Source organism: Salvia miltiorrhiza, chromosome 1 (assembly GCF_028751815.1).
Source record: "Salvia miltiorrhiza cultivar Shanhuang (shh) chromosome 1, IMPLAD_Smil_shh, whole genome shotgun sequence".
NCBI lineage: Eukaryota > Viridiplantae > Streptophyta > Magnoliopsida > Lamiales > Lamiaceae > Salvia > Salvia miltiorrhiza.
Window position 1 is genome coordinate 50,736,485 of NC_080387.1, and position 113,124 is coordinate 50,849,608.

General features: G+C 38.3%; 7 protein-coding genes and 3 long non-coding RNA genes across 17 annotated transcripts in view; 5 read left to right on the forward strand and 5 right to left on the reverse strand.

The window, feature by feature from the left end:
- Positions 1–2,533, reverse strand: part of LOC130990771 (protein Brevis radix-like 2) — a 4,757-nt gene extending 2,224 nt beyond the window's left edge. The window contains exons 1-2 of one of the 2 annotated variants that reach the window (XM_057915006.1): positions 1,936–2,532; positions 1,238–1,611 (exon numbers count right to left, since the gene is read on the reverse strand). In XM_057915006.1, the coding sequence (XP_057770989.1) occupies positions 1,238–1,611; positions 1,936–2,076 (515 nt within the window). In that variant the 5' untranslated portion in view covers positions 2,077–2,532. Of the gene's footprint in view, positions 1–1,237; positions 1,612–1,935 lie in introns of both variants that reach the window. The other variant, XM_057915003.1, reaches the window with a different exon arrangement.
- A 13,539-nt stretch (positions 2,534–16,072) lies between these two features.
- On the forward strand, positions 16,073–20,865 carry LOC130990776 (phospholipid:diacylglycerol acyltransferase 1-like). Of its 2 annotated transcripts, none has more exons than XM_057915011.1 (7): positions 16,073–16,300; positions 16,406–16,824; positions 17,774–17,996; positions 18,097–18,377; positions 18,502–18,829; positions 19,592–19,851; positions 19,921–20,865. In XM_057915011.1, exons 2-7 carry the CDS (start codon positions 16,415–16,417, stop codon positions 20,402–20,404), a joined length of 1,986 nt encoding a protein of 661 aa, XP_057770994.1. In that variant the 5' UTR covers positions 16,073–16,300; positions 16,406–16,414; the 3' UTR covers positions 20,405–20,865. The 2 variants fall into 2 exon arrangements, with proteins under 2 accessions (XP_057770994.1, XP_057771002.1); XM_057915019.1 differs by having other exon boundaries at positions 16,073–16,271.
- A 1,580-nt stretch (positions 20,866–22,445) lies between these two features.
- Positions 22,446–28,830, forward strand: LOC130990789 (polyadenylate-binding protein-interacting protein 4-like). Of its 5 annotated transcripts, XM_057915034.1 has the most exons (15): positions 22,527–22,882; positions 22,971–23,077; positions 23,662–23,800; positions 23,902–24,045; positions 24,169–24,299; positions 24,506–24,696; positions 24,982–25,159; positions 25,242–25,475; positions 26,445–26,561; positions 26,650–26,683; positions 27,051–27,358; positions 27,478–27,621; positions 27,949–28,041; positions 28,119–28,181; positions 28,519–28,830. In XM_057915034.1, the coding sequence occupies exons 3-15, from the start codon at positions 23,710–23,712 to the stop codon at positions 28,534–28,536; spliced, it is 1,746 nt and encodes a 581-aa protein (XP_057771017.1). In that variant the 5' UTR covers positions 22,527–22,882; positions 22,971–23,077; positions 23,662–23,709; the 3' UTR covers positions 28,537–28,830. The 5 variants fall into 5 exon arrangements, with proteins under 5 accessions (XP_057771024.1, XP_057771030.1, XP_057771017.1 ...); XM_057915041.1 differs by lacking the exon at positions 22,971–23,077 and having other exon boundaries at positions 22,446–22,769; XM_057915047.1 differs by lacking the exon at positions 22,971–23,077 and having other exon boundaries at positions 22,526–22,805; positions 23,908–24,045.
- A 21,468-nt stretch (positions 28,831–50,298) lies between these two features.
- On the reverse strand, positions 50,299–52,119 carry LOC130990823 (uncharacterized). The gene is made up of 3 exons (XR_009090968.1): positions 51,980–52,119; positions 51,138–51,897; positions 50,299–50,549 (listed from the first exon to the last, which is right to left on the reverse strand). It is a non-coding gene; the product is annotated as an uncharacterized LOC130990823 (long non-coding RNA).
- On the forward strand, positions 51,167–52,440 carry LOC130990818 (uncharacterized). The gene is made up of 2 exons (XR_009090967.1): positions 51,167–51,307; positions 51,404–52,440. It is a non-coding gene; the product is annotated as an uncharacterized LOC130990818 (long non-coding RNA).
- Positions 52,441–58,902: 6,462 nt separating this feature from the next.
- On the reverse strand, positions 58,903–60,822 carry LOC130990830 (uncharacterized). Its single transcript, XR_009090969.1, has 3 exons — positions 60,602–60,822; positions 59,760–60,519; positions 58,903–59,171 (listed from the first exon to the last, which is right to left on the reverse strand). It is a non-coding gene; the product is annotated as an uncharacterized LOC130990830 (long non-coding RNA).
- A 4,935-nt stretch (positions 60,823–65,757) lies between these two features.
- LOC130990834 (PHD finger protein ALFIN-LIKE 4-like) lies at positions 65,758–69,629 on the forward strand. The gene is made up of 5 exons (XM_057915069.1): positions 65,758–66,089; positions 66,244–66,276; positions 68,325–68,553; positions 68,771–68,906; positions 69,117–69,629. The coding sequence occupies exons 1-5, from the start codon at positions 65,999–66,001 to the stop codon at positions 69,408–69,410; spliced, it is 783 nt and encodes a 260-aa protein (XP_057771052.1). The 5' UTR covers positions 65,758–65,998; the 3' UTR covers positions 69,411–69,629.
- A 1,138-nt stretch (positions 69,630–70,767) lies between these two features.
- On the forward strand, positions 70,768–73,767 carry LOC130990839 (PHD finger protein ALFIN-LIKE 4-like). Its single transcript, XM_057915074.1, has 5 exons — positions 70,768–71,166; positions 71,326–71,358; positions 72,286–72,514; positions 72,965–73,100; positions 73,227–73,767. Exons 1-5 carry the CDS (start codon positions 71,073–71,075, stop codon positions 73,503–73,505), a joined length of 771 nt encoding a protein of 256 aa, XP_057771057.1. The 5' UTR covers positions 70,768–71,072; the 3' UTR covers positions 73,506–73,767.
- A 1,305-nt stretch (positions 73,768–75,072) lies between these two features.
- Positions 75,073–76,925, reverse strand: LOC130990860 (uncharacterized). Its single transcript, XM_057915091.1, has one exon. The coding sequence runs from the start codon at positions 76,369–76,371 to the stop codon at positions 75,322–75,324; it is 1,050 nt and encodes a 349-aa protein (XP_057771074.1). The 5' UTR covers positions 76,372–76,925; the 3' UTR covers positions 75,073–75,321.
- Positions 76,926–79,286: 2,361 nt separating this feature from the next.
- On the reverse strand, positions 79,287–111,006 carry LOC130990847 (midasin). Of its 2 annotated transcripts, none has more exons than XM_057915084.1 (78): positions 110,889–111,006; positions 110,645–110,770; positions 110,205–110,548; positions 109,721–109,805; positions 109,270–109,544; positions 108,481–108,639; positions 108,116–108,276; positions 107,722–107,831; positions 107,526–107,645; positions 107,176–107,254; positions 106,453–106,575; positions 106,285–106,369; positions 106,104–106,200; positions 105,883–106,011; positions 105,730–105,786; positions 105,467–105,643; positions 105,245–105,370; positions 103,416–105,164; positions 103,127–103,191; positions 102,846–103,041; positions 102,601–102,705; positions 102,217–102,522; positions 101,458–101,651; positions 101,309–101,363; positions 100,783–100,933; positions 99,978–100,051; positions 99,316–99,463; positions 99,011–99,109; positions 98,715–98,815; positions 98,477–98,566; positions 97,476–97,541; positions 96,995–97,159; positions 96,568–96,775; positions 95,596–96,464; positions 93,933–95,468; positions 93,672–93,852; positions 93,437–93,538; positions 92,622–92,704; positions 92,290–92,535; positions 92,035–92,170; positions 91,864–91,949; positions 91,712–91,785; positions 91,386–91,527; positions 91,194–91,283; positions 90,815–90,938; positions 90,544–90,695; positions 90,001–90,114; positions 89,520–89,669; positions 89,229–89,402; positions 88,941–89,144; positions 88,715–88,816; positions 88,391–88,606; positions 88,116–88,235; positions 87,614–87,695; positions 87,405–87,532; positions 87,137–87,313; positions 86,921–86,996; positions 86,679–86,791; positions 86,339–86,418; positions 86,131–86,244; positions 85,881–85,949; positions 85,636–85,792; positions 85,328–85,488; positions 85,193–85,239; positions 84,876–85,102; positions 84,321–84,551; positions 83,992–84,207; positions 83,759–83,917; positions 83,465–83,674; positions 83,064–83,363; positions 82,825–82,968; positions 82,526–82,729; positions 80,789–82,444; positions 80,417–80,698; positions 80,139–80,318; positions 79,936–80,034; positions 79,734–79,859; positions 79,287–79,651 (listed from the first exon to the last, which is right to left on the reverse strand). In XM_057915084.1, exons 2-78 carry the CDS (start codon positions 110,747–110,749, stop codon positions 79,619–79,621), a joined length of 16,176 nt encoding a protein of 5,391 aa, XP_057771067.1. In that variant the 5' UTR covers positions 110,750–110,770; positions 110,889–111,006; the 3' UTR covers positions 79,287–79,618. The 2 variants fall into 2 exon arrangements, with proteins under 2 accessions (XP_057771067.1, XP_057771062.1); XM_057915079.1 differs by having other exon boundaries at positions 91,712–91,796; positions 91,863–91,949.
- Between the last annotated feature and the right edge of the window lie 2,118 nt (positions 111,007–113,124).

Here is a 113,124-nt window from a genome sequence, read left to right on the forward strand (position 1 = left end):
AGCCAGTAGTCAAGAAGCCAATTGTTCTTAGGCCCACCACTTTTTCAAGGGGCCACCTCCATAAATTGGGGGCTAGTGTTGCCCAGTGTGGCCTCACATGCCCTATTCAATTCACCCACGCCACTGTACATTTTTAAAATAAAAGCAAAACATACACAGACTTTCGAGCTTCAGGTTCGATTCCCACCAAGTACTTTTGGAATTTTCTCTAATTTTCTCAATTTTTATTTGATTTTATATTTCTAACATGTGTTATCTATGTTATTTTTGTCATCTTAACCAATTTCACACACAAAAAAATGAAAAGAAGAAAACACACACACACAAGCCCCTCCAAGAAATGAAGACAATGACCCATCAGCCTCAACTTTCTGAACCACAATTAAACTTTCAAACCAAAACAAATCATTACTTTCAGATTGCAGATCAAATGTCGTATAGCAATCACTCTCCAAAATGCAACCAAGAAAACTCAAAAGAGAGACCCACATAACAAGTTGCAGCCAAGAAACCAAGAGCAAAACAAAGCACCATTCAAATATTGATTTCACGCTCAAAAAAAATCTCAAACCGAGCCCACATCTCTAACCTCCCAAATATAGCACTATTTAGCCACATAAATACAAAAAATACCAAATTATTAAACAACAATCACCGTCTCCAAAAACAGATGAGATCCTCTGTCCCACAATATTGTGTGTACCACGTGTACCACTCTTCATTTCTTTATTTTATAAATTGTTTTTTATAAAAATAAAAATTATTATATTATTATAAACTCTAATTAGTATTTATCATTGAAAAATTAAAATTTAAAAAATTATATACCCTAACTTTGAATTAATGAACCCAAATAATCTATAATTAATTCAAATAAATATAAAAAAATAATTATAAATCCTAAATGGATGAGTGAACCCTTGTTAATTATCTTTATAACATATAAAAGCATAATAAATTAAAATGAAATAAAAAATAATTTATAAATATAAAGAAATGAAGAGTGGTACACGTGGTACACACTATATTTTGGGACAGAGGATCCCATTTGCTCCAAAAACATGTCTACCATCTTATGAGACATAAATCTATCCCACAATTACGAGCACGAAATCATCTAGTCCACAATTGTCGTTCCAATTCGTGGTCACGTTGGCATAGCAATTTTCCAATCACGGAATGGGACTCTGAATTCAAACATAAGCAAATTAAATCCAAAAATCGACAAATTCGTTACCTAAATCGAATCCTCTTTAGATCATTTCCACCCTGAGGCAATGAAACAAATGTAATCAAAACCCCTGGCTCGACTTGAGCCACCCACTCCTTCGGCTCGTCTTCCTCCATGAACAACGACTCGGTTCTACCGCTCACTGAAGCCGGCGTAGCCGAGCCGCTCGAGAGGGCTTTTAGCTTGGCTTCAAGCTCCTTCCCCCGCAGCCGCGGCGTCGAGCTCAAGCTAGCTGTCCTCCGATACGAGCCGTAGAACCTCCCGGACACCGAGCCCGCGTCAGAGTCCACGTAGGCCCGGCCCCGTTTCGGGCCCGAGGTGCCCGAACACGGCTTGCAGTTCTTGTACGCCCCCGATGCCTTCACCGCCATGTCCTTGATCTGAAACACGCGACAAAAAATTATGCATCACGAAATCTCCATTTCTCAAAACACAAAAATCAAATAATTTCTCCAATCTACGCAAAAGTAGAACACCGAAACATCACGCTCTGCGCGAGCTAATTAAGCCGGCGCTGACAATATTAACTAATTATGACGAAGATTAGTTGAAAAAATAAATTTAACGATAATTGCGATGAAATCTCCATTTCTCAGAAACAGAAATCAGTTAATCTCTCCAATCTACGCAAAAGCATAACACATTTTTCATCCCGGTCAGCGCGAGCTAATTATACGAGAATCGCGATGAAAGTTGATGTTTACCTGGGAGGTGAGGGATTTAATGGCTTGCTTGGTGGAAGGAGTGACGGCGGCGTTGTCATCCTCCTCCTCCGGCGGCGGCTGGCGGAGAGATCCGTCGGTTTCGAGCTGCTTGGAGTTGGAGCAAGCTATGCAGGTCAACATTGGTGGTATAAAACGAAAGGAAGGGTAGCAAATTTATGAGCCTAGAAAATCAGGAAGTGTGAGAAATGGCGATAGGGATTGTGTGGTGGGGCGCGACATTTGGTGCGTGTTTGTGAGAAATGGCTCTTCGAATGGAGAGTTTGGGGAGTGATCGAGGTGGCCGCAGAGAACATAGGTTGTGAGGAGTTTAGAGAGGGAGAGTGCAAGCGCAGCGTAGATCAAGAAAATGGGGGAATTGAATATTCTTACTTGCTCTTCACAAGTCACAGCTCACAGGTGGAAAAGAGTGAGAGAGCGGAATGAAGAGAGAGAATAAAGAAATGGTGGGGAAAGGATCGCTGGATCAGAGAAGCTGTTAAGATTTGTGGGGTTTCCGATGCGAAAGAGGTGGCAGAAGAGGGAGAAGGGAAGAGCAAGTGTGAGTTCCAACTTGTCTTTGCTTTCAACCTAATTAAAAACTCTTCTCAATCATCAAATATATTATCGACTTCCAATTCATTTTCTGATCCGTCTCTTATCATTTTAATCTATTTGTAATTAAATTTTTTCATGTGAGATTGGTTCAACCCTAAATATATTTGAATTTATTTTTTGATCCATCTCATCTGCCTTTTTATCTATCTTTTAATTAACACTTATGTGAAATCGTTTGAAACCTAAATACTCCCTCCGTCCCAAACGAAATGTCTTGTTTTCCTTTTTAGGTTGTCCCAAACGAAATGTCTTATTTCTTTTTTTGGTAATACACTCTTTCTCTATACTTAATATTTAAATAATTTTCACCAACCTACTTTATCTACTTTATACACATTTCTTAATCTCCGCGCCAAAAAGAAATAGGTCATTTCGTTTGGGACGGAGGGAGTAATATTATTGGGTTGTAATTGATATTTTTCTATGTGTCATGAGATCTTAATCTTCCTTTAGTGAGCTAATCTCACGTAACTCTTTTTCATTCTATAATTAATTTCAATTGTAATGAAGAATGAAGCCTTGCTCTAGTGGCAAAGCTAAGGCATCCAAAGACTCTCATTTGTGAGAGGTCTTGGGTTCAAACTTTTGTGTGCCGCCTGCGTGCGATGATGATTTTCCACTTTTAGGTGGTGTTGTATTAGTTTTCTGAGTGAAAATTTAAAATACCATATTCCTTAAGTTTTATTGTAAAATGTCATCTTTTATAAACATAAGCATTCTATGTCATATTCTTTAAATACCCCTTGATTTGATGTGTTTGCTTGTAAAAATGTCATCTTTTATAAACATAAGCATTCTATGTCATATTCTTTAAATACCATTTGATTTGATGTGTTTGCTTGGTTTTCTATTAAAATCTTACACATTTGACAGATTTGACAGCTTCAGTCATAAAAGTCAACGATTTGACAGCTATCAGTCAAGAATACATATGAACGATGGGTGACTAGATCATGTGTCCGCCCGGGCGGACACATAATTTCACTAGACGGGCACATGATTTTATCGGTCGGACACATGATCTCGTCGGGCGGACACATGATCTAGCCACCCACCGGTCATATGTACTCTTGACTGATAGCTGTCAAATCGTTGACTTTTATGAATAGTGGCTGTCAAATCGATCAAATGTGTAAGACTTTCACAAAAAATCAAGCAAACCCATCAACATCAAAGGGTAAAATAGGTACTTCACACAATTAGGGCATAGAATGCTTTGTATGATAACTTAGGAGTTAGGACATTTTTACAAAAAAAATTAAGGAAGTGGTCATTTTTGCCTATTAACACTAGTTTTATGGTGTTGTATTAGTTTTCTCACAGTTGTTTGGTGTTGAGGTCCCCGTCTGGATGAGAGTTACATAGTTGATTATATTTAAATACCTCTTATTCAAAAAAAAAAAAAAAAACACATGCAAGACACAATAAAAGGTTTTGTGCGAAATAGTTAATTTGAACACTATTGAGTTTTGATTAATTTATTGATTGGTTTCATATGATTTTAACCTAATGTGACATTTTTTCAGTTAGTACTCCCTCCGTCCCAAACGAAATGTCCTATTTTTCTTTTTGGGTTGTCCCAAACGAAATGTCATGTTTCTTTTTTGGGAAAAAATAAGGGATAATAAGTGTCTAATTAAGTTACTAATTTAGTCTTAATTAAAATCTTAATCTCTTAAGCCTAAACTAAATGCTTTATTGTAGGACCCACTAAATTTTTAACTTTACACAACACCACTTAATACTCTAATTAACTTGCTTCTTAATAACCGTGCCCAAAAGAAATAGGACATTTCGTTTGGGACGGAGGAAGTATTAGCTAAAATTTTCATGAAGAATCGTATGACGTCATCTCTCATGTTAAGAATTTATTAGACGATATTCATATCCGATTAAATTTTAAGTTGGATGGAATTTTGATCACAAAATACATATGATACAAAGTTTTGTTCCTAACTTTGAGCAATATTTTTGAAAATGAAGTGAAGCATGAGGATTTTTTGGATCGGCTAATGCAAAATCATATTTACATATTTTTGTGTTTAATATTTAATTTTTACATAAGACAAAACATATGTCCAAAATATAATGCTTACAAATATTGTTGAGAACATCAAGTTATTTCTTGAAGAGTAAAAGGATCCAACTTTTTATTGGAAGAAACAACCCTTAATTTAATTATAATGTCATTCACAAAATTGATTTTTTAAAAATAAGTATCTTAATAATGTTTATCAATTTTAATAACCAACAATATATTAACTAGTAAAATTAAAAATTAAATACTAATATAATTAGAATTTAACAAAAAATTAAAAGTATGAAAACCTGAACACGTGTAATTCTTTATTATTTCATCATCGCGTGCTAAGTAATTATACGAATCTTTGATTCTAAATCATTGTTTTAAATAATGTTGCTTTACCACAATCAAGTCTCCTAAAAGCAAACACGATGCGCCATTAAGAAAAGGGTGCCATAATTATGTGCATTATTTAGAAAATTATAGCATTTCTAAATTATTGCTAGCATTTTTAAATTTCTTTTACATTGTTTTCGCACATTGAAAATAGACAACAATGCATGGAAAATAAATAATAAAAGAAAGACTTAACGAGATTCGCTACCAACATTTTTATCAGACATGGGAAAAGATCTTCAAGTACTATGTTGCAGATTTTAATTTATTTAACCTAAATGAAAATACCCACGTCTTTTATTTAAATATTGAAAAATATATCCACATTTAACTAACATGTATACGTGTGACATTGAATCGATTTCTAAACCATTCAGTTTATTTCTAATTCTCTATTATGTACTTAGTTTCATCTTTCCATTCGTGACATTTTTTTCAATTTTTTGTTTTAATTAATTAGATTAAATATATTTAAATATCAATATAATGTTGAAAAATATGAGATCGATGTAGATTTTTTTTTTTAAACCCAAGAAAAACCCATATATTAGGAGATATCTCCTCCAAAGCCAAGTCCCTAATTCAAGTAGGGAAGTTCTCTGTCCAAAAATCGGACGATTACATGTATGCGCAAACTGCGCAAGACGATGAGCTATGCCATTAGTCTCTCCATAAACATAGTTAACACTCAAAAGCAAATATGAACGAGCAATTTGGATAATCTCCAAGATATGATCGAGAAGAAATTGCCTTTTCTTATTCGGGCAAACTATCGCACCATAATATCTTATTGTTTTGCCTTATCCGGGTAAACTGTCGCACCATAATATCTTATTGTTTTGTCTACTCCGATCCGGCCAATATTTTTATTGTTTAAAAGGCTATTTGACTAAGCATGCATAATTTCTTAGACCTTTTCATAAATATTTGAGAGCTAGTATTATTTTTATTTGAGTTATATATTAATACTCGTCCACACAATTCTAGAGATAGTTAGTGAGATACTCAATTGTTTTTACAAACCTTTTTAACCTAATGTATATTATTTCGCCAAAAAAATATTAGCATATATATAGTATTAAACTTAGCAATTCTTGTTATTGGAAATTTTCGATTTTATCTTTCCCAAACTATTTTTAAGCATCTGCCCGTTTGATGATCATTTATTAACAACTTCATTAATTAAAAGGAAAATAAAAATGCCAATTAATTGAATGCTGATTATGACTGTGCCTGCACCATTTTGATCGGTCATTAAATCAAGAAGTAAATGCTCATTAAGCTGTGGGGAAATATCATTTAAAAAATCACACAAAATTGATTGTTACGTACGTGGATTATAAACACCATATATATCAATTAGTCTTCATTTTAATTATTGTTTGATCATTGTTTCTCTTTACTTCATCCTTATTCAAATATGCAATTGCTTATATACTGCTTTTTCACACTTATTAACAAATATAATTAATGTTACTTATAAAATATATTTTATATCTAATTGTTCTATTTTATCTTTATACATATTAAATAAAACTATTTTAATAAAATGAAATTTTAATTTAAAAATAGGCTATATCTTGAAGCATTATAAAAAGGAGAAATACTTTTATAGTTTAAACTCAAGTTGTTTGTCAAATCAACTAAAAGGTTATTAATATTTCAAAAACTATATTGGATCTTTATATATGTATTAATCATATAAAATTATTATATTATATTTTTAAGAAATATAAAATGAAATATATGTATTTTAATTAAAATACGTCCAATTAATTAAACTAACTTAATGACATAGCGAATGTCAAACACGAAATCAAATATTGTAATTGTGTTAATTACTTATATCTTCACATACTCAGCCTAGTGATTCTAGATCGATGTATCCACATAATTACTAAAACTACTAGACCTAAAAGTATAACAACGGTAAAGCCCCTTTGGAGATTCTAAGGGGATGGTCCATACTTAACTACACAACAAAGGGTTTTAATTGAAGCTCTAATTATTTAATTTTTATTTTATTTTATTTTTAATTTTAATTTAACATTTTATTAAAATAAAAATTTTAACATTACATTAATTAAAATAAAATAAAATTGCAATAGTTAAAAAATATTATAATCGTTTAAAAATTAAATCAATCATCAACATTTCATGACTTCATCGAGCAGTGTGCACTGTCAATTCTCGCGCATCCATATTCGATTTGTCTATGGTGAGAATTTGAAAGTCGAGAGCTTCTCGTTGAGTGTTGATGAAGAGCTTGATGTCTTTTTGCGACGCGATCCATTGTGTCGTAGTATTTCACCTTGTCCATGCCCGTCGAGGACTTCATCTTCTTGCCTTACCCTTTTGTCTTGCTTCGCCACTTTCTGGCCTATAGGCCTCATCGTTATGTATGCTCGACTCTGAGGATGCCGTCGTGTATGCCCCATCCGAGCGCTTCGATGAGTGGACATAATCCCCGGTTGATGTGAACCGTTGAGATTTGCACAAAATCAAGCTTTGAAATACTTGAATGGAACCTCATAGTCTGCATGATAACTATTATGTGTTTGCTCAGTGAGTTGTTCATCACTCATTATGCTCCCCCAAAGTGACGCATCACTTCTCGTAGATCTATTCTCATACTGAGTTTTTTAGAACTTTCGAGTAATCTTCCCCCCAATATGTGAGTGCCTTTTGATCGGCACCTTTGATGGCATTGCGACCTGTTGGTAGTCTCCGCCCACAATGTGCACACGAGCTTGGTCTATGTTGGTGCGTGACCTCGTCGTTTTGGGGATCTCCGCAACATCATTATCTTGAACGAAATGTTCAAGATCTGCGGCAAAGGCATTCGAGTGTTAAAAAGAAGGGCGAGAACCCCATCAGGGAATAAGTGGAATGCCCAAAGACTGCCTTTTTTTTTGGGGACAAACTCGTTGAACTCGCAGTCCATTTTTTAAAAAAGAAATTGAGATAAATAAGGTGTAGAAAGTTGGAAGAAGATGAGAGACTGAAGAAGGAGTTGAGTTGTTTTGGTGTAAAATTGATGTAGAAAGTTGAGGTATATATAGATGAATAAATGAAATAAATAAAATATGAAAAAAGACTGTTGCCAATGGTCTAAAGAATTTTTTTTTGAAGTTAAAATGTCGGCCATTTTACCTTTTTTCCCCATAATTTTTTATTTTTCTCATAATTCAAGCCAAGCACAAACGAAAAGGGCAAGCGTTCGAGCCGCAAAGTGCGACAACGGTGCAGGGTGCGATGCGGAACGGCTCGAGACGAGCGTTCATATCACACTGCGAATGCTCTAAGTTTACTAAATCTGTCATTTTTAGGGGTTTAGTATGAATTCACTTGTAGTTGTAATTTTGATAGAGAACTGTTCATTGTGAGCGAGTGAGTTTCATTTGAATACAATCATATACTGCAAATCAATGAAAAGAATAGCGCCTTAATTAGCTAAGTACTTGTGTCAAATTCAACAATTTAGATCGTATTTCATTTGTGAAGGACATTACAAAATTAAAGGATAAGATTCTTTAGTAAGTATCTATTATAATATCAGCATATTTATTTTAGCTAAAATTGACGATACTTAAATGAGATCTTGATTTAAATCCAATGAGGCAAACAGAGAGCCGTTGAGTTCTCACGTGACAAAGTAATAATTTTATGTAGGTGTACCCATATTTAAACATCATCATCTCAACAATGTTTTTTAATTAACTGGTTGTTTTGATTATTTGATCCAACCACATGGCCACCCCCCTGCATTTCAGGATCCACCTAAACCCCCCCCCCCCCCCCCCCCCCCCCCCCCCCCTCCTCCCTCCCAACAAATAAAAAAAAAATACATTAGTGCCACTTTTTATTTCCCCCTTATTTTGATTAAGATTATTGCAAGTCATTTTTGGTTGGGGTTTTATTAATTTTTATTTTTTGAGGGTGGAAGTGACATTTTCAATCATAATGTGATTATTATACGACATCAAATGATTTGGCCTAGGAATATCAATGGGTGAATTTTATTCAAATTGAAACTATGAAAATTATTCTCGTTCCGAATCTAAAATCACTCGTTAGTTATTGGATCCGAATCGTATCAGGACCATTGAATGACAAAATCAAATGGTCCGAATAGGTTAAATTTTGGCCTACTTAGTAAAGCACGATAATTAGGTAACAATTAACATTTGCGGGTCGTGTCATGCACAATAATTTTTTTATATTTATATAAAATTGATACCAATTTAAATATTATATTTATAACTATAATAAAAAATAATTTAACTGAATATATTCGAGCTGAATATTGAAAAAAGTAAAAAATATAAAATAATTTCACAATAATAAAATTTGAAATTATGAAAAGGCAAAAAAATTAAGAGCGAAAATAAAAATAAAAATAAAAATAAAAATAAAAATGAATTGGAAAATATATTTATTCAAAAAATAAGATGAAAAAGGAGAGAGATTTTTTAAAATAAATTTTACATTTAAAAACAAATATCTATATAAAATATATTAAATCAAAGCTCTTATCATAAAGTTTAATTTGATATGCATATTAAATATTTTATAATTAGACGAATTTCACAATTTAAGAAATAAATAAAACAAAAAATAAGAAAATTAAGAAAAATAAAATAAAAAATACATTTTACAAATAAACTTTCAATTTTATTATAACTACAAAATTGTCATATTCAATTTTGAAATCAATTCGAAATTGATTTCAAACTAAAATATTAGCTTTTTAATATATATCTTTCTTTTTTAGAATTACAAGAGATATTTATTGGGACGAAGTATATATCTTTTTTTGGGACGGAGAAAGTAATATATATCTTTTTTTTTTTGAACGAATGAAGTAATATTTTTTTTTAGAATTACAAAAGGCATCTATTATCAAATAAAATAAGCCACCCGCACACAAGCGGATCTCTACACCACAAAGGTGAAAAAATAACTGCACGCAGGTGGGACCACTACCCACATAAAGGTGGAAAAACTACCCACACAACAGTAGGAAAACTACACCGTACGCAAATACGATTGAACCCAAGATCTCTCACAAATAAGAGTATTTGAGTGCTTCAACTATGGGTGAGCATTCGGATTTCGAATCGAATTTTTGCCTGATCCGATCTAAAAATTTGAATTTTTTTTCTAAATTTCAGTCTGATTTGAACCATATTACCCGAAAATCTGAAATATATATCAACCTAACCAATTAGATAATTACGATAGAATTAAGGTCCTAATTAACAATATTAATTATAATAAAACAAGGTGAGAGTGTAGGGTTAGAATTTAGAAATATTTAACTATTTAAGATTAAATCTATATATATTTTATATATAATATTATAATATTATAAATATAATTTTGATTTCGAATATTTTTTTTCTTCAGAATTTTAAATATATCAATTTGATCCGGTTTGAAAATCTAAAATTTGCTTAAAACTCAATTTATAATCCGATTTGAAAATTCCAAAAATTCGAATCAAATTTTAAATTTTAATTTGATTTAAATCGAATAATCAAATTTCTGATAATTTATTTATTTATAATTTCATTTTTTGCCACTTAAGATAAACATTATCGACCAGGAAGTAATATATATCGTGTCTAGTTAATTCACACTCAAATAACACGTATTCGTTACATACTTTTAAGTCACCTAAATGTAAATAGAATTGATATATGTCACATCTAGCTAATGTGTTCCACATATATATTTTTATTCTTTTAATGCGGACATATTCCATAAAACTTGGCCAATGCTAGCTTTTGTATCTCAATAATAGGCACAAACTGTAGGCTTTTCACCTTATAATTTACAAACTCTCGAGAAACTAACCCAACTCACAAAAAAAAAAGATTAATTAAATAAAAGAAAGTGCAGTTGCATTTTTTAGTATTCGTGGAATTAAAATGACGTGGGCGAATATTTCAGCCAAGGTGCTAGGTACCCCTAATTAATTTCTTAAAAAAAGAAATATGTCATTGATTGTTGCACACACAAAACACAAATAAAATATATTCTGTCTGTATCGCAAAATTTGAGCATTATTCTTTTCAGATTAATTCGGAAAATTTGGACATTTTTTTTATATGATAATTTATTTTTTCTTTTTATTCACTTTTTTCACCTATCACACTTAGCACACAAAATATTAACTCCTTAAAATTCATACCGAAAAAAAATTGCTCAAGCTTTACGGAACAAAGAGAGTAAAAAACTAATACAAAAAAAGGGTTCGTCAAGACGGCGCAACAACAAAGTCGTCCCAGGAACATACGAGGAGAAGTTTTTTTTTTTTTTACCTATCCTTATTTATTTATTTATTTATTATTAGTATTATTATTATTTACGAAGAATCCATCTCTTTTACAATTTATTAATTATAAATTTTAAATTTATCAGGAACATCTTATTAATAATTCTTAAAATTTATATATACATTTTAAGTTTTAGATACTAAGTACTATTTACATTTTACTTAAGTAAAATGATATTTTCCCCCACTTTTAGAAACCCACACAGTTGTATGGACCATGGCTGCTTATATTGGGCCTTATTATCGTATGGGCTTAACACCCCGCTCGTAAGTTACGGTCCGGAAAATGGGCCGAGCCGAAAGTATACCATATCATTATTAGGATTAATGGCATGTAAAAATCAGGAATATTCTGATTTTAATATGTAACAAAAGACTCTGAACTTAAAATCACAAATTTTGGGCATATTATGATTTTAACCTCTAACAAAATACTATGCGTATAAATATTTGAACTTTTAATTATTTCAAATTTTAACAAAGGGAATAATATCCGGCCACATGCGTAGATTTAATTAGGGTACATTCTGCGCGATTGTCATTAGGATATATTTAATTTATTCATATTTTTTAAGTATGCAATGGCGTCGTCTAGCATTTATTAGCCACATCAGCTAGTTATAAGCCGCATGGGATTAAAATGTCATGTACGTGATTCCCATAGTTAAAATAAGTAACAATTGAAAGTGCAAATATTTATATGCAGAATCTTTTTTTATTAGTGGTTAAAACCACAATATGCTCAAAATTCATGGTTTTACATGCAAAATCTTTTGTTATAAGTTAAAACCAGAATACGCTCTTATGTGTTTTTTTTTTTTTTTAACTATGAGTTAATTGCCTGTAAATCCAAAATGTTTTACTGAATTTAAAAATTGCACTTATGCATTTTTTCCCTCAAGATCCATAACCTTTCATTTTTTTTTCTTTTCTAATTCAAATTCGGTCAAGGGTTTCCCCTAAATTAAATCCTACGTAGAGCTCAGAATTGACATTATGGGTATCGAAAATGACATTGTGGACTGGCATTCTGCCATGTCGGATTTCGCCTACCTACCCTCCCTTAGGACCTACCGATTTGAGCCACGCCGAGCCGAATGAGTGCTAGTCGGGAAAGTCAACACCAACAGGCAAGCCAGTTGAGAGCACGATGGTGGTGCAACGATGTGATTTCAGAGGTGCGGTGGTGCATAGGGATGATTTCCACAATGTAATTTTTGAGTCCATAATGTCATTTTTGAATGGCCACAATATTAATTCTGAGTTCCACGTATGATTTGATTTGGGTTAAACTGTTGACCGGACTTAAATTAGAAAAAATAACAAAAGGTTATGGATCATGAGAAAAAGAAGAAGAAAAACATAGGTGCAATTCTCGAATTCGACAAAATATTTTAGATTTACAGGCAATTAATCCTTTAAATATTTCGGTCACATCAAGCTGGTCGTGGAATAATGAATTAAATCTCAAAATGTATTTCCGATTTATTTAGTGCACGTTTGATAGGCCTTATAAGTAAAAGTCTAGATAATTAAATAATATGGTATTTTTATATTAATTAAATAATATGGTGTTAAATATGTGTTTGGTATCCCAAATTAATAATCAAGAGGGCCCGTGATAAAACCTAGACCCTATCTTATTTTGTTATTTCTATTTGAAAAACAACTTCACCTCACATTTGAGATAATTAATCTTAACGATATGATAACTATTTATTACTTATATTATTTTTATTCATCAATCCATTTCTAAACATGAATACGAAAACAAATGCTCAGGATAAATATACAAGTTTAATACTCCCTCCTATTATAATTGTATGTCATTTTAGTGATTTGCATTAATTTTATACTTTTAAATCGTTTTGGTATAATATACCTTAAGTCCATAATTAATCTCATTTATTAAGGAGACACTAATTGAGACTATTGAGTATGAGAAGATTCAATAATAAAGTTGATCTATTTTTAAATCCACCGTTTTGTTTCCACACGGGTTGTATTTAACCTTAAATAACGATCATTAATTAATGTTTAAATTAATAGTGTTTTATTTATTAATATATGTGTCAAAGTTTAGAAAGACTTATAATTTAAATAGGGAGGAGGAGTAGTTGCTATTTAAGAGGTAGGTTTTATTGGTCAGTGCTTCAACAAAAGGTGTAATCTACTAATTTACGATTAGCCAATGAGACCATGGATTCTTTAAATTTTAGTACTTACCTAACACACCTAATAACAATAAAATCTAATATTATATATGTGTTGACTTTAGCGAACGTGGTTCATGTCCAAGATCTAATATCTTGGATTCGAGTTCACCATCATAGGGTCTATAAATTTCTTTATTTATTTATATAATTTATAAACAAAATAAAATACCGTTATTTAAGTTCTAAACTGATCTATAAATCATTTGACTTACTTTTTTCTAAGATAAATACATATCTCTAAAAAACAAAAGAAACTTTAGGCACACTTTCAAAAAAGTGCTGCAAAGTAGTAACATTTCTCTAGAAAAGTATCTAAATATAAAATAAAAACACAGTTATAAACTGAATTCTAAAATGATTCAAGAAGTCAAACCTCGATCGATCTATTAATTTGAGAGATATCGTCTTAGCAACGAACTAAATATATATATATATATATATATATATATATATATATATATATATATATACTAAAAACAAATATAATAGGTGAGGAGAAAATTCCAACAACGCGTTTGCCATTTTATACTCCTACGTCACACATGATTGTTAAGCTTTGAAGTTCGTGCCAACGATAAGCAATAGTAATAAATAAGATCCATAGATCTGATAAAAAAAAAAAAAAGAATCGTGATGAACAAATATAAACACAAATTAATAAGTTTTGGAAGAGTTTTATGTCCCTTCATTTATGTTTAAATACAAACACAAACAAAAATAATAAATTTAGACTTAGATGGATACCGATCTATCGCATATCTAAAAAATAAAATAAAAAAAATACTTATTTTTTATAAAACATACTATAAATTATATCAATTTATAATTTTTTACCTTTATGTCGAGCATTAGTGTATTTTGTACTTGTGCTCGATCATTTATGCTTGATTGCTCGACTCACAGTGATCGAGTATGCCGATTATTAGTGCATTTTCTAAAAATATTTGATCACTAATGTTGAATTGCTCGACTCCCGTAGTCAAACATTAGTATATTTATCATTAATACTTAACTCGCAGTGATCAAATATGTGGAGCTTTAGTGCATACCACTAATACTCGACTTGTATTGGTCAAATAAATCGAGCAACATTCGCGATTTCAGTAATGTTTACAATTTAAGTAAGAATAACTTAGTCATTTCAAGCTCAAAATAGATAATTAATATAATATGTCTACATTATCACCAGTGATCTACCACCACCACCATCAACATTCACCACCACCAATTTAGCACTACAATACTTCAATCAAAATGAATGCTTGGCCGTAGCATACTCAACTTGATACTTGATGCTTGACACCTGACATTGAGCGTTGTGCGTCAAGCATCAACTGTTGAGCATCGAGTGTCGAGCAATAGTTCAAATTTGAACTATTGCTCAACACTCGAGCACCGCTTATCGAACATGAAAGGTTGAGCATTGTAAAATTGTATGAGAGAGAAAGAGAGATGGCGAGGCACGACGAGGACGAGGAGGCGGTGGCGCAACGCAGAGGAAGGGGACAACGAGGCCGTTGGGCAGCGCAAAGGAGGGAGGGCGACAGATATGACCGAGTTGTAAACGAGTCAAGCTATTCGTGAGCTATTCGACGTTTGTTTAATGAACAACTCGTTTAGCTAAACAAGCAAAGCTTGAGCATGACGATACTCGACTCGTTAGCTCGTGAACAAGCTCGTTAAGTGATTTATCTTAAAACATAAGATTATTAACTAAATGTCCTACTATATTTTATACTATAATTAGTAATATTTGGAATAAGTATCTAATTAACATTATTTATTTACAAGAAAATAGTAAATATATTACATTGTTGTGAATAAAATAACTTATAGTATATTTGAAAAACAACTTATGTATTAGGAGAATAACTAAACTTTTAAATAAAAATTTAAATTTAAAAAACTCGATTAGGCTCGGCACTGTATTCGACTCGATTAAAGCTCGATCGATAATTAAACAAACAACTCGATTAGCTAAACGAGTCAAGCTTGAGCAAGACACTATTCGGCTCGATTACACCCATATATATGAGGAGAGAAAGAGAGATTGAGAGAGAACGAGCTCAAGGCGCGGCGGCGTTGCGGTGAGGTGACAATGAGGCGGTGACCGACAACAAGGCGGTGGCGTCTACAAAGAGAAAAATAGATAGATAGAGAGAAAGACAACAAGACGCGACATCGATGCAGCGAGGCGACGATGAGGTGCTGACTGGCAACGCTGCAGTGAGGTGATGGTGCAGAAGATGCGACAAATCTGATGAGAGTGATAGAAGAAAGAGACGATCTATATTTTTTGTTCAAATTTATATTTTATTTGTTTTTTAATTATTTTTAATTATATTTTTATTACGGGTATAAATATCATAAATGAGAATTATTTATATGTTTTAATTTATGTGAATATATATTTTTGTGCTTGTGAACATGTAAAAGCTATGATTAACTTAAAAATTAATATTATTAGTATAGTTTATAAAATGTGTTCAAAAGTAAAATCATAGTAATAATTTTTATAAACTTTTTCTTTGATTACATCTTTACATAAAAGGAGTATATTCGAGTCGACTCGATTATCGGTTGATATCGACACTCAGCTTCTACGAGATGAAGCCCTTCAATTCATTACGCAGCACATAAAAAGCTCGAACACAACATAACCATTCAACCGTTAAAACTCAGCACCGCGCCACCAAATCCTCCGCCGCCGCCGTCAGTGCAATTCCCTAACAAGCTCAAAATAGTGGTACGCTCGTACATACAAGCAGCAGCTAGGTACTAATCATTATCTCGATCATCTCCGAGACTCTGCCTCTCAAACTAAAATTAATTCAATTCTCAAATAACTAATTCCGATCGTTTCGATTTTCCCGCAAATAGTCATTCGCGATGCCATCGCTGCGCCGGAGGCGTGCCGCCGCGGAAGAGTCGGTTCGGGCGCCGGATCCTGAGGAGAAGAAGCCGGAGCTCCGGAAACCGAAGAAGCAGCCGAAATGGTCGTGCCTGGACAATTGCTGCTGGTTCATTGGGTGCGTGTGTGTAGTGTGGTGGGCGCTGCTGTTCTCGTACAACATGATGCCTTCCTCGTTCCCGCAGTACGTGACGGAGGCGATTACCGGGCCAATGCCCGACCCGCCGGGGGTGAAGCTGAAGAAGGAGGGGCTGCAGGCGAAGCATCCAGTGGTGTTCGTTCCCGGGATCGTGACGGGAGGGCTGGAACTGTGGGAGGGGCATAGCTGTGCTGAAGGTTTGTTCAGGAAGAGGCTGTGGGGAGGCACGTTCGGCGAGGTTTACAAGAGGTCTGGTTTAATTTGTTTGTTTGTGCTGATAATCAGCTTTTTGGAGTTGCTTTCCTGTTATGGTATTACGTGAATTTGTGAAGAAATTGGTTGTTCGGTTTTTTGGAAGAGGTAGATAGAGTAGGAAAGATGTAGATTAGGTTGTTGTCTTAATGTTTCTGTAGTCAAAGTGTATCTAAATATGGCAATAGATTTACTGCATCTGGATTAAAGCTTCCACTTGGGTCTTTCCACGATTTGGAGTAGTTACATTAGTTGATCTATGAGGAAATACATCGATTTGATTATAGTCTTTAGTATTTTGGAAACGGGATCCAAATTGAAGCTGTTTCCTATATGTTTTTCATTTTCTGCATTGTGAGGGATGTTTGTGCAGAACGAAACAAATCGGTGTGTTGGACGATTTAATGTTCATTTGTTTGCCAGGAAAATGCCTTTTGTTTGTGTTTTTATTTTAAAACTTTTTTCCAACTAGATTTTCTTGGCATTGGCTTGAAAATTGATACTTCAGGTAAATTAAGTAGGAACTATGCCAACTTTCTCCACTTGCGATGATTGTGCAGTGAATTGCCTAGTTACTGATACAGTATAATATTAAATGGCATGGGATTCCAGTACACTGGTGTGAATAGAATTTATAGTTGAGTAAGGGCTGTGGATAATAGTTCAAATGGTTAAATCTTTATCTATTTAGGAGTTAAATTGGAATTTGCAAGATTAGTAAATGAACATTTTACGGTGTGAAACTTAATTTTTGAACTTTTATTTCACTAATGCGTGGTCTCTGAGTATTACATCAGTCATTCCTCAAAAGTTGCTAATCAATCAATTGACATGCTTCTTATATAAGTTTTCAACCTGTATTGTTATATTTACTTGTAAAGGCACTACAGAGTGGTTTTATCTTGCATCTTTTGTATGAGGTTGTGTTCTTTAAATCCTTTTGTAGGCCACTATGTTGGGTGGAACATATGTCGTTGGATAACGAAACTGGCTTGGATCCTCCTGGTGTAAGAGTCAGGCCTGTTACTGGCCTTGTTGCCGCAGATTACTTTGCTCCAGGATATTTTGTTTGGGCAGTTCTAATAGCTAATCTTGCTCGGATTGGGTATGAAGAAAAAGCCATGTACATGGCTGCATATGATTGGAGGCTTTCATTCCAGAACACAGAAGTACATGTTTAACATATATCAATCTTGTGTTCTTGAGAGGTTTTGGCATGAGACAATTGGATCATTGATGCACTTCTCTTATGAAAACTTTACTTTTCAGGTGCGTGATGGAGCACTGAGCAGAATAAAAAGTAATATCGAACTGATGGTTGCTACAAGTGGACACAGGGCAGTAATCATTCCACATTCCATGGGTGTTCTATACTTTCTCCATTTTATGAAATGGGTGGAGGCACCTGCTCCAATGGGTGGAGGAGGTGGACCAGATTGGTGTGCTAAACATATCAAGGCTGTGATGAACATTGGCGGGCCACTTTTAGGTGTTCCAAAAGCTGTTTCTGGGCTTTTCTCTGCAGAAGCAAGAGATATTGCTGTTGCCAGGTAGATTTACAAATATTGAAACTTCTTGTTTGCTTTAGTGAAAATCTGAATGTTAACACTGATAACCGGCCCACGCTTTGTACGGTTTCTTATCGGCATCCGATTTTTGGTCAATTGTACTCAGGGCCATTGCTCCTGGTGTCCTGGATAAGGATCTATTCCGAATCCAAACCTTGCAGCACATAATGAGGATGACTAGGACATGGGATTCAACAATGTCAATGATACCAAAAGGTGGTGAAACCATTTGGGGTGGACTTGACTGGTCACCTGAGCAGGGTTATGCTGTAAGCAAAAGAAAACAAAATACCAGCCAGCCTGAGAATTCAACCTCTACTGAAGATGGAAATGTTGAAGCAAAAGTAAAACATGCCCATTATGGAAGAATAATATCATTTGGGAAAGATGTAGCTGAGGCAGATTCTTCTGAAATTCAGAGGATTGATTTTAGGGTAACGTTTCTTGCTTTGTTCAGAGATACTTTATAATGTCATTCTTTTCTATCTCATGCTAATTTAGTCCCTGCTATGAGAAGTGCCTAATATTGATTTGGTTAAAGAGTGACTAGCTCCACCAGTTATGAATTTTACCATTTCTTGAGACTGGGGAAGAATAAAGATTGGACGCTATATATCTGGCAAAGTAATGATTTCATGACAATAGCATTAAAAAAACTATCAAGGAACATAAATCAAATTTTGATTGCACCAATGTGAATGTGCTTTACATCTCAAGGCACTCATGCTACATTTCTTTGATTTTAAGAGTCAAGAACCAAACAAAAATGAAAGTGATTGTCCTTTGTATAAAAGACAGCAACCTAGTAATGAGAAATACAAAGACAGCAACCTAGTAATGAGAAATTCATGTCACAAGGTAACATTGCTCTGATCTCAATCTCTTTCAACTTATTTTGCCTACCTTTGAAATATGTTTTATGCTGAAAACTGCTCTAAGAAATGACATTACATACCTGAATGGTCCATAAACTCATATTTTTTTTTTTTGCTGGGGGAGGGGAGATGTGTGCTGGAAATTGAAAAAGTGCAACATCAATAGAAAAAGTTGAATTACAGTGGCTGAATGATACAGGACTTGCGTTTAGTGAGGGGAGCCCCCCAACCTCGATCTGACCCTAGTGATGAAGTTGAATGTATCTTTCTAATTCTGCCATGGAATCTTTTACTAGACCTTATATTATTACTATTGTGCAGGATGCTGTAAAGGGTAACAATTTTGCAAACAATACTTGTCGAGATGTGTGGACAGAGTATCATGACATGGGTATTAGTGGCATCACAGCTGTTGCTGAATATAAAGCTTATACTGCTGGAGATTTGCTGGATCTGCTAAATTATGTTGCCCCAAAAATGATGGAGCGTGGGAGTTCTCATTTTTCTTATGGTATTGCTGATAACTTGGATGACCCCAAGTATTCGCACTACAAATATTGGTCAAATCCATTAGAAACAAGGTTAGACAATGTACATTCTAAACTTTTGATCTCTGTTTACTAATTTTTATCCGGCGATCCTTTTCGCAGGTTACCAAATGCTCCCGACATGGAGATCTTCTCTATGTATGGAATTGGCATTCCAACTGAAAGAGCTTATGTGTACAAGCAGGTTCCAGCTGCAGATTGCTACATTCCATTTCAAATTGATACATCCGCAGTTGAAGAAAATATAGATAGATGCATAAAAGATGGTGTTTTCACCGTTGATGGTGATGAAACTGTGCCCGTATTAAGTGCAGGCTTCATGAGTGCAAAAGGGTGGCGTGGAAAAACTAGATTTAATCCCGCAGGAATGAAAACTTATGTAAGGGAGTGCGATCATGCTCCTCCGTCTACTCTTCTTGAAGGCCGTGGCACCCAGAGTGGCGCTCACGTTGACATCATGGGAAATTTTGCTTTGATTGAGGATGTGATGAGGGTTGCTGCCGGTGCTACGGGGGACGAGTTGGGAGGTGATCGGGTGTACTCAGACATCTTCAAGTGGTCCGAAAGGATCAACCTACCTCTTTAAGCTGACGTGTATGAGGCTTACAAGGCTTCATTCTGTAAATTATACAAATTGTCTTCTTGAGGTAGGATGGTGCATCATGACTGAGGCTTCCATTCTGCTACATCAAAAACTCTTTACTCAAACAGTGGCATTGGTGCGCGATGGCTGAGGCAAAGCACGAGGAGAGACGTTTGCTTCAGCATGATCGAGCTTTTGAAGCAGCGTGCTGCGTGTGTGGTGGTTAAGGTATGATATCTTATAACCGGATAGGTACGAACATTACGTCGCTGCTACAACGGTGTGTGTATCTTTGGGGATTATGTCTTTCATTTGCCCTCTGAAACTGACATTTGTATTATATGATCCTACTGTTGTTCTGTGGGATCAAGAACCAGGGTAAAGAAAAAGAAAAAAGGTGTAACTATTCTTTGATTTAGATTTTAGAACAGTTGAATTTTATTTTGGGCAGGATTTTTGGCTTCTTTAATGTTGTGAATGTCTGCATGTTTTATTCATATATATTGATCATTAATCTGTTTGTTGTTGTTTAACTTGGTTAGAGTGCATCGGTAGCTTATTCAGTGAAAAATGGGATCTATTTGTTGAAAGATCAATCTACTTTATACTTCTTCATATTCTTTCTTTCTTTCCATCTTTTAAGAAAAGAATAAATAATAGTAGTAATTTTTTTTTTCTAGATGATGACGACGATGAAATGAATTAGACTGCCACATTCCATAGCTCACCAAAAATGATTCTACCCTTTAGGTCAAAATTATTGGTAGTCATATCACCCTTAGAAGGAACTGTCGACAACTATAAGTCTATCACATGATAAAAGAGACTATTCATATTAGAAGAGTCGATTCAAAAGTATGCAATAAGCCAATACCTAGGAGAAAAATAAAATAAATTCCCACCTCCATCTTAGATGGGTAGGATTTGTACATGTCAAGTAAGACAAAATAAGTTAAATTTGGATTGGACCTTTATTATGTCACCAATATGAATGTCAAATGGGTCAACCTTATTCTATTCCGACCAATTGCATTAAGTTGTTTTGGATTATAATTTTTCCTTCGATGTTCAATTTTTTGATCATTATATTGGTTTCTGACTGGCTTCACCTTTCAAGGCCAACCCCAAGATTTTAGGCAATCTTATCGCCTTGTCCGACTATTCAATTTGAGCCAATTAGGCTGAAACTATTACAAACTAGTGTTAATTTTCGACCACATCCCTTATTTATTCATTTGTTAGCCGCCATGATAAAGCCACTTGTGCAATAAAATGTGGTACGATGACGTGCGTGTGTTGATCAAGCAATAAATGATTAATGTCTAAAATCAAAGGTCTTGAATTCAAGTATTCTGTAATGTGGTCTTAAATTTTTTTTATTTAATATTATTAATTTATCAAAAAAAATGTGGTGCGATAAGTTCGACTTAGTCGGTAAAATTTAAACTTGTTGAAATGAGGTAGTCACTAGAAACTAAAATAAGACTTGTAAATTGTATCATAGGTAAAATTTAAACTTGTTGAAATGAGGTAGTCATTAGAAACTAAAATAACACTTGTAAATTGTATCATAGGGAAAGTCATACAGATCTAAATGATAAATAAATTAGGGCCGTCAAATGGTTCAAGTACCGAATTTGAAATTCACTTAAAAATCAATTATTCAATAAGCGATCCAAGTTCAATTATCTTAAATAATAATAATAATAATAATAATAATAATAATAATAATAATAAAATATGAATTTTTTAGTTTAATTGTTTAAATACTAAAAATAATAATAATGGGCACAATAATATTCCAAAAACATTAACCGATTCGAACCGATATAATATAATTAGAATTATTTATTTATTTTAATGATTTTAAGTTTAATTATAAATATAATAATAGTATTATATTACAAATTCAGTTAATCGATTAATTCAATTAATTTTTTAGGTTAACCGATACTTAAATTACTTGTCAAACTATTAACTGATACCGAAACAATAGCAGAAAAATCGATTATTTTATAACCGAATTCGGTATTAACCGATAGCCAATCACTGTATAGACAACCCTAATAAAAAAAATTAGGGTTTGCAAAAACAAAATCACTCCACAGTCCACATAGTTAACTGGTGGAGAAAGGGGCAAAGGAGTAAAACAAAATTCATCTGATTTCAAACCCGCTTCTTCCGCGAAATGCGAAGGCAGATCTCATTCGGGTCGGGTCTCCGGGTACCGTATATTTGCAGTTTTGCCAAATGCATATCACAATTAGTACCATTTCCTGATTCGGGCCCGGTTTTTTCGCGGCGGTAGCCCTCAAACTACAAACTGCAACGACGTCGCTTTATTGTTTCGATCAAACCCTTCTCCGAGGTTGCCTCTCTGTCTACATCTTCCATTCTATTTCCCGTGAGTATATTCCGAGACCCCTCTCTGCATCACAGGATTCATAGTTTAATGGATTTGTTCCGTGAATAAAACTCAAGGTTCAAGGAGGAATTTTTTTAGGGTGATTTAGTTCCCAATTAAGTTAATTGTATCCATTGTGGTAATGTTCTTTTGGGTTCTATTCAGAAAACTGCTATAGCTGAAGATAAACAAAAGAAAATAGCGGCCAATATAATAATTTTGTTTCTGCAGAATTTTAAGTTAACCCATTTCGTTGCTTGGTGCTTGCTAAGGTGCGTTGGAAACAGTTCGTTCTTTATTTATGTTTGTTTATTTTGGTTGTTATTTGTTAATGATGATTGTTATCAAGAACCATTATGTTTGATTGAAGTTGCTATTTTTGCCTATTAGTAAATTAATCTTTTGATGGATATTGGAGTGATCTGTTGATGCATGCTAGGCTTGGATAGTTATTTTTCCTGGGTATTTTGTTTCATTCTTTTGCTAAGCTTTCCCCATTTTGCTTCTTTTCTGTAGTATTACACCAAGTTTCTAGCTTTGTGGAATCTTTAGAGTTCGAGCGTTTATTTATAAAGATAATTTAGATTTTAAGTGTTTATGCTTCAGATTTTAGCAATACTGTTTCATACATTATGGTTTTTAAGTTATTGTGTGTGAGCAAACTCTTAAGTTATTATGTTTTAGCTATGGCAACATCTAAATAATGATGTCGTGTTGTTTCCTTTCATATTACCAAGAGAAGTTATCTTGTTGAAAGTCTTGGAACGCCCCTGTTCAACTGTCTCATTCTCTTTTGTTGAACTTTTTCTTGTGTCTGGTGAAAGATTTTTTATTGTACTGTTTGTTTTCTCTGCAGTACATTTTCTGGACCTGGGTCTAGTTTATTTGTTTGCATCTCCTGAAGATGAATACGCAGCAAGCTGTGCCACCCAGATCCTCTTCTAACGGACATGGTCACCATAAAATTGAAGGAGATACTGCAACAAGCTTCAATAGTAAGTTTCAGCTGATAGCAGGAACAGTTTTGTTAAGAATTCATGATTGTGCACTCATAGTTTGTGTATAATCTGCCAAATCTAACTCCGAGTCACTTTAGGTGTAGGAGAATCCCATGAATCAAATTCTTGTGATAGACTTATATATTTAACTACATGCCTCATTGGGCATCAAGTGGAAGTACAGGTGCATGATGGATCTGTATTTTCTGGAATCTTTCATGCTATCAGCGGGGATGATTATGGTACGTTAAGAAAACATAGCTGGATAAGGTTATTGATAAAAGCATCTTTCTGTGGTTTAAGACCTATTTTTCACCCTGCAGTTACAAAATCACCCTGACATTTACTTCTTTTTGTTGGTATAGGAGTTATTCTGAAAATGGCATACTCAGTTAAGATTGGTTCTCAAGGGAAGAAAAATATTTCAGATTCTTCCAAACCTCCTTCTAAGACTTTGATCATACCTGCTAGGGATCTTGTGCAAGTTATAGCAAAGGTTCAACAGATTTCTGTCCTTGTACATTTTTTTTCAGATGCCAAATTTGGACTGCTATATTGGTATTTGCATGATAAAGTTACCTGTACCGTTTTTATTCTATGTCCTCTTGATTGTGATGCAGAGCATTCTGCTAACATGGATTTTTTTGTAATTGTATTTAAAATCCTAAAGTAAATCTTATTTGTAAATTGTAACTGGAACAGGACGTACCTGTAATTAGGGATGGGTTCTTGAGTGAGCTCCAGCGTGAAAAGCAGCAAGAGCTTATGACAGATTCCTGCATATCACAATCTCGGCATGTAGAGGCGGGGAGAGAATTGGAACGATGGGTCCCTGATGAAGATGATCCTGGGTGTCCTGAACTGGAGAATATATTTGATGGTCCTTGGAACAGGTTGGGATATTTCTTCTCTAAATTTTGCTTAAGCATGTTTGCATGTATGAATTTAGATAATACCTAAAACCTCTATTCTACTTAAATTTGTGGTTAAATGTTCAGTATGCTTTAAGCCATGGTCTCAGAGGTAGCAATATATTACCTTTTAGAAATTCTATAGGATTTCAATTGGTAAACTTACTATATATTCATGGCAAAGTTCCTCCAAATCTCCAATTAATTCAGTATATGTGATGCTATTTTGACTAGTATGGTACCTTTATTTGCAATTTTGCATATCAGAGGCTGGGATCAGTTTGAGGTAAATAAAACTTTATTTGGAGTCAAGAGCACCTTTGATGAGGAGCTTTACACAACGAAGCTCGATAGAGGCCCTCAGACAAGAGAATTGGAAAGAGAAGCACTAAAGATAGCTAGAGAGATTGAGGGTGAGCAAACCCTTGATATTCATCTTGCAGAGGTTGGACTGAGACTTGACTTACTGTTCTTTATCTTTCCTTTAGTATCTGCTTTTTGTTTATCTCAGTCATGTTATTGTGTAGGAAAGAGGTATTCAAGTTGATGGAAACATTGAGATGGATGAAGAAACTCGCTTTTCTTCAGTCTACCGGGGGAATGATGACAGCGCATATGAAGAGATTGTGGAGACAGTCTTGGATTCACAAAATGATGAAACATTTGGAGATGTCTCTGGTTCTTATATTAGCAGAACTCGCACAGACATGAGTAGGGGGAAAACCAGTGGAAATCAACTGTCGTTGAGATCTTTAGTGACGGTAGAATTTCTGAAATTGTTTATGATTTCCATTTTAGCTGGCATTATTATTGGTGTACTGTCAATTGTCCATAGGGAGTAATAGCTGTCTTATGTTGCTTCCTCAATCTCTCTTCCGTCTCTCAGATTATCAAAACTCTAGAATAGTGATGAAGGGGTAGTATTTCCAGTTCATTAGTTATACCTAAAAAGTAACAATATGTGCATCTAATCCATGAATTATCTGGGTTATAACCAAAGCTACTTTTTACTTTCAGAATTCCAGCATGCTCTGGCATTCCATCTAGAGGCCAACTAATTGTCTTCAACACATTCTTCTCCTGCTTCCTTATCTTTATTTTATAACGACAAACATTTTTTGCTGCTACAGACACTGAGGCTATGCTTGATAGCTACTCTTACATTCTCTGATGTCCACCCCTTATGTATTATGCTTCTGGTGGAGGCGGGGATTGGGTGGTAAATGTTTTTTAGTATTCAAACCAAGCACTCGTATTAATCAGTAATATATATCCGGAATTCCGGATTGGTGCTAAAGTATTTTACTCGCCGTCTATGTTGAACATATAGGTGAACAAAGCATATTTTCCCTCTGCTCTCTGATTCTTTGGTTTTATTTAGAATAACACTATACCTTTTATGTATCTGTTTCCACCTCTGAGGGTGTCATTTGCTAATTCATCTCGCTTAAAGGAGTTTGAATAAGCTGTCATATGAACATCCATTTATTTGACAATTGAGTTTGAAATTGTTACTTGCATTCACCTGCTGCAGTTGGATGCACAGTAAAAGGGCTTGTTCGCCTCAAGTAGACAGCTATAACTAGAATGTGATCTTCATTATAGTTTTCCCATTTTTCTGCAATTTACTCGGTCTACTTATAGTTATATCTCATACTCTCGTCCCAATTTACTCTTTGCTGCATTTGAAATATAAGTTTCGAGTAATATGTCCCGTTTTCTCTGTTTAGGGAGAAAGGCTTTCTTCACTTGCTGCTATTAGCAGGGATGCAGATCATTCAGTGTTGGATGGTTATGCTAAACATCCTGCAAACAGTTACCCTCAGGAGGACGAAGGAATGCAAGAAGTGAGAGTCTGTTGAGTGCTCTGCAGCTTGATGGCGTTTCTTTAAATTGTTGTTGATGGATCTAACTGTCGCTTCCTTTTCTTTGCAGTCACATGATCGGAGTCAAGCATCTAAAGCTGAGGGTGAGCGATCTCTCTTATTTGTTCTAGCCACATACATATATTTGGTCCTGATAGCAGTTTTTCTTATCATAATAATCATGAACTCTCCTTCTCGATCAAGTTTTCCTTTCTTATTTGAAGAGAGGTGGCTGTTTTTGGCTTTTCCTTCATTTAAATCAGTCATAGCTTTCTTTTTATTGGATGAGTTTTTCAAATTTTTATAGGATTTATTAGAGTTGTTGAATTGACATTTTTTTCTTTGGATGAGACTATTCTGACCTTAATTTTCTTCTTCTTTGGCTTATTCTGAGTTCTATTGAATCTATTTCCCGTTGTGCCATGTTATTCATCTTTTTATTTGTTAAGATTGATGTGATTACATTCTCAGGTTCAAACTCATTGAGTAAAGAAAGCTGTCCTAAGGTTGGATTATCTGCAAATGCTACTGCCTTTGATCCATCACGTGTTTCATCCAAAGGTCAGGATAAGGGAAGTTTCTTCAACGAGTTAGCAGATGGTACAGCATGTCCTGAAGCACAAGGGGTAGCTATCTCTCTTGCTCGGACCAGTAGTTCTGCATCATCTGCTTCTGATCGTGGAGGAGGTACTTCAACTTCTGCTGGCCGTGGATTGTCTCCTAGTTCATCTGTTGCTTCGTTGTCTTCAGAGAAGTCAACACTAAATCCACATGCCAAGGTGAACTACAGGATTGGAAATTTGATGCACGCGATTCATAATTTAGTGTCATCTTCTCCTGTGGTGCATCGAACTTACATCTTTTGCTAACTCTCTTACTCGTATTCATATTCTTTCAGGAATTTAAATTGAATGCAAATGCTAAGAGCTTCGTCCCATTTCAGACGCCTAGGCCGTCTTCTCCTGCTGCAGATAATTCCTTCTACTATCCAGCTAACATGACTGCTGCGACGCATATGCATGGCATGCCAGCTGGTGTTGGGGTGAATGCACACATCTCTATTGCCACTTGCCTTTTATCTTTGTTTATATGGTCTAGAATATTTGCCTTGGCTGTCAAACATGTGTGGTATAATAACTTATGATGAAATGAACTACTAATTTTAAAGACCGCGTGACAGTAAATTTAGAACGAGAATGCATAAGCTAAAGAAATACTGTGTCGAAATATTCAATTATTGAGATGAAACTAGTTCCTTATTCATCTCCTTGTTACTTTTTCATCGTCATCTTGATCATCGTATTCCTGTCATTTTCTTAGGTAAATTTAACTCTAACTGATCCATTTTGGGCTTATTATGATTATGCAGGCTGGACCTTCTTTTGCTGCTCAGCAGCCAGTTATGTATAATCCACAGGCTTCACCAATGCCGCAGCCATATTACCATCCAAATGGACCTCAGGTTTGTTGTATTTTGCTCTACTCTGGGTTTGCCCACAATTTGTGGCGCTGTGGAAATTTAATTTAGTTTTCTTGCAGTATGGACAGCAGATGACAGTAGGACAACACCGGCCAGTGTACTACATGCCCACGTATCCTCATGTAAGACAATCATTTCCCCCTTTCTCTTTCCCCACTTTTCTATGATCATGTTGAAGAAGCTCGACTTGAATTGCTTCGACCATGTTAACATGCGTTTGGAGAAAACGAAAAATTGACTCTAGCTCCTTTTATTTGACAGTGTTTTAACATCTGCATATAGCATCCTTTATTATCTTTAGCTTTGAAAATTTAAATTGATTTCTAGAGATCAAGTGTTTATACCAAGTATTGTTTTCACGACTCTTTCGAGCACCACCTACCTACAATCGCGATGAAGTTTGTGCTGAAAACTCGTTACTATATCACCCGATTCAATAAATCTTCTATTCTTATGCAGGAAATGCAATACAAGTGAAGGGTTTGCTAAATGCTGGCAAAGACCATCTACATGTTTTTTTGGGGAGTTGAATTTCTTTCAAGGCTGCTTGGGGATTTTTTTGGTGTGAGCCCAGCAGCTGAGGAGACCATCTGTGACATTAGGGGGATTTTTTTTTAAATACTGGTTTTAACAAATTCTAAGGCAGTTCTTTTCACATTCTAAACTTTGGTAATATTCTAACATAGAGAATTTGTATTTCCTTTTGAATTCTTTGTTTGGGTTTGATATGAATTCGTGAAATAATTATTCTGTCAAGGTTAGATTAGAGCATTTGCCTTTTTTTTTCCTTAGTTATTGTTTAGTTCACAATCAGAAACATAATTATGTGAATTAGGGGAGTATATGATAATTTTAACAACATAGATTAAAATCAATGTTTTATGTATATACTTAGTAATGTGTAACATGTTAGTAATAGAACTAGTATCAATTGATAGTCACAATTTAATTAACTTTTAATTGAACCCTATTTAGAGGCTCTATATGTGCAAGGTTTTATTTGAAGGGTGACTTTAGTTTAATCTCAAAGGTGAATCAATAGATTCTTTTGCTACTTATAAGCCGCTAAATTGTAAACAAATTAAAATCTTAATTATAAGCTCTCTATGGATTGACTTATTAGATATTGATAGGTTAATATAAGGGGTTAATTCTATATAAATTATTGAAATTTCAATAAATCCTCGATTTGCACACAAATTTTAAAATTCGTATTGAAACTGCTTAGCTATTAATTTGTCTTATTTTACATACTCGATCAGGCTCATTTTTTCACTAAATTTTGTGTCTGAAATGACGTTGTTTATATCCAACTACACAATACGGCGTCGATTCGCGGTCATATTTATGTCATGTCATTATGTCGGAAAATGAGTGAGTATACAAAATGAGAAAAAAATAATAATTAAGTAATTTTAATACAAATTTTAAAGTTGATGCATGAAACGAGAATTTATTGAAAATTCAATAATTTATATGCAATTAACTCTTAATATAATGTATTTTTTTCATAAGCGAATTGATTGATTGTCCTATTCGTTTGTTTAGGAGATAAAATAAGGAGTCATTAATTTGATGTGATGGAATTCGTTATTCCAAAGTCTACCCATTTTCAAAGTTGAAAAGTGAGTCCAACGTACTTATTGGAGGCACCTACACAATTTTATATGTCTTCAATTAGTCCCTTTGCATAATTTCCTTTCCCTTTACTCCTCCTATTGATTCCGCAGATATTCCTATATATGTTAGTGGTGTTTAACGAAACCAACACCTAAACTATGGAATGAAAGGCGTAAACTATACCTAGTAAAGTTGATCGGAAAGGATGAAGTAACAATCGGAGAATTGAGAGCAAAATATAACTGTAGTATTCGAGAGCAAATGATAGCGTAAAAAAAATGTAATACACGAGCACGAGGCCTATTTATAGATTACAATTGAGGGTAAAAAGGTAAAATCGATGCTAGTGCATGCGTTTGACGTGATTGAAGGGTATATCAGGAATTTCATCTTCACGCGGGAAAATCCTCCGCGTCTTTGGCGATCCTTCTGAAAGAGGCGGTCTCTCTGGCACGGATGACTTCTCTGGCATGAAGGACTTCTCTGACGTGGATGACTTCTCTGGCGTGGAGGACTTCTCTGACACGGATGACTTCTCTGGCATGAAGGACTTCTCTGACGTGGATGACTTCTCTGGCGTGGAGGACTTCTCTGACATGGATGACTTCTCTGACGTGGAGGACTTATCTGACACGGATGACTTCTCTGATGATGGTGACTTCTTTGGTGAGTGTATCTCTTCTGCCATATTCGTCCCGCCAGTGGGGTCGATTCCTCTGATTTGTATTCTTTCCCTACTCTGCACATATTACTCCTCATCAACCACTCCCCCCTCTAGTCTGGTTGAACCGGGTATTCTTCGTGTTCAACCATTGTAGTATTGTTAAAGCTGGTGCTATGATGTTTTCCCTGATCCCTGCAAGTCATGAAGATATAAACACTCTAATATTTTACGAAAATAAAGGTAAGTCCTGTAAGTTGCTCTCTGGTGTTTTTGTCACTCCCCCCCTGGTCTGGCTAGTTCACTTCTGGAATAGTGCAACTAGTCAGAGGATTCGCCCGCATGGATGACGTCACCTGCATTAAATGCCTGCCCGATCTACAGTGCTTTTTCCCGTACCCCGAGGTTACTTTTTAGCCTTTGCGTCTTTTCGCCTTTCCGTAGGGATTTTTAGCCGTCGATTTATTTCCGTATGCCACGTGTCGTTCATCCCGCATATTGGTAGTTGCCCGCGTATATTTTTACTTAGTCGATTCGAACTCCCATTTTTCACTATTCTTCTTCTCCGGCTTTCTCAAACTTCTTCATCTGCGAATTCCGGCGATTCTCCCTCCTGTTCCGGCGATTCTCTCCCTGTTCCGGTGATTCTCTCCCGATTCCGGTGTATTCGCTCCAGGTTTTATCATCAATCTTTCTCTGGTCTAGGTAATTCGCGTACCCTCTTCTTCCCATATTTGTAATTAGTTGTAGCGCAGTAGCGTAATTGTTGGTGCTCTGATTGAGCGTGTTTAGAAACCCTAGGATTTGAAATTTTCCGACAATGACCTCTACTTCCGCTCCCCAACCCTCGCGCTCGCCTTCTCCTCAAAATTCTTTATCTTCTTCTCCCCAACCCCAGGAACTCGAAAATCTTCCTTCCTCCTCTTTCTCTCACAATTCCCAAGCTACTCCAAGTCCCTCTCCATCTAAAAAGAGAACCAGAAAGATACCCCAGCCTCCCAAGCGTGTTCCTGAATCCCGTCTTGATGTCGCAGCGGTGGAGAAACTGAAGAGTAAATGCCGACACCCCGAAGGTTTAAAATTCGAAGCCTTCTCTAAAGATTCAACACCCCCCGAAAGCCTTCGCCATCCCAAAGTGATAGTCGTCTGGAAAGCCCAAATAGATGCCGGCCTAAGGCTCCCTCCTCCTACCCTTCTGGTTGATGTTTGTAATCATTTTCGCATCCCTTTCTTTCAAGTCACCCCCTCTGCTATCCGAAGGTTATATGCCTTCCATATTCTATGTCGGGCTCACGGTGTTGGGGATACCGCCAAACTATTCTGTCAAACCCAATCTCTTCGCATGCAGGGCAGTCCCCTGTATAGTTTTGCTGGTCTTCCCAAATATCCTACTACCTTTCTTTCCTCTCTAAATTCCCTTGATAAGGGCTTTCTGAGCCATTACTGTTATGTGCGCACCCTCTTCGGCACTTGGCGCGAGTATCACGTTTCGGAGCTGGAGTGGCATAACCCTCGCACTACTTATAAACCAGCCTCTTCCGACGTCCCTTCAACCCGTGATCTGAGTATTATAGCTCATCTTAATGCTATGAACGAGGCCCAGCCCTTAGACTGTAAATATCTTGTTGAGAACAATTCGGCACTGGCATACAATGATCTATTTCCCCTATATCCAAAGAAATCGATAGGTAAAAAAAAATATAAATTAGAAAAATATATTAACTTTTGTTACCCGGATGCTAATGATGTAGCGTTTTAAATTGCAGACATGTCTTGGAGAAAGAAATGTGGGGACAATTTGCCTGCCATTGCTTCTCCCGCTCGTAGCGGGGAGCATGGTACCGGGGGTTCTGCTTCTGGAACAAGCCCCTCAGAACGGCCAATTGGGGCCGAGCTGGTCGCCCTCCCTCCTGTGGTAGAAGTCCCAGAGGGGAATGTGGAAGCCTCCCCCCCTTTGATGCAGAAGAGGTTGATGCAGGCGCCCTTGTTCATAGGAGCACGCGTCCCAGGACTGATGGTGCTTCTGGCACCTGTGAAAGGGATATCCAGATTGTGGATATTACTGATGAAGTTCCTTCACCTGACTCGGTCCCCGGTGTCACCTTGGCTGAACTTTCAAAGAAAAGGAAGAGGGGTTCCCTGATCTCCGTGGGGGAGAAGGAGAAACAAGAAGGCCTGAAGAAGGCCGGTCAGTCTAAGGAGCCAGCGAAGAAGTCCACTGGTGGTTCGAAGGTCCTCCCTTCCTCCGGGGGAAAGGGTAAGGAACCAGCGAAGAAGCCTGCCGGTGGATTAAAGACCCTCCCCTCTGCAGGTGGAAAAGGCAAGGGCAAAGCTGTGGCCTCTGCCGAAGAACCAGAGGATGTTGTTCCTGGACCGATTTCGAGTCTGTCGGGGCAGGCGTTATTCGATGCCTTGATAGCTCGTGTCCATTCCAAGGACCAGGAAAAAGTGGAGAAGCTAACCCGGGGGGTTTTAGTTACTCAGTTGTGCCAGTTGGCTCTTCAGGTACCTTACTTTTTATACCTTTTATCATAGTAAAAACGAAATTACTAACCTCTTTATTGTTCTGTCGGAATCCTTTTTGTCTTCTTGCAGGTGGAGGCTCGGATGTGGGGAGCTGTTAAGTGTATTCATGACTATGATATGTCAGAAAAAGAAAGAGAGAAGGAGCAGGCTGACCTCGCCAAGCGTGATGATGATGTTGCTGGGGTGGTGGAACGTCTGAGTAAGGCTGAAGCAGAGATTGCTGAGTTGAAGGCCCAGCTGGCCCAATCGGAAGTGGAGAAGTCCTCCCTGGTTTCTGAATTAACAAGGGTAACCAAGGAAAGTCATGAGAACCTGGCTAGGTTCAAGGCTGGATATGAGGAAGCCTACAAGGCGACTCGGCGTGATTGGAAGAAGACGCTCGTGGAAGCGCAGAATCGTGCCTACGTCCTGGGGGCGCGAGATCAGCGCCTGGAGTATTTCTTGTCTCCGCAGGGTCAACACTTTCTGGGGTTGATGCTGGAAGGCACCCTGGCGGCCTTCAAGCGGACTCAAGAATACCTGGAGGATTTCGGACCCCTCTTTGCCTATGTGATACAGCAGTCCGCCTCCAAGGCGTTAGAAATGGCAGGGGCGACCTCGGAGCAGCTCGCTACCCTGGATTTGCATGCCCTGATGGATAACCTCAATGATGAGGAAATAAATAGGCTGATGGGGATCCCTGCGAATTCTCCGAAGAAACCAGAATGGTGGTATCCAGTGCTGGATAGGGCCATTCCCTATTTCGCCTTTGGGGTTGGGTCTGCTTCAGTGCCCTCCGCTCCATTGTATGCGCCTGTTGTCTCTGCTTCCCTGGCGGGCTTTGTGAACCGGCTGCGGGATCCCACCAACAAAAGTACCCGGAGTTTTTTCCAGTATGGTGTGGTGCCTCCTCTGCCCTCTGATTTGGCGGCCTTCATTTCTGAAGATTCCGCTTCCTCCTCCTCTGCGATGGATCAGCTTTTTTCCCTGTATCGAGATGAAAAAACGTTCGTACAAGAAGCTGTGAAATTGGTGGACTTGGGGGTCCGTCTTCCCACGGTGAAGGAAGCTGGCATGTTGCCCGTGTTCGCAGAGGGAGCCGTTTCTGGCCAAGTCTCTACGAGTGGTGTTCCTCCCCCGGTTTCATCTGCCTCTGCTCCTGCCCCTTCTGTCATTGATAGAGATGCTTCCGTTCCTCCTGCCTGAGTTAATAAAATTTTTGTAATTTTTTGGTCTGTATGAACTTAACATTTACCTCCCGTTTTTGATATGCAACTACACCTTCTCGGCCTGTTTATATGAAATTTCTTCCCTGCTTGTATTGCTTTTTCCCTTTCATTACTTGTGTTGTTTTTGTTGCTTTCACGTTCATGTTGAATCTGTGCTTGGCTTGGTTTGGCTCATCATGCTTGTTGTCAGTGTTTCTTTGATTTTCTCCTTCAAGACTTCTCTGATTTCCGTTGTGGGGGTTCTGTTGATTCTTCTGGCAGGAACTTCGGTTGACTCTTCTGGAAAGGATTTCACCGCCTCCTCTGACGAGGATTTGGTTGATTTCCCCCGGAAGGGATTTCACCGCCTCCTCTGGCGAGGATTTGGTTGATTCCTCTGGAAAGGATTTCACCGCCTCCTCTGACGAGGATTTGGTTGATTTCCCCCGGAAGGGATTTCACCGCCTCCTCTGGCGAGGATTTGGTTGATTCCTCTGGAAAGGATTTTACCGCCTCCTCTGACGAGGATTTGGTTGGTTCTTCTGGAAAGGATTTTACCGCCTCCTCTGACGAGGATTTGGTTAATTTCTTTGTTAGCGATTTCGTGCTTCCCATCCAAGCTGCTTCCCATCCAAGCTTGAGCACTCTGCGCGGAGCATGGAAGACCCGGGGGGTGCAACCAACTTTCGCGGCTTATGATTAAATAGTAACCCTCTGCGTGGAGCATGGAAGGCCCGGGTGGCACGACCAACTTTCACGGCTTACGATTAAATAGTAACCCTCTGCGTGGAGCATGGAAGGCCCGGGTGGCACGACCAACTTTCACGGCTTACGATTAAATAGTAACCCTCTGCGTGGAGCATGGAAGGCCCGGGTGGCACGACCAACTTTCACGGCTTACGATTAAATAGTAACCCCCTGCACGGAGCATGGAAAACCCGGGGGGTGCGACCAACTTCCGTGGCTTACGGTTAAGTGCAACCTCTGCACGGAGCATGGAGGACCCAGGAGGGCTGCAACCAACTTTCGTGGCTTACGATTATGTGCAACCTCTGCGCGGAGCATGGAAGGCCCGGATGGCACGACCAACTTTCGCGGCTTACGATTGAAAGAACACCCTGCACGGAGCGTGGAAAACCCGGGGGGTGCGACCAGCTTTCGTGACTTACGGTTAAGGACAACCTCTGCGCGGAGCATGGAGGACCCGGGGGGTGTAACCAACTTTCGCGGCTTACGATTATGTGCCACCTCTGCGCGGAGCATGGAAGGCCCGGATGGCACTGACCAACTTTCGCGGCTTACGATTGAAAGAACACCCTGCACGGAGCGTGGAAAACCCGGGGGGTGTGACCAGCTTTCGTGACTTACGGTTAAGGACAACCTCTGCGCGGAGCATGGAGGACCCGGGGGGTGTAACCAACTTTCGCGGCTTACGATTAAGTGCCACCTCTGCGCGGAGCATGGAAGGCCCGGATGGCACGACCAACTTTCGCGGCTTACGATTAAATAGTATCCCTCCCTCTGCGCGGAGCATGGAAGGCCCGGATGGCACAACCAACTTTCGCGGCTTACGAGCGCTTCCCTCCCTCTGCGCGGAGCATGGAAGGCCCGGATGGCGCAACCAACTTTCGTGGCTTACGAGCGCTTCCCTCCCTCTGCGCGGAGCATGGAAGGCCCGGATGGCACAACCAACTTTCGCGGCTTACGAGCGCTTTCCTCTGCTCTGCTGGAGCGTGATCCCTCTGTTTTTCCCTTTACTTGTTGAGAAGTCATTTTTGAATTTGAAAATTGGGGACTACGGGTATACACCCTACCCCCCCCTCTGGTGACATGTGCAATACTCTGTTATGAACATGTTGGCCCAATTACTTCTTACTCCCTTCTCCGGCCCATAAATTCGCATAAGCCCATTACCCCTTGGCCCCTTACTTAGGCCCGATACCATCTCTATATATACCCCTCCATTCTTCATGACCTAGCTCCGAATCCCTTATTTTCTTTCCGCCGCCCCAAGCTGCTCTCTTCTCAAACCCTAGATCTGCTATTCCTTCTCTCATACTTTCCGTATTTTTTCCCATCTTGGTTGTAAAGCACTCAAATAAGGGAAGTTCCCCTCTGAACATTCACATCCCTGAAGGCTTCGCCCTTTTCCTCTGTGCCTCTGGTGCAAATCTCTAACTTTGTGGTTGTAATGAGCGGGCTTCCCTTGCTTGAGAGCGTTATTGCCGTGTTTCCCGGATCTGGCCGTTGTTTCTCCAAATCTGAGCGTTGATTCCCTGGATCTGGACATTGGTTTGTTTTTCTTCTGTATTTTTTCTTTTTGGCATTTTGACTTGTTGTTTTTCTTAATATTCCTGCAGACGTGGGGTGGAGCTGGAGTAGATCTGAGGAATGAGCATGTCTCGGCGGCGAAAGAGAACTCGGCGTGTGGAAGAAAAGGTATCCATCCCTGGTGCTTGCTTTCCCTTTGGCCTGCTAAGAAGCAGTTATTGTATTTGTTTCTCCCTTGTCCTGCTAAGAAGCAGTTTGCATTTTGAATTTAAAAATTAGGGATTACGGGTATACACCCTACTCCCCCCTCTGGTGACATGTGCAGTGCTCTGCACAAACATGTTAAGTAGCATATGTAATGTAAGAAAGCAAGAATTGAAATAAATGAAACAACACAAGGGAATTCCCTAGAACCACATATCTGTTTTATTGATATTATGGCCCCGGACCTCGTTAAAACCCCTGTGGGGAAAAAGAGTATCCGGTCTACAAGTGATTACTCCTGCTAAGAAGCAGTTATACATAGAACTTTTTGAGTGTGTTTATATTCCATGGTCTGGGGAGAGCTCTGCCGTCTGAATCCGACAATATGTACGCTCCCCCACCCAAGACCTCTGTGATTACGAACGGTCCTTCCCAGTTTGCTTCAAACTTGCCCACCGCCTTTAACGCGTCTGCTCTTTTCAATACTAGATCGCCCTTGACCAGTTTTCTTGCTCTGATCCTTTTGTCGTACCCTGCTTTGATAACACTTTTATATTTTGCTGCTCTGATTTGAGCTTCCTCTCGCTGTGCTTCCACAAGGTCGAGCTCAGTTCTTCGAAGATCGGCGTTGTGTTCCGTATCATAAGTGATAATGCGGTATGATTCCAATCTGGCTTCTGCTGGTACCACTGCATTGGATCCATATACCAGCGTGAAAGGAGCCTCCCCTATCGCCGTCTTTGGACTGGTGCGATAAGCCCAGAGGACGGTATCCAATTCTTCAACCCACTTCCCTCTGCTCTGATTCAGTCTCTTCTTGATCCCTTCACAAATAGTTCTGTTAGCCAGCTCCACCTGGCCATTGGCTTGTGGGTGGGCCACCGAGACGAAACGTTGTGTGATATCCATTCGATCGCAGAAATCCGCGATCCTTTGCCCTGTGAACTGAGTCCCGTTATCAGATACAATGATTCTCGGTACCCCGAATCTGCAACAGATGTTTCTCCAAATAAAGTGCTCCACTGTGACTTCATCAATCTTGCCCACCGCCTCGGCCTCGACCCATTTAGAAAAATAATCTATTGCCACGATGAGAAAGCATTTCCCTCCCGGTGCTGTAGGCAACTTCCCGACTATATCAATGCCCCATTTGTCAAACGGACATGCCGCGTACATGACACCCATAGGCTCCCCTGGTACATTGATTCGCCCTGCATGTCTCTGGCAAGCTTCGCACTTGCGAACGAACTCTCTGGCTTCCTTGTTGATGTGAGGCCAATAGAACCCGGCCCTGGATAATTTTGCGCACAAGATCCCGAAATCCCGTATGCCCACCACAGCAACCTGCATGAATTTCTTGCAAAGCAAAATTAGCTTCCTCTGGAGATAAACATTTTAGCAAAGGTTGAGTGAAAGATCGTTTGAAGAGTTGATCGTTGATTAAGCAGTAGTTCTCATAGCGAGCCCTCTGATTGGATTCTCTGCTCAGCCGCTCCCCTGTCTTCAGAAAGTGTATAATCGGAGCCCGCCAATCATCTCTGATCTCTACTGAGAACACCTGCGAAGTTTCCATCTCTCTGGTATCACAGAGTAGAATAATCTCGTCGCTCCAAGTTTGCTCTACTGCGCTAGCCATGCGCGCCAGTAGGTCGGCCTTCGTATTCTCCTCCCGAGAAATCTGTTCGAGCTTAAATTCCATGAACTTTTCTTTCATTTCGCTAATTTTGGTATGGTACGCCTTCATCCTCTGATCCTTGATATTATAACTTCCCGAGAACTGTTGTGCAACCAACTGGGAGTCTGTCTTTATGATGACACACTCGGCTTTAAGCTCTGACAAGATATGAGCCCCTCTGACCACGGCCTCATATTCCGCTTCATTGTTGGATAACCGACAAGTGAATTTGATGGCGAACTGGTATGTCCCATAACCTGGCGAAGTGATATAAACCCCGATTTCACATCCTTCTTTTGTTACTGATCCATCCACGAAAGTAACCCAGAACTCTGGCACGGGACGCCGAGTTGTTTCTTGTAGGAAATCTGCCAGCGCTTGCGCCTTGATCGCCGTTCTCGGTTCATAATCCACGTCATACTCCCCCAACTCCACAGCCCACTTAACCATTCTCCCTGACAAATCCGGGCGTCCCAAAACTTGTTTGAAAGGTAAAGCAGTGCGCACCACCACCCGATGTGACAAGAAATAAGGTCTCAGTTTTCTTGCCGTAATCATGACTACCAGAGCAGCCTTCTCAATCTCTGTATAATTCAATTCAGAACCTTGAATAATTCGGCTGACGAAATAGATGGGCTTCTGATGGCTTCCTTCTTCCCTGATAAGCACAGAGCTGATCGCATCCTCTCCCACCGCTATATATAGATATAACGTTTCTCCCGGGACCGGCTTGGTCAGAGTAGGAAGTTTCGCTAGGTACACTTTAAGATCCTCAAATGCCGCTCGGCATTCCTCTGTCCACAGAAACTTACTGCCCTTCCTCAATACTTTAAAAAACGGCATGCTCCGCTCTGCTGATCGCGAGATGAACCTGCTCAGAGCAGTGATGCGCCCATTCAGAGTCTGCACCTCCTTGATTCCTCTAGGCGGTGTCATTTCCATAATAGCTTTGACCTTTTCGGCGTTAACCTCGATTCCTGCAGGCGTGACTTTATATCCCAAGAACTTCCCTGTTGTGACCCCAAAGGTGCATTTTGCTGGATTCAACATAAGCCTGTGATCTCTGACTACCGTGAAGATCTCCTCCAGGTCGGAAACATGATCCTCTGCCCGCACACTCCGAACAAGCATATCATCCACGTATACTGAGATATTCTTAGCAAGTTGGTTTTTGAAAATTTTTTCCATCATTCGCTGATACGTGGCTCCCGCATTCTTCAGACCAAACGGCATACTCTTCCACCCATATACTCCACAACAGACGGCAAAGGCCGTTTTGGCGATGTCTCCCCTGTTCATCTTTACCTGATGATACCCTTGGTATGCATCCATCATGGATAATAAGGCACATCCTGAAGTAGAGTCCACCAATTGATCAATCCTCGGCAGAGGATAGTGGTCCTTCGGACAAGCGGCATTTAAATCTCTGAAATCCACACACATCCTCCAAGTGTTTGTTTTCTTGGGTACCATCACCGCGTTTGAGATCCACTCTGGATATTGTACCTCCTCAATATGCCCGGCTTTTAGTAACTCATAGACCTGCTCTCTGATTGCAGCGTCCTTTTCAGCCCCAAAATTCCTTGTCCGCTGTTTCACCGGCTTAACCTTGGGGTCCACATTGAGGCAATGTTCTGCTAATTTTCTATCAATTCCTTTTAGATCTGCGGTGCTGAATGCGAATACATCTGCATTTCTCCGAAGACAGCTAATGAGCTCTTCTCTGACTTGATCACTCATGGCTGATCCAATCTTTGTCTGGAAACCCTCTCTCCCTGGAAACAATTCAATCATGTTGCAAACATCGCTGGTGGACACCAGCGCGGTTTTCTCTGTGGAGTCTCTGTCTTTTAATAAATCCGCCAACTCTTGGCGTTCCTCTGCTGGGGCATGCACCTCGCCCACTTTCCACTTCTTCCGGGCGTCCGACCCCTCTGTCCGTCTTTCCCTTTTTTGCCCCGCTGACTGTGTGAGCATTTGCACGTGGCATGCTTTTGATGTCGTTTGATCGCCGCAAACTTCTCCCACTCTTCCACCCTCGATGGGAAACTTCATTTTCAGATGAAACAGTGATATAACCGCTTTGAACGCCGTCAAGGCAGGCCGGCCGAGTATGACATTGTACGAGGGTTTAGGCATATCCACCACTAAGAACCGTACCATCCTTGTTTTGTTGCCCGCAACTGCACTGCCAAGAATCAATGGCAGCTCTACATATCCTAGGGGCATGACCATTTCTCCCCCGAACCCAAACAGAGGGGCGTTTGTCGGCTCAATACGAGCATTGATTCCCATATTTTGAAGACATTCCTTATATAAGATGTTTACAGCGCTGCCCGAATCTACGAAAATACGGTGAATAATGCAGCCGGCAATGTCCGCCGTGATGACCAGCGCATCATCATGCGGGTACATCAATGTGCGTATATCTTCTGCTCCAAAAGTGATCGCAGGCTCTTCTGCTGCATTCGTAATTTCCATGACCCTTTTAGGATAGTACCCTGTTTTTACTGCTCTGACAACTTATTTTTTAGCCCGATTTGATGTGGGTATCCCGTTCTCTCCACAAATCATGTGAACTTCCCTCCTGTATGGGGGGGAGGAAGAGCTTGCCTGTCTGCCCCCTCTCTGCGATTATCACGATTGTCATCAAGCCTGCGATCTCTGTTGTTCCCCTGCTCTTGTCGCTGATCCCGGTTATTTCTTTGATCCCTCTGATCTCGCTGATCCCTCTGATCCCTCTGATCCCGCTGATCTCTCTGATCAGTCCTCCTCTGGCCCTCATTTCCTCTGTCAATGAAGTGGTCGAGATATCCCTGACGCACCAGTAATTCCAATTGGTGTTTAAGATGTCCACAATATTTCGTGTAATGCCCGAAGGAATTGTGATATTCGCACAGCTTATTATTAGGCCCCTCCTGTGGCGGCCCAGTCCGGTAGGTTCCCGGTGCCCGAAAGAACAGCTGATCCTTTATCAACTGAAAAATTTCTTCCTGTGGTTTATTCAAGGGTGTGTACTCGGTAAACCGCGTAACCTCATTCACTGTGCGCTGCTGGTGGGACGGCATTCCTCCCTGTGGTGGCAATACTCTCGGAGGCAACCCTCTGAATGGGGCCCTATCCTGGTGTCTCTGTCTTTCAGGTGCTTCCTCGGTCTTCTTGATCTTATGCTTATCAGTTTCTGCCTTTCTTGCCATTTTGGCATCCTCCAACTGCAAATAACCTGGCAACCTTGCCATAATGTCATCAAAATCCCTTGCTGGACGAATTTGCAATTCGTCAAAGAAAATTCCTGGCCTGAGTCCTCTGACATAGGCGCAATTTTTTATTTGGGATTCTGCCTCTGGCACCTCCAGAGCAGCGAGATTAAATCTTGCTGTATATTCCCGCAACGTTTCACCCTGATCTTTCTTGATATCCATTAACGAAAGAGCCGATTTCCCTACCCTCCGCGAGCTCGCGAACTGACGTAAAAAACGAGTTTGTAGATCCTCAAAGGAATGAATAGAGTTCGGGGGAAGCATCCCAAACCACAACTGAGCCGGTCCAGTAAGCGTAGTTGAAAAGATGCGGCACTTGATGCCCTCCGTGTACATGTGCAGCGTAACCAACCCTTCAAACCGATTGAGGTGTACCTCCGGATCGGTAGTGCCATTGTAATCCAGTGAGATGGGCTTGTAGCTTCTAGGTAAGGTATCTGCCAAGATATCGTCCGAGAAGGGACTGCGGTTGTTGATCGGGTGGAGCCTTGATGTCTTAGCTCTCTTGTCCCCCTTATGCCTCCCCTGCTCCCTTCTGTCCCTGGGTGCGTCACGAGCGTGGCGCTTGTGAATTCTATATTCAGGTCTACCAGAGGAGTACTCCGGTTCCCGTTCCTCTGATCTCTCTGTGTAGCGCGATTTTTCTGATCGATGGGACTTCTCTACCCGGTGCGATTTTCCTGACCTTTGTTCCCTATCCTCCCTTCGGGATTTCTCCCTCAGTGATTCCTCCAGATCCTGGAGTTGATGTTTCAGCTGGGACACTTGGTTTTTCAACCTTGCTTTTTCCTTCGGTCTCGCCTCCTCAAACACCAGGGAGACGGATTGACTATCAGACTCGTCAACCCGCTCTCTTCTGACCACACTGTTGAGTCTGACCCGGCTCCCCTCTGGTCTTCTTTCCACTTCCCTGTCAGCCGGGTCCCCTTGCATTTCCAGAGGCATCGCAGCCTGTTTGTTGATTGCTAAAGTGTTTACCTCCTGGGCAGTTGGAGGTGGGGCCTCAGTGCCCTGCGGGTTTGCTGCTCCAACCAGGGGCGCTACAGTAGGCATGATAGACAGCATCGGCGTTCCCATTGCCTGGCGCATGTTAGCGTAACTGAGCAAGGCCATCATCTGCTCTGCTATCCCGAAGTTAATCGATCCCCCACCAGATGTGGGGGCCAAGCTCGGCACCTCTGATCCTGGCGTCACCAGAGCAGACCTCTGGAAGTTACCATTCAATCCCATCAGCGGAGTAACCGAGACATCGGGGAATCCCGGTGGCGTAGCGAAGGTTGTGTTGCCCTGCAAGTTGTTGAACAATGAGGTAGGCACCTCAGTGGTAAGCGCAGCGGAGTCGAACTCCTTTTCTAGGTTGCGGTGTGCCTCAGAGGATCCCATGGTACCTACACATAAACAAAGTGAGAGACCATTCTAACGACGAAAGAATAAACCCCTTATTACCGATGGGAGTCCCGATATAAGAAATCCAATAAGAAATCCCGGCTACCGGTACAGAGACCGTTAAAAAATTCCCCACGCCGTAACTCTATACCCTGGGAAATAAACCCAGGGCATAGATTAAGAAAACAGAGCCCGGATAACGGTGGTTTCCCCCGTGAACCCCCACCAAAGTCCGGCGGAGAAAACAGAGCACCCAGAGAACCAAAATAGGAAATCCAAAGACAAGCAAAAACAGGGCAACCACCAACAAACTTATTAGCGTAATACGTTAGAAATGATAGATAAACGAGAGCTATGTAAGGAAACGAACAAGATTAACACGGCAATCAACCCAAGATTAACATGATCCTGTCTTATAATAATCACAAAGCCTATAAACAACAGGATTATCACGACCGTCCCCCAAATTATTAGCGTAAAGCAGTATTCAACGCATAGGACGAAAATTAATTTAAGCAAGCATGAAGGACATCCCTAATTATTCTTTTAAACGCAAATTATCCGCCCATCAGCAACACAAACCTCATGATAACAACACCAAAACACTAATCGACGTATTAATCGGTGCGAAACCCATAAATCAACAGTAAAGAAGTTCATGAGACCAGAGACAAAGTGCGAAATAATCTTTCATCAGTTCAAAGCCCCTAATTAACAACAAACCCTCACATCCTCCCAAAAACAGAATAATACTCAACAGCCCGCAGGCACAATTCAAGGATTATCGGAGAAAACATTGAAGATCGCCCACAATTATCCCGTTTATACGTAAAACACCCGTAAACTAACAGCATAAAACCCAAGATACCGGCGATACGAGGTCAATCCACAGTTCATCGACGCAAAACACTAGATCCGTAAGAAAAAAGCACCCAACATAATCAAAACAGAGCCTCACACCACAATTTTCCCATATAAAACATTAGATCAGTGAAGAAAGCATCAATTCTACCAGGAAACCCTTCGTGCGTAAACGATTAACTCAAACAAACGGTGAATAAACGTAGAATTCCCCGATTCATGATTTGTGCCCGTCGCCACCTTTCCCCATGCACCAAAAACATAAATCAACGCACATCACAGCAGATTATCAGTATATTGAACCAGAAGACGCAATTAACCGATTAAAAACAGCTGGGTGTCCGAATTATCGGCTCGATTGGTGCCAGCGCCCGCAGATCCGATTGGAATCTCAGATCTGCGTACGCCGGCGACCGTGATCTCACGTCCTAGCCCAGTAACCTTCCCACAGACGGCGCCAGTTGGTGTTTAACGAAACCAACACCTAAACTACGGAATGAAAGGCGTAAACTATACCTAGTAAAGTTGATCGGAAAGGATGAAGTAACAATCGGAGAATTGAGAGCAAAATATAACTGTAGTATTCGAGAGCAAATGATAGCGTAAAAAAAATGTAATACACGAGCACGAGGCCTATTTATAGATTACAATTGAGGGTAAAAAGGTAAAATCGATGCTAGTGCATGCGTTTGACGTGATTGAAGGGTATATCAGGAATTTCATCTTCACGCGGGAAAATCCTCCGCGTCTTTGGCGATCCTTCTGAAAGAGGCGGTCTCTCTGGCACGGATGACTTCTTTGGCATGAAGGACTTCTCTGACGTGGATGACTTCTCTGGCGTGGAGGACTTCTCTGACACGGATGACTTCTCTGGCATGAAGGACTTCTCTGACGTGGATGACTTCTCTGGCGTGGAGGACTTCTCTGACATGGATGACTTCTCTGACGTGGAGGACTTCTCTGACACGGATGACTTCTCTGATGATGGTGACTTCGAGTGTATCTCTTCTGCCATATTCGTCCCGCCAGTGGGGTCGATTCCTCTGATTTGTATTCTTTCCCTACTCTGCACATATTACTCCTCATCAGTTAGCCACCTCTACAAAAATACGTAGTTTAAAAATTGAAGACGAGGAACACTAAAGTTTAAAATTTTCGCAAAATATTTAAGGTTAAGAAAAAAAAAAAAAAGATTCAGCACCCAACCTACATCCTTAAAATTTACGATACCTTAAAATTGTCATATTTCAGTCCAATTATGACAATAGTTTCGGGAACTAAATTTAAAAAATTTCTAAGACGTGGAACACTTAAAGTTCAAAAATTTCGGCCAAAAAAAATTAAATATAAGGTGAAAAAAAGAAATGCAAAATCGACCTGCATCCTTAAAATCTACGAAACCTAAAAATTGTCAAATTTCAGCCTAAATATTTATATGCACAAACAATTCGCATATATCAGTGCTTATTCCAAAGATGCTTTCTTCCTTTTTCTTTATGAAAAGAATTCAAAACCACAAACTTGATCGATGTAATATAAATTGAGAGCTACTTGTTCATATGTTTAGCATAAAACAATGATTATCACAATCCCTCTAGTTACAATTTTAGTCCCCTTTGATATCCCAAAATTTGAGCCTATATTTGTCAACGCAAAGCAGTATGAGGGGATCTTGCGACGTAGAAGGCAGAGAGCTAAGCTTTGGGTTGGAAATAAACTCAAGAAGCCAAGAAAGGTTTGCTATTTCTGAGTTATGGTTTTTATACAGTTCTTAATTTGTGGTTGGTGGAGTGACAGTCTCGTGATTGAAGTTTGAATCCCACTAATTTATTCTAAATCGGGATATGTCTGTAGTGTGACAATCTAATGACCGAAAGGTTTTGAGTTTGATCCCATAAATATATTATGAATCGAGATATATTGGTAGAGTGACAATCTCGTAATTGAAAGATTGTATGTTTGAACCCCACCAATATATTTTAAATCAAGATATATCAGTGGAGTGATAATTTTGTAACTAAAATGTTTTGAATTTGAGTCCCAGTAATATAGTATTTTAAATTGAGGTATATTGGTGGAGTGACAATCTTGTGATTGAAAGATCATGAGTTTGAATCCTATTAGTATATTGTAGACTGAGATATGTTGATGGAGTGATAATTTGATCTTGTATTTGAATCTCTTTAATATATGTTAAGTCAAGATATGCTAGTGGAGTGACGATATTGTGATTGAAATTGGTGAATTTGAATCCACCTAACATACTAACATATTCTAAAGGGTTAATAGCCGGAATATACACCAACTATTTTCGGATTTGCATATTGCACATGACCTTAAAAAATAGTTCCATAACACATGACCTTTTGATTTAGTTGCAATTTGCACATGCGTTGACCATCCCGTAAACCCTAGATGACGTGTCTCCTGGAATTTGCAGACGTGGACACACCGGCAGTCATGTAAAATGACGTCGTTTTGCCAAGCTTTTTTATTTATTTTTTTTATTTTTTTAAAAGAAAAAAAAACGTTGCCGCCTACGCCTTCTCCCCAACCTGACCACTTCCTCGTCAACTGCGGCTCCAGCGCCGCCGATACCCTGGACGCCGAGCACCGAATCTTCACAGGCGACGACCCATCTCCTTTGAACTTGGGTAGTTCAGAAAGAAGCAACAATTTGGGCGGCGTATCAAAACTCTAGTGTTTAGTCCCCCTTTTCCCCAAAACTTTAGATCCCCAAATTTGGTGGAGGGCGGTAGATCGTAGGGGAAGAGGAAGTCGCGGTGGCGGGGCATTATAGCGGGGCTTCTTCGGTGGCCTCAGATGCTCGGTGGTTGGGAGAGGAAGTCGCGGCGGCGGGGCTCTGATATTAAAGGCCGATAGAGGCGATTTAGAGCGAAATCAGAGGCCGTGTGGTGTGGTGGAGGTGGTCACGAATCTCCGCCGCCGCTCACCTGTTGCTTCACGCCCCCAGCCCCCGCAGCCGGCTACTGGTGTTCCAGGTGGTCACGAATCTTCGGCCACCACAACATCACCGTTGCAACACCACCACAGATCCCCAAATCCTCAACCATCGAAAATCCCCAAATCCTCAGCCACCAAAAATTCTTAAATCTTCAGCCACCAAAAAAAAAAATTCGAGATCTGCAAATCTATAAACCCTCGAAACCTGCTGCCGCCGAAACCCACTTTCACCATTTTTGAAATGACAGAATTACTCTCGCCGCCGCCCCAAACCGGGCAAGAGATTGAAGAAGAAGAACAACGACGTGTGGTCCAAGATGAGATTTTTCATTATTTTTATTTTTTTCTCACCATCAAAACGATGTCGTTTTGAACGCGTGGCTTGCCACCGTGTAATAAATGCCACGCGTAATGCCATGTAATTTAAAATAGTTTCCACGTCATCACCGGTCAAACATAAGAGTGGTCGGAACTTCCACCGGGTGCAAATTGCAACTAAATCAAAAGGTCATGTATTCTGGAGCTATTTTTGAAGGTCATGTGCAATATGTAAATTCAAAAATAATTGGTGTATTTTCCGGCTATTAACCCTATTCTAAATTGAGATACATATAGCTAATTGGATCTTGATTTATTGGGCAGCCATATTTGCATGAATCTCGGCATCTTCATGCATTGAGAAGGGTTAGAGGAATTGGTGGAAGATTCCTTAAAACGAGGAAAATTGAAGACAACCACTCTAAGCCTCATGCAAAAGGTTGATGCTACTGCAAATATTAAGTGAAAAATACTTCCCTTTTTCTTGTATTCTCAACTCATGTTTGTTTTGGAAACTTCCTTTTTTTTCATGTTTATTATTGTATGAATCCATTTTAGGACTTAGGAGGATGCAATTTTTTTTTTTAACTAGGATGCAATTTCTGTTGTCTTAGTAATTTATTTATGTTGCTATCAATCCCTAAATTTGTACATCTATAAAAGTAAACAAAGTTCATCTCAATTTTCTAATTATTTCATGGGCTATGCCATCTATCTCTATCTAAATGGACTCAATTATTCTAGTCTTGTGGGCTGAAATCCACTAATAAGTTATTGAAATTTAAAATAATTTATTCTTGAGATAGCCCTAGTGTTGCCAAAGGCTAACCGGACGGTTTCGGCCCGAACCGTTGACCACAGGCCGATTCTGGAATCGGACCGCCAAACTGGAAGGGCCGATTAAGGTTCAGCAAATCAGGGACTGCGGCCCGCCGGCCGGCTAGGGCTGCAGGAGTAGGCCTTTGACCGACAGGGCTATTGGGCACGGAGGGCGAGGCGACCAGCCGGTTTTAGTCCAAAAATTATTATTATTATTATTATTATTATTATTATTATTATTATTATTATTATTATTATTATTATTATTTTTATTATTATTATTATTATTATTATTTTTCAAATTCAAATTCAAATTTCTCCCACCCAATTTTATCTATAGATACCCCCTTCTTCCACCTTCAAAACTATCTCATTGTGTTAACAATTCTACACTCTCTTCTACTTCTAATTCTCCTCCATTCTTTATGTGCTACTGCTCTTGCTCTTGCTCTATAATTCTTTTGTTATTTTCTTGCTTAATTGCTTTACTTTATTGTTCTTGCTTTACATTATATTACTACTAGTACTACTACTAAGTACTAAATAATAGTATACTATACTATATATTTCAATTACACTATCACTACATTCACTTGCTTTACTTTATTGTTCTTGCTTTACATTATATTACTACTAGTAATACTACTAAGTACTAAATATTATACTATACTATATATTTCAATTACACTATCACTACACTCACTTACTTTTCTTTATTGTTCTTGTTTATTATTCTTTAACCTCTATTATACTCCTCTCTACTTGTTTATTTGTTATCATGTCTCATGGTCGTGGTAACCGTGACAAGTCTATCAATGTCGACCCCGAAGAAGATATTGATAGCACTCTCATTTCTCCCACTTTTTCTCAAAATGTTCAAGTTCCATCATCATCCTCTAGGAGTAGGTGGAAAGCGCTTGTTGAACGAGGACCTTACGGCGCACGCCGGGAGGCTGCCGATTTGTTGAGTGAACGATATGCTAGACAATTTCAAGAAGATGAGGATGAAGCCTATATACGTACTTTGCATAGCGAAGAGGCGGATGAGGAAGCCGATCAATTACGTCACACATGGAGGAGGAAATCCCCCCCCCCCCATCTAGAGGTAAGGGTAAGGGTGAGGTAAATCATTTATTTCTAACATTTTCACAAAATATTTTAGGAGAGAACCCACTCCTAAAAAGTCAAAGGATGGTCCAAATGCTTCCAAGAGGTTCATTGCTTATTGCAACTATTGCAACGCTACTTACCAATGGCAAGCGGGAGGAGGTTATGGCACCCTCTCAAGGCACATGGAGAATAAGCATGTCGTCGAGTATGGAATCCATACAAGTGAAACTCAACTACATCCCGAAGCTTTCCAAGGCCAAGGTAATGAACAAGGTAATCAACAAGGTAATGAACAAGGTAATGTTTTATGGAAATTTGATCCACAAAATGCTCAAAATTACATGGCTCGTTTTGTTTTAATGGAACATTTGCCTTTTATGTTTGCCGATAAAATATCTTTTGAACATAATATTATCAAGGGAAAAGGTGCAGATTGGCCCCCGAAGTAGTAGCCCCTATAGCGTATAACCCCTCTTACTCACTGTGTGTGCAACTAAACCCCTGAACTTCGAGAAAAGGGTGCAAATTCCCCCATCTGACCTAACGCCGTTAAGTGTCCGTTAACGTTTGGGTTTAATTGCACCCTCTACTTCAGGGGTGGCTCTGCACCTTTTTTTTTTTTTTTTATAATTTCAGCAACCCACCTCCAGCATCAACTTAACCGCCCCCGTACTCATCGATTCTGACTTGCACCTTGTCAGCTCGCACACGCCCAATCTCTTGGTTGTCGACTGCCCACTGCTTATATGCAGCAACGCCATCAGCTTCTTCACCGCCCCGCACAACAGCATCTCCTCCAACACCTTAACCTTTTAGGCTTATCTTATGATATTAATTGTGTATATATTTAAATTTTATTTATTTATTTTTGAATAATTATTAAAACTTTAGATAATAATTATGATTTTATTTTTGGTTAATTTAATATTTGTAAATTTTTTTTAAAAGAGAAAAAAGAATGGATCCGGGTCAGGACTCGAGACCCTGTGTCTAATGGATCTGGACATGAATCTCATTTTTTTGGACCTAATGGATTTGGACCGGATCCTGACCTAAGTAAAAAAATACGGAAATGGATTTGGACCAAGCAGGATTCGATCCAGGTCCACATCTGGAGTTGGTGATGCTGCTGCATGTCGGCGATAAGCAATCGACGATCAAGAGATTGAGCGCGTGCGAGCTGACAAAGTGTAAGTTGGAGCCGATGAGTACGGGGGGCGGTTAAGTTGATGCCGGAGGTGGCTGCTGAAATTATATAAAAAAAAAGATGCAGATCCACTGTCACAGCCCACTATCCCAGTGACGGGTTAATCGGGGTTATGACTTGGGTGAACAATAAGAAAAGGAAATTAAAGGGGATTTGCTAAGTAACCAACATTAATAACAACAACTAGTGATATATAAACAACTGCTTGGATATTTTACAAACGATTATGCCATAACGACCAGGCCCAAGGGAAAGTTAAACAAAGTGAAAGAGTAAGTTCCATAATACGATAACAAATTCAGAGTGTTTGCAGCGGAAAAACGTGTGAGTTATGCATATGGAGATGCATACTCAAGGTTTCATTACGTATCCATCAAAAAAATTCCCGCTCAACACCAAACCATTCCATCGCCTGCTCAACCTGCACATTTAGAAATATATGCAGGGCTGAGTATAAAAATACTCAGTGGCATAAGCCGAAAAACATCATGCATACATATATAAATTGAACTGCCAACAGTAACACACAGGGGTTTTCTTGAAAGTCCTGCGCTTACTAAAACATTTCTTTCATTTTCATAAGATTGGCCGGCCGACCCATTTTCCTTCATATGATCCATATCTGTTCATTTCTGTCACGCGCCGGGAAGGAGGCCTCCTTACCACGGACGCCAAGACCGGTCGCAAGCGACTCGCGGTCTCCATAAGTGTACACGTTAACCCTAGCTAGCGACCTTTGTCTAGCATAGGATCCCAATTGGATTTCCTTTAAAGTTGGCGAACCAACACAGATAGGATACATATAAAAACATAAACATTTTTGGCAGTCAATCATTTCATAAACATTTCATTTCATAAACATTTTCATTTTCATTTCATAAGAGTCATTTATCATTTGGGCATAATAATAAACTGAAATTAACAGTTAAAATCATCTCATGCATATATTCGTATAAGAGGCCTACGACACGCAGGGGATCTCTATATACGTAGTAAAAGTAATGCCCACCTTAAACGTTCTTAAAGCTGGCGTGGAGTAGCTTCCTCTCCATCCCCTCGTCTGGAACAGGGCGTCTGCCCTCTCCGCCATAGGGAGCGCACGGCCGCCGTCTGGTCGCCTCCTCCGTCGTCCGTCTGGCTGGAGTCGCGGTGGAGGCCGGGCCTTGCCTCGCCGGAAAGGTAGGTTCCAATTCTTCCCCCTTTTCCTCTCTTTTCTATTTTTAAACCCAGATCTGAAATTGCCCCCCCTTCTTTTCCTCTTTTCCGGCCGATCAGGAACAGCCCGTTGCTCCCGCCGCCGTGTCGCCGCTGCCGATGCCGCCGCGTCGTCGTCACCGGAGAAGATGAGTCCTCCCTTCTCTCTCTCTCTTCCCTTTTTTTTTTAAAACTTAATCTATCTCTCTCTCTCCGTCGTTTCAGACAGAAAAGGAAAAAGGCGGTGGCTTGCCGCCGCGCCGTCTCCGGCCGTGAGCAGCCGCCGGCTGCTCTCACTCCTCCCTCCGTCCCCGGTCACACACACACAGAGACACAAAGGGTCCAAATTTTCAGTTTACACAGAACACTTAGGTTTTCAAAATTTGTTCTTTCTATTCTTGTCTATTCTCAAAATCAAATCTTGTAATTGTAATAGGTAGAAAGTGAAGTGATGATGAGTGTGTGTGTTCGTTGCTGTTTCTTTCTTCTTCCCTTTTTTTTTTTTTTGTTTGATGCATAATTAACAAATGATGTGGGGAGGTTTTGGAGTAACCTTGATTTGGTGTTGTTGGAATCTGTGAATTGTAAACAAATATAAGAATGAGTTTTACTTTCTTTGAAACTGGAACAATTGATGGAGATTAATCAAGTAATCACCTTCTTGATTTTGAATCTTGGAAGTAGTCGAAACTGGAAAACTTGGGACTGATCTTGGAGATCTGGAAACAGCCGAGTCTTGATGATTGAAATTTTGGAATTTATTTGGTAATTTGGAAGCCATCGAGAACTTAGAGTAGGAATTGAGAGAGATTGATAATGTAGAGATGAGAGAGAATGAGAGATTAGAGAGAGAGAATGTATGTGTCTTAATGAGTAAGTTAAACTTGTAGATAAGTGAAAGGCTTAATAAGGAAGCCAAATCTTTGATTTGGATAAGAAAGAATATTTTGGAATTACTAATAAGGCAATTTGGTGATTATGGAATTGGAGCAAAAATAATAAAATGTAGTAAGTGAATGGATGCGAGATTAAAACAATTTAAGGGAAGTAAGTGCATGTTAATTACTTAAAAAAAACTCATGACCTTAATAAATAAATAAAATGATCTTTAATAAAATCATTAAAATAAAACCCTCGATTGAATAATATCTCACTTAAAGGAAATTTCATGACTTCATGCAAAATAAAATAAAATAAATCCATGTGGTTCATATAAATGCACTTAACTCACGAACTAAAACTTATGCACCATATTAAAAAAATCCTTTCAATCTCAAATAGATTCAAATAAATAAAATCAAGCACGTTAATCACATATATAACAATTAAATCACATCAGATAAATCAAACCAGTTTTATTATTAATGGATGTCGAACCCTAATTATTAATAATTAAGTCTTTAATCAGTGATTAAAAGTCGGGATATGACATACTATCCCCCTTAAAAGAAATTTCGTCCCGAAATTTGTACCTTAGGAAATAATTCCGGGTACTTCTCCTTCATACTAGACTCGAGTTCTCATGTCGCCTCTTCTTGATGATGGTGCTTCCAAAGGACTTTTACTAAGGGTATCGACTTATTCCCTAGTACTTGAACTTTCCGATCTAGAATAGATTCGGGTCTCTCTTCATAGCTCATATCTGAGCTGAGGATAACGTCGTCCCTTTGGACCACGTGTTTTGGATCATAAACATATTTCCTCAACTGCGACACATGAAACACATTATGCACATTCCCTAGGCTTGGCGGCAACGCCAGCCTGTAAGCTACCGGGCCCACCCTTTCTAGGATCTCATAGGGTCCTTTAAAACGGGGTCTAAGCTTACCCTTCACGCTAAACCTTGTAATCCCTTTAGAGGGAGAAACCTTCAAAAAGACTTTATCCCCACACTCAAACTGTAAGTCGGTTCGACGTTTGTCGGCATAAGACTTCTGTCTATCTTGGGCCTCTTTAATACGCTGTCGAATCTGACGGACGATCTCTATCATTTCACCTACTGTATCTGGCCCCAAGATTCTTCTTTCGCCCACTTCATCCCAGTAAAGCGGCGATCTACATTTCTTCCCGTATAACACCTTATAAGGTGCCATGGCGATAGTTGCTTGATAGCTGTTGTTGTAAGCAAATTCGATTAGTGGCAATACACGCTCCCAATCTTCTCATCTATCTAGCACGACAGTCCTTAACATATCTTCTAGCGTTTGAATTGTCCTTTCAGACTAACCGTCGGTCTGAGGGTGGAAAGTTGTGCTGAAATTCAACCTTGTCCCCAATTCCTTTTGCAAGCTTATCCAGAATCTGGAGGTAAACTTAGAGTCTCTGTCAGACGTGATTGTCTTCGACACTCCATGTAAACGCACGATTTCCTTGATGTAGAGTTGGGCTAACTTTTCTGATTCATACGTGATAGGGATAGGCAGAAAGTGTGCACTCTTCGTGAGTCTGTCAATAATGACTCATATCGTCGTGTTACCTCGTCTTGTCTTTGGCAGTCCTGTGACAAAATCCATTGCAATATCGTCCCACTTCCATTCTGGAATCTCCAAAGGTTGTAGCTTGCCGTAAGGTCGTTGGTGTAAAGCCTTTACTTGTTGGAAACTAGACACTTTTCGACGAATAAAGCTACGTCTCGTTTCATTCCTTCCCACCAGAAATTCTCTTTTAGATCTTGATACATCTTAGTGCTTCCAGGGTGGGCGGCATAAGGAGTGTCATGGGCTTCGCTCATGATCTTGTTCTTGAGTTCATCGTGATGAGGGATGCATATTCTTTTCTCAAAGAAAATAGCATTGTCGGCTTCTTCGTGGTAGTTCTTAAGATTTCCTTCTCTTATCTTCGCTCGTAATTTCTCTAATTTATCATCCTTCCTTTGAGCTTCTACCACCATTTCCCTCAAATTTGGCATCGTCGCGACCATTCCCGCTATTGTAGCAGGTGGCTTTTTCACCTCTATCCTCATCCTATCAAAATCCCTTATGAGCTTTTCTTCCTTTGTAAAGATGTATCCCAACTTCGATGGGATCTTGCGGCTCAATGCGTCGGCTACTACATTGGCCTTTCCCGGATGATAATTTATACCAGTCATAGTCTTTTACTAATTCAAGCCACCTTCGTTGTCTCATGTTGAGATCTTTTTGCTCGAAGAAGTACTTCAGACCTTTGTGATCGGTGTAAATCTCACACCTGACACCATATAGATGATGTCTCCAGATTTTCAGTGCGTGCACTACCGCCGTTAGCTCTAGATCATGGGTCGGATAATTCAATTCGTGTGGCCTAAGTTGCCGTGATGCATATGCAATCACTTTGCCTTCCTGCATCAAAACGCATCCTAGTCCATTCTTTGATGCATCCGTGTAGACCACATACTCCTTGTCTGGTTCTGGAATTGCTAGCACTGGCGCCGTAGTTAGTTTCTCTTTGAGCAGCTGAAAACTTTCCTCACACTCGTTAGTCCATGCGTATTTAATTCCCTTTCGGAGCAATTGCGTCATCGGCCTTGCTATCTTAGAAAATCCCTCAATGAATCTTCGATAGTAGCCAGCCAATCCCAAGAAACTTCTGATCTCGTTTGGGGTAGTTGGCGACCTCCACCCTTGCATTGCTTCCACTTTGGCGGGGTCCACCTTGATATCTTCTGAAGACACAATGTGTCCCAAAAATGTAACTTTTTTTTTTTTTTAGCCAAAACTCACATTTGCTGAATTTGGCGTAAATGCGTTCATCCCTTAGCGTTTGCAACGCAGTTCTTAGATGTTCCTTGTGTTCTTCTTCATTCTTAGAGTAGATGAGAATATCGTCAATAAACACCAAGACGAACTTATCCAAATAAGGATGAAATACTCTGTTCATGAGGTCCATGAACACAGCCGGCGCATTTGTTAGTCCGAACGGTACAACTACGAACTCGTAGTGACCATATCTTGTTCGGAAAGCCGTTTTGGGTATATCTTCATGCCTAACCTTTAGCTGATGATACCCGGACTTCAAATCGATTTTGGAGAAAACACTCGCGCCCTTGAGTTGGTCGAATAAATCATCGATTCTTGGTAATGGATACTTGTTCTTGAGCGTTAACTTGTTCAGCTCTCGGTAATCAATGCACAATCTCAAGGTGCCATCTTTCTTCTTGACAAATAGCACCGACGCTCCCCATGGGGACACACTAGGCCTAATGAAGCCTAGGTACAGCAACTCTTGTAATTGGATCTTCAACTCCTCCAATTCCTTCGGAGCCATTCTGTATGGTGCCTTTGATACTGGCGCTGATCCTGGCTCTAGATCGATGGTGAATTCTACTTGCCTGTCGGGTGGTAAACCTGGAAAATTTTCTAGGAAAACATCTTGAAAATCCCACACGGTCTCTACATCTTCTATTGTCCTTTCGGTCTCAACTCCCCCGTTCAGGTATACGAGGAAGGCTTGGCATCGATATGACGTGCAAGTTGTTCGCTATGACCTTAAACGATCCTATGGTTAGCTCTAGGTTCGAGCAAGCATGTGTTACTACTGCCGTCCCTCCTATTGTTGAAGAAATTCTCAAGTCCTGATTAGTCTTTTCAGGTTGGAGCTTTAAGGTTTTTACACATGCACTTGCAATGAAAGAATGCGAGGCATCCGTGTCGAACATGAGTATAACAGGTGTGTCGCATAACGTGCCCATACCTGCCAAATTCCCTTGGTTGTTTCCTTGCTTATTCTTGTGCAGGGCATAGGCTCTTGCCTGTGAAATTGTGGTGGATGTACCGCAGGTCGATACTGTTGTTGTGGTGGTGGGTAGAGTAGTTGTTGGCCTTGGACAGCCCTGAGTGGTTGTGCTTGGCCCGACTAATTCGGCCTTCTCATTCCTCCTTGAGGTTTTTCTTGGCATTCTCTGGCAAAATGGCCCTTCTGGCCACACTTCAAGCAGATATTGCTGCCAGCCAAGCATATGCCGTGATGTGACTTGGAGCATTTGGGACATAAAGGTACCCTGAGCTGGCCCTGATTGTTTCCAGTTGGTCCTGGATTGACTGGCCGTCCTTGCCATTGCCCTTGTGGCACCATGTTCCCTTGCCATGGCCTCTTGTTATCTTGGTTGTTGTAATAATCTCTATTTTTATTGTTGTTGCCTTCCCACTTTCTCTTTCCGCGATCACTGTTCCCCGGAGCTTGAGTCTGGGTTGAGCTGTCTTCAGGCATGACTGCTTCAACATCCAGGGCTCTGCTAAGTGCCTCAGAGTGGGTGAGATTACCATGACTAGTAAGTGCCATCTTGATCTCATGCCTAAGGCCGGAGCAGAAATTTTCTGACATATTTCATCAGTATCCACTTATTGTAGGGTATAACGAACATGTCGCAGATGCTACGGTCGTACTCAGTCTTGATATCTTGTTTTGCTTCAGGTTAATCATTTTCGTTTCTGTCCTATAGCAGCTATCAGAAAAAAAATATATATATATATCGTATATATCTGCCTTAAGGTCATTTCTAAGGCAATTATGCCAACCCTTGTTGAGTCATCTCTTTTCGTTTTGCCTTCCACCAAAATCTGCAGATTCAGTCAACAGGAATGCGACACAGGAAATCGTTCTTGGCGGTACGATGGGGGAAAGAAAACATCAAGGGTCTTGTCCATCACCTTAATCCCAAGCTTACTATCAATTGAATTCCCAATTCTAATCTATATACACGAGATTTACTTGAGAATAAGTTCCCTCGTCCTTTTGTGGCGGTTCATTTGCTTCTACCTCATTCTTAGGGCTCATCTACGGGGCATTCTATTTTCCAAAGACCAAAATGGTCATCAACCCATTTCTTGTTACCTATATGCATAACACTTTCCTATAAATCTATGTTAAAACTATCATAGATCAAATAACTTAAGTCCTCGTACTCGAACACTATATTACGGTCTTAGCTTGAATTCTGAATTTCTATCATAATGAGCGGTCGATATCACTTATAGGACAAAGACTAATCTCAACTAATTTAACACAATGAGACACAATTATACGATGTTATAGTTTGGGTAGTATACTACGTCAGTAGACTAACACTTCTTGGTCTTATCAATCAAGGGGATCTATTATGACAACTCAAAAGTTGCAAGGCTCAAAATAAACACAACATTCAAAGCAAGGTGTTGTAGAAACTGTTTAAGAGATTCAAAAGAATGACCAGAGGTTAGGAAATGGTTAACAACAAGGTCGAACAAAATGACCTAAAGTAAGAACCCATCTGGCTTTTTAACCGAAAGTTGAAACACATGGGTTTTCAACCCAAAAGACGTCTACTGAGATTTGGATCATGTGGACTGGCCAGGTCCAACATCATCACCTCCCAGTCACACGGGAAACATCGTCCCGAACTTGGAGAGCCATGGACATATTATACATGACGAATCTTAAGTTCGTAAAAGCAACTAAAACTCAACTTAAGGTTCTATGTCCTATTGAACTAGACTCTTACTCCCCTAGGTCTACCTTCTTACATAAGTGTACGTACATAGCATACCGATAGTCGCACCATAACTTCTATACAACTTGTAGTCCCAAGGACATGGGCAGTAGTCCAAAAGCATGTATATTGAGCTATAGCAGCTCCTATGTTGCCATCAAAAGCTATCCTGATATCCTGATATGCCCTGGTGGTCTATGTTGGGGTCAGACGCGGAGCCCTCCTAACTATCGGAATAGGCCTGGACGTAACCATCTTTAGCAGATAAGGGCAAAGGTGAGTCTTCTTATACGTAAGCATACGTAAATCTCTTAAAGGTAAAAGGTTATGAACATACTATGCATAACAAAACATAAGTTTCATTATGACAACTAAACTTATCTTAAGGTTTTCTATCTTATTGATCTCAAACCCCAAACCCCACTAAAACATACACACACATACAGACAACACATACTATTCTTAAAATCTATCGTATAGCAAAAGTCGATTCGATGTTCCGTCGCGTGTGAACACTCGAACGTAGAGACTATGCTCAAACCCTTGATGCAACATTTGCCTCGGATTCATCTTGTTATCGTCATTCTGTGCTTTTTCTTCAACGCGTACATATCTTTTCATTCATCTTTCATTCTTCTAAATCATCACTTTAAGAATCTAGATTGTAGAGATATCCTACTAATCTAGTAGTCTATGTTCTTTTAGAATCGTGATCATGCCACTTATAGCAATCTATGTTTTCTGGGAAAGCAAGCGTAAATTCTCTATCATTCCTCTTATCATAACATCATAACTGCAAAGATATGCCATGAAAGGTAAAACATTCAACATTTCATCATAGCATGCTCTTTACATAAACATATTCATAAAACAGCTTGAAACAATAACATCTTTAAAACGTTGAAACTGCAGTTACCTTTTTCCTTGATTGAGCACGATGCAATGGAGTGTTGAGCGGTGTCGTATGAACCCATGTAAATCTAGTGAATTAAGCTAGAATCGACTATTTAGAATGAGGTTTCTAGGGCCAGAGCAAACGAACGGCTCTGATACCACTCTATCACAGCCCACTATCCCAGTGACGGGTTAATCGGGGTTATGACTTGGGTGAACAATAAGAAAAGGAAATTAAAGGGGATTTGCTAAGTAACCAACATTAATAACAACAACTAGTGATATATAAACAACTGCTTGGATATTTTACAAACGATTATGCCATAACGACCAGGCCCAAGGGAAAGTTAAACAAAGTGAAAGAGTAAGTTCCATAATACGATAACAAATTCAGAGTGTTTGCAGCGGAAAAACGTGTGAGTTATGCATATGGAGATGCATACTCAAGGTTTCATTACGTATCCATCAAAAAAATTCCCGCTCAACACCAAACCATTCCATCGCCTGCTCAACCTGCACATTTAGAAATATATGCAGGGCTGAGTATAAAAATACTCAGTGGCATAAGCCGAAAAACATCATGCATACATATATAAATTGAACTGCCAACAGTAACACACAGGGGTTTTCTTGAAAGTCCTGCGCTTACTAAAACATTTCTTTCATTTTCATAAGATTGGCCGGCCGACCCATTTTCCTTCATATGATCCATATCTGTTCATTTCTGTCACGCGCCGGGAAGGAGGCCTCCTTACCACGGACGCCAAGACCGGTCGCAAGCGACTCGCGGTCTCCATAAGTGTACACGTTAACCCTAGCTAGCGACCTTTGTCTAGCATAGGATCCCAATTGGATTTCCTTTAAAGTTGGCGAATCAACACAGATAGGATACATATAAAAACATAAACATTTTTGGCAGTCAATCATTTCATAAACATTTCATTTCATAAACATTTTCATTTTCATTTCATAAGAGTCATTTATCATTTGGGCATAATAATAAACTGAAATTAACAGTTAAAATCATCTCATGCATATATTCGTATAAGAGGCCTACGACACGCAGGGGATCTCTATATACGTAGTAAAAGTAATGCCCACCTTAAACGTTCTTAAAGCTGGCGTGGAGTAGCTTCCTCTCCATCCCCTCGTCTGGAACAGGGCGTCTGCCCTCTCCGCCATAGGGAGCGCACGGCCGCCGTCTGGTCGCCTCCTCCGTCGTCCGTCTGGCTGGAGTCGCGGTGGAGGCCGGGCCTTGCCTCGCCGGAAAGGTAGGTTCCAATTCTTCCCCCTTTTCCTCTCTTTTCTATTTTTAAACCCAGATCTGAAATTGCCCCCCCTTCTTTTCCTCTTTTCCGGCCGATCAGGAACAGCCCGTTGCTCCCGCCGCCGTGTCGCCGCTGCCGATGCCGCCGCGTCGTCGTCACCGGAGAAGATGAGTCCTCCCTTCTCTCTCTCTCTTCCCTTTTTTTTTAAAACTTAATCTATCTCTCTCTCTCCGTCGTTTCAGACAGAAAAGGAAAAAGGCGGTGGCTTGCCGCCGCGCCGTCTCCGGCCGTGAGCAGCCGCCGGCTGCTCTCACTCCTCCCTCCGTCCCCGGTCACACACACACAGAGACACAAAGGGTCCAAATTTTCAGTTTACACAGAACACTTAGGTTTTCAAAATTTGTTCTTTCTATTCTTGTCTATTCTCAAAATCAAATCTTGTAATTGTAATAGGTAGAAAGTGAAGTGATGATGAGTGTGTGTGTTCGTTGCTGTTTCTTTCTTCTTCCCTTTTTTTTTTTTTTTGTTTGATGCAGAATTAACAAATGATGTGGGGAGGTTTTGGAGTAACCTTGATTTGGTGTTGTTGGAATCTGTGAATTGTAAACAAATATAAGAATGAGTTTTACTTTCTTTGAAACTGGAACAATTGATGGAGATTAATCAAGTAATCACCTTCTTGATTTTGAATCTTGGAAGTAGTCGAAACTGGAAAACTTGGGACTGATCTTGGAGATCTGGAAACAGCCGAGTCTTGATGATTGAAATTTTGGAATTTATTTGGTAATTTGGAAGCCATCGAGAACTTAGAGTAGGAATTGAGAGAGATTGATAATGTAGAGATGAGAGAGAATGAGAGATTAGAGAGAGATAATGTATGTGTCTTAATGAGTAAGTTAAACTTGTAGATAAGTGAAAGGCTTAATAAGGAAGCCAAATCTTTGATTTGGATAAGAAAGAATATTTTGGAATTGCTAATAAGGCAATTTGGTGATTATGGAATTGGAGCAAAAATAATAAAATGTAGTAAGTGAATGGATGCGAGATTAAAACAATTTAAGGGAAGTAAGTGCATGTTAATTACTTAAAAAAAACTCATGACCTTAATAAATAAATAAAATGATCTTTAATAAAATCATTAAAATAAAACCCTCGATTGAATAATATCTCACTTAAAGGAAATTTCATGACTTCATGCAAAATAAAATAAAATAAATCCATGTGGTTCATATAAATGCACTTAACTCACGAACTAAAACTTATGCACCATATTAAAAAAATCCTTTCAATCTCAAATAGATTCAAATAAATAAAATCAAGCACGTTAATCACATATATAACAATTAAATCACATCAGATAAATCAAACCAGTTTTATTATTAATGGATGTCGAACCCTAATTATTAATAATTAAGTCTTTAATCAGTGATTAAAAGTCGGGATATGACATCCACTCCTATAGTAGAGAGTGCAATTAAACCTAAACGTTAACGGACACTTAACGGCGTTAGGTCAGAGGGGGGAATTTGCACCCTTTTCTCGGAGTTCAGGGGTTTAGTTGCACACACAGTGAATAAGAGAGGTTATACGCTATAGGGGCTATTACTTCGGGGGCTAATCTGCCCATTTTCCCTATTATCAAAAATGCTTATAATCCCACTGCCAAAAAAATTGGTCGAACTACTATGTGCAAGGTTATTAGGCGACAAGTCGAAGAAAAAAAAATGTGATTTAAGAAAATATTTTAAACGTTTAAATAAAAAAATTCTATATGTTCCGACATATGGAGTGATTCTTACCAAAAAAATTCTTATATGGGTGTTACTTATCATTGGGCTGATGAAAGTTGGTTAATTCAAAAACGTTTAATTGCATTTAGAGATTTTAATGAAATACATAATGCTACTAACATTGCTCAATTGATTATTTCTGTTTTAAATGAATATCGATTGTTAAATAAGATATTTTCTCTTGGATTTGATAATGCATCCGCCGACACCGCCTCCATTCCCGAGTTAGTTGACGCATGCGCATCCTCTTTTAATGGTAAGTATTTTCATGCTCGATGTATTTTTCATATTTTAAACCGATATGTACAAGATGCTTATACTCTTATTAATGATGTTGTTGATCCCATTAGACAAGCCGTTCATATTTTGCATAGAAAAGCTAGTATTGGCAAAAAATGGCAAAAATATTGTCGTGTTAAAAAAATTCGATATACGAATTTTGTTAAAGATATTTCTACACGTTGGAATTCAACATTTAGCATGCTTGCATCTACCATGGATCATGTTGATCATTTATGTGATTTTTTTAGACAAACTCTCGAGGCTAACTTGCTTTTATTGCCCACCTAGTGGTAGTTTATTTCAACTTTTAAAGATTTTTCAAAATGCTACTACGGATTTATCTGGTGTTTATTATTGCACTAGTATTAAAGTTGTATAACATTGCATGTATATTGGTATTGCTTTAAATTATTGTTATAAAAAAATCGATTTGAAGGACGTATCATATCAAATGGTTCTTAAACGACTTAAATATTTTCCTAAAATTCTCGATGTTTTTTTTTTTTTGCTAAGAATTTAGATCCTACAATGAAAATTGCTGGTGTTTATCGCATGTTAGAAATTTATTATGGTACCTTTAGAGAAATTTATGATAATAGATTAGAAAATAATGTAGTCATAGAATGGTACCTTCCTGAATTAGATGATATTAAACATAGAATAGATAGCACAATTAGGACCTTATTTAATGAATATGAACAAAAATATATGAATGCAAACCCCTCATACTCTTCAAGTGTACGTACTGGTAGTTTACAAGGTTGATATGGCTCCCCCTCCTTAGGAAGTACTTTTGATCAAAACGAATGAGCTTAAGCCACTTATTCATTTATGCATGCATACACAAAGGAGTTGAGCTATACTACTAACGAGTTAGATATATATTTTCTAGTACATTTGTTTTAAAAAATGTAGGTGGTTAACAATTGGACGTCTTGAAATGGTGGTCCACGCACGAGAGGGAATATCCCATACTCGCCACCATGGCCAATGAGTTATTCGCGGTTATGACATCCACGGTCTCCGTCGAGCAAGCATTTAGCGTTGGTTGACCTGTCTTAGACGAAAGAAGAAGTAATATGGATCCTCGAAACATGGAGGCCACCATGTTGCTTGATGATTGGTCCAAAGCCGAGTTGCGAGCTCAAGAGAACCAATGGGATAAAGCCAACGAAAGCCCAAACGATGAATTTACCGAGTCCGAACGATCCGAGGCCGAGGAGGACTACAATTAGGTAAGTTAAGGTAAGAGAACTACGTGAGCTTTAATTCTTCATTATTCAATGAAGATACGTAGGCCACTCAATTTTACTATTTGTATTAAAAAAAATTGAGCTCAAGCCCGTAATTATTATTTTTGCCCCCCTTTTAGACAACTTTCTTTTGGAATTATTATAGTGAATTAGTTATTTATTTAGTATTAATTAGTTTACTTATTCAATTTTGAAGATTGTAATTTGTATCATTGTAATATTTTTTTTGTACATAGAATAAATTCAATAAAGATATCAATTTTTATGCATTATTTTGATTGCCAATGTGTTACAATTATTTTTCCTTTATTGTATTTCAATTTTCAACACAAGTCTTTTAGTTTAAAAAAATATTTTGATTGTCATGTTTATAACTTATTATAAATTTAAAAAAGATGACATAAAAAATATTATTTAAGATGACACAAGTATTATTTGAGATGACTAAAAAAATGACATAAAAAATATTATTTAAGATGACATAAAAAATATTATTTCAAAAGATGTATTGATTGTCATGTTTATAAATTTTCAACACAAGTAATTTAATTTAAAAAGATGACATAAAAAAATTACAAGTTTATAACTTATTATAAATTTTGCACACATAAAGAATAAAAATTATTTTGATTGTCACTTGTAAATTATTATATTATTTAAGATTTTTAAGTTGAGTAATTTTTTTAAAATTTCATCACAAATCATTTAATTTCATAAAAAAATACAAAAAAAATATTTTTTAAAAAGGAAAAGCCCGGAAAATCGTCGATTTTTGGCTCGAAAACCGTCGGTTTTCGGCCCTGCCCAAAATCGGCGGTTCAGAGCTCGAAAACCGGCCCTTCAACAGAACAGACGAGTTGGTTTAGGTTTCGATTTTTCTCAACCCTGAACTGTCGGTTCGAACTCGGAACCGGTGGCAACACTAGATAGCCCCACATAGCATCATTTTTGAGGAGATCAATTGGCTATATGTAATTTCATCAAATTTTATTTACATACAATTTTTAAAGTGCGACTTTGTAATTATTGAATTATTGATTTAATTTATTTTTATTATTGATCAGAATTCGACTAAATTTATCGTTATTATGATTAATTGAATAATTAACGTTGTTTCATGAGAAACGATATTATTTCTATCAACTATTATCACACAAAAATAATTATATCACGTCAAAAATAAAGCTCCATTAATTATTTTAGTAGTATATTTTTGTATTGTTATCTAGTCTCTACCTTCAAAAAATCATTATAGTTAGAGACATTGATTACGATATTATGGTCAGGAATAATTACTTTATCTAAAATTTCAAATACCAGATAGTATAAGATTAATTACCCTAATTCACACGTCACAACAAGTATTGATTTACGAAATCATACTCTCAAAATCCAATTAAAACAATTCCTACACTGCATTAAATAAAATGGAGCAATTTTTTGTACCGCACTCCTTTTAAATGGACCATATATATATATATATATATAGGGTGTGGTTCTAGAGAGAACTACATTATTTGTGAGAACGGGAGAACCATCAAATTTAATGCATCCACTGTAAAAATTAATGCATTCGCTGTTAAAATTAATGCACTAAAAAAATTAAAAAAAAAATGCTCCCTTCAGGATTCGAACCCAGGATCTGCATTCATCCAACAAGATGATGCATCCACCGTAGATCTTGATGATCGAATGGCTGAAAATGGTTCTCCGGTCTTCTTTTATTTATGATTCTTTCTTGAACCTCTCCCTATATATATATATATATATATATATATATATATATATTGTGCTATATATAATTATATTATCTAGTTTTCTCCATCTGATTTATTTACCAGCAGAAAACAAATTATGCTTTGTAAACAACGCTGGTTTTTGTCATATTTATATGCAAATATTCTTTAAAATGAGGCAAATGTTATATTTGAGTTAAACATGTATAGGAGGGACAAATTTTTATCATGAAATCACGAAACTAAAATAAACTAAACGCTTAAATAATAGTAAAATCACGAAATCCCAACCAACATATTATCGCCTTTTCTCAAATAAATAAAAAGACATATTATTATCTCCGAATTAAATACAAATAGACAAATATTTTACACAAAACAAAGATTTCGATTCATTATAATTTCGTATTTACCTCATCTAACATTCATTTCAACTGACAGAAAAAAATGGATAATTCTAAATAAAATTTAATGAACGGCGAGCGTCATCACTGAAAGACGATTGACTATTATTGTCGATTAAATTATTATAATAGTTGACTACGCACTAAATGATAAATAAATGCTCTTTATATTCTTATATAGGCTAATCTAATTATATATCACCTAAAAGTCTAAAACGTTGAATCTCCTTAATTTTGATTTTGAAAATTATAAGATAAAAAAAGAGCACGAAACTCTAATAATAATTAATATTTATATATTTTTTAATGAAATAACGAATACGTAAAACTTAAAATTTGAAAAATAGAGAAATGGAGTAATGTTTTGTTTTGGGCTGTCGGACTCATCACCCAATTCTCAAATATAGTTAAACCCGTCCATCTTCATTAGATTCAAATCCGCTCCATCACCCCATCTTCTCTCTCCCTCTCTCCCTCTCTCTCTCTCTCTCTCTATACAAATTATTTTTACTGTTTATTATCCCCTGCCCTTAAACCCCCAGATACAATTGCTGCTGCGTTTCTCCATTTCTGTTCTCCGTTGCAAAATTGAGCTCGAGAAACGGAGATGGAGCAAGGCTACAATCCTCGGACTGTCGAAGAAGTTTTTAGGGATTTTAAGGGCAGAAGAACTGGACTTATCAAAGCCCTCACCACAGGTTTCTCCGTCTTACTTGTCCAAAAAAATTCGGAATTTGAATTTTTCATCATATTTCTACTGGCGAAATTGTGCATTGTTTTTAATTTTCCCTTTCACTCTGGCCTTTTGTTGAATTATTTTGGGTTTGACGTTTTTGTTTTGTTTTTTCTCAGATGTTGAAGAATTTTTCCAGCAGTGCGATCCTGGTAGGGTTTCGGTTTTATATGAATTTTGTTTTTTTTTGGACATTTTTTTGATTGCTGGTTTCGTGTTGTGTGCCAGATGTATTTCGGAAAATGATTTCAATTTTGTAAAATATGTGCGGAGAGAATGTTTTGAAGAGTAAACTTGACGTGGAATTAGCGTTACATTAGGTTGTGATGCGTTAAGTTTAAGTCAGTTTGGGTAGACCGTTTGAAGCCTGTTTGTACGGATTTTCATTTGCTTTGCGACCGTTAACATAAATTTCCTGTTTTAAAGATTAATATATCCGCAAATGTGATTTCGAGCTAACGTGCACTGGCAATTAGAGTGATTAATTTGGTGGGGACCATCATTTATGGAACCACTGTTTATGTCTCACTGCAAATGAAACCTGTCGGACTTATACTCTTGTTGAGCTATGAATGTGTTTCTTGACTTAAAGTTACCACTTTTTTGGTAAGTACATGGATGGAGATATAAATCTCATATATTTTGGCTGTGAACTGGGAAGTGGTGTATATTTATATGTTGTTTTCTTGCTTTGTTTCTTTTGGTAATTTAGTAATTATTTCAATTCTATATATATATATATATATAAATTATTGTGTTAAGGTGGTTGTATTTTTATGGATGTTTATTATAGTGCATGAGGGATGGTAGGGTAAGTGAGTTTTGGGAGGACATTTGTCGATCATGTACAGGTGTGGTAAAGGTTGTGGATTTGTGAAGTTCTAGTTAATAGTGTCTCACAGTTTTATTAGAACCAGCTTGGTCTGGAATGCTGGTGCTTAGCAGCTTCTGCAGTGTCTATTTGTTAGATCCTCAAATACAAAACTGAACGTATCAAGAACAGAAATTACGCAGCATTTATCATTTAAGTTTCTGTCCCATAGACTGAAATCTCCTACAGAGAATATTCTCTGTCCAAATTCACAGATACCAACACAGACAATATGTTACACATTCGTCTATCACTTTATGCCTATTACACAATTGTCACTAAGCTGTTCGCTTTTTTTTTTCCGCCCTGAGAAGTATCTGCTACTAATTTAATTCACACTGCTTCTAATAATTAATCATAACTGCCATTAATCAGTTATTCCGGTTGTCCACCATCACCCTGCCTTTCCAAATAGATGTATTGTCAGTAAGATGAGCCAATGACCCTTTGTTGCTATCATTTCTTCACCCTCGAAGAATAAGCTTTGTCCTCAAGGCTGAATGTAGGAAATTGGCTTTTCAAAGATATTCTTCTTCTTCTTCCAATATTGCATATTTGCATCCTAAGCTAGCCGTCCTTCAATTGCACCAGAACCGCTTCACTGTTTTACCTCCTTTGATAACTCAAATATTTAGATTTTTGCGGATTGCCCCATATCATCAATTTGAAGCTTCATATCATATATTTTGGAGACTGAGCTTACAGTCTAAGTAGAATAAGGTGGCCATATTTGGGGAGCTGTCCACTACCTCTAACACAACTTTATATCCTTTGATTTTGGAAGACCGGGAATGAAACCTTAAGTGGTCTGGTTTCACCAATTGACCAAGCCTTTCCTTTTTTTCACCTCATTGCTATCCTAGCCTATCTCTTTTTCTCACAATTAACACCAGACACAGCCAATGTATAACACTTTCATCTATCAATTTATGTCTGGTGCATAATAGCCACCATGCAGTTATATTTACTTAACACATAGCTGCTACTAAATTATGTTTATACTGCCCTAATTATTACTCTTAACTTCCATTATGCAATTATTTCTGTTATCCTCCTCACCAAGTCTAGAATTCCCTCTCCAAATAGGTGGCCTGGCAGAAGCATGAACAAATGGCTATTGGTTCCCATCACTATTGACATCGGAAGTTGTATTACTGCATCCAAAAGTTAATATTGTTTTGCAGTAGATGTGATGTGTGACATATCTGTATCTTTACACCCATTTCATTTTTGTCATAAATTCTATTAATTGTGCATATGCCATTTTCTTCTCTTCGTGTGTGTGTCTTATGAAGTTGGTTTTAAATATGTGATGTTTTCCTTTTCCAGAAAAAGAGAATTTGTGCTTGTACGGGTTTCCTAGTGAGCAGTGGGAGGTCAATTTACCTGCTGAAGAAGTACCGCCGGAACTCCCTGAGCCTGCATTGGGAATCAACTTTGCTAGGGATGGGATGCAAGAAAAGGACTGGTTATCTCTAGTTGCTGTCCACAGTGATGCATGGTTACTTGCTGTTGCCTTCTACTTTGGTGCTAGATTTGGATTTGATAAAGCTGACAGGTGCCCCCATTCTATCTATTTGGACAGTTCTCATTATAATAATCTTGAGTCATGCTATAAGATCTGTTATAAGTTCTAGGTGTCTTCCATTCATGTTGTTGGGTCGGATGCAGTTTATGTTTTGCTAGTTGGCATGGACATGATGTTTCATAATATGCATGAACTTTTTTGCCCTAGTTTGTACTTATGTAATGCAATTCTCCCCATTGTGATGCAGGAAGCGACTTTTCAACATGATCAATGATGTCCCTACTGTGTTTGAAGTTGTGACGGGTGCTGCCAAAAAACAGCAGAAAGAAAAATCTCTGGTCTCAAACCATAGCAGCAACAAGTCGAAGTCAAACTCCAAACCGGTAGGGAAATATCTCGCAAAGGACCTTTGTTTTTGTATGTCGGGTCTTGATCATTTTGTTTCCTTTGGCCTTTATTATGCTTTAAGATCCGATTTCTTTCCATGAATGTTTATTTGGTTGCACCTCAACAGAGAGTTAAACATTTATTATTCACCACTCAGTTTCTCAACCTCTTGGTGGTAATACCAATTTGGCTCCTTTTGGTGACAGCGAACGATTGAAACTACTCCGACAACTACTCAGACAAAGTTCTCGAAGCCACAGCCGAAAGACGAAGAGCCAAAAGATGACGATGAGGGACTAGATGAGGAAGACGAGGATGAGCATGGTGAGACATTATGCGGTGCCTGTGGAGATAACTACGCATCAGACGAGTTCTGGATCTGCTGCGACATATGTGAGAAGTGGTTTCATGGCAAATGCGTGAAGATCACCCCTGCCAGAGCCGAGCACATCAAGCAGTACAAGTGTCCTTCGTGCAGCAACAAGAGAGCTCGCCCGTAGCCTAGCCCGCCTAGACCGCAAATCCTTAGGTCTGTACCTTGTCCAAGACTGGTCAATTAGGTCCCATCCTTGTTCTATCAAAGCCTAACCTGTGAATGTGCACTTTCTGATTGGGGGATTTTGTTTTTTTTCGTATAGTAATATTATTTGTTGTAGGATTAATTAAGGCTTAATGGAACTATCTTGTTTCTCTTTATATTGGATTCAACTTCTTTCTCACCTCTGTTTCAAGTTGCATCTTAATATGGCTTCATCCTCGTCTTTGAATTCTTGTGTATTTTTATCTTTGGATGCTTATTGTCCCTACAAAGTTGTGGGGCTTTTTAGTAAATTCAATGCTACTTTTGAGAACACTGTCGACTAACATTGGTAGTTATCACTTTATCGTTAAATTGTAGTATTTCGATTGCATGTACAAAAATAAGTTCTTGACTACGAAATTATAGTTTTCGATACATTTTTTGTGAGGTCATGAGATTATTACAGTGAACATATAAGCAACTGCATTCGTTGAATTTTAAAAAATTGAAAATTTTCGTCAGCTGTAAAATATAAAATGTTGAAATTTTCGCATCAAAATAATGTATTCATAGCAAATTTCAATGAATAGTTAAAAATTAAGGTGATATTCACCGTAAATTTCAACACTTGACGAATTATTAAAAGTGATTATCAATTTAAATAAGAAATCTAACTTGGATTTCCTTCTATTTCTGTTAAATATTTGCAAATTTCATCTATAAAACTATGAAAAAATATGTTTCGGGATGACTATTTTGTGGATTCATAGACTTATGAAATAAATGTGACGTCTTAAAGGGCAGATCCGATAGGTTCCCTCGAGGCAACATACAATCATTGCTGAAAAAGTGTATTTAATTACTCCATTCGTGCATGAAAGAACTTCCTAGAAGGGAGTGACACGGATTTTAAAAAAAATATTGTTGAGTGTATTGAGAGTGGATAAAAGGTAGTTAAGTGTATTGAAAATGGTGAAAAGGTGTTATAATTAATATTGAGAGTTGTGAAAAGTGAAAAAGTAAGAGGATTATAAGTGGTAGGGTATAGTCCAAAAATAGGTAGAAAGTTCTTTTGTGGACGTCCCAAAAAGAAAAAATAGGAAGTTCTTTCGTGGGCGGAGGGAGTATTATTTAATTCATTTTCCGTAGAATGAAATAGGAGTCGAATCACTTTCAACTTTACTTATTACTGAAATAATTAGCCTATTTCAAGCTTATGGTCAAAGCAGGACGAGTGGAAGACGACCCATATATTCTTAATTCTATGTAACTACGTTTTTTTATTTATGTAAAATATATTAACACTTTTTAATTGTGTTCCATACTTAAAATTTTTAAAAAAACCCTAACAATATTGCAATTATATTTTACGGAATTTAGGAACAAAAAAAAAAATAGGAGGAGTGTTGTTGAGGGTTGTCGGACTCATCATCCAATTCTCAAATATAGTTAAGCCCGTCCAATTTGATTAGATTCAAATCCGCTCCATCATCCCATCTCATTCACTTTTCTCCCTCTCTTTCTCTCTCTCTGGAATTCTTCTATACAATTTATTATCCCCTCCGCCATAAAACCCACACACACATTTTTATTGCTGCGTTTTCCATTTCATATTTGTTGTAAATTTGAGCGCGAGGAAGTGATGGAGGCAACAGGCTACAACCCTCGGACTGTTGAAGAAGTTTTTAGGGATTTTAAGGGCAGAAGAGCTGGACTTATCAAAGCTCTCACTACAGGTTTCGTTGTTCTTATTTATTTCTCCAAAGTTGATTCTCTCGACGTTTTTGTGCTGAATTCCTCTGTTTCGTACCTTTTTGGTGTCTGCATTTCTTATTTCGTTATGTTTTTTGTCGATTTCTTTTCACGGTGTATTTTTTCCTTTTTTTCGTTTGCAGATGTTGAAGAATTTTTCCAGCAGTGCGATCCTGGTATGGTTTTTGTTTTGCATTGTTTAATTGTTGGTTAGGTTTTCTCGGGTGTTTTATTCGCTGGTTTCATGTTTGCGTGTCAGCCGTCTTTCGGAAAACGACTTCAATTCCGTCAATTATGTGCGGAGAGAGCGTGTTATGGAGTAAACTTGACGTTGATTGGTGCTCGTTAGGGTTTTGATTTGACGTTTGCATCAGTGCTGTTAATTTTTTAGATGTGTATTTTTGTTTATTCGATGCGTCTGTTGTAAGGGATTTGTTTTTATCAGGTGAATTTCGTTTTGAGTTTTGTTGTAAGGTATCTCTGCAGGCGTGACTTTGAGATTGTTGATTATAATGTGCATTGAAAATGAGAGTGGATGAGTTAAACCTTCTGTTTTGTAGAACCACAATTTTGTGTCTCACTGCAAATGTAATGTGTGAGAGTTATATACTTGTTCAGATATAAATTCTGTTAACTGACTGAAGGATTTTCAGATATGTAAGTTCTCAAGTACCTGGTCTTGAATTAAGTAGTGGTGTACATCTTTCGTTGTTATTTTTATGTTATGTAACGGGCATGAGGGATACCATGTTAAGCGGGTACTGTGGGGACTTGTTGTGCTGCGCACACGTGTTGTAATGTTTGTTGATATGTGGCATTGGGGGTTTACACATCTTGAAATCTTATTGGATCCTTTGACATTATGTTTATGTTCTGAAGTAATGGTGCTTAGTGACTTATTTTGCGTCTATTGAAAATGAAAGTGGTATTATATGGAAGTAGCTTTTGTTCTGTGTTAGTTGGTAGGTGGTTTTGATTGTCGATATTACATGGTTCATTTTTGTCAAAGATCATGGTATAATGAATAGTGCCTTATGTCATGTTTCTTGTCGTCATTCGTGTCTGATGCAGTTAATATTATTTACATAACTATTTGCTTTCAGACAAGGAGAATTTGTGCTTGTACGGGTTTCCTGGTGAGCAATGGGAGGTCAATTTACCTGCTGAAGAAGTTCCACCAGAACTCCCTGAGCCTGCTTTAGGAATCAACTTCGCTAGGGATGGGATGCAAGAAAAGGACTGGTTATCTCTAGTTGCTGTCCACAGTGATGCTTGGTTGCTTGCTGTTTCCTTCTACTTTGGTGCTAGGTTTGGATTCGATAAAGCCGACAGGTATCTCCTATTCAGCTATTCTATCTATTTGGCTAGTACCCACTACAGTATTTCTCACTATTTTTTTTTTTTGAGGCATACAGTATTTCTCACTAATACCGTCTGATATTTTCAAGTTTTTGTTTCATCTGTGGTTCCATTTTGTTTTGAATTAAGGTCTTTATAGTGCCTGATGACCCTTTATAGGATAATGCTTTTTGTGGAAAAAACTTGAAATTATGGGAAAGTATTGATTATTGCGCACCACTTTGTCTGTTATAGGACAGGTCATCCCAAACATTATATTTCAAATATCGATTGAACCTGTTTACGAGTCGCTCTTAAATAGTGGAGGAAGCACTATTATTTACATATGATTGGCTCCATAACATTAAGATATTGAGCACTTATATCGTCGAACATGCTTGAAGTTTTGTCCGAGTTTATATTTATGTGAGTGTCTTGGTGCAGGAAGCGGCTCTTCAACATGATCAATGATCTACCAACTGTATTTGAAGTTGTGACTGGTGCTGCCAAAAAACAGCAGAAAGAGAAATCTTCAATCTCAAATCATAGTAGCAACAAGTTCAAGTCGAACCCCAAACCGGTAGGGAATAATCCAGGGAGGCTTGTTTACATATTCTTCGATGTTTACCTGTTGTTGTAGCTGTTCCTCGAGCACTTTGTATTGTAAACTTGATGATGGTAACATATTTTACTCTTTTGGTGACAGCGAGCTGAAACTCCTGGAAAGTATTCAAGGCCACAGCCACAACCAAAAGAAGAAGACGATGGCTTACTAGGCTTACTAGACGAGGAAGATGAGGATGAACATGGGGAGACGCTATGTGGTGCCTGTGGCGATAACTATGCATCAGATGAATTCTGGATTTGCTGCGACATATGTGAGAAGTGGTTCCATGGCAAATGCGTGAAGATCACCCCTGCTAGAGCCGAGCATATCAAGCAGTACAAGTGTCCCACGTGCAACAACAAGAGAGCTCGCCCGTAGTCTAGAGCTTCTGTACTTTCTGAAGACTACATCTGCGTCGGGTAATCGGATCCATCCTTGTTCTAAGCACCAAAGCCTAACCTGTGAATGCGCGCTTTCTGATTGGGGGATCTCGTTTTTTGGTATAGATAGTGTTAGAAGTAGTCCCCTCACTGGCTAGAACTTGTGTTTCTTTTTAAATAGGATTTCGTGTCTTCTTCAATGAATTGGTGAAAAAGTTGTTTATCTCCGTTCCTATTATGATGTGTAGTTTTGTGAATTATTCTGTGGATTTGTCCTTTACATTCAAGCTTATGGGATTCATATATCCTTGTTTTGATTTTGAAGAAGCGATTATATTATAGTACTATACATACTAGGATGCCTGCCTAGCAATGCACCGGGAACATTACATCAATAATAGAGTAATTTAGTTTTTGAAATAAAAAATAAATTGATTATTTTTTTTAATTTTACATGTGATTTTTTAAATTTCTCTAATGAAATATAAACCTTTTATTTTTGAAATTCGTAGTCCTTACTATAAATATAATTATAAACATAAATATAGATTAATTCAGTTAATATTTAGTAATAAAAATCTAGTAAAGATAAACATACAATAAAATTATTTATGTACAATAATACCAGAATTATAACTTTGACCTTCAATCCTCTCTATGCTATAGACACAAATATATTATTTTGGGTTAAATGCATGTAATCATGAACTATGCCCAAAATTTGATTTGCCTATGATCTTTAAAATTTCATTTTTTATCACAAACTAGTACATCCTCCCGTGCGATGCACGGGCCACGATATATTTATTTATTTTTAAAATTTTAATTTATATAAATATATTACTCCCTCCGTTCCACTCTAATAGGTTCATTTTCCTTTTTGAGACGTCTCACTCTAATAGGCTCGTTTTTCATTTTCAGTAAAGAAAATGTACTTAATTGGTGTAAACCACGCCACTTACTCCTGAAAAGTAAATTTCTTAATCTCTGTGCCCAAAAGAAGTGAGCCTTAAATTAAAATAATTATAATCAAACAATCATGTAAGTTTTTTTGCAAGAAAAAAAAAGACATTTAATTATTTTTTCACCAACAAACGAAAAGAAAACATGTGGTAGTAATTTAATTTGTGCATTAATTGACACTTGGATACATGGCAAAATGGAAAGCAGTATTGCTACTGAACTCAAAAAAAGAAAAGAAAAGTAGTATACAAAAGCAATGCAACTTTTAAAAGTTTCCGGCGGCGCTAAGATGAATTTTGGTGGGTGAAATGGGCAATGAGTTAATAGACGCCTCACAAAATTAATGAGACCATTAATTATTAATTTGTGATTCTATATTTGATATGAGCAAAGTGCTTTCATTTTCATTTGAAAAATAACTTATTCCCATGTGTAAAGCAAACCACAATTTCAATCCAAACAAATATCCCAAGTTGCATACAGAATCATTTCTAATCAAAGTTTATTTAGTAAAGAGATATCAAATACATTAATATTTTAAAAATATTATTCAATTTCTTAATTATTCTTGGACATGTAATGTAAGGAGCAGAGACCTCGTAAGTAAAAGGTTATGAGTTCGAATTTCATTGATAACGAACCGAACTTCACTGTTCGTGATATCTTACAAAGGAAAGGTCTTACAAAGGTCGTCTTATCTTTGGGGACGACTAAACAAAAGGATATATTTACAAAAATAAAAAAGTTAGAATGAAAAACCAAAACCAAAATCAGAATGAGAAAGAAAACAGATGGACAACGAATCCTTATTCTTTCTCTGTCGTGTGTGTGTGTTTGTGTGAGTTCTTTCATCATGTTAGAGCTTCTTGATTCTTAGCCGAGAGACGTTTCAAGAACTCGTAGGTGGTGATCATCGTGGTTGCAGAGACGGACATGGATGCGCACCTCGGCCCTAGCCCTCGGTAGCAAGCAGTCCAGCCACCCTCCCTCACCAGGTTCCTCACCGTCTGCCCCAAGCTCGGCCCCTTCCTGCCGTTCTCCTCCCCCTCCAAGACCTGCAGCCGCGTCTTGATGGTGTCCAACGGCATTGTGATCAGGGCCGACACCCCTCCAGCCATGGCCGCGCTCACCCCTTGAACCGCCATCACAGCCTTGGCATCCGGCCTCAGGCCACCATTCTCCACCTTCTCCTCCCCATTCCTGCAGAGCAAGCACCCCACCCCGCTCCAAACCACCCTCTGTGTCACGGAGTAGGACGCCCACCAAACAGCATTGCTTGGTGCATAGGTCAAGATCGAGATCCCAAACCCTCTATACAGCCCTCTGATCCCATCCGCCCTCAAAATCTTCCCAAACGCATCCACCCCACTCGCGTATTTACAAGCATTATGAGAACTAGACACCCCTCCACCACCACCACCACGGCTGCCCTGTGTCATCAGCCTCTGGCTGATCACATCAACGGGCGTCCACACCACCTGTGCAGCCATGGCAGCGCTCAATCCAGCCGCTGCATTGGCCACAGCCGCTGCACTAGGCTCAGGCAACCCAAGCCTAGTCGCTGTGGTTCCTACATTGCTCTTAGTAACCTCAAGCGCAGTCATGTATAGGGCTCGGGCAGGAATGGTCCCGGTCAGGGAGGTCCCAAATCCCCTATATAATCCGCGAAGCCCTTCATACCTCATGATCCAAACCCCAGTCCTAACACAAGAAACACGCGATTGAGAGACCTGCTGCCGCGTTTTTAGCACCACCATCGGATACAATGCAGCCGAGACACCGGAGAATAAGGCTGCCCCAAGGAAGAAGAACTTGGATTTATCCAACATTTGCCATTCTATATCTGCTGGAATGTGGATTTCTTCCCCTGCTGATTCTTCCTCAGCAGCACTCAGACTCATTTTCCCCAGTTTTCCCTCACTAATTCTTTCTATATTCTAAAAACTCAAAGCCCTAATCTTATTCAATTGTGTGGAAACAGAAAAATTAAAAGAAAATTACAAACCCTAATTTTCTCCCATTGATCGAATTCATATCAATTTCATCCAAACACACAACAAAACTATACATACATCCAATAAATCATAGGCTATACATAAACAAAAAGAAGAAATTTCGACAAAAATCCGATCTTCCGCAACCTCGTACACAGATTATTGCAATAAGGAGAGAAAAAACAAAAAAATATTCAATCTACTGATTCATAATGATATGTGAATCGACTTTTTGCGCTTGTGGAAGAATGTTTTGGATGGGAAAATGAACAAGATAGACGTGCTCTTCATTTCTTAAAAATTCTTACCGATCATTTCCTCTCCTTTCAAATCCGGTAAGATCGGATCTTGCCGGAAAAAATATCAATTCTTTATGGCTTTGAAAGAGATGACAAGCTTTAGAAATGCAATAGAAAAATAGGAACAGAATATTTTATTTTAAGGGAAAAAAAGAAAACCTGATGGCCCACCTCCCACCACTCTTAACTAATTTCCTGTTTAACTATAAAATGTTTTTAATTAGATCCATCTTATCTACAAAATTTAAAATATTTTACTTAGATTCTAATTTTGCCTAACTAATAGTATATCTTCATAGGGAAGATTCAGGCGTCAAATTCCTTATCCCATTTATAGCTTAATTAATTGCAAACTGCAATTAATCTAATTCAAAAATGGATATTTATAGCTTAATTGCAATTAATTAAGCTATAAATATCCATTTTTGAACAAATGTCCTATTTAAAATATAATTCATTTTTTTCATTTACAACTTATTCAAAAAATGAAAGGAGTAACGAATAACTTAAATTTGATGATTTTCTATTATATGAAGAGAAAGTTGCAGTTACATTTTAAAGTATTTGAGATTAATTTTACAACTTTTTATTAAATGAGGTAAAAAATTATTCTCAAAGTAAAATTTCACAAATTACATATAATCAAAAAATTGGGATTGGTTACCTACTTGCGACAGACAGGAGTAGTTATCCACAGTTGAGTGACGTGTCAAACATTATCCGGACCCACCCAGAATATCCACCTAGGAAATACTCACGTGCGCTTTGTCCAATCGAATATATTCTCTCCTAACTTTCTTTTATAGCTTATACTCCCTCCGTCCCAATATTCAAGTCCCGTATTCCTTTTTGAGCCGTCCCATGTAACAAGTCCCCTTTCCTTTTTTGGCTAAAATTAGGGATGAATTAGTAGCTTAATTAGCTATACTATAAAACACAAAAATTAACCCTAAAACCTACCCACCCACCCGATCAGCCACTCTCTCTCTCCTCTCTTCTCTCTGACGCCTCCACCACCACCATCCTCACGCCTTCCTCCACCTTCCACCGCTTCCAACACCTTCCACCGCCTCGCACCTCCGCCGCGATCCTCTTGCACTGACGCCTCCACCATCCTCACGCCTCCGCCACCATCCTCCTGCGACGCCTCCACCTTCCTCCTGCTCCGCCTCCAACGCCTCCATCGCCTCGCGCCTTCGCGGGCTCCAACGCCGCCTCTGCCGCAACAGCCGCCGCCCTCCGCCTGGCACCTCCGGCGCCTCGCGCATTCGCCACCGCCTTCCACCGCCTCCAACACCTCCTGCTCCGCCTCGCGTCTTCGCCGCCAACGCAACTCGCGCCGCCTCGGGCTTCCGTCTTCACCGACTCCAACGCCACCGCCGCTTCGCGCCTCCTCCTGCGCCGCCTTCCACCGCGGGCAGATCTGCTCAAATAATTTAGGGATTTGCAGGTATTTAGGGAAAATTGTCTGGTTTTGGTTGTTGGGGTGTGGTTGCATATTTGCAATTGAATTTGGTTTTTGAATTGATAATGCGAGCATATTTCAGTGTAAGGTGTTATAGAGCTGGTTTGGCCGATTTCGATTTTAATTTTGTGTGATTAGTTCAAAATAACGAGGATATGATCTGTGTTGGTTGTGATGTTGAGATAGCTCGAAGTTTAGATTCGTTTCGTGCTTAATTAGGGTTTTTGATGTGGAAAAAATGGTGCAATGTTGTGTTTTGCAGCCATGTTTGGAGGTGGTAACAGATTATTGAAGCATTCAAGAGGAACAAAGAAAATCCAGTCTCCAGTTTTCATTGCATTGCTGATTTTGGTAATAGTTGCATTGGTGTTCTTCTTTGGAAACAATGGTGATAGGTCTAGTTTGATGCCTGACTTGGATAACCAGAAATGGAGTAGCTTGGACTCGTTGGTTCGATTGGATCCATTTGTGGAATGGAACTGATTTGATATGGCAGTCTCCAAAGTGTCTGTCAATTGAATTCCAGTTTTTTAATTTTGCTTGTACTTGTATTAGTCAATTGAATTAGTAAATAAAATAACATTAAATAAAGCACTAATTATGTGGTCCTTACTACTTTTACATTCACTTTAACTCTCCTAAATACCCGTGCCCAAAAGAAAGGGGACTTCATTAACGGGACGGAGGGAGTATTATATATTCAACCGAAAAAACAAAGACAAAAAATCAAATTACAATTATAAAATGAAGATTCCGTGTACCCTATTTTTAAGCCGGCAAATTTGTTTCTTCCCGATTAAAATAACTGCAGCAGGAGCTAAAATGATTTTTTTTAAATACAAATTATAAATTAATTTCGATCCTCCGAATTTTATAGGAAGAATTCATTATAAAGAATTCATAATGAAAAAAATTCATTTTAATTTACAAATATTTTCACAAAGAATTCATGCATATTCTAATATATATTCCAGAGAGAATTCATAATTTATGGTTCCTATTTTAAAGGAGGTCTATAACCTAACCTCTGCCTTAAATATACATTATATACAAAACAATAAACAAAAACTACTCATTATAAGATCTTTCAACAATATTTTCAATACGTACATGTATAGATCTGTACAGAGAGATATTGAGGCTATTATCTATACAAAATTGAGGCTATACATATACAAAACAATATAAAAAATAATTTCCTCATCATAAGCTTTCAACAAAATTTTCAATAATAAAGGAAATTTCGATGATTTGATTTCGGGCACGGTGAGTCGAGTTCGGTTTCCCATTTAAGATTGTGTATTGAGTCAAGAATCGAACCGAGACGAGACGAACTGAAAACAAGGGTCTTGGCCGATTTCCTTGTACGGACATCTTCGTGTACGAAACATTAGTCCCTTGAGTACTGCATCAACTCGAACCACTAGAAGAGCGAGAGATGTTGTAAGATCAGAGTGTTCTTTAAAATATTTATTTCGAAAGAAAAAAGGAAAAACGGAACATACTTGTCTCAAGAGATCCGCAAGCGTCCGAGGAAGTGCTTCGATGTTCTTGAGGACAACGTAGTATGGGAATGGGAACGAGTCGAGGTACTTGGAGAACTTGATGTCTGCTCCCTTAACTGTTGCTTCCTGCAGGCACGATCATGACCGTGTTAGTGTTTTCACGAATTAAGGACGAATGAACCGATCGCAGTAGCAGATTTACCATAAAATCCATGATGGACTCGTTAGGGCTGTCTAGGAGCAGGAATGCAACCATACGTTTAGTGCTCAAGATGTCTCTTACACGCCGTTTCAGTTTTTCCTGATTTAGGGCAAAATTGAGGATTAAGACAAAGGATTGTAACCTATGCATTTGTGTGTGTGTTTTCATTTTACTCGAGCAGTCAAAGAAGAAAAAGTAGGTACCTTCTCGTTGAAACGGCCATCGGCTATGATCAGTACGAGCTGCTCTAGAGGATTGCAGCCAGACGGCAACCGTGCCTGCATCACAGCAGCATCAAGCATGTTGTTCAGATACTTGAGTAGATCGGCCATTGGTTCGTCTGCGATCGTGTTCTCTTGCTTGAAGGTAAAGCTTGAGATCATCTGGCCCAAGTAAAATGGGGAAAGCAAACAATGTATATGTCAAGCATTTGTTAATGAATTAGGGTTTAGGATTTTGGAACATATACGAAGATGCTAACCTTGATTCCAGCCTCGGCAGTGAACGGTTGGTCAAAATCGTGGAGTAATCTGATGTTGCCCTGCTGCCCGAAGCTCGCGACTGCCAGATTCCCGACTTCCAGCTGGGACATTGCGCGGCAGACTGTCACGAGTGCTTCCATGGCAAAACTTCCGCAACGGCCTTCTGACATACTGCGGGAGTCGTCCACTGCAATCACGACTTGGTAGTCACGCTTGCTCGGCTTCGTCCGCCTCAGCCATATCCGATCTTTCCGGTAATGGCTGGCGATATATTGAATCACCTGTGGACCAAAGAGATATCAGCAACTATTTTTTCGAACATGGTGATTGATCGATCAATCGAAAAATGAACAGAATATGTTAAATCATACCTTCTTGATGTTGATCCTTTTACCAGTCCTGTAATCACCTTGTAGCTTGCTAGCTAAAGTAGGCTCCATCACGAGACGCAATTGTTCAGCTAATTCCTGACACAATCTCGTCGTAAGTGATTCGTATCTTCGCCAAAGAATGGCGGCATCATCCCTTGTATCAGCGGAGGGCTCAAACTTACTACCTTTACCGAGCTCATCATCATCATCGCTCATTGCTGACATGCTAATTTGACGAATTTCTTCGCTGATGTACGACCTCTTTACGGATACCAGACCCTCCGACATGGTAGTCTCGTCTCGACTATAGTCATCGTCAACTTCCATGGATTCTCCATCCTCCTCCTCCATATCTGCTGTTCCTTGCTGCTTGCTGGCATCATTTGCAGAATACAGAGCAGAATTTACAATCGGATTGGTTTCGGATGTGCTCTTTTCAATCTCGATTTCAGCGGCGTGATCCCTCGCATCAGAACCTCCTACATCGGTTTCTGTCTCATTCTGAGCGATATCGCCCTTGACTTGTTCAGCCGTTGCAGGTCCGAGTGCCTGAGCTGTCCCCTCCTTGAACTCTGCAGTGTAGCCGTAGTCGTCAGCATCTTCCACCATATCATCTGAATTCTCAACTTGGTTGGGAAGGTCGACTGAGACTTTCACTCTCTCTTTCCACCCGTCAAGAGCATCACCAACACTCCGACAAGGGTTAGGCTGAGTATTCTGAATACGCGGCTCTGAAGGAGTCAACGAAGTCCGCGATTGTTCGTTGCTCAATTGTTGGCCATTTGTGGAGTCAGCAACCTTTACTTCAAGGTCAGAGGCATTAGGCTGCCCATTTGTCGGAGCAAGGTTGTCTTTAAGTTCACTCGGATCAGAATATTTGTCGTCCGGAGCAGAGTTGCCTTGTTCGGCTGTAGCAGCAAGGTCATCTGTCGACTTCCCAGCAGATTGAGCAGCATTATCATTAGGGTCAGATTGCATAACATCTTGCTCCGGCATCTTAGCATTCGATTCTTTATCATTTTCGGGGCCATTCCCATCAGGGTTCTCGGGGTCCGCCTCTTCCATGAATTCATCGGCATTTTCCTCATTCTGCGCATCGGAATCATCCACATCTTCTGCTTCGCCGTCTTCCATTGGTTCGGTACCATCCAATTCCTCCACGGGCGTTTCTTCCTCCTCCGGCATTTTATCCTCGACATCGGGATTCACCCCAGTAGGATCTGCATATGCATCATCCTTGTCTACCTTCATATCTTCTTCACCATCAACGCCTTCTTCGTCTCCATTTTCCTCGTTAGGTTCACCAGCTTCTTTTGCATCAAGATCAATGGCATCTTCTTTCGTGGCTTCAGAATCTTCCTTGGCTCGAAGCTCTTCATCTTGAGCTTGATCTTTCACCGGTGCACCCTGTTCGTACTTCTCGTTCGCGCAGCGATCCTCATCCTCGTTTGTGTCACCGAGTTTCTCATCAACTACGTCGCTCTTATCACCTACTTCTCCCATGGCAGACTCTATTTGCTCATCCTCCCCATTATCATCGTTTTCATCATCTCCTGAATCCTCACTCACACTGACCATATCGCCATCGAACTCCTGCTCCATCTCTATCCCTTTCTCGTTTTTACTCGGCATGTCATCATTACGCTCCTCATTTGGCTTCAGAAAACAAAAAATAGTTTTAACATTGTACCGTGAAAACCAATATGATTGAAATATAAAATGTTGATATTCACATACCTTATCGGAAGCTCCGAGGAGCTGATCTTCATCTTGGATTTGATCACTGACATCATTCACTCCTGCACCCTCACTCATACCAGTTCCACTTGCATCTTGAGTCACCTCGTTCGAGTTATCGTTTTCCTGCTCTTCAATGGTACCGAAACCTTTCGAGAACAACGAAGCAAGAATGTTCGCAAGTCCATACGTCATTTTGGACACCTACACGCAACAGGAACAACATTTCTTAAATACTGTTGATTTAATAAGAGGAAGGTGAACATAATCACATTATATAAGCATTACGTAAAATTTACCATGCTATGCGCGACTAGAAAATCCTGCAGAACTTTATCACCAAAAGCGAGCATCATATCCAACAAGGCATGCAGTCGTTTCAACTTTGTGCAAATTGAATTCACACAAGGATCTTTTCCTCCAGAATAGTTGAGAAGTTCTCCCTAAGGGAAAACATGAAAAATATATATAAATTAAGAAGGCCAATCCAAATTCTTAAAATGGAAAATAAAGCAAGATCGACGATCCATGAACTTACAGCACACTGAATTGTTCTCGTCACATCCTCATATATCAGGTCTAACTGCAGAAGTTCGATATCTTTCTCAAATATAATCTTCCACTCCATCATCTTTATTTGTGATTGTTCAGTTGAAGCAGAATCATAGTTCGGAGATCCAGTGCTCTGAAGTATATTAAGGATGCGCTTATTCGTTTGCAAGAGGGCAGCTTCGAAATCTGATTCAAGCTCCTTTATATCCTTCTCACCACTAAAATCCGCATTCACTGATGATTTTCTTGCTTGAGAAGATAAATGGGACTCTTCAGCATTATGAGCCTGCAAAACATCACATTTTACATCGGCTCATATTAGACTTGTTATTCATACACTGGTTTACAGAACGGGTTAGACATGCAACGGATAGAAGCTATCTGTACCTTTGCAAATAGATCTTGAAAATGCCCGAGAAGGATTTTGACAGAGCCATTCCCACTGTAAACCGAGAGATCCTTTTCGAATGTGTTAATCATCTTGAAGTTATCATTCACCTGCTCTTCCATTTCTCCTGTAACACCATATGGATGCAATGCAACACCGCCTATAGTGATGTCTTCACAACTTCCAAGAAGATGCTGATCCAGTTTATTCTGTCGGTATGGCAAGGGAAGTAAGACGAAAATAGCATTGAACCTACAAGTCAGCATGACTGAAAAATGTAAGCTCATAAGTACCTTAGCTTTCTGAAAGTCTGGAAGGACTTTCTGAATGAATACTCGGATCTTTTCTGCTTCACGTTTGACAAGAGAACAGGTATCTAGGTGATTGTTTACAACTTTTTGTAGCAATAAATGTTCCTCGTATAGCAAAGTGCAGAAACCATCAAAGAGTTGCTGCAAAATTGGCAGAATAGTTATCAGAGGGGACTCAATAAGGTTAACATCTAGCAGTAGGACGTTTAAGGTACCTTTTGTAACCACATGCATCTGAAAGTAGCATTCTGGTTCTTGCTAAACTCGCTAACTTTCTCTGTAGCTGAGATGGTCAAGCTTGAGGATAAATTCGCCAAAGGCCACATGCATTGTCTCAAGCGCTTGAGATCATGTGCAAAATTATAGGAAACAGCTCTTTGTTCTTGTTGAATCTCAATAAGATGATCGACATAAGAACCCGACCTCTCGACCTACAATAGAGAGAATATGTATTTGCATCAATTGCCCATAATAAATATGACTATTGTATTTCATACAATGACAAATTCCAGAAAGCCGCCAAGGATTTTCCTGGGACACATACCTCTATTAGTTGAAGATCTTTATGAAAATTCAGACATATTTTCTCCAAAATCTTAAATGATGCGATGTTCTTGTAGTAGAACTTATTCGCCATTCTCCATATGGTTTCAAAAGAAGTATGACGGGTATCAACACTGACACCGCTTTGAACATCATCACCTTGCCTCAGAAGCAAATGCTGCACTTCATAAGACGGCTGGAGAAGCCAAGAATGTGATCTGTCGGATTGACCCTGCAAGACAGTACAGACCCATTCTGATGAAGCATGAAACTCAAATTGAAAATATTACTCGAAAGTACCTAAGAGGCTAAAATGGGAAGTTAACCTAGAATTTTTTATGTTCTAATAAATTGAAATGATTAAATTGGGTATACTGGAGAGAGAGATAAAAAATCTACTGGGAAAAAAATCAAAGAAGAAAAAGGAACCAGAAAATTTGAACTACAAAACAGTGATCCCAGTAGGCCTAACCAGATATAAACTCGAAGATAAAGCAAAAATATATATATATATATATATATATATATATATAAAACCAAAAGCATAACTGTGTACCTCGATAGGTTTTCTATGCTTGGACAAGCCACAACTATCAAGGAGGCTTAGAAGGTCAGCGAATGCCCTCTTCTTTCCAGACTTCTTAGTTTTATCTTCCCAAAATTCACCACAGTGTACAACAGTGGCACATAATTTTACAATTGTATGCCATAACTGTTCCTTTGCTTCCGAGTAAAAGCATGAAGATTGTGAAGGTGTATCATCCTTGATGCCACTAGATATCTCTGAAAGATTTAGGGATCTCGTTAAATCAAGAATTATAAAAAATCAGAATGACAAAATATGTGAGGCCATAGCTAACTCAGGAAACTAACCCCCTACTCTCTCCAGCCTCTTCCACCAATCAGCAAACCATGCAGAACTGTTAAACAAAAGAGCCATGTTTTTAATGTAATGGAAAAAAGGGAAAAAGAAGACATAAAAGAGGTAAATAAAACATAAAAGTTTACCCGTTCTCAGCTATAGATTCAGCCTCATTACAAGCTGTATCAATGATACTCTTGATGACCTCAAATTGGTCAAGCATGAACTTTTGGCCAGGATGGGTCCTGATCACACTTTGCGAGGATTCTTGACCAATGAATTCCATGAGAGGTTGTTGGAGTAGATCCTATGTAGAAAAGAAAGATGTTATATCTGTAATGAGTTTCCTTCTCATCTCCAGTAGATACGAGGAAGTATAACACAAGAAGTATAGCATTTAGCCAAGTTTAAAGAATCACTTGCACTTGACCATGAGAGGAGAGTATAATCTTACCGTATACTTCTTTACTATCTTTCGTAGTTTCAGCCTAGTTCTTTTGAAGTTCTCAATGGCCATATGATTATCAACACGATCCCAACGACATAACTTCAAAAGCTCATTCAACTCTTTTTCAATGCTTTTTCTATTTTCACTGATATGATCCAGAACCCTTTAAAAATACAAAATAAAATTAAAAAAAAAAACATTTAGCACAAGATTATCAAAATGAAAGGATTATTCAGAGAAGATAAACTTACTGAGGCAGTAATTGCACATAAAAGCCAAACGTATTGTAGAGTATTTTCACATTCTCCTCTTGGTAATGGCTGCAAGGTTTATAATACATTAGCATCTACACGTCTAAAATTCGTTTGGACATCAAAATGATATCTAAAGATCTATTCAAGCAGCTGACTTATCTACAAATTTTAACAAAACAAATGTTATTTGAAAAGATTGCTCAATCACTTTCCAATATAGAAATATTAAACCAAAATATAGACATACCTTATATAAGATCTACAGTTCAAATTGTTGCTTATCTGTCCATGGAATGAAAGAAGCAACTGCAATTGCTTTCTAAATTCACCAATGGTGGATGTCTTGAAGAATTCTTCCAGGCTGTAGAGAATTTAGCTTCAGACATGAATCCGATAAAAACAAAGAAAAAATATTTCAAAGTTAATATGAAAGACAATTTTTTCAAGATGCTTGCCTTTCAATCATTGAGCTCACGTATCGATCAACATTGTCATCAGGATCTCGTAGGAAAACAGAATACAATGGAAACCATAGCTGCAAACAAGTATGAGAATATGTAATTAGTAATTGTAGCATAATTAACCAAAGTAACTACTTGCACGATAACATTGGAACTGAAAACATCTCGAGTTTAATTATAGAAGTATTATGACATGCTACAGAGTCGCTTATAATCAAACTGGAAAAATGCAAAATTCGAATTAGTTGTAAAACATCATCACCAAATACTACCAGTAGCATTTCCTAAGGCGCATTGATAAATGATGCAACTTTTCAGTGACAGGAAAGCTTACTTTTCCAGCGTTCTTCTCAAAATGAGACTGAACTTCATTAAGCAATGAAGGCCATGCTTCAAACTCCAACCTATGCCATGAGGAAACCAGAGCAAAAATAGGTTCCAATTGATCTACAAGGACAACAGATTGCAGTAAGTTTGTATTGCATCAGAAAGCAAACCATATTCAAAAGAGTTTCTCGGAGTAGTCATGTAGAACAATGAAAGCTACTAAAAAGAAACACCAAAAATTTGGCTCACCAGAGAGTGGAAATTTGGCGACCGTTTCTTGGATATTTCGAATCCTGTTAATCAGAAATTCCAAAGCCGAGAGAGCCTAAAAATCATGAAGCAAAGATCTTCAGGTATTGCAACAGGCATTTAAATGTCAAACAAAGAGCAATTAACATATCACTTTAGAGTCCAGAAAATACTAGTAATAATTATCAAGTAACATCTGCAAGTAAGATACTCGACCTTCGCCAGAGGTGTATCAAGTGGTAGAGCGAGGATCATATCAACAACTTCTACAATTTTCATGAGAGAAAGATGATGAACAGTATGATCATCCCATTCTTTTAGGAGGAAAAGAATTCGCTGTTTAAGATGTGTAACCGGTTCCACCAATTTGGCCAGCATGGGTGAATTTGAATCCTGATAGCAACAGAACATGAAATCACATAAGTGAGCAGATAGATAACATGATAAATAAGAAGAGAATTACTGATAGAAGAAAAGAACATGCCTTGTAGAAATTGTATGCACAAGTTGATTTGTGAAGAATGAACTTGTCATCATGCTCCAAACAGAGACGGAGTAAGTGTTCAGGTGCAATCTTGGCATCAAAACTTGAGGAAAATAAACCTCTCATATCTGGAGAAGAAGTAGGTTTTAGAGATTGAGTCCAAGAAATATTTGAACTATCTACAGTAAGATTATGCAGAAACTAATCACCTCGAGTCAACTTCATCCCCAGCATGTAAGAGCTACAAAAGGAAGACAACCTATCCACATCTGACACTTCAATACTGCAAGGCTGGTAGAGGTGATAGTATTTATGAATTAGTTTTACAAAAATACAAGCATGTCAGTTGCTCTATCCTCTCACTCTTAAAAAATAATGTATTCAAGAACAAGATAACTATGTCCTGACATCAAAGATCTATTACTCTTTAGCTATTGCTATAAAAGTACTTAAAATCAAAGCAAGCAGTTCAGTAATTGCAGTTAGCAAACATCATATCATTTCCTGTATGAGTTCTCAATCAATTACGGAAGTACAATATGAATATCCAATAATTACAGAAGTAGTCCCAGGAGATGCAATTTGGTAAGCAAGTATGCCATAAAAAATCCATGGAGATCATTAGCCTAACAATTGCTAATCACAGAAGCAATTATATTTTGTAACACATGCTCACCGTTAGGAGGGGTAGAAAAAAGGCTGAGAACTTACTCTTTGAACAAGATCAATTGAACCAAATAACTGGTTGTGTATGTTGACAATGCCATCCAAATCAGATTCCTGAGCATTCCATTCTTGCTCCAGAGCTTCATCTTCCTCGTTGACCCTGATCTGCAAGGATAAAACTTGCAAGTTGATGGATCCAGCACCATTTTATCTTTATGTATTAAATATGAGTTCGTGTGCAATGACAATCTCTGGCTTATACTATGACCACCAGCATGTAGTTGGCTGGAGAGGGTGGAACTGAAAGAGAATATCATTACCTTGTCATCTAGTTCTTCAGAGAGAAGTTCCTGCCACTCAGAGAAGCTATCATTTCCAAGAAGATTTGCGCAGTTGGAAACATCAATTTCAATAATACTCTCCATCTTAAATATTCTGGCTTTGAACTTGAATTGCTGAGATTGATCATCGTCAGATGACTTTGCCCGATGCTTCATCCAAAGACTTGCAATTTCATGGAAGATCTCATGCAAAAGCTGACAAAACATAGGCAAAATTTTGAACTTTCCAGTGGGAAAATCATAGAGAATGTGCAACACTCGCACCACTCTGAAAATAGTAGAATATCATGTAACAATTCGTACCTTAAAGGAAGAAGCGCTAAGAAATCGAGCACCAGCAACAGAGTCTTTAAGTCGAGCCAGAACATTGTGGTAAACAGAAACCTTAAAGGGCAAGGTTGATGCCTGTTGCAAGGATAGGCATGTGGCAAGCATAAAGAGTACAAGACAAAGTATTAGGATATCAGGCGTAGACCTTCTTTTGAGAAAACCAACAAGTATAAGATATTTCTCAGAAGATATGACGAACCGTTGCATGAGAAGAAGTCTCTCCAGTTGAAACAGTATCACCAGTTAACTCAACAATGTTCTGCAGTATATAGATATCTTTTTCTTCAACAATTGTTGGCCATTCAATATCACTTATGAAGAGTTGGGCCTTCCTTCCAAGATCGATAAAGTCTCTTTCAGATGTACAAACTCTGGGGAACCTAACAAACTTGTGAATTGTGCTCTGTTGAAGTAGCATCAAAAGTCAAAGGCAGGAACCATGAAAAATGAGGTAAACAATAAGATGAAACAAGTATCTTCTACCCACCAAAACAGATTCCATACTCTGCTCGCGACTAGGCAGATACCTTCTGCTGAGTACATCAGATATAATTAATGACAATCCTAATTTTATTTCATATATTGCAACTTGAACAGGTTCAGTTATATCAATGTATTCGGAGTATTTCGACAACTGGTGAATGAAATGGGAAGTCATATCCTGAAAATGAAAAGAACCAAGAATGGAAGGTTAGATTGGATAAATCATTATACATAAAGGACAGGTCGAGATCCACAAGAACAGAGGGGACAAATAGAATTTGAAAGTCAACAATACCTGCCAATTGTGCACTTGGTTAGTGACCTCTTCTACTTTCAAGCTTTTGACACTCTTGATCCATTCAACAATAGCTGTAACCGACTTAAGAAAATCGTTACACAGATACTTCAACTCCTTAAATTTTCCAGGATTTGAGCGGAAGACCATCTGATTCAGGAACAGATGTTATTGGGTGAGATGAGAATTCACTTATGTACGTCCATATAGAACAAAACACTTACAGAAGATGCAAAGATATTCCAAAAAACCATCAAGACCACTGTATATGTTATATTCATGGTAATTCCTACAAATACAATATGCTGGTGTCTGAAAATATATGATGCAGGGTTATAGCAAAGGGAGATTATTAGCAAGCTTGAGTTCCTAGGGTTTAGGGTGGGAAAACCCTTTTGGTGGTGCTAAAACTTTCATTTCTGAAAATTAATATCAAGAAGAAACAAGCAATTTCTGATATAGGGAGTTTATGCATAGGGACCTTTCTTCGGAGCATCATCTTTTCAGCTTTGAGTTTATCTAGCAAATTGATTCTGAAACTATCATCTTCTGACTGATGTGTATTTCCAGCTAAATAGATACATTCTTGCCTAACCTGTAAGAGAAAACAATCAATCTGTCTGAGTATATGTGGAGCCAACAGTAGAGTATACCATCAAAGTACAAATGAAATTCTACAATAAGATAAAGATACATTGATTCGTTTTTGAAGAACCAAAAGGCATGGGGAAGTTTCTTTTACAGACGTGACCTTCAGGGGTATACCAGATATTAAAAATTATTATTCAAAATCCCACATTATCCAAAGAACAAATTAATCATCAATCAGCAAAATAATTACAGTGGTTAAAGCTGCCTACCACTGACAGTTCTGTGAATAGTGACGAACTACCTAACTATTTTACACACTGGCAAATTAACCAGGTAAATAATGATCAAAGCCAAAAAAGAAGAATGTTTGAAGAAAATGGAAGAGGTAAGCATGAATGGAGATTAGAAACTAATTGAAAGTCGAGAGAAATACCTCAATCTCTGTCTCAAGCAAAGCTATTTTGGCTGTTAGTTCTGAATACTTGATAGAGTACTTTAAAGTAGGATCCAAGTCAGCACAGCGGACCAAAAGATTATAACGCAGGCCCCCAATTCGTAACAGAGAACACCCAACACTCTGGATATCTGCAAATTTTTGATTGGGAATATGTGATAAAACTAAGTACTCGAACATGAAAGAGAGTTATGCAGAAAATCATAGAATCAACCTTAAAACCTGAACAAAACATACGGCAGGCACTAACCATCAGATGGGCACACAGGATAGAGTTCTCTAAGCAGTGGCTCAATATAAGGATTGATCAAGGATGTGAATACACGGTGATTTGATGATGCCAAAAGCGAGACCACGGCCTTTATATTTTCCATCTGTAATATTGTGAATCAAGTATAAAAAGTGCATAAGGGAAGAGAACTGAGGGGTGTCTTAAGCAAATCTAAATACAGGAAATATGACCCATAAGGAAACTTCATGAAGGAAATAAAATTTCGAATAGGAACCCAATCTCTGGAACATGATGTTATATCAGTCAGCAATCTAAGATAGTCACAACAGAATACATACCACAAAAAAGACAATGACAGATTATGAAGGATAAAATGAGAACAAGCAAATGTACGTACTGGGTTACTTAATTCCTGGATAGAACAAAGAGTTGCTTTGATGCTAACATATCTTGAATCCTCAAATGACTTTTTGTGAGCGCAAATAATCTACAAGCACAAAGTACAGAGAGAAACGTCAAAACTGGAACACACGAAAAGGGTTTAGGTATATAATGAGTGAGACCTTTTTTCGAAACCAATAGTGAATACCTGCTGGAAGAGAGACCGCGCAGCAGAGAGAAACATGCCACCTGAACCAATTACGTTTTCAGAACTCTGCCAAATACTGCGACAAGTAGCTCTAAGCTTGAACTTATGCAAGTGGTAGTCTCTAATGGGGTCTACATTTTTCCTGATTTAAACAGAGATTTATGGGCAAAGAATTTAATAGTCAGGATCAAACAATATTTCAAAGACCAGATAAACCTAAACATCAGTTCAAATAATATATAAGAAGCCTCAAGAACTGTCGAGATCAATGAGATTGAAAACAAAACTCAAACAAATGAAGTGATTTCCTGTTAAGTGCAACTCACATGATCTCGTCAACCATAGTCAATTTAAGAGGCCAAAAGAGCTTCTGAGGCAGCAGAATGTTGTACTCTTCATTCTGAGGAAGGGAGTGCACCACAGGTTAGCTTATTAAACAAAATAAATTGCCCGAATAATTTTAGAAGTTTATAAGTACCTTGGCAAGAATAGGGCAGACTTCCCAGAGAGTTGCATGCCATCTAAACCACATCTCCAGAATGAAACTAGAGATTTTTTCATTTGCTGTAGTAGAGAAGAGAAGACATCAATCACGAGATAAGAGTTATAGGCTTATAGCACAATTACCAAATTATAGAGCACCCCTTACCTCCTTTCACTGATTCCCAGGCATCCAGGGTCCATAAAATTTTTTGGTGAGGCAAGAAGTCTATCAGAGGCCTTGCAGAATAATCCAATGAGAAGCTCAAAGATGACTTTAATAGCCCAGACAAATCTAACAAAGCCTGTCATACATGTCAAAGTGTAAAATCTGAAAACACATAATCATCTTAAGATCAACTGACTACAAAATGGAACTTAAGATCACAGGTACACTTTATTAGAATTAAAGGAGAGCCCATACGCTGTGTTGTTCTTCGACATCAACCACAACATTCTTTGTTAGGTGTTTCAGTAGTTCCAAGTCAAGGCAAAGACTTGTCTCATCAACAATAGGCTGTGTCCTTATCCAACAATCTAAGCCAGACCTTCTATGCAATATATCAGGTGTAACACCGCAACAAGCAGAACAGAGTGCAGGGAGAAGTTTAGTACTCTCCAACTTCACTTTCAACTTCTGCTTTTCAAAATCCCACCTTTCCAAAAGCATCTGAGGAAACAGAAAATTCACCACAGTGATGATATAAAGAATTCTCATTTAGGTTCCAGACAATAAAATCATGAGCATCAACATACCTGATGCATTTCCTCTAACTGCTGTGTAGTTTCAAAACCATTATCATTCACTTTGTCGACAATATATGTTGACATGCAAACTCCTTTAAGAAAATCCAAAAAACCCAATCAAAGTAAGGCCTAACTGATACTTGATTCAATAGTATATAGAGTTAACGGTTTAAGGAGACAATGGTTTGCAATAGTCTATGAAAAAACATGAAGGTAGTGATGTTTTTTATTCCTCTACTTTCAATTCTTCTAAAGTGAAATGTATAAAAGAATCTCTGACCAAAACACAGGGAAACTGAGTCTGGGAGCCAATACTTTTAGGAGGTCGCCATTTTACAATGTTTTGTTCCTCAAAAAAGGGATAACAGTGCTATCTTCTGGATTACGTACTATCTACGTTTCTCATCCTCAATTCAGACAAAAACATGAACTGGTCCTCAAGGCACTCATATGATCACCAATTATCATATTAAAGGAGAAAAGCGTTTCTGATACAGTACAAGTTGAACGGGCCTTGAGGAACAGATGCTGAACTGGACTGGGTACCAAAGGAAAGAGAAACATGCAACTACAAATAGATGAAAGGTTATTCTTTTTTATAGCTCAAGCTAAGGGCAAACTATACCTCAGTGAACTCAGTAGATCAACTAAAATATGAGTAAAGAGAAGCACACAATTATGCAGTGATAGAAGATTATTCAACATTGTCCCCTTATTAAAGAAAATAATAAATAAAGGAAAAGGCATGTAATGCTGGAACTGAGACACAATCACCCATAAACACAATATGAAATCCAGATGCACTGGAGAATAAGAAACTCTACCTTGCATTGCAAGAACGCGAAGTTCCACATCAGAAAACAATATGCCATCTACAGCAACTTCGTGAAATTTATTCCCATCCATGGAGATTTCAGGAAACGAGACTGTGGAGTAAAAGAACAAAAAAACAAGAATAAAAATAAGTTAATAACTATGGCATTTTAAGCCTTCATTTTATACTATAGCATATGATCACGCCTGCAGAATGAATTATAAACCTTATGCAAAATGCTCTACCTGGTTCCATAAACTTGCTAATTCTTGGCCACATTTCCTCACAAAGGTCAGAAAATTGGCCTTGCTTTTGGTGTAAGTCAGCAGATGAAGGCAAAATTGGATGCCCACCATGCTTCCAGAGCAAGGATTTGCTTGAATTCAAGCATAAGGATGAGCTGGCCTCAAGTTTTCTGATCTCAATCTATATGAACCAAGTTGACAAAAAGCTTATACAGATGGTAAGGGAAAAGAATAGCAGGAGAGAATGTAAAAGAAGTTTACCATGAGAATATCCTTAAATTGTTCTGCTTCTGCAGGACAAATATCCTTCAGTTTCACTGCATCTTTCAATAACAACTGCCAAGAGATCACCCGACGCTCAATCTGAGGTGGATCGATACTGTTCCAGAAGAGCATGTGGTGTTCAAGGAGATCAGTATATGACCTAAACAGCATATCAAAAGAGGTGGATTCAACAAAAAAATCAAGCACTTTCTCCTCCATTCGTCGCAGCGAAGTAAGAATAGATTCAAAATGCTTAGTTTTGTGAGCATGATTATACTCATTCTCTTTGCTCCATTGTTGAAGACTATGTCTCAATAACATTACACACTTGATCAAGCTTCTTAGGTGGATATGATGCTGGTTTAATACACCATCAGATGAGCAGACATCAATAGAGTTAACAGAGAGTATAGGGCTGGATATTGATTTGATGTCCAAATCACTTAGAGAAAAAAGATCACTACGCAGTTGAAATATTCTTGTCCAGATAGGATGCTGAAGTTCCTTTTTCAGTAAATCTGAAAACCAACTGAAAAATGGAAGGGATGGCTGCAACTCAGAACCAAACCACTCAAACCACCTAACGTAAAGACAATAGTCACTGTCAGTAGCTTGTTCCATTACCCAGTCAGCAGCAAAGTATAGCTTTTTCTTCTTTTGAGCTAAAACCAACCGCAACTCATCTCCAGCATCATAATTTGCAATTATGCTGTTTGTATCCTTAGGAAACATAAATCTATGCAATGACATAGCATCCATCAGGTGAATCATCTTTGAGCTTCCTTTAGGAGGAGTTCTTACCTTAGAAACTCTCTTCAAGTTATCGATAAATGCGGAGGATGCAATTTCAATTCCTAATGATTCCAAATACATGATATTCTGTCTAACACAAGCATCTTTTGAGTAAAAGACAAAATCACTTAATTTCAAAGGATTTGGCCATCCTCCTGGTACGCATAGCAAGAAATCTTCAGATGACGTGAAATTGTAAAGTTCAGACCTGGATAAGTAAGAACTAGCTGCTTCAGAAACAATGTTTTTTCCCTTTTCCTCACCAAAAGATGAAAGATATGTGTGCTCCCAACTAATCTGGATGCTCCAAACAGTCTGGTTTCCATTTGTAATAAGCCGCTGGAACAACTGCACCCAGCGTGAAAGCTCCAGATAAGTGATGCTTATATTACAACGGGATCCTTCATGCTTGGCAAACAGATGAGCCTTGGCCATCATATCAACCAACCTACCCATAGGAATTCCAGAAATAGCAATAAATCTCTTTATTTCTCTTAGCTCCATCTCACTATGAACTTTAGCACACATCTGGTCTGGCAGCCAATCCGGTTGCATCATACATATTTCAACCCCTCTATTTCTCATTGCTCGTGACACTTCACCAAAGCTGGGATTAACAGTTAAAAACATTCTAAATTTAGGATGGGGGTGAAGAACCACTGGCTTTCCTTCTACAGTCCCACATTCATTAATGGTAATAGATCCAGATTGTTCAACCAATGAGTTAATCCTATCAAGAACCTGCAGACAGTGAAGAATAGCAAACTTAAAGCCTCATGAAGAACATAAGCTTGAAACCTAAGGATAAAAAAAGCAGTCATCCCACTAGAATGCAAGAACATGTGAAATAGGAGTAGAGTCTACATACCGTCGGATTGCAGAGGTTCGCATTTTCTAAAACAATCCATTCCCCATTTTCTATAGCCTTGATCAGTAATCCAGTAACCCATTCAAATTTCACAGACTTTTGACTTCTCTGATGATCTTCCAATTTTCTAATCATACCTAGGGTGCTGTCCAGATCCTTCTGAGACCAAGAAAGAGGCAATGCTCGTTTGTCAAGATCCAGCTTCAGACATTCAATAATGTCAGTCAACTGTGCCATAGATTCGCTTGTTATTGGATTCTCTATGAAGGCTGCTGACCTATTTATCTTAGATAAGAAGGCAAGCCACCGAGCACTAATATCCTTCCTTTGAATGAAAGTCTCAGAGGACGATTCCAGTTGCAAGTTGCAGTACTCATTCATATACCTTTCCACTTGAGCAACAACGAGATGATAGTGACGGGAGGCATTATATTGCTCAAAGGATCCAAGTATCTCAGATATATCACTTGCAGATGAAAGATTCAATTCATTAAGTACATTTCCTGTCAACTCAGCAAGTAGTCTTACCAGCGAAGTCTTACCAGATGCTGGAGGACCAACTAAAATGCATAACCACTGATGCTTTACACAACGGGCAATAGCTTCTAAGGAATGGCGTAATCCAGGCAAAATCTTAAGGTTGTTATGGGATGTCCCAGATGACTGAAACTGGTACCTTTCAATAGATACATCTCCAACAATCAATGAATCAGGAGTGAGCTTGACTTTAGGGTGCAGGTTAATGTATGGCTTCAATCCAAATGTTTGTTCATACAATTTAATAACTTCTACCCGATCAGCTGATGTGCGCATTCTTTGTAGGTAAATGGCGCTCAAGAAACTGTCAAATTTTGACTTCCCAGACGCATCTGAGATATCAAGTGAATATTAAAAAAACATTCAAGCAAATAATAAATCAAAATGTACAGAAAGAAATTGGTCAAGAAAAATGTACAGAAAGAAAAGAAAAACCTTCAATAATTTGGCAAGAACGAATCACATCACGGAGATTAAATTCCCATGGGGAACCATCTTGACCAAATTTGTGATCCATCATGGTCTCTTGATATAACTTTTTGTTAAACTGAACCAACTTCAAGAGAAGAGATCTTTCGAGGGATGGAAATAGTGAGCTACATATTGAAAGATAATCTTCATCAACCAGCTCATCAACATAGACCTGCATTAACATCGAGTTAGAGTGACACTGACTGAGAAACATAAACGTGGCATTGCCCTAGCACGGATATGAACTTGGCATGTGCAGTGAACTGGTATTTTTAGTGAACAGAAAAGTTGAATAAACATGATGCCCCATTTTGGGACAAAACCTTTCCATGTGCTTCAAGTACAAGATTTGCAAATCAAGAGCAATTAATGAGAAGACTGCACAGTGTACCTTAGTAAACCGGTTTAGGAAAGACTTAGGAAGTCCTTTCCGGCCACCACCTTGATAGGAAGGGTTTTGACATGCAAAAACTCTGAAAGATGCCGGACACTTGAAAGAACGGCCCAGCTCAGGAATAAAAACTTCAGCCCGATGATCCAAAATAGCATTCAAACCCTGAGCATCACTTTTTATCATTAACTCTATGGACTGGATCCAGTAATAGTTAAGAGCTTACAGATAAAAAACATTAGCAGACAGGAGGCTGTCATTCCCCATAAAACATCAAGATATATCCATATTTATTACATTGAAGAACTAAGAGAAGTACTAGAAGACTAGTTACATCCAGAGTTCCTCCGCAGAGGGATCTAGATCCAAATTCAATGAAAAAAAGCATAATATCGCAAGGTTTAATAAAACAAGCAAAAGCAAAGCATAGAATCAAAGGAGGGGGCAGATGTCACAGTTGCTGATTACTACAATTTAGTACCTCCAAAACAGACTGTGGCGCAAGATTAAGTTCATCCAGGCAGACCCATGATCCATTCTTCAAAGCCTGACATAACAGTACATGACATTTAAATACTTCTTAACTTTAATAAGAAAAAAAGCTCAGCAAAAACAGAAAATACATCAGCACATGACTTACAGCACAGTAACATACAAAACAAAATCAAGTTTGGGACCTGATCCGAGAATGGCTGCGCCTAAAGCACCATATGACAACTATCCCAAGCGCCATAGAATACATTACAAGCAAAGGAAAAGGATCAGCCATCGTACATAAAGCAAAGCTCATTGCCTTGGCTGTAACAGTAAATCAATTGTGGTTTGCTAGCAACCAACTGATATTTGAGGACAAACCATACGAAGTCAAGAAAATAGTGAGGAATATACAACTAGGCATCTGTCGATGTCTAAATGAAATAATTCCTCCTGATGTAGTACGAGCCCACCTAGAAACAAACACACTGCTGGTAGCTAATACGATGCAAAATTTGTGATCATAGAACATAACAGACCACCAGGGCAAGTGGAGTCTGCCCATGCCGAGGCTTATGGACATGAAGTTCTAGCTTGCACCTCAATTCCATCCGGACTTGGTGAAAAAAGGCCCCAAAGAATAGACAAGGCTGACTTGGGCACTGCCTAACCGTCCCTAAAAGATTGATCTACGGACTGACAGGCACCACAAGTACAAGTGGGCAGAACAAGAAGGAAAAACTGGTAGAAGGTACAATCAAATGGGATATTCTTTTGTTAGCTAGAAAATTATACCGAGTCTCCCAGATTACGGATTATGTTAGAACTCCTCTATTTTGAGTTCAACCCCTCCCTCGCCCTCGACTTATGCTGTTGCGGCTGTCTTCCCCCTTGGGTATGCCCAAGGAAATCAGTCTGATTTCTTTTCTTTGCTCTTTTTTTATTTAATACACGTATTTTTCATCAAAAAAATAATAATAATAATAAAGAAGAAAGAGGTCTCCCCACCTGAAGTAGGATACCATCGGACCAGGCAAACTGCATTCCTTCATCATTTTCAACAGGCAGATCTGACCCCAATAAATCCATGATGTCAGTCTGCAGCAATACAGTCCAGTTAAGATAGTTCAACCTCAAAGTTCCAGGTGGGATGGAAGAAACATGAGGAATGAGAAAAACAAAAACACAACATATATATCTATGAAAATTGATTTTTCATTATTTTAAAAAAGTTAGCTCTGCTAACCTGCTCAGACAGATTAATTCGTACAACAGTGTGCCCAGAGAACCTGCCGAGGGCAGCGACTAAACTTGTTTTCCCAACACCTGGACTTCCTTCCAAAAGGACTATCAAACATGCAAACATCAAATATCAGAAACCTCGTTATGCATTGGTTAATAGTTAGATGTGCATAAATATGAAGTTATTAACCAGTAAGTATTCACAATTTCACAAACAATCATACGACCAGAATATAAATAAGCACAGGAGAACAAATATGATTTCAGACCCCAAAACAACTAAGTGTAAAAGGGACTTACCAGGCTTTTTAAGCTGCATAGCACGCAGCACTCTCATAGTATTCTTCTGAGTGGTTGGGGCCAAAAATTGAAAACCCTCTGCAACAACACAATCAGTACCTGAACAAAATCCATGAGCAAACTTAAGCACTAAGCAGTATGCGAAAATTCCACAAAATGCAAACAAAAGAACAAGGAATGGCACACAGATCAATAAAAACTGTCTAGATCCTACCTCTTTTAAAGAACAAGGTTGAAGTTCATCATACCTTCATTCAATCTTGGAGATGACATTAAAAATGTACACAATTACGCAAGTACTATACCTTTCTCAATGTAGAATGGATGGATTCCAAAGAGACTGTCACATTCCATGTTATCAGCAGCAGTTAAAATAGTAGAGCTTTCCGGATCAGCCCAACCATAAGACTCCAGTCCATCAAGACCCGAGGGATCAAAACTTGTTGCACTCTCCTGTATTAGGGAAGCATGTGGTTCATTTTCTTAAGTGATTGAGTTATGCAGACAAAATCTAATATTCTACAGCTTACTAGTTGGAAAAATAACATGAGATACATCAACAAGTAAATAGCATACATCTTGCTTCCATCTAAAAGTAGACTACTGAGCATTTGGATTTCAATTGAACAAGAAAATTTCAGCTCATCTTAATGAGTAAGAAATCCTATTCACAGGCCTCATACCCTTCACTGGTTGGACAATCACTATCTCCCAGAAAGATGCTCAAAAGGTATTTCTTGACATACATGCCAAAGAAACCAAGCAGTAAAATATGGGAACAACAACAGATGTAATTGACAGAAGATGGGAATTTTTCTAATATCATTCATCTAAAAAAGACTTCAAGGTATTAACACATGGAAAAGCATGATTTTAAATATTCATGTTGACAGCATTTCTAAAGAGGATCAGTCAAATTCCAGAGAATAAAATGTTAACCTAAACAGGGTATATAAGTAAACTTCACCTTGAGTTTCTCCAGCAGGAAAGAAAGGCATCTCATCCTCAACTCTGCAGCTTCAGCTTTTGATATATTTGAACCTGAAGAACAGAGAACCCAGACATAAGTCAAAACTGATTCAAAAGACATCCTAGATGCAGCAAGTAAATATATTGCATCAAAGATTTGCGGATAATTAAGAACAACATCCAATGACATGCTCCACGACATTATAAAAATATTTACTCCACTGAGTCCACTCCAACCAAATAGAACAACATACAATCATAGCAATACAACTCCCAAGAAATTTCCCTCTAGCACCATGAAAGCACTATTATAAATTTGATGATTTAATACACAACCAGGTTAGCCCAAGTTCCACCAAACCTTGGCTTCAGAAGCTGTATGAGTACAAACAAGAAGGATATGCTCACATGACATATAGGCAACTTCCCTAAACCCTCAACAAAAAAGTACATACAAACCTATATACCTAGGTGAAGAGCAAGTTTTCACAACGGCAATAGTAATCTAAAACCAAGAACAAGGTTGAGCATCAGTATGCCATTGTAGATTTCAAGAGTCAAGAGTATAATGGCATATTGAAAGCACGCACTTTCATGCTTATAGCAATTTTGTAGGATACTGATTGCAACCTACTTCCAACAAAATCCTTTTTATCTTCTTGTAGAATCACTCTCAAGAAGCACCCTAACCTCTCAAGTCATATGTCCACAAATACCAATGTCTCATTTTTCCATCTTTGGTGTGTAGTAAAGTGATGGCAATTAATAATAAAATATTCTAGTAGACAGATTAGCGAACATACCCAAGCTAAGTCCATCCAGCAGAACGAGGAATGCCCCGTGTACCAATGCAGACTCGGCTGATAAATTTCTTGCTGACACGTTAATAAATGAGACCCAAGATAACAGATCTCTCACAGTAAGAATTTTTCCTGTCTGCAAAAGGTTGAACCACTGCAAAGCAGGAGATAGATATGAGAGGAAGTGAAACAAAGAGACCAGTATGCACCACAGGAAAATATATTTCCAAACCTAAAAACATTCAACAATTTGAAAAGGTAAATAAGCACAAAAAATTTAAAACTGCACGAGCTACAACTGCTTCAGAAGTTGGCACAGTTTTGAATAGATAAAAGGAGAATATATATAATTTGAGATTTATTAGACAATATATATATATATACATATATATATGCAAATTTAAGAAATAATTATACAACTAATTTAAGAACGATATGAGGTGGGGAAAAAGAAGAGAAAATATTTTATGGGTGTGATATATGGTTATTCACAGAAAAAAACAATATGTACGAAATAAAAACAACATACCTCCCAAAAGCTTAGCATGACATCCACAATGTGAGGAAGGTTTGGCTCCAAAATTCTGCATTTCAAGTCATTAAGGCATAAAATATAATTTACTGTCTGAATTAGTGAATTATATTTACATCACATATTAGTTATAAAGATAAGCTTACCTCTCATTAGCAATACTTTTAAGTTCATCAATATCAGTAACAGAAGGAACCCATATTTCTGTGAATCGATTGCGAAGAGCAGGTGACAGTTCTTTCTTACCATAGTCTCCACCAGGATTCATTGTAGCCAGAAGAAAAAATTTCTCATGAGCGACTATGTTCTCAAGGTCAGAGCCTCCTTTCTCAGCCAAGTACTACAGATATTCAGTAAAATTAACCAGGAGTCAATAAACAACATAAGCATAAGACTCCCTCCATCCAAAATTATAATCACCTTTGCCTTTTCCAACATATTAAGAAAATCCATTTAAAGGATTTTAAAATGTAGAATAACAAAAAATAAACATCCTTATGTAACTTATTCAAAATAAAATATTGTTGATTTCAAACAACATTAAGCAGGAGCACATTAAAGAAAACAAAAATTTAATGCACATCTAATGAAGAAAATACTCTACAATTTTGGGACAGAAGAAAAGGAATAGGGGGGATGTGTCAAAATTTAATCATATATAATTTTGCATTAGTCATAGGCAGACCCAAAACCAAACATAGGGCTTGTTTGTCCCAGATTTTCTAATTTGTACTTGAAAATCATCCCTCTCATCATTCAAGTTCAAATTACAGGCCACTACTCTTAACAATGCATGTCCAGTTTGATTGAACCTCCAATGTTTTCAAGAGATACAGGAAACTGACAACAAAACAAATATAAATGAAATGATAAATAAAATACCAAGATAACTATAAATTACTCACCAGTTTCCTTTCTGGCTCCAGGACGCTGTTTAATCTTTCAAGAACACTGTCATCAGCTAAAGAAATCTCATCAACAAGAAACAGGTCGCCATTCTTCATTGCTTGAACAAGTGGACCATCTTGCCACGTAAAAATTGTCCGCCACTTCTCTAGAAGCTGGTACATTTCCTCCTTAATAATTTCAATGAATTTTAGTTCATTCGCATTGACTTCAGGATTCAACACAGAATGCTCTTTGTAGCTTTTGATAATTAGAGAGAGCACATTGAGAGTCTGAGAGGCCTGGTTGATGTCCACAGAAATTTTCTGCAGGAATGAAATTTATTAAAAAAGATTATGACATCAGAGATGGAAAATAAGTATTGAATGAAGAGATCAACATACAGCATCTCCAGGAAAATGTATAAAAGCCTTTGACTGGGCAAGCCTCTCACAAAGATTCTGAAAGTCCAAGCTAATTCTTGATCTCTCGCGTACAGGATAAAAACCCTGGAAAATAGTAAACCCAAAAAATGAACAAAACTGTATACAAATGTGATTTCAGGACTGAAAAGTGACAGGGAGGAGGCCATGACAGAAAAGGCAACCAAACAAACATAGAGAAAACCTAATGAAGTAAAAGAACATACCCCAAGAAAATCAGATGTCTCTGTGTACTGATGGCAATTCAGTATATGTAACTTGGACTCCTTCATGATACTAAGCAACTGGCATACTGTTGTTTTCCCTCCTCCAGTTTCACCCACAAGGAGGACAGGCTGACGCATCTGATAACACCGTTCGACCAGAAAATACATTCTCCATAGACTCTTTGTCCAAATAATTCTGGTATAAGAAAAGGATAAGAGAACTTAAACCTCAAGTAATACGGGAAAGAAAGCACGCAGTCAGTAACCTCAGAGATACTTACTTCCCAACACTTTCAGGATTTTTATAATCCTTGGACTGCAAAAAGACATCTCGACCTTTTTCGTCCTGGAAAAGAAATATATGAGCACATTTTCTTATGTTCCATGTCATGTCTGAACCACAACAACCCCTTCACCGCCACCCCCACCCAAAAGTAAAAGAATATAACAGGGGAAAGAGAGAAAGAAAGAAAGGCAATAGCCATCACTGAATCTAACAAGGCACATCTAGTTACCCCTAACAATATGCAACAACATTGACAAGACATTATAATCACTGCAAATAAGTACCTGCTTGTATAATTTTGCATCAGAAAGTTTGACCCTTAATTGCCTCTCCAAAACTTCTTTAACAACTCTTTTTTCGGCATCATCACGCAGCCTTTCAGCCATTAAGTAGTAACCTTCATAAGCTAGTTCCTCATAAGATTTTACATATTCCTTGTAACGATCAGCCCATCGAAACAAGTCACGTGGAGTGATAAATCCATGTTTTCCAGCAAAAACATTGCTACTCTGCCTATGCAAATGCAACTCCTTCATCACATCAACCATTTTTTTCGCATAGCTTCCAGCAACATTGCACCTTTGTTCCAGAATTGTGCTCAGCTCCTCTTGTGGTATTTCATCAACATGAATCTCCACAAAACGATTGCGGAAGGCTCTAGATAGCATTTTGCGACCCGCATAAACACCGGGTGGATTTTGAGTTGCAAACAACATAAAATTTGGATGAGCACAAATTGTTTCTTGGAGCTCAGGAACAAAAAGTTCCCTATTATCATCTAGCAACCGATTCAGTGCTTCAAGGACATCTGAGGGAGCCAAGTTAAGTTCATCGAGAACAATCCACTGACCTTTACGAACAGCTTTTACCAGGACACCTTCATGGAAGACGAGCTTTCCACTTGCATCAGTTATATAAGAACCAAGATATTCTTGAAGATCAGTGTGTTCATGATTATTAATTCTCACAAATTCATGACCAGTAATTGCAGCCAGATAGCAAACCAGGCTAGTCTTCCCGCTAGATGTGGGTCCCTGCAACAAGACAGGATATCTTCCAATAAAAATAGCTCGCGCAAGATTCTTAAGATGTTCCTTGACACTCTTAGTAAGAACATAGCTCTTCAATATATCATTATCAGTTGAGTGTGTTTTGACCGCCAAGTATTCATGAAAAGGGAGCGACTGAAGTGATCGACTTCCTAATAGATGCTTATAGATTAAAGTGTTCATTGATCTTGCACTAGGGTCATCTAATGAATTCATAAAGAACATACAGAATCCATCATAAATAGATTTTTCCAATCCAAATTTTCTTTTAGCCTTCTTTAAATATTCCAGTCCCCGGTATAGAGAGCGTAAACTGTAATGAGGCTTCTGATTAGCCCCATCCTGTAGTCTTTCCTCTGATTCCTTTGCTGCTTTGTAAAATCCCATGATTTGACTTACTAGTTTTCTATATGACGGGTCATCATCAATAAACTGATTAATGAACAAAACCAAGTCTTCATCATCTAATACATCATCAACAAAGTATTCTGTAAATCTGCTCCTCAAAGAAACTGCCAAGTCCCTTTTACCAGCATCAGTAGCAGGGTTCATGCAAGCAAACATTCGGAAGTTGGGATGCCGATGAATATATTCTATATCTCCTCTTTCAGCCAAGCATACAGACCCTCTCTCATTTTCGAGGACCCCAGTAACTCGCTGCAAGATCTCTGGAGGAGCCAAATTTACTTCATCTAACAATACCCATTCACCATTTTTCATGGCTTCAATAAAAGCTCCTTCCACAAACGAAAAAACCATTCCATCTGATGCACTAACCTGTGCATGCGCCCTTTCAAGGTTTGCTGAAAATATTTCCCAAGCTTTCAGTAGTTCTTCACTTAAAGGTCTCTTCCGCTTCTTACCGGAACTGGGTTTTCTTATTTCAACTATTCTGCTGATGCATTTCTGGAATCCTCTTAACAACATTTTCCAGTTCTTCTCATGTACAAATTTCCTCATACGGGTAAGATATATGTCATTGTCCTAAAAGGAAAGAGAAGTATGTTAGACTCATCTTTAAGGAAAGGGGAGAGAGAAGCACAATACTTTCTGGTGAATGATACCTTTGAAGGAAAGGTGTTAGTGAACAGAGTTATAAACTCCTGATATAGAGGAATACAAACAAGCCCGGCATCCACAGGTTTGAACCCTCCTAACAGGTCAGCAACATCACTCTGCTGACTTAAATTCTGAAGAGAGACAATGATTAAAATGGCCAATTGTCACTTCTACGGGTTCAAATAATTTTAACAAGTCAGCAGTAAAGGATTCCAAACTCAACATACCAAAACTGTAAGTTTCTGACCAAGCCTTGTGGCAAGTGTCTGAACAAGAGTAGTTTTCCCAGTGCCTGTTTCACCAACCAATAGTACGGGCTCATTATACTTAACAGAGCAAGCAATTCTCTCAAGTGCATGTACTGAGCTACGGAGTTCAACAAACGGCTTCTTATTCCTATTCGGCTGTAAAAACAGGATGGTATTAATAAATTGTATGAAGAAGCTACTTCAGAATAAGATAAACCAAAGAAAACAATGCGGTCACTCACTGCCATTTCAGCATGTTGAAGGTTACATCGCCCAATTCGGAACTCAGATTTCAGTTCCTGAACATAGTAGAAACAATGGTGAAACTGAATACACCAATACATAGCTCGACAGCCCACAAAACATGCACATCATGTTAATGGCCAAAACAGTACCTGAATTACAGGCTTGTTAACAGGATACAAAGTCTCAGCTGCTATAACACCCCACAACCTAGCAATCTCTCTCATGATAGCCAGTCGATTTGCGGCCGAAGTAGAAAAGGATGCAAAAACATCTATTGCCTGAAAACGGAAAAGAACTTGATTACAGTATAGCATTTAGCAAAAACCCTACCCATAAGGAGAAGTTGAAGAATTATCATGATGAATCTAACCTCTTTACAAATGTTTTCGCACACATAAGAGGTGAGTGTTTCATGTCCAGAGCAGGAAACCAAACTTGCAACTCTTTTGCAGAACTTAAGAAGATCCCTAAATTGCAGAGAAAACGTTTAGCTCATATGTTTGGCGAAAAACCATACAAGGAGAACATGCATTTACAAAATTTGCTGCTACCTTAGAGTGAACCTCCCATTAGAACTTGAAGATGATATCAATCCTAATTGAAAATTTGTAAGCTGGTTTACCCTTTCAAAGGTTTCTGCAAAAAGCATCAGAGAATAATTATACACAGTACTGTGATAAGGAGCACAAGTTTTTCTTTAAAATGAGAAATTAACAGACCTATGAGTTTTAGGGCAAGGTACTCCAGTTCTGGGTACCACTGTAAAACAATATTCATCAGATCCTGCTTACTGGGTGGCGCAATCATTATCTTCCTCCAAACAGCACCAAGTGAATTCCGACCTAGTACAAGGAAAAAAAAAGAACAGAAAAAAGCAAAGGGCATCACATCAAAACAAGGAGAACGAAATAGCAGCTACATTATCATGTAGCTTTTTGCAACTTCCAATTATAACACAACTTTTAAAATTATATATTTATTAATAATCACTTCACGGAGCTCAAAAGAACAATTACTAGGCCTAATACAAGTTATCTAATGCTAGGTATTCCTTCTCACAATAGATGGTGAGAATTTATCTAATTTTAGGAATTTAGCTACTCCCATCACAGATGTAACGTAGACGGAAGTGATTAACATCTCCAGATCATGACCCTGTTATGGAAAAAACTAAGATATAACATAAGCTGACATTAAGCACCACAGCGAGAACAGTATCATGTTTTTTTTTCTTTCTAATTTCATGTATCAATCTAAGTTATCCATGAAAAAGTAACAATCTCAAACACACAGAAAAGTTGATGAATTCTGCTTGAGCTCACGAACTCACTAAAATAAGGTTATTTTAATGTTGAAAAGCATATGGAGGAAGAGCTTTCATTGTTCACGGCTAATCAACTAGAAGAACAAGAGAAAAATATCAAATGCAAAGCAACACTGACCTTCACTAAAACGAGATGCATCTGGATTTGAGCTTGTCACAGTTGAAAATAACCGAAAACTTTGGTTTACTCTTACTGCCTGCATAGTTTATTATAAGGCATTAACTATCAAATTAATGTAATGCACTTCTGGACTGACTCAATCACAGCGATGAATAAATAAGTGAAAATTTTCTAAAAACATATTGGAGTTGGAAGCAAACAAACATAAGGTAACATATACCATAGCAATAAACAAAGTTATAAGGCCTAAACATTTTTCAACTAACTTCAACAATTTACCATCAATACCCCTCCCACCCCCCAATTAAAGCATTCTCTATGATATTAGAGACAGAAGACAGCTATACCTCCCCATGGCCAGTTGAGAATGTAATTGCACCTTCCAACAAAGGTAACAAGATCGATATAATATCAGATGGTGCTTTATCTATATCTTCGAAGACAACCCAAAAACCATTCAGGACCGCCTGTCAATAAGTATGTAATACATATTACAACAGAGCAACTCAGGCAGTAAGTTAAACTTAATGATTAACTTCAAACCTGAGTGAGAGAACCAGGTTGCCATCTGAATTCACCAGGTTTCTCCGTGCAGACATAAGTCCCAAGCAATGTTTTCCCATCAACCTGCTCGTCCATGTGAATGGACAAAACTATGTAGTTTGAATGGAAATGTCAACAATCAGAAGAAGAGTTCACAAATATCAAAGATATAGAATTTATTGAATAATGAGACTGAAAGAATTCACCACACTTGAATATCAGAGTTTCTTTGACACCATTTATACCACTCTAGACAGGATTCATGCAAAGAACATAGCATAATTTTTAATCCTCACACGAAGATCATGTGCTTTCAACCATCAAGTTTTTTAAGTGAAAAGCTTAAGTAAACTACTGATGCTGCATGGTTTAATGCAACAATTAAGCTACTTACCTTTACTACCATAGTCATGGGCCAACTTGAAAATAAGGGCAGTTTTCCCACCACCAGCAGGACCATAAAGAAGCACAGGCCACCTCTGACTAACAGCTAAAGAGATCATCTCAAAACCTTTTCTCAGAGCAGATGTCAAGACAAAGGGTATTCCAGGACTTCTGCATGAAATCAAGATTCAGACCTCAGTAGTTATGTATAGCATATGAGATATCAAAGAAGTACTTCCCAGGAACATTGGTAAACATCCCAGAAGTATCAGTACATAGCGTGCTTTTTATAGGAAATACCATCCAAACACAAACCGAAATAACCCAAAAAATATAGCCACCAGGCCCACCACTTCAATAATATAAAAATCGTACCCTGTACCCTGCATGCTAATATGATTTGAGGGCACAATCTTATCAGTCATTGAAGAGCATGAGCTGTCTTTTCTTCCAACTGCCCCAGCGTCATCTGCCAAATATTCAAGATGCCAACCCCCTTTCTCAAAAGATACATCCATACAAAATTCTTGCCAACTGTAAAAAGAAGTACAACCATGAAGTCTAACTTACTAAAAACTTGCACTGAAGTATTAACAGTAAAATCCTGAAAACGGCTACAATTTTAACAATGTAGAATAGAGTAATGTCAAATTTGAGAGCATAACAATTTCCTTTTGCAGGCACATCATCTTAATCCTCCATGATATATCCCTTTCTTTGGATATGTTCTTCTGATTCTAGATTCAATGAGATGATATCAATATTTATTGTTTGAGCTCAGATAATTATAGTATTATTTATTGTTCTAGACAGGAAAAACTATATTACATGATTTTAAGATTTTCCTTTATAGTAAATGTCAAAAAAAAAAAAATCATTTATAGTAGATTTTGAGTAAGCTGTCATATTGTATCAAACTCGAGTTCTTACATTTTCTGCTTACTCTTAAGCTAGTTATACTAAGAGTACTTCATACGCATAACGGCATGAGAATACACAATTTTCCTTCAATATTCCATCAATAAAAACTTCTGCAACTGCAAATTTACACAGCATATGGTTGTTTGGTTGGGGTGGTTTTTTTGTTTTTTGTTCTTTTTTGGGAGGGGGGAGGGGGGTTGGCATAGATCAAACAGAGGCATTAAAAGTAAAAAATGAGCTTACCGCAAAAAACTCTTAAAAGCTTCTTCAGAGTCAGTATTAAGGTTTGCAGATGCCTTAAAACTTAATCTCAAAGCTCTCGACACAATGCCAACACTGCACCATCTCATGTCAAACAAAATATTTCTTAACATAGCATCATTAACCAGGGTAAGGTCTGCGGACTGCTGTACAATGTCCAAAAAACAGGACCAATCCCATAACGTAGTGAAGACAGCCGGCTCCAATATAAGGAAACGATATGATGCTCGGACAACATTTAACAACTGACTGGGCCCCTGAAAACCAAAGGGAGTTTTAAAGATGTTGAGCCAAAGATATTATGTTTGAGGAAGATTTTTAAATGTTCGCAAAGATATGAGCTTAATCTGCCATAAGAAAAATAGAAGCACTCGGACAACAATATTGTGTTCGTAAGTAAAATTAGTAAACCAATACTCAAGTAACAGATTACCCCGGATAGTGCCTTGGAAACTGATGTACATTGCACAATTCTTTCAAATGGAGAAGGAGCAACTTTAAAATAATTTAAAATGGACCTGCACCAAGGAACGAGAGAACTTAAAATAGAATCTGGGTCGAGAAGGAGAGCATACAGGACTAAGATAGAGAAAAGAACAAATAGATCATAAGAGAAGAAAGTAAATGCCCCACATTACTGGACATCAACCACAGCATAGGTAAACAGTAGCATTAGATCATTTGCAGTTTACTCACTAAAATAAGATGTTATGCTTAGCCAATGTATACAATTTACCAAATCATGCCTGTTATCAGTATTCTAGTCCCAATCATCATAGGAAAAACAGCCCCAGCACTCTTCGCCATAACAAGAAATAATATGTAATAACTGCATTGTCCCGTGCATGAATGAATTGCAAAGTGGGATATAATGAAGTTCCAGGATATAAATGAATCGATCAAAATAATCTTATTACCCCAAAAGCAAAGGTATCAAATCAAGGGCACGGCAGAAGGCGAGACATGCAAGTTCGTGAAGACGCAAGGCCTTCCTTCTTCTCACATAAACATCAATAACATGAGCTACCTCTGGACTATCTACATTTTCATCTTCTCTGAGAAACTCTTCTTCATCGAAACCTTCTGCATTACTATCATCATCTGACCTCAAATTCGGCACCAAGTGAAGCAAATGCACACTCCTCTCAACAATCTTCTGTGCTATAGGCCTGAAGCATCCCAGCAACGGAATTGTGTAATTTGGGTGCAGAACCAGTTCTCCCACCGCCAGCACCACCTCATCTTCTGTGATTTTGTCACCCTAATGCGCCCAGATACACATAATTTAACATTCATTTCACTACCAATAGCTGCAAAAATGACATTTTCTCTAAAATACTATACAAAAATTCAGTACCTTCTCTAGCAAATTACCGAAGCTGGGAACTGACTTGAGCTTCGGACAACGATCAAGAAACCTCCGTAGTTCCGATTCAAGTGAAAAGCTCCCGTCAACCGCCATTCAGAACTTTGAATATAGCTACTGCAAACCCAAAAAAGGTTTAAAATAAAAATGAAGTCCCTTAATCTTCTCTTAAGTTCCTGCAACGCTGCTTGAATTCACTTAAAACCACAAAAAAGATTAAAAAATATCATCTTACTATTTGAGGTTTCTTCTTAATTTCTTAAAGTTTTCTGATTCCGGGAGGAATTTCTCTTGAATTCACTACTGAAGATGTTAATTGTCTCCAAAGCTCCTTCCTTGGAAGAGAAAGGGGTTTAAGAGTGGTTTAGGGTTTTAGTTGCAGGTGTTTAAATAAGCCGAGTTCGGAGGTTCAGCCCAATACCAATTGTAAATGGGTCGGGTTGTCGGCTACAAATTCATTTTTTTTAAAAGGAGCTACAAATTCATTTTATTATAAGGTTAATAATCTTAAATGCCCGAGTTGCAAAAATAAAATTACTTTCCAAAATTTCGAAAAACTTATATCTTTCACGCAATCTTTTTTGAAAAAGTTGTAAATATGATTTGGATTCAAACTACAATATTACTACTTTTTAAAATTTTGACGTGGAAGACTCGAATACAACAAGTTTTTACGTATATTTTATTTAATTTCATCCAGTTATTAAAGCTACATCGAAGTCAAGTCTTTCACGCCAATTTTTTTTTTGATAAATTATATAAATAAATAAATAAAATTAAAGATCGCGCAACGGAGGATTCAAACTCAGGACCTCGGGTCTTTGACATTTACGCTAATTTTTTGAACTTAGAAAGTGCAGGTTCAGAGCTAGATCATATTTATAATTTTTTCCAAAATGTTAGGAATTTTTGAAGATTTTATAGGTCATGCGTGTTTGAAAAGTATGTTAAGGACATTTTCACAAACCCAAGGAAAGATAACTGGGTTTGGGCTCATAATGTTGTATGGGCTCAATGTTTGGTAACAGCTTGTTAGGTGTTGAAACTGTAAGGAGGTCATTTGATACGACATGATATTGTCAAGAAATTAGGATGAAATATCCAAAATATCCCTATTAAAATCAGGGGAGGAAGAAAGTTTGAGAAATCATTCTCTCTCTCAACAAAAAGACCACCGCCCTGAACAAGAAGACCACCGCCATCATTCTCTCTCTGTGTGAAGAAGTCGCCACTGCCGTAAAGAAGAAGATCGTCGCCATCATTATGTCTCTCTCTGAAGAAGTCGCACCACCGTAAAGAAGAAAACCACCGCCATCATTCTCTCTCCCTCTCTCTCTCTGTAGAAGAAGCCACGGCTTGTCTGGGATTTGTTAGCTTTGCTTCTCTGGGGAAAAATATCAAACATGGTGTGCGTGTGTTCCGGAGAGCAATTCAAGCTAATCCTACAATCTCCTAAATCACTGGCCACGAGGGATTTTTCTGCCAGTGATATCTCATCAATACAAGCTCGAAGATGCTCAAATTGATGAAACCGATACCACATTGAATGAGGCACTTTATCTAAATTACGAGGTACACACCATCATCTCTCTTTGAAAAATCGCTTCAAATATGTGACGTTTGAGTGAGAAATTGGTGGATTTTAGGAAGCTAGAGCGTTGTTGGGAAGAGTTGAATCCCAAAGAGGCAATTTTGATGTTGCCCTTCAAGGTCTTCCCCGGCGGCAAAGTCGAAGAAGGCGGGAGAAAATGGATGTGTTGGTGGTGGGGAAGGAGAAATGGGGGTAGTTTTGTGAACGAAAATTTAAACAAAGAGTATTGTAGTCTGTAGCACTCAGTTTCCCTAACCGAGGGTGACCCCCAGTTGTGTTTCCATTGAAGAACAGTGTTTTATGCTCGGGCCCGTGCCCAAACTCGGGCTCCTCACCTTTTTTTACTTTCCTATCAAACGCATAAAGAGGCCCAACTAAGCAAGTAATGAGCCCTTAATTAGGCTTTCAAACAATTCAATCTAAAAATTAGGTCATAAAAAATAATGCTCTCTTTGTCTCAATAATAAAGATATAAAAAATTTGGCACGAGTGTTTAGGAGAGTTAGATTATAAAGAAAAGTGTATTCGCCCACATGTTTAATGTATTTAATTAAACTTATTTTATTCCTAACTAATTAAGTCAATATTCTCCCACAGATTTAATGCATTTAATTAAACTTATTTTACTCCTAACTAATTAAGTCAATATTTTTTTTAGTTTAACTTAAATTCAATTAATTAGATCTTCTAAAATTAGGGTGGCATATTTTTTACTTTAGCTTAAATTCAATTAATTATTAGCTCTTCTAAAATTAGGGTGGCAGACTTTAATTCAATTAACATTAGGACTTTAACTTTTTTTAATTAATTAATTAGGACTTTAACTTAAACTCAATTAATTCAACATTTCAATTAAATTCAATTAATTCAGCTCTTCAAT

Bases quoted from the DNA above. Each gene is read 5' to 3' on its own strand.
- LOC130990776 (XM_057915011.1), top strand. From the start codon at position 16,415: ATGCCATCGCTGCGCCGGAGGCGTGCCGCCGCGGAAGAGTCGGTTCGG. The intron at 17,997-18,096 runs GTACATGTTTAA...TTTACTTTTCAG, and splicing joins TTTCATTCCAGAACACAGAA to GTGCGTGATGGAGCACTGAG. The intron at 19,852-19,920 runs GTTAGACAATGT...TCCTTTTCGCAG, and splicing joins TCAAATCCATTAGAAACAAG to GTTACCAAATGCTCCCGACA.
- LOC130990789 (XM_057915041.1), top strand. From the start codon at position 23,710: ATGAATACGCAGCAAGCTGTGCCACCCAGATCCTCTTCTAACGGACAT. The intron at 25,476-26,444 runs GTAGAATTTCTG...TTCTCTGTTTAG, and splicing joins CGTTGAGATCTTTAGTGACG to GGAGAAAGGCTTTCTTCACT. The intron at 27,359-27,477 runs GTGAACTACAGG...ATATTCTTTCAG, and splicing joins CACTAAATCCACATGCCAAG to GAATTTAAATTGAATGCAAA.
- LOC130990834 (XM_057915069.1), top strand. From the start codon at position 65,999: ATGGAGCAAGGCTACAATCCTCGGACTGTCGAAGAAGTTTTTAGGGAT. The intron at 68,554-68,770 runs GTGCCCCCATTC...ATTGTGATGCAG, and splicing joins GGATTTGATAAAGCTGACAG to GAAGCGACTTTTCAACATGA. The intron at 68,907-69,116 runs GTAGGGAAATAT...TTTTGGTGACAG, and splicing joins CGAAGTCAAACTCCAAACCG to CGAACGATTGAAACTACTCC.
- LOC130990839 (XM_057915074.1), top strand. From the start codon at position 71,073: ATGGAGGCAACAGGCTACAACCCTCGGACTGTTGAAGAAGTTTTTAGG. The intron at 72,515-72,964 runs GTATCTCCTATT...GTCTTGGTGCAG, and splicing joins GGATTCGATAAAGCCGACAG to GAAGCGGCTCTTCAACATGA. The intron at 73,101-73,226 runs GTAGGGAATAAT...TTTTGGTGACAG, and splicing joins TCAAGTCGAACCCCAAACCG to CGAGCTGAAACTCCTGGAAA.
- LOC130990860 (XM_057915091.1), bottom strand. From the start codon at position 76,371: ATGAGTCTGAGTGCTGCTGAGGAAGAATCAGCAGGGGAAGAAATCCAC.
- LOC130990847 (XM_057915079.1), bottom strand. From the start codon at position 110,749: ATGGCGGTTGACGGGAGCTTTTCACTTGAATCGGAACTACGGAGGTTT. The intron at 103,192-103,415 runs GTACTTATTTGC...TTTCTTTTCCAG, and splicing joins ATGCAAAATTATACAAGCAG to GACGAAAAAGGTCGAGATGT. The intron at 83,364-83,464 runs GTACAGATAGCT...GATGTTTTGCAG, and splicing joins TTCAAGATCTATTTGCAAAG to GCTCATAATGCTGAAGAGTC.